General features: G+C 39.3%; 6 protein-coding genes across 6 annotated transcripts; 4 read left to right on the top strand and 2 right to left on the bottom strand.

Moving 5' to 3' along the window:
- The first annotated feature begins 1,788 nt into the window (after positions 1-1,788).
- On the top strand, positions 1,789-10,469 carry LOC110160338 (hepatic sodium/bile acid cotransporter-like). Its single transcript, XM_055149770.1, has 7 exons — positions 1,789-1,938; positions 2,203-2,289; positions 3,686-3,798; positions 5,934-6,138; positions 6,516-6,694; positions 8,186-8,391; positions 10,405-10,469. The coding sequence occupies exons 1-7, from the start codon at positions 1,789-1,791 to the stop codon at positions 10,467-10,469; spliced, it is 1,005 nt and encodes a 334-aa protein (XP_055005745.1).
- Positions 10,470-12,572: 2,103 nt separating this feature from the next.
- LOC110161328 (hepatic sodium/bile acid cotransporter-like) lies at positions 12,573-21,540 on the top strand. Its single transcript, XM_020926437.2, has 7 exons — positions 12,573-12,763; positions 13,706-13,792; positions 14,326-14,438; positions 19,298-19,502; positions 19,709-19,887; positions 20,760-20,965; positions 21,479-21,540. Exons 1-7 carry the CDS (start codon positions 12,596-12,598, stop codon positions 21,538-21,540), a joined length of 1,020 nt encoding a protein of 339 aa, XP_020782096.2. The 5' UTR covers positions 12,573-12,595.
- Positions 21,541-24,122: 2,582 nt separating this feature from the next.
- LOC110162299 (hepatic sodium/bile acid cotransporter-like) lies at positions 24,123-35,746 on the top strand. Its single transcript, XM_055149769.1, has 7 exons — positions 24,123-24,191; positions 26,275-26,361; positions 27,223-27,335; positions 31,791-31,995; positions 33,253-33,431; positions 35,164-35,369; positions 35,685-35,746. Exons 1-7 carry the CDS (start codon positions 24,126-24,128, stop codon positions 35,744-35,746), a joined length of 918 nt encoding a protein of 305 aa, XP_055005744.1. The 5' UTR covers positions 24,123-24,125.
- Positions 35,747-36,914: 1,168 nt separating this feature from the next.
- srsf5b (serine and arginine rich splicing factor 5b) lies at positions 36,915-42,805 on the bottom strand. The gene is given in 9 exon segments (XM_055149485.1): positions 36,915-37,335; positions 37,338-37,426; positions 38,955-39,065; positions 39,148-39,221; positions 40,385-40,454; positions 41,863-41,976; positions 42,057-42,127; positions 42,270-42,402; positions 42,656-42,805. Coding segments are annotated over 8 exon segments (924 nt in total). The 5' UTR covers positions 42,396-42,402; positions 42,656-42,805; the 3' UTR covers positions 36,915-37,066.
- Positions 42,806-44,515: 1,710 nt separating this feature from the next.
- susd6 (sushi domain containing 6) lies at positions 44,516-124,607 on the bottom strand. Its single transcript, XM_020928631.2, has 7 exons — positions 124,397-124,607; positions 108,170-108,325; positions 55,133-55,327; positions 48,621-48,815; positions 47,816-47,954; positions 46,779-47,218; positions 44,516-46,705 (listed from the first exon to the last, which is right to left on the bottom strand). Exons 2-7 carry the CDS (start codon positions 108,279-108,281, stop codon positions 46,680-46,682), a joined length of 1,107 nt encoding a protein of 368 aa, XP_020784290.2. The 5' UTR covers positions 108,282-108,325; positions 124,397-124,607; the 3' UTR covers positions 44,516-46,679.
- An 8,394-nt stretch (positions 124,608-133,001) lies between these two features.
- acot20 (acyl-CoA thioesterase 20) lies at positions 133,002-141,992 on the top strand. Its single transcript, XM_020929721.2, has 4 exons — positions 133,002-133,197; positions 135,323-135,831; positions 137,129-137,331; positions 139,010-141,992. Exons 2-4 carry the CDS (start codon positions 135,372-135,374, stop codon positions 139,604-139,606), a joined length of 1,260 nt encoding a protein of 419 aa, XP_020785380.2. The 5' UTR covers positions 133,002-133,197; positions 135,323-135,371; the 3' UTR covers positions 139,607-141,992.
- The last annotated feature ends 2,187 nt before the right edge of the window (positions 141,993-144,179 follow it).

Below are 144,179 nucleotides of genomic sequence, written 5' to 3'. Positions count from 1 at the left end.
GTATCTGATATATACATTATTTTTCACTAAACTACTGTATTTTCACATAAACATACCTCAATGACAAACATATGAATAACAAAAATAGTACGAGTAAAGTAGACAAGAAGCCAAATGTTTTTTTCCACGTATTCAAAGACAAAAACCAAGCCTCTATTTGCATTTGGATCACAACATTCGCCAGCATGTACGAAAAACCAAGAACCAAGATCGTGAGGAAGGGTTTTTTGAGCTCCATAAAACAGTGATTCGTTTCCAGCCAGCTGCTTTGGGCTGACACACTCAAGCTGCTTCCCATATACAATAGAGAATAGTGACATCTGTTGGCTGTCTTCAGGAACTGCACGTGTTTGGAATACATAAGGAGCAGTGCTTTTATCATCACTGTGGAATGTTCAGCAGTATGGCATGAAATTTTTATATCTAAAACTACCACTCAAGTAAAAGTAAGAGTCAGGACGTAACATCTGATTTATAATTTGAAGTTAATGTAATTTGAAGGACAAAAATGTGGTGTTTTCAAAGGACAGACACAAAAATGAGAAAGTAAATCATATCTGGTGCAAGAAACACAAAATTATTTAATATTGTCAACTCAAATAAAATATGGCTCAATTGGAAGCTAAAGTATGCTGTTAGAAAAGTACAATTTGTTTAAAAAGTTGCTCTGAGTACATCAGTGAAGTAACTGAATATCACCTCTGTATGTGAAGGTACAGAAGCCCTGAGAGGCAAGAGAGAGAGAGAAAAAAAAAAGAGGCAGGTCATTTGGGCTCAATTTTTTATTTTCTAAAAAAAAAAAAAAAAAAATTCTAAAGAAACTGTAAATTTTTTTTTTTTTTTTTTGAGTTGGTAAAAAAAAAAAAAAAAAAAAAAAAAAAAAAAAAAAAAAAAAAACGCTTAGAAAATAGAGCCCAAATGACCTGCCTGTTTTTTTCCCCCTCTTGCCTCTAAGGCAGGGGTGTCAAACTCATTTTGGTCCGGGGGCCGTATCCAACCGACTTTGATCCCAAAGGGGCTGGATCAGAAAACTCATGTCATATAAACCCCAAAAATAACAATAAATCTATTACAAAAATCTTTTTTAATAGATGAACTCTTTCTTTTACAAAATATTATATTATTATGAACAACCTGAAACTTTAAGAAAAATACTATTTCAGCACAATGTTTTAACATGAACTTGTTTAACATTAACTTGTATAAACAGGAATAAGTAAATTTTTCTTGGAAAATTCTGCACTCGGCTCCACTTTTCTCATTTTGGACATTTTTCTGATGAGGGTGTCACGGTCAACAGTCAAAACGATCGTCCTTTAAGAGCGTTTGGAAAGAGACAAGTCTTCATTTGTGCTGCTCTGGTGGGAGGGGCCACGTACAGATGCTGGAGACGCTGCTGTGATAAACTTCGCAGAAAATTAACAATATTTTAATAAAAAATATAATTAAAATATTTTAGTAGAAAATCAGTCGAGGGCCAGATTAAAGGTCTTGGAGGGCCGGATCTGGCCCCCGGGCCACATGTTTGACACCTGTGCTCTAAGGGCTTCCGTATAAAGGCAATAAACCTAATAATAGTAATAATCGTAGACTAGGAAAGGCAAAGGTCAGTTATTAATCCCACTGTACTTTAGACATGCTATAGTAGATTTATATGGCTTTGTGCCCGTCATTGCTGAAAACATCTATTTGGTTTGTTTGGAGGATTTGCGGACAAGACTCAAACTAAAAGTGTGTGGAATTGAGAAAATTGTCACTTTTACTATGGCAAACCTGTCAGTCGTGGTCATGGATTTGCAGGGGAATGACAGTCTAAATGGGACTCTTGACTTCACTGCGTACGGAGGGCTGAGCCAAGTAGGAAAATTCTTTATGGTTTGTGCCATATCCATTGCCATGGTTTGTCTGGGATGTGCCATGGAGGTCGCCAAGATCAAGGTAAATCCTGTGAAATACGAATATGTTACATAAAAAATATATAGCCAGTGTGTTCTGTTCACACTTAACTTGGCATTTGGGTCTCTCACATAACATAAAACCACACAGAGTAACCTGGAAACCACTGGCAATTTAGAGAAATACACTTCTGGCTTTGTTCACACATGATCCAGTTCTGGCAAAATGCAAGTAAATTCCAGGCTGCATGTGTAAATGGTACTTACTCATTTCCTGAATTCATGCCATTTTCCTGTTGTTTTCCAGGCTCACATTAAAAATCCAAAAGGAGTGGGAATTGCACTTGTGGCTCTGTACGGGGTCATGCCTCTGACGGCCTTCTCTCTGGCTAAGGTGGGCTTGGATTAAAATTGCACAATATGAAAAACATGCAATATTCAATAATCATGTTTAGTAATTTGCTGTTTTGCGATGCAACAATAAAGTGATATTACTGCGATGATTAAACATACTTTTGAGCGTTGTGACAATACTAACATTTCAAACTCAAATTTTGAGGAACAGAAATATACCAAGACCAGATAAGGAAACTCATGAATAAAAATTGTCCATTTTACTTTCAAAAAACAATAATCTTCTACAAGATGCAGAACATTGATGCAATATGTTTATTTTTTCTGTGATATCCATTATTGTGTCAGTCAGTATTGAAACTGTGATGTTTTTGTGATATATTGGCGTCCCTCACGTGGATAAATGATTATTATTAAACTGTAACTGCATGTGCTGATAGTGTTGAACAGTGTTGTGTTCATTTTTCAGTGAACTTTGAACTGAACGCAACACATTTATAAATCAAGAACTTGAACATGAATTTGTTCAGATCATGTGGGGTGAACGACGTACGTCACTGTTGTGGTTCAATTAAACACCGGAATTTGTTTTCACCTGTTGAGTCGAGTGACAAGATCTGCTCACACTTTTCAAACTGCATGTTGTGCTGTCACTGACCGCCCACGGGCTCCTCCTGCACAGCCTCACCAGAGAGCGCTTGTGTGTGCAATGCATTTTGGGTAATGTAGTGTGAAGCAGGGATGGGCATGATTAGTCGACTAATCGATTGTTAACAAGTTCATCGAACGCGTTCATTTTTAATCGACACACTGAATGTAGGCTGCTGTGTGTAGCGTAAGGAGATGAAGCTGCGTCTGACAGCACAAACACTGGTGTTGTGGCCTCACAGTCCCACGTTTCAGCTCTGGCTCCTCCTTGGAGACACTGTACCACTCACATGCACATCAGTGTCCCGGGTATGATCGGGTTTTTTGAGTATCCCGGTTTCGTCATGGTGCATGTAAACGCAGTATCCTGGTTACTGCAATATAAAGTTCAGTGCTCATGTGTCCAAAAGACAAACACTTTTCAGTCTTTTCATCACAACAGCAGCCAAAATAAATAAAGTTACCAACATAAATAAAGTGAGTGAAATAAAGAGCTAAACCTGCATGTGTATGAGCTCTGAAAACATGAACTATCTCCAGTGTGATATATGCGCAGTTTAGTCAGAGGTCAGTTTGAAAAATAAGTTCAGCCTTTCATTTACATCTCTCACCTAAAAATAAAATGAACTGAACTTTGAACTAGTTCAAAATTAAAATTGTGAACTATGAAGTGAACAGTTCACTTTGAAAATGTGTGAACTGAACTTTGAACTAGTTCATGAAAAGTGTGAACTTGCACAACACTGGTGTTAAAGTGATTTTACCAGTGTTGTTTGGTTTGTTTGCAGGCGTTCCAGTTATCAGAGATGGCTGCTGTGGTGGTGTTGATCTGCAGTTGTTGTCCTGGAGGTCTTCTGTCCAACATCCTGAGCCTGGCCTTCAGTGGAGACATGAACCTCAGGTAAGAGGTCACCATTAGTCCCGCAAGATTAATCATAACTGAACAAAAATAGATATTTGAATGAACACAATTAGCAAATCGCAGAGGCTGCAGTTTTAAATGCCATAGTTTCTCATAGTCTTGTGTAAAAGCCTGTAGTTTAGATCTGTACAAACTTCTGGATGTGTTTAAAATCTGAACTTTGAACTGAATCTTATTATTAAACATATTAGCAAGTCTAATGTTAGCTTCAACAAAGCATGAAGACTTTATTCATAATGAACAATCACCTCTCCACAGACCACTGATGTTGTCAATCTGCTTATCCTATGAAACTTCCTAAGGCAAGTCAAAATCTCCATGGACAGAAGCAGATATTTATATTTATGCCTACATTTAAGACATTGTGATAACAATAATGAACAATGCTCTGAAAAAGGCTTTGGGTGTGTTGAAAGGCGATATATAAAAGGTGTGAGATCTGTGAATCCCTAGTATTTAGTATTAAACTAAATATCAAATTACTCCCATCAGCATTACTCAAACATGCATGAACAAAATACAACTGTGAGTGAGATCATGATGACACCATAATAACACGGAGAAATTTGCATAATATGACCTCTTAAAAGATCATCTTTGGTGGTCTACAAAAACCTGAAATCTGGAATATTAGGTGATAAACAGGGAGGATCTGTCCAATCAGGTCATGGAAGTATAATAAGATCTGACAGATGAATCCAAGATAGTGTTGTTCTGTTTTTAAATGACCTGAGCTCATTGGTGCAAAATCCCAGAACGTTTTTTTCTTTTGCATTACATCCTGATTTTTTTTTCTGTCAAGGTAAGAAATAAACTGAGGTGAGAAAGACAGTGCCTCAGAATAACAGATATAACAATACAACCATAAAGTTCAAGAACAAGGTAATGATTAAGGATGATTAAGGAACTGTTTAATAAATGACCTTCCTTGATCGATTTAGTGCATGTTGTTTTATCTGATGCTTATTATTTACTAAATATCACCATCTAGTGGTCACTTTAATTTACTCTTTCTTAGTAACAATAGAAGAACGCAAGACAGAAAGTGGTTGTTGACACTTCACCAAAACATGATTTATTTATTTTTATTATTATTTATTTATTCTTTGTTTTGTAATTTATTCATTTAGTTTGCAAAATCTGTTTATTATGATTATTATGATTATTATTTTATTTTATTGACCTTTATCTAACCAGGATAGTCCGGCTGAGATTAAGAATCTCTTTTTCAGGGAAGCCATGGCCCGACACTATTGTACATGTTTTTAGTGGTATGGGAAACCGGAGCACCTGGCAGACACAGAGAGAACATGCAAACACATCACGCTAGAATCAAATGTACATGTTCACGTGCTGCTACTTTTCAACTCTACCACTCATGCTGAATATATTAACGATAGATGTCTCCACCCACACGTACACTTCCTGTGCCGCCAAACGGTTCACGCCTCGTTTTGTGTGAAAACAGAAGCAACACACACAGAAATGAATGAGGGTGCGAGTGAGCATCACCTTCAAATTAATGTCCAAAAACTACATTTAGTGATTTCTCTGGTAAATTCCAGGATATTTCAGGATGGATTTGGTAAATAAGGCTCACAAGAAGAATAGTAGTAGAGAATACTGGATATAACAATATGATCATAGTGAAAGTGATGATTAAAGCAGACCTTTTATGCAAAATCAACTTTTAAGAGTTTTAACCACGTTATAGTAGTTTACCCTTCTCATTTACTCTCTCAGAGTTGTATTTGTAGTGATTTGTGATTTCATTTTGCCAATCAACTCCGGTGCATGCTCACTATTCTGTTCTTACTCTATAGTTTCTTCGTTCTCGTATTTAATTTTCTCAATGGGTGATACACATAGAATTCGGCTAAACTGCGCAATCATTTTGGTACAAATTTAAAAAGTCCGCTGCTTGCTAGTGTGATGTGCACTTATCCATCAGAGGTGCCAACAGCTCCTCAACTCTTTGGTGTGATGACATTTACAGTGACATGAGCTTCCATTGAGCATCTCAGTTTTCTAATGCTGAAGTCAGTGAACATGTCAGACATTGTTGATAATTAATTGGAAAGTGCAATAGTAGTGATTTCTCTCTCTCTTCTCAGTATCGTGATGACCACCTGCTCCACCCTCCTCGCCTTGGGGATGATGCCTCTGCTCTTGCTCGTGTACTGCCAGAGTTTTGAGGGTCTCCAGGAGGCCGTCCCCTACAGAGATATAGTTTTATCCCTGTTGACCATCCTGACCCCATGTGGAATTGGAATACTCCTCAACCACTACAGACCACAGTACTCCCGCAACATCCGCAAGGTCAGAGAGTCTTTACACTAGTGTTTACCAAACCTTAAAGGTAGTGTCTGTAAGATTTGTGTTCACACATATACTCCATATATTAAGAATGACTTCAGGCAACCCACGTTTAGTTGAGATTGTAGTTCAATTTTTATTCCAGAGCACATGCCTTACATTTAAAGGTATACTATGTAACTTTTCTGATGGAGGCCATACATTACACTACAGACAAAGATCTCCATGGAAACTTAAACACAAACACCACCACCACCACCACAGAAAAGTTCATTAGTTCAAAGTTCATTAGTGTGTAATGTGATTAAAATTACTTTTATAATTCATTGTTGTTAACTTTAGCTCACTTGTTAACTTGGAAATGATCATCTTTCCCCAAGGCAGGTCTGATCCTGTCTAACACGTGTTTCCTGGTGGTGGTTGTGCTCTCCGTCCTGGAGAATGGAGAACAGACCTTGTCCGTCCTGGCTCCGCCCATGTTGGCCATCGCTCTCCTGATGCCAATGATCGGATACACCTTCGGATACCTCCTCTCCTTCCACTACAGACTCACAGAGTCGTAAGACATTTGAGATAATCTTGGCTTGAACTAAATGATTGTTTTTAAATGACTGTCTAGAATCCTACAGTTTAAAATGAAGCTGGAGGACAGGTCAGAATTCTGTGGTGGAATTTTCTGATTAACGGTGATTGCAGATTTGTTGACCTGGTTTACTGTTAATATCTCTGTAATTATTGGGCCTATTCACATGAGACTTGCACAAAGTAGAAAAAGACTGAGAAGATAAAATACAGGAAAGTTGTGTGTTCTAAAGTAGAATACTTCTACCTCTGTCATCAATACAGAAAATTTGTTCCCAACAGATGTTTCCAACAGATCCTCATGATTTACTTGGGTCTGCCAAGTCTTTCCTGCTTCTTCCTTCGCCAGTGGACCCAACTCACCATCTGGTGATGATCGGTTGACATCTCGGCCCCTTTCTTCACCCCAGTGTCCAAGGCACACAGTCAAATGTCAGATGACGATCATCGACCTCCAGCTCAGGGTGTCCTGGTGGCGCGTGTACTGATGGACACCCTTGTGCTTGAACATGTTGTCTGTTATGGATAAACTGTGGCAAGTACAGAAGTCCAATAACAAAACACCATTGGGGTTCATATCAGGGAGGCAGTTCTTCCCGATCACCCCTGTTTAGGTGTCACTGTCGTTACCCAAGTGGGTGTTGAAGTCCCCCATAGAACATGGAAAGTTCCCAGTTGATGCACTGTCCAGTAATCCCAGTCCCAGGGACACCAAGAAGTCCAGGTACTGCACTGCTGGTCAGCCTGTAGGCTGACACCACAGTGAAAGACTTGTCCCCGACCCAAAGGTGCAGGAACGCGTTCCTCTCGTTCACCGGGGTGAACTCCAAAGTGGCTCAGATGTGGGACAATGAGCAGCCCACATCAGCCTGCCACTGCTTCCCACAGACAACGTCAGAGAAGTGGAGAGTCCAGCCCCTCTCAAAGAGTTGGGTTCCAGAGCCCAGGCTGTGTTGAAGTAAGGCCAACTAGATCTAATCAGAAATACTCAACCTCCTGCACAAGCTCAGGCTCCTTCCTCCCCAGCTTCCCAGATCTCTTTGCACTGGCCCATTACTGTCCAGCTGGGCCCCGTGGGGGAAAGCCCAGGCACCAGACACTTGAGCATCCACACCAGGCCTGGCTCCAGGGTGGGGCCCGGTAACGCCAATCCGGGAGACGTAACTGGCCTTGTTTTTAAACTCATCATAAACGGCCTCTGATTCATTCCTACAATGTTAACTGTGTTTTAGTGAAATGAGCACAGTCTGTCCTGTCACTGTGCACTTTAATATACTTGTGGAACTATTCTCTAACATATAATGATAAGGTTCATCAGTTGTGGATCATAACTTTGGATATTTGCAAATCAGTGAATTCATTCAAAATTTTATATTTGTTTTAAATTATTAATTGCTATGACAGGGATCCTAATTGTACATCATTCAAGTAATATAAATCTAAATTTAGATCTATGTTCATACCTCAGGCAGTGCCGGACAGTAGCGATGGAGGCCGGCTGTCGGAATGGGCAGTTGTGTATGGTCCTGGTAAAAAATGCCTTTCCTCGAGAAGCAGTGGGCCCTCTGTTCCTCTTCCCTGTGGTCTACATGCTCAGTCAGCTCAGTGAGGCTCTGGTCCTGGTGCTGCTGTTCAGGACTCACCGCTGCTGGCAACAACGGAACAACAAAAAAGGTGAGCAGACTTCTAATAGACTTCTCATACTACTTCTAAAACTGTTATTTCCTAATGGCCTTCATCAGTGGTATTTGTGCAATGTTGGTGTGAAACTGTTATGAGTTCATTTACAGCTTTTAGTTGTTAAGGTCAACATGTAAATTACTACCATAGATATAGAAGAACAGAATGGCATTCAGCTTTAAAGCTTTGCATTTTGAATGAATTACCCCAAAACTATTGAAAAACATCGACTGTGAACAGGGTCTCCCCCCATAAACCTGTAATATGGCTTTGTGGTATCATCTATTTTATTACTAATTTCATGCTGCACTATGAAACATTCTGGGTATAATAACATCTCCATGGAGACAAGCAGGTGACCGACCCTCCACCAGAGAAGTTACATGGTAAATCTTTAAATAGTATCACCGTCTCCCAAGTTAGTTGCTGTTATTTTGGGGGCACTGGGCCAAAAACGTATGGGTGCTGGATTGCTGATTTATGGATTACTGACATCACGCTGGGGGTGTTCTACATATATGTGTGTGGCCCAATGTTCATCAGTTCCCACGGTGACACGCCACACACAGCTTGTGACGGTAATTTTATGTGTGAGGGACTTGTTTCACAGTAAAAATCAGATCACCTGTTGCAGTTCCAACTAAACCAAGCTCTTTCTGGTCAGATTGTGTTGAAATAAAAATCAGATTAACGATTTACAAAGCCTCAGACAGAGCATGCCTACAGTTAGCATCACACCTCCAGGGCATGTTGTTGATATTAGCTGCAAAGTATCACTCGAAAAGATGTATTAAAGTCAAAGATATTCATTTTGTCTTCTGATGTACTTTAACTTCTTAGGTTCTTTTTAAAGTTAGTACAGAAAAGTGTTTTTACCTTGTTGAAATGTTTCGGCTGCATCTTCAGAACTGTCCTCGGTGTTGGTGGTGACGTGTCGTATATCAGCTGTTGTTACTTCCTGTAGGCGTGGTCGGCCTGATGGACCTGGCAGGTTCCTCAGACTGACCACGCCTCCCGTCGCCCGGTGTTCTCTGGAGGAGGGTGTCCCAAGTGTGTGAAAGGAGGAACGCTCCATCATCATGGTTTCACATCCGACAAAAGGAACGTGAAAAGGAAACATCAGGGAGAATCACCAGAACACAAAAAAGAGAAAGCAGAACAGGAAAACTTAAAATCCGCCATATCAGACTAGCCAGGATGACGCCACCTAGTGCCTCTGCTCAGTTTCATTTCTCTCCAGCGACTAGGTCAGGAATCAGAATACACTAGACGGTTTGCAAAAATCCCGGAAGAGTGAGTTCAGGCACCAACCAGTCAGCGAAGAGCCTTATATTCTGTGTTGTCAACGATTCCCGAGATCGAGGATTTAAAGCCGGAATATAGAGAATGTTTGGTGAATTTTATCAAGGGGAAAGACGTTATTGCCCTTCTTCCTATGGGATTTGGCACATTACATACGTCATGACCAAATAGCAGCGATTGGTTAAATAAAAAAAAAGTACCCACCTATTGTCAAGCGAACGAATCCTAACACTGCAAGGTCAGACGGTTTCTACAAAGTGAAACCGGCTGATGAATCAGGCTAATATCAGAGCACCGTAAAAGAAATAACCACATTCTGGATTGGGACCGGGGCTCGCATCATTGGATCGGAAAACAGCAAGTTCAAACGCTGGATCAGGGAGGACAGTGAAATCAGGAAACGCGGCACGGACAGCATTAACCGTGATGATGGAGCGTTCCTCCTTTCACACACTTGGGACACCCTCCTCCAGAGACACCGGGGCGACGGGAGGCGTGGTCAGTCTGAGAGACCTGCCAGGTCCATCAGGCCGACCACGCCTACAGGAAGTAACAACAGCTGATATACGACACGTCACCACCAACACCGAGGACAGTTCTGAAGATGCAGCCGCAGCCGAAACATGTCAACAAGGTAAATACACTTTACTGTACTGAGTTTAAGATGCATATTGCCAATTCACATGAAAACTTCTTGCTCTACAGGGACGTACCAGGTGGCTGATCCAGAAATACGTCAAGTTGGAGATCAGGAAAGAGCTGTTAAATGAAACACTATTTTGAATATTGCTGATTTACAACGTGGCAGCTTTTAAAGAGGGAGTATGTGACTTCTATGAGATATTAACCACTAACACTTAACTTAATTTAGATCACCATGTTACCTTTTATTGTTTTGAAAATGCTATATTCGCCGAAAACTACGTATTTACATGTTTCACTTGTATTTTTGTTGCTCAGACCACTGCCTCTGTGTGTTAAGTCACTCCCCCTTCAGAGCGCTATCACAACACAATCAGTTTGCATCCTGCTAATGAAACTACTGCATCATGTTGTTGTGTACAGTTTTGTATCATGTTTTTGTATATTTATGTAGAGTTGTCGTGACAGAATTGGACAGAATCTAACAAATAGAGCCCAGGAGAGATCGCTAAATTACTCAAACATGCATGGCTGAGATCTAAAACATCCTCAGGCATGTTTTTTTTTAATAGAATAGAAAGCTGACATTTTTATTTGTATAATTATCGCTGTCACCATACAAATGTTTATGTTTTTTGCACTGAAAATAAAATCACTGTTCATAAAAATGTGTCTTTGATTAAATGAGATAAATGCCGAGAAGACTGTTCACATTAAAACATCTGCAACAGAATATCAGTGAGCAAAAAATTAAGATAAAAACTGCTAATTTATATACAAAAAATGACAGTTCTGCAGAGAAAGTTGGTCTTTTATCAATGGGAGATTAATACTGCAAATTGAATGCTGGGTTTTGAAGCTACACTAACTTTCAGATATTGAAATTTGGATAAAAAAGTGGATGAAATGAAAACCATTTTAAACATGATACCAAATCTTCCACCTGAATGTTAAAAAGAGCATCTAGAAATGGAGACTTTTATACAAAGTTCAACATTTCGACAAAAGTGTTCCTAAACCTAACTCTACTATCCCTACCCTCGCCTTAACTGTGACCCTAACCCATAGATTGTATAAATAAATGAACATACGTGAGAGCTGATGCGTTGAGCCTCGTCATTTTGGTCTTAAACGTTCGTATAAACCCCCTCTACATGATCCTGGTGTTTTTTGTTGCTATTTTTTTCATTCATAATATACAGCTTCCCCTGTAAGCTCTAGCATCGCGAGTGTAGAAGTATAAAGTAACAGTCCAAGAAATTACTCAAGTAAGAGAAAAAAAAACACAATATTTTTATCCCTACTTGTGTAATATTTTGATTGAAGTAACACTTGAGTTGTGGTTAAAAGTTGTGGTTGCTCAACTTTTACTCAAGTAAGTGACAAAAGCTTTATGACAAAACAATTTGAACATGTGTGTTTCTTGCACTGCTCCTTCAGATATCGTTTAGTTTTTCTATCCTTTGTGCATTATTTAATTTCATGCTTTGTCCTTCAAATTACATTCATGTAAAATCACATAAACATCAGATGTTATGTCCCAACACTTACTCTTAAAGTTACTCTTACAGTGGTACTTTTTTTACACTTACTTGAATAATTTCTTGGACTACTACTGTACCTCTACAATATTGAAGTAACATTACTCTTACTTGAGTAAAATGTTTGGCAACTCAACCACTTCTGGACATAACATCTAATTTATTATTTGAAGGACAAAAAAACTGAATAATGCACAAAATTTGGTCATTTATAGATGCACAAAAATCTGAAAAACTGAATCATATCAGCAAATAGCCGATGAGGTGTAAAATTTCAAATGTCCAAATTATTTCATATTGTCAACATAACTCTTAAACTTAAATTTAGATAAACTTTATTGATCCACATGGGAAATTATTTGGACACAGTAGCTGACACATCACATCACAATATAATATAATAACAACAAGTAAAAAATATAAATGAATAGATTATAAATAAGTAGAAAAAAGCTTGAAGACTGTAAAAGAGTAACCACTTGTAAATTTGTAAAAGAGTAACCAAAACTTTTACTCAAATCAGAGGAGACTAGGAGGGGAAACATTAGCTATTGTGGCCAGTGTACTTCAGTCGTGCTATAGATTTATTTGACTTTGTGCCTCTCAACAATGTCCCCACTCATGTGTTTTGTTTAAAGGACTTGCAGACAGGACTTAAACGAAGAGTGTGTAAACTTGAATGTACTTTAATTCAAATATTTGTCACTTTTACTATGGCAAACCTGTCTGAGGTGGATTTGTTGAGAAATGACAGCCTCAACGGGACGCTGGACTTCACTGCAGCCAGTGAGATGAACCAAATAGGAAATTTTATTGTCATCTGTGCCATTTTTATTACCATGGTTTCACTGGGATGCACCATGGAGCCCACCAAGATCAAGGTAAATCCTGTGAAATTTGAGTAGATTACTGAAATATATAAAATACTTATACTTATAATAATATGCTACAAATCAAAAAAAAGGTATGGACTATGTAAACAGCAATGAAATGTCAATAAGAATACTGGGAACAATACTGAATATCCATTTTTATAAGTATTTTCTAATATATTCTGTGTATTCTATGGTACAATCAGAAGTGTTCTCGTAATAGTTAAAATACTTTCACTTTGAGATGCATTATATTGTAGTGTAAAAAATGTGACACAGGATTAAAACTGTTTTATGTTTATGTTTTACACTGTTAGTTCAGTTCATTAACTTACTTTTTATATTACTTTTACTGTGCAGTGGCACTGTGATCAAATATCAAAATGTATTCCTTTGATTTTAGGAAAATAACTGTATTCTGAACCACCAAATAAACCAGTAACTGCACCGAAATATATTCGCTCAAAATGAGTGTTCTGAGCTTGTTTTCCTGGTTATGCTATGTGGTCGATCTCATAAAATCTTTAAGTCATAGTATGTAACTATTTAGCCAAGAAATAGACTAAAACCTGCTTGTTTCCACTTATCTGTCTCCATGGAGAGTCAAATAACAGGTTAAGAGTGAACAGACCAAACCTGACAATGTTCTGGGACTGAGTTCATGTGTGAATGAGGGTCATTGCAGCCAAAACCACACGCTCTGACAAAACTTTACAAAGACGAGTGGGTCGGTCATGCTCTGTGGTCTGATTCCACATCCTTCTGGATTCAGTCAGAATGTAGAAGGATTTGGACGGTCAGGGAAGCAAATCTCTGGGAACTTTGTGTGAACAGGGGTTTTGTACACTGGCTTTTCTAATATATACTAAAGTAAAAGTAAAAGTAACAGGATGACAGAGGCAGGATGAACACTGAAATGTACTTAATCCAGTTTCCCTGTTGTCCTCACAGGCTCATATTGTCAAACCCAAAGGAGTGGGGATCGCGCTTGTGGCTCAGTACGGGATCATGCCTCTGACGGCTTTCATTCTGGCTAAGGTGGGATTTGATATTATTGATACTTTGCAGCTGATGTTGTCAATGTTTGTTGCTGACTGTAAACACTGCTCTATCTGAGGATTGTCAGACTTTAGACTAATCTTTACACAATCTGACCAGAAAGAGCTGCTTTAGTTGGAACTACAAGAGGTTAGCCAATTTGTGCTCTTAAACAAATGTCTCATACATAAAATTTACAGTCACAATTTACAGTCAAACATTTTTTTGTTACTCCCTCTCACCTTTTTTGTTGAAAATCAAACACCTGAACAAGACCATGAACGCTCGTATTGATCACAGGCTCTTGAAAATGTATCGTTTAAGTCTGTTTTGTATTCTTTCTTGAGTTTTCTTGAGTCTTTGCTAATGTGTGCATTGTGTCACCATGGTAACTTCTGAACATTTCACCATTCAGATACATGTAGAAAACCCCAATGTGCAAAGTATCAACTGCAAGCTGTGTCAATACTACTGTACTGTAACTGAATATTGTGATAAAGTGATTTTACCAGTGTTCTTTGGTTTGTTTACAGGTGTTCCAGTTATCAGAGATGGCCGCTGTGGTGGTGCTGATCTGCGGCTGTTGTCCTGGAGGTCTTCTGTCCAACATGGCGAGTCTGGCCCTCAAAGGAGACATGAACCTCAGGTAAGAGATGAAACATACTCACCAACTTCAGTCAACAGACCTCCAAACCACATTAAACATGGGATGGGCATGATTAGTCGATTAATCGAGAATTGAACATTAAGAATTTCATCAATTACATTCATTTTAATCGACAAACTGAATGTGGGTTGCTGTGCGTAGTGTGACCAAATGGGGGTCTGTACATGTGTCTCTCTGCACTCAGAAGGAGCGAGACACAAACAGTTGGTCAGTCTGCAACGTATTGAAGCACAAATGCGTCTTTAACGATGATTTGTACAAGAAATTCCACGCTTTCCGTTCCGGTCGGGACAAGTGTGAGGCCACGTGTACAAAGCAACACATATGCAGTGTTGGGGAGTAACAGATTACATGTACCGGAGTTATGTAATCAGAGTACAAATTATGAGTAACTGTATTCAGTTACAGTTACTGTTTCAGTGAGTGGTAATTGGATTACAGTTACTTTGTTAAAATAAATGGATTACACGTATTTTCCTTTTTTCCCATTATTTTTATTTTTATTTACTTTTTTTTTTTTTTTTTTTCGATAATTCCACTCATTGCTGGAAATTAAACCAGGACTAAACCAGGTCTAAACTAGATCTAAACCAGGACAAAAAAACAGGTTTAAACCAGGTCTAAACCAGGACTAAAACCAGGTCTAAACTAGATCTAAACTAGATCTAAACCAGGACAATACCAGGACTAAAACTAGGACTAAACTAGATCTAAACCAGGCCTAAAACAGGATTTAACAGGACTAAACCAGGTCTAAACTAGATCTAAACTAGATCTAAACCAGGACTAAAACAGGATTTAACAGGACTAAACCATGCTGCGTGGACATGTCTCCTCCTCTTCTATCAATAATATTTTTAATACGGTTAAGTATCCTCGTCTTTGCTTCTCTACAACAAATCAAGTAATCCAAAGTATTCAGATTACGTTACTCACTTTAAGTAATTTAATGGATTACATTACAATCTACATTTTGGGGTATGTAATCTGTAATCTGTAGGGGATTACATTTTAAAAGTATCCTTCCCAACACTGCACATATGTTTCGGTGTCCAGTGGGAAAAAGTTTTACCAGGTGAGAGTCGTTGTCGATGACGAGTCCCAACCTCCCTCCCCCCGTACGGTGTCCTGGTTTTGACAAACGCAAATATGGTCACACTAACCTGTATTCACCTGAGTCATTTCGCATCAGCCACAAGAGCTGTTTTTTTTCTTCGCTTAATTTATGCAAATTAGCCATGAGGTTTTAAGTTTCGTTTCTGTGAGAGTTGAACAAAACTGAATTAAACACATTATAATGTCAAACGGGCTGATGTGGCTCTAGAGTCGTTACGGTTTATATGTCGTAAAGTTGAATTTATTTATGCAGATTAGTAGTGCAGATATTAATAATAATGATGATACATTTTTATATAAAAAACATTAATGATTAATCGATAATCAATCAATAATTCTCCCGACGATCAATTAAGAAAATTTAATCGAATGCCCATCCCTAATTATAATCTTATGTTGCACTTTACTATATAATGGTAATATTAAAAACACATTTAGTTCAGTATTCTGTAACTAAATACATTTTCAGAGGATTTTTCCCATCACTTCATACACATTCCAAGTTATAATTATCAACATCCAACTGTTTACGTTGAATGGCCTCCACGTAGATCAGGACATCACCACCATTTTCCTTTGAGTCTATCTCGTCTGCACACTGTGTAACCCGGGATTTTACACTATAGATAGAGGAGACGAGTGAGTTTCTGAAAGGCAGATGTAATCGAGATTTTGAATTGAGAATAAATGTTCAACCTGCTCAGTCTTTTATACTAGTGGATGTTTCCAAAAATGCCCTTCGGCTTAGTTTTCGGGTTCCACAGACACCTTTGTGGTTCAGTTTGAAACAGTGTCATTTGTTGCTGTTTGAGTGAAGCGGTCGTGGTGGCTTCTGACTTAACATGAAGGACACCTGTTAATGTTTTCCCATGAGCTGTGTGTTTTGGAGCAGAGCTTGTCCTCGCATTACCTCGTAGTCCTAAGCCGGATGCATTAGTGTAGATGGCCAGTATTTCCGCTTGTCTGACTGCGACGTGTCCACATGAGATTGATGATCCACAGAACAGAGGTTAAGATAATTGTCCTCACACAACAGGTCAAGCCCTCGACAGGTGCTGACTAAGTGAACGTTTAAACTACCAAAATAACATTGTTGAAACATTGATATTCTGTGTTTTCTAATGGGTTTTAGTATTAAACATGTAAGCCAGCGATTCTTTTGAAATGTATTTATTTTTTTTCAGGCTTCAGGGGTGGGTTCAAATACTTATTCAAAAAAACTTCAAATGTGCAGGATGTTTAAAGTTATCCTTCCTCTTACACCTGCCCAGCACTGCTTCTTTGGCTTTGGGCATAACTCTTAACTTAGATCATGGTCATTTTGAGAATCTAAGATTTTAGTGACCATCTCAACTTTAGCCACCTTTTTAGATGGCGTCTTTGGAGGCTTTTGCTTTATCTTTTTAACTTTTGTCTGTTTTGAATTGTCCTCATTTATTTTGGGTGGAAGTGGTGTACCACCTTCAGCATTAAAGATGAGAATTTCTGGTTCCTCTTTTGAGTCTGGAGGTTGCTCCATATCCTGGTTTTGAGTATTGCTTAACTCTTCTGGATTCAGAGGAGATAAAGGAGGCTCTACTAATTCAGCCAATTTCTGTTCAGTCTCATCTCGGCCTCATCTGTCATAATGTTGTTATGGAGATTATTTTGGGCAGGTGTGACGCAGTTGGAATCATCTGGAACATCATCTGAGGACTCTGCTGATTGATGTTCCTCCTTGACTGCAACTGTAGGCTCACACTATTCTTTTAACTCACCTAAAACACCTCGGCCTCTCCGGTGCTGTTCACATTCTACCTCACAGACAGAACATTTATGGTGAGTGTAGAAACATGCTCCTCCAAGGTTCTTAAAATCACATGTGGTGTGCCCCAGGGCTCCATTTTAGGCCCTGTGCTTTTTAACTTGTACATGCTCCCACTTGGTGGTGTCACCAGGAAACATGGGAGCAACTTCCACAGCTACGCAGATGATACGCAGCTTTACATCTCCATGTCTCCTGATGACACCAGACCAATGGATGCTCTTTTTAACTGCATTCTAGATATCAAATCCTGGATGGCACGAAAACTTTCTCTCACCCAGAGAGAGAAACTTTTGCCCAAACTACAAGCACAGTCTTTCAACCCTTCTCCTCAAGTGAAAAACCTGGGCGTCATTTTTGACTCTGAGCTGACATTTATCCCATACATTAAGAACATCACAAAAATAGTTTCTATCACCTAAAAAACATAACCAGAGTCTGACCCATTCTCCCTCGGACCAACACAGAGAGGCTGATGCTTTTATCACCAGTCGTATAGACTACTGTAATGCCCTGCTCTCTGGTCTTCCCAAAAAGAGTATTTCAGGTTTGCAATTATTACACAATTCAGCAGTGCGTGGCCTGACGAGGACCAGAGGGCGGGACCACATTTCACTGGTTTTAAAATCACTGCATTGGCTCCTGTGAGTTTCAGGATCAATTTTAAAGTTCTTTTACTGGTTTTTAAATATCTTAATGGTCTCGAGCCTTCTTATCTTTGAGAACTGCTTTTACCCTACAAACCCTCGCGGACCCTGCGCTCCTCCGACAGCAGGCTCCTGGTCATTCCCAAAGTCAGGACACACACTCACGGAGAGGCGTCTTTCCAGCACTGCGGCCCCCGTCTATGGAACTGCAGCCGGAGGAGCTCAGGGCTGCAGAGAACGTTCATGTTTTTAAGAGCAGGCTCAAGAACCTCCTTTTTAGCTTAGCTTTTGATTGAAATCTTATATTTTTACTTGTTTCTATTGTACACATTTTATTATATTTATTTATTTATTTATTTTAGGCATATTTTTAGGATTTCCAGTGTTTCCTCTGTAGGAGCCTCTGCATCAGGAGCAGAGGTCGGCTGTGGCTGCTGGGGTCTGTCCTGTGGGCTCCTGGTGGAGGGTTGGTGCTTGGGCTTCATCTCTCCCCTGGACCCTGTGGTGGTTCCTGGTGGAGGTGGACGTCTCTCTGCTCCTGGTGTAGACGGCTCCTCTGATGGTGCTTTTCTCAACTGGTTCACCTGTATTCAGCCTCACATTTTACTACAGGTAGACAGGGTTGGTGGGTGGGTGGTGGAATGAAATGTGGGATTGTTTTTAATCACTGTGAAGCACTTTGTGTTACATTCTTGTATGAAAAGCGCTTTATAAATAAAGTTTGATTGATTGATTGATTGATAGGCTCCTCAGACTTTTGAATATGTGAGCAATCATTCAAATCTCCATGGTCATTTGGCAGAACTGCAATATTTGTGACCATCTCAACTTCAGCTGCTTTACTGGTGTCTTCTGCAGAAGGTTTTACATCCTCACTGAGTTTAGTTCCCACAGGTGAAGAGAGAGATTCTTGTAACACCTTCATGTCATGAACCTGGAGATCATCTTCACTCTGGTTTCAGAAGAGCTGAAGGAAGTTTTGCCAATTCAGGACATTTCTGTTCATTCATCTCTGCACACTATTTTACAGGTCTTCTTTTTCTTCAAGTTTTTCTCAGGTTTGTGGGCCGGTTTCAAACATTTGTCCATAAAATCATCCATATCACACACCATAAAATGTTTAATATCCCAGTACCATTTCACCGCATCATAACAAATACTATGAATGACTATAATAATTAGCTGAATAGTGGAATTATTGCTAGTAAAAGTAGCAGTCGTACTGACTCAGTAGTAGCAGTATTGGTAGTGATTTCTCTCTCTCTTCTCAGTATCGTGATGACCACCTGCTCCACCCTCGTCGCCTTGGGGATGATGCCTCTGCTCTTGCTCGTGTACTGCCGGGGCTTTGAGGGTCTCCAGGAGGCCGTCCCCTACAGAGATATAGCCTTATCCCTGTTGACCATCCTGATCCCATGTGGAATTGGAATACTCCTCAACCACTACAGACCACAGTACTCCAACTTCATCACCAAGGTCAGAGAGGCTCAAGTCTTTACACTAGTGTTTACCCAACTTTAAAGAAAAAGTTAATTAGTGCACCTTTAATTGTGTAGAAACAAGTGTGATTAAAATGACTTTCATAATTTTTTGTTGTTTAGCTTAGATGTTAACTTGTAAACAATACAATTCTAAAGCATGTTTCTGTGAGTAATGAAACAAGTGTACGATCTTTCCCGAAGGCAGGTCTGATCGTGTCTACCATCTTTTTCATGGCGATGATTGTGCTGACCTTTCTGGAGCATGGAGACCAGACCTTGGCCGTTGTGGCTCCGTCCATGGTGGCCATCGCTTTCCTGATGCCAATGATCGGATACACCCTGGGATACCTCCTTTCCCTCCTCTTCAGACTCACACAACCGTAAGATATTTGAGATGACAGCTTTCTTGAATTAAAAGCTTGTGTCATGTGACCATCTAGAATCTCTACAGTTTAAAATTGAACTGAAGGACAGGGCAGAATTCTTGTGTTCCACGTCACCACAGGCAGATGCTGTGTGTGTGCACTGGACGGTCGACACACTCGTCTTCAGTTGATGCCCAGTCCTATTTGCACTCGATCCCTATGAACCCCTCTGCAGGTGGTGAGCCCACAGCAGGGTGGACCCATGTTGTCTGTTCAGACTGAGGCTGGGGCCCCCTGGGCTAAGGCACAACCGCCAGGTGCCCAACCCCAGGCTCGGCTCCGGGGGGGGGGGGTGTTATTTATTTCATATTTCATATGGAAATAGAAATTATGACATCATCAAAGTCTAATTTTGTGTGTACACAAAAGGGACTAAAAGGTTTGTTTTTACCTTTACAAGTTTAACAGGAGGACTGGTCAGGTAGAGTCAGAAGATCTGTAGTTTGAGGAAGAACCAAAAGTGTCCCTCCTTTGTGTCCTGCACCATCACAGCAGTGTCCAGGGGAACCAGATGACCACAACAGGAAAGGCCTTGTTCTTACTCTCTGTTGTCTCAGTTGGTGATGAAATGGTTCATTCCCTCAAAGTATTTCCTCTGGAAGGTCTTCGGCCACATTTGCTGTCACATATGGTGTAAAATATATGGTGTAGCTGTATCTCCAGTGTCCACACCTTTCTCCTTAGCATCCTTGTTTTAAGAAGATTTTGAGGAATTTTTCTACATTCAAAATATATGTTTTAAAATGTTAATCACTATGGCAGCTGTCCTAATTTTTCATCATTGGTGAAGTAATATAAATCTAAAGCCATGTTTGTTCATGCCTCAGGGAGTGCCGGACAGTGTCGATGGAGACCGGCTGCCAGAATGGGGGTTTGTCTATAGCCCTGATTAAAGTGGCGTTTCCTCCACAAGCGGTGGGCCCTCTGGTCCTCTTCCCGGTGACCTACATGTTGACTCAGTTAAGTGAGGCTCTTCTCTTGGTGCTGATGTTCAGGGCTCGTCTGTGCTGGCAACAATGGAAGAACAAAAAGGGTGAGTAAACTTCTAACATTACTTCTACTACACTCCCTTTAATGATATTCACCAATGATATTGTTCAGTTTAGTTTCCAGTTCTAAATGACAGCTTTCTACACTTGTAATTAGTTTGTATTTAAGCTATGCCATTTTTCTTGTGGAAGGTTTTCTGCCAGAGAGAGGTTATTGCTTTGTTCAACAGGATTGCATTCAACTTTTTAAAATATATTTTATTGCCCCAAGATTATTGAAAAACATTGACCGAGCAGGGTCACCTCTCCATAGACCTGCAATATGAATTTATGGCATCACCAAGTCCACTTCACGGATAATCATTATTATCCTATACTATGGAGAAAAAAGTTACAGAATGAGTCTTTAACTATGAGCGTCTCCCAAATTCTTTCTATTTTGGCAGAAACATATAGGTACTGGATTAATGACAATCAATGTATTTTAGTCTAGGCAGTCTCCAAACTATTTTTTGATATTGCCATTTCACTTTATTTTCACTTTTTTTGCTCTACAGGAGTGTACCAAGCTGCCAGTCCACAGATGCAGGAAGTCGGGATATCAGAGAAGAGCTGTTAGATGAAAGTGTTTAGAATACAGCTGATTGTGGTGGCTTTTTAGACGAGAGACTGCAGGTCTCATGTAAAAAAAATAAAAAATTAAAAAAATCTTAAATTTAGATATATACATTTGAAAATTCTTCTGTAATTTACTCACATAAAGGTAAGAAAATACATTTATTACAAGTTTTTCATTATGTATTGTTGTTGTTATTGTTGTTCATATTAAAAGTAGGTATTTTATTTTTTTAAATGAAACAAAAATAGATATAGACACATTTATGCATTTATTGCTTAATTTTGTTGTCATATTAGATATTAAAAAATGTACAGAGGAGATTTTGGATCTTAGGGCACCGCTTTCACACCGTTAGTTTGATTATTTGGTCTGCATCAGGCAATACAATTATCACTATGTAGTATATAGACTTCAGAGTGGTCCGCTTTCACACATGCAAACAAACCAAATCTGCACTTGGGGGACGGACGGAGGCAGACAAACCTCAGCAACAGGGGCAAGGAGGCTCTCGATTGATGGCAAAGTGACCCTCAGACAGGCACAGCCACAGGACGATCCCGGGGCCGCAAAGTGTAGATGATCAATGTGTCCTGCAATTCACATTATTTCTCACAGCTGCTTTTTTCATCTATGCACAAACCGAGTGATCCATCGATAAGAGCTGTTCATTTGTCTTGGTTTGGATTGAGACCAAACTATACTACAGGGTTGGTTTGAGGCGTCCGGAGACGACGGAGGCCCACGAGCGCTCTGCACCGGGCCAAATGCGGGAGACATTGAGACATCTAAGTGTAGAGACGGGCCCGGAGGCTGCGCCCACGTAGACTGTTGGGTGACCGCAGGTGAAAGGACTGGTGCAGAGCTCGGCCTCCCACACGGTTTGCAGACACCCGGGTAACACTTTCCTTTTACACTTTGTTCAGTAGAGACTGGCAATTCTGGGGTTAAATAATCCAAATGATTCACATGATAATACTTCTTGTGTTACCACTTGACATCACATGGAGTTTCTGTTTTGGCAAAAGAACTCAAACAACAAGAAACAACATTATAAAAGATCTGAAAATTGTGTAATGTGGGCCCTTTAACCCTCTCCAGGCAGGCGTTGCAGATTTGCAACAGCTAAATTCCAATTCCCTACTTACTCCACATCCATATTTTATGAGCTTTTTTTACTCAGGAGCCTTTTCTCCCATCCATAAACATGATAAACATGGGCGATGCAGACTGTGCAAGAATGACTCCACGCAAACGGCCTGCCAGAAGTGCAAAATACTGTTTTTGTTTACAAAGGATATAAAAGTCAGGATTGTATATTACTACCCCATATTATAATTTTCCCCAAATATCAGATTTTTCCTGATACTAAAAATTAATTTGAGCCTGAGAGGGTTAAGACTCAATGAACAATGTCTCCTTGTTGTTCAGTGCAGGAAAACGTGTGGCTCATTGTGGCTTTTAAGCGGTTCACATTTTGTTTTGTTTTTTTTTACCAGAAGTGAACACTAGATGTCACTTGTGTTCAGAGTCTGTCTTACCTTTAATCACGTTTCTTTATGGCTGTAACAAGTTGGTTTGGAGATAGGAGCTCAGCCTTGGGAATGCAGTGTTGACAGCTCTGCACACACAAACAGCACAACAACAATCAATTTGTCACTTTGTCCAACACGATAAAGCACTGAGTGAATCATCTGAGACCTCATATCTGTTCTTTAACAAGTGCATTTCAAGCCCAAACCCTACTTTTAGTCATCAAGGTGATTACTTCTTAGATTATATTTATGTCATTCATTACATTCACTCCAGACATAAGGAGATATTATGTGAAAGTTTACGAAATTTGCTGTCAATTTCATTCATTTATTTGACATTGAAAATGGTATTAAAAACTCACACTCAGAAAAGTAAAAGTACTGTTACTTCACTACTCAAGTAAAAGGAAAAAAAAATTCCAACCGTTACACTTACACTCTCTAAATTACTTCCCAAATACTTATGGACGACTACTTTATACTTCTACATGAGTAATATTATTTTGAGGTAACATTAGTCTTACTTAAGTACAATTTTTGGCAACTCAACCATCTCTGGACATAATATCTGATTTATAATTTGAGAAAATGAACAATGCACAAAATTTGGTAATTTACAGATAAACATAAAAATGAGAAAAACTCAATCATCTCTAAAGGAGCAGCGCAAAAACACAAATGTCCAAATTATTTCATTATTATTTCATATTTCATTTCAACGCATGTAAACTTGTAAACGAGTAACCAAAACTTTTACTAACTTTTACAAACTAGGAAGGCAAAGGTTAGCTACTGTAGCCAATGTACTTTAGACGTGCTGTAGATTTATATGACTTGGTGCCTCTCATCAGTGAAACCACCCATGTGTTTTATTTAAAGGACTTGCAGGCAGGACTCAAACGAAGAGCGTGCAGATTTGAAAGTACTTTAATTCATATATTTGTGAGTTTTACTATGGCAAACCTTCCTGAAGTAGATTTGTTGAGAAATGGCAGTCTCAATAGGACGCTGGACACTGCTGACAGCGAGCTAAACCGAATAAGCAACTACCTGATGATTGGTTCCATGTTCGTTACCATGGTTTCACTGGGATGCACCATGGAGGTCACCAAGATCAAGGTAAACCCTGTGAAATTTGAGTAGGTTATTGAAATATATCAAATACTATGAGCTATGTATACAGCAATGAAATGTCAATAAGAATACTGGGAACAATACTGAATACCCATTTTTATAAGTATTTTGTAATGTATTCTGTGTATTCTGTGGTACAGTCAGTAGTGCTCTCGTAGTAGTTAAAATACTGTCACTTTGAGATGAATTATTACCCCCTGCTGCCCAGAGTCAGGACTAAACAAGGGGAGTCAGCGTTTCAGGTTCATGCAGCTAAAACCTGGAACAGTCTGAACATGTGAGACAGACTCTTCTGTGACGCTGTTTAAATCCAGACTCAAAACATTTCTGTTTAACTGTGCAAATAACTGAAAGGTTTTCATTCCGCACTCTTCTCTCCAATTTATGTCTCTCTTTTTTAATTTTAATCTTCATGATTATTTATGTTTTGATTTGTTTTTATTATGATTTTAAAGTATTTCTTATTCTGTAAAGCACTTTGAATTACTTGGTGTACGAATTGTGCTGTACAAATAAACTTGCCTTGCCTTTATATTGTAGTGTAAAAAATATGTAATGCATTATATTGTAGTGTAAAAAATATGGCATGCATTATATTGTAGTGTAAAAAATATGGCATGGTATTAAAGCAGCTTTATGTTTGTCACACTGTTAATTATTCATTTATTTTACTATTACAATGCAGCTGGAACCCTGCACTCATGATCAAGTATCAAAATGTATTCCTTTGATTTTAGGAAAGTAACTGTATTCTGAACCACCAAATTAGACACTAGCTGTACTGAAGTATAGTCAGTGTTGGGGAGTAACAGATTACATGTTACTGTTTCAGTGAGTGGTAATTGGATTACAGTTACTTTGTTGAAATAAATGGATTACATGGTGGTATTTTCCTGTTTTCACATTTCGGGCTATATCCCTTTATTTTTTTATTCCGGTAATTCTACTCATTGCCAGACACTAAACCAGGTCCAAACCAGGTCTAAACCAGGACTAAAACCAGGTCTAAACCAGGTCTAAACCAGGTCTAAACCAGGTCTAAATCAGGTCTAAACCAGGACTAAAACCAGGTCTAAACCAGGACTAAAACCAGATCTAAACCAGGTCTAAATCAGGTCTAAACCAGGACTAAAACCAGGTCTAAACCAGGACTAAACCAGGTCTAAACCAGGACTAAAACCAGATCTAAACCAGGTCTAAATCAGGTCTAAACCAGGACTAAAACCAGGTCTAAACCAGGTCTAAACCAGGTCTAAACCAGGACTAAACCAGGTCTAAACCAGGACTAAACCAGGACTAAACCAGGACTAAACCAGGTCTAAACCAGGACTAAAACAGGATTTAACAGGACTAAATCATGCTGTGTGGACAGGTCTCCTCGTCTTCTATCAATAATATTTTTAGTACGGTTAAGTAAAGTCTTATGTTACAATATCCTCGTTTTTGCTTCTCTACAGCAAATCAAGTAATCCAAAGTATTCAGATTACGTTACTCACCTTAAGTAATTTAATGGATTATGTTACAAACTACATTTTGGGGTATGTAATCTGTAATCTGTAGGGGATTACATTTTAAAAGTCACCTTCCCAACACTGAGTATAGTCACTCATAATGTGTATTCTGATCTTACTTTCCTGGTTATGTTATGCCATAGTATGTCACTTTTTAGCCAAGAAATAGACTAAAACCTGCTTGTTCCCACTTATCTGTCTCCATGGAGAGTCAAATGACAGGTTTAAGGGTGAACAGACCAAACCTGACAATGTTCTGGGACTGAGTGCAAGTGAGAATGAGGGTCATTGCAGCCAAAACCACACGCTTTGACAAAACTTTACAAAGACGTGTGGGTCTGTCATGCTCTGTGGTCTGATTCCACATCCTTCTGGATTCAGTCAGAATGTAGATGGAGCTGGCTGTTTAAGCAAGCAGTTCTCTGGGAACTATGTGTGAACAGGTCTTTGTACACTGGCTTTAAAAAGTAAAAGTAAAAGTAACAGGATGACAGAGGTAGGATGAACACTAAAATGTACTTAATGAATCCATCCACTTTCCCTGTTGTCCTCACAGGATCATATTGTCAAACCCAAAGGAGTGGGGATCGCGCTTGTGGCTCAGTTCGGGATCATGCCTCTGACGGCTTTCATTCTGGCTAAGGTGGGATTTGATATTATTGATACTTTGCAGCTGATGTTGTCAATGTTTGTTGCTGACTGTAAACACTGCTCTATCTGAGGATTGTCAGACTTTAGACTAATCTTTACACAATCTGACCAGAAAGAGGTTAGCCAATTTGTGCTCTTAAACAAATGTCTCATACATAAAATTATAGTCACAAGTTAGCCAGGTCCTCCACTTGAGGCAGGGACCTGTAGAGGGCAAGCCACCTTTTCCCGGTCAAGAACTGATCCTCATCCCAGCCGCTTCACACTCAGCTGCAAACCGCCCCAGTGCACATTACAGGTCCTGACTCGATGGAGCCAACAAGAAATCCTGTGGTCCCCAAACCGGACCCCTGACTGTGCCTAGAAATTCTGTCCATAAATACAATGAACAGAACCGGTGACAAAGGGCAGCCCTGGTGGAGTCCAACATGCACCGGGAACAGGTCTGACTTACTGCAATGAACACAGCTCCTGCTGCGGTCATACAGGGACCAGACAGCCCTTAGCAAAGGGCCCCGAACTCCATACTCCCGGAGCACCAGGGGGTTTCCTCCACAGGGCGGCTGGGCGCTCCCTTAGAGATAGGGTGAGGAGCTCAGTCACACGGGAGTAGCTCGGAGTAGAGCCGCTGCTCCTCCACGTCGAGAGGAGCGATTGAGATGGCTCGGGCATCTGTTCCGGATGCCTCCTGGGCACCTCTGTTGGGAGGTGTTCCAGGCATGTCCCATCGGGTGGAGGCCCTGGGGAAGACCCAGGACACGCTGGAGGGACTATCTGGAAGTCTGGAAGTGCCTGCTTAGACTGCTGAACATTGTCAAAGTGATTTTACCAGTGTTCTTTGGTTTGTTTACAGGTGTTCCAGTTATCAGAGATGGCCGCTGTGGTGGTGCTGATCTGCGGCTGTTGTCCTGGAGGTCTTCTGTCCAACGTTACGAGTCTGGTCATCAAAGGAGACATGAACCTCAGGTAAGAGATGAAACATACTCACCAACGTCAGTCAACAGACCTCCAAACCACAACAGATATATTAATATCTTATGTTGCACTTTACTATATAATGCAGCATGTAATTTGCAGTGTTAGACAAAAAATGTCATAAAAAAAAAAAAAATCCTAAAATAAAAACAATGCAGCTTTAGTCCATGCATGAGGATAAAATATGTTTATTTTGTAATTCCTAATTAGCTTAAAAGGGGCCGGTCACAATCAGTCAAAGGGTCGTATGTGGCCTGAGAGCAGAACAATGTCCAGGTCTGTAGTAGTATGACTTCCTTTCCATCACTTTGTTTCAGTACTTTATCCAAAGAGACAAAGTACTCATTTGTAGCACTTCAGAAGAAAGAATAATTCATATTTCTACATATTTCAAGTTATGATTATTGAAGTCCAACTGTTTGCTTTGAATGGTCTCCTTCACGTAGATCAGGACACCACCATCATTTTCCCTTGAGTCTATCTCGTCTGCACACTGTATAACCCGGGATTTTATCAGTAGATAGATAGAATAGTGGAAGTTATCCAAGTTTCTGAAAGGCAGATATAATTGAGATTTGAGTCCATTAGCAAATGTTCAACATGCTCAGTTTTTTTACACAATGCTGTGGATGTTTTCACCCTCTCCAGGCAGGCGTTGCAGATTTGCAGCAGCTAAATCCTAATTACCTACTTACTCCAAATCCATATTTTATGAGCCTTTTTTAACTCAGGAGCCTTTTTTCTCATCCATGCTGATAAATGTGGTCGATGCAGACTGTGCAAGATGGTTACACACTAATGGCCTGCCAGAAGTGCAAAGTACTTTTGTTATTTACAAAGGATAAATATTGTTTCTTGGAGCACCACACGAAAAAGTGATCTGCCACTGTAAAGCTGTTACACTGTGCTTTATGTTTTCATTGTTATGAAAAGTGGTATACAAATAAAGTTAGCGTTCATATCATTTTCAGTCTTCAGTGTTAATTTACCACAGTGGACCAATGTTGCAAATCTGCAACATCCTAGAACGCACTGGATGTGAAGGTCTCTCTCAAAAAAAAAAGTCAGGATTGTATATTACTACCCCATATGATCATTTTCCCCAAATATCAGATTTTTCCTTATACTAAAAATTCATTTGAGCCTGAGACGGTTAAGTGTCCTACAAACATGCCTTCTGGCTCAGTTTTCGGGTTCCACAGTTTGCTCGTGTGGTTAGTTTGAAATAGTTTCATTTGTTTGTGGTTAATGTTTTCTCATGTGTTGTGTGCTTTGATGCAGAGTTTGTCCGTACATTACCTCGTAGTCCTACACCGGACACGATAGTGCAAGTCGCTAGTATCTCGGCTTGTTAAAAAGTAACAGTTGACTACGACACGTCCACGTGAGATTGATAATCTACAGGAGCGGGATGGTTAAGACAACAGGTAGAGCTCCCCTCGGCAGGTGCTGGTTACATGAATGTTTAACCTACCAGAATAATGTTCCTTATGCAGAAACTGTTCTTGCATTTTGGATGGAATTTTTGGGGTTAATTACAAAGATAGATGTAGACCTATTCATTTTTAAAACTCTGCGCTATTTCTTTTAAACTTTTCTTTTTAAATTTTCATCCAACTAAACCAAGTAATAATTATAAAAACATGAAAACCCACCATATACATTTAAAAGTTTCCTCTAGGCCAGATGTCGACAGGCCAGAACATGTGACTTTTCAATATTAAAATGAGTGAATGTTTGGGTGCGTGTGTGGCTTAAAAAACTTTTTTTGAATGGAGAAGTGAAACAGGGGTGTGATTTAAATACATTATTTTATTACATTTTTAGATGCAGACTGTGCACAGCAATCACATTTTGTCACTAAGTACTACTTTTACAAAATATACTGTACTCTTCAGTTCTAAACAAGCAGGAATTATAAATGACAAAACCAACTAAAAAAATGTATTCACCAAAAGTTATCCACTAGAAAAACTAAAAGAATAAGTCAATAGCTCACTGATATTTGCCAATTAAATGTTTATTTGACTTTGATCATAACTGCAGGCTCCTTCTTCTCTTGAGTGTCTGTTGTCCGTCAGATCTTCATGGTTATTTGAAGGAACTATGATTTCACTGAGTTTAATCAACATCAGACACTTTGGGGCTGGGTTCAAGCATCTATCCATATTTGAACCCATCCATAAATAGGCAAGGCAAGTTTATTTGTATAGTACAATTCGTACACAAAGTAATTCAAAGTGCTTTACAGAATAAGAAATACATTAAAATCATAATAAAAACAAATCAAAACATAAATAATCATAAAGATTAAAATTTAAAAAACAGAGACATAAATTGGAGAGAAGAGTGCGGAATGAAAACCTTTCAGTTATATGCACAGTTAAACAGAAATGTTTTGAGTCTGGATTTAAACAATGTCAAAGTCGAGTCTGTCTCACATGTTCAGACTGTTCCAGGTTTTAGCTGCATGAACCTGAAACGCTGACTCCCCTTGTTTAGTCGTGACTCTGGGCACCAGCAGGAGGCTGGTCCCTGAGCTCCTCAGAGTGCGAGATGGTTCATATGACACTAACATGTCACAGATGGACTTTGGTGCTCGGCCATGGAGACACTTGTACACAGGCAGAGCTGCTTTAAAGTCTATTCTCTGAGGCCACAGGAGCCAGTGCAGAGACCTGAGCACAGGACTTATGTGCTCGTACTTCCTAGTTCGAGTCAGGACCCGAGCTGCAGCGTTCTGGATGTTCTGGATGTTCTGGATGTTCTGGATGTTCTGCAGCGTCTCACAGCTCGTTTTGAGAAACCAGTGAGCAGAACATTACAGTATCTAACCTACTGGAGACAAACGCATGGATAAGTTTCTCCAAGTCTGATTTAGACAGTAAACCTTTGATTTTTGCTATGTTTTTTAGATGGTAAAAGGCTGCAGATGTTATTGATTTGATGTGGCTGATAAAGTTCAGGTCTGAGTCCATTATTTCTACATTTCTTGCCTGATTTGAAGTTTATGGGCAGCAGTAGCTCAGCTGGTAGAGCATTTGCCCACTGATGTGAAGGTTGGCGGTTCGAATCCAGCTCTTGACATAAAACATCACAGGTTGAGTGGTCAGATCCACTGACCCACAGGTTGGCTGGTGTGATTCCAGCTCCCACACATGAATGCTGTTGTTGTGTCCTTGGGCAAGACACTTAACCCACCTTGCCCACAGTGTCTGTGTACATTGGTGTGTGAATGGGTGAATGGGTGAGTGGTTCCTTGTTGTAAAGTGCTTTGAAGGTGGAAAAGCGCTACAGAAAAATGTGACCATTTACCATTGAAAGCATGGCTGTTTAAGAATTTTCCTCTAGAACTGTTAGAATGTTAATGTGAGTAAAAATAAATCTACTCATTTGCAATGTAGTTTGAATTAAAGTGGTATAAAAGTCACCGTTGGTACTTGTGCGTATGACTTGTTCCAGTCCATGAGATGTTTTTCCTTCTTGTACTGATCTGACTTAAAACTTGTGCATGTTTTTGTTTTGTCACATTCAATTCTTGTGTTCTTTTTTCTGTCGAGGTATGAAATAAGCAGACGTCCATTCTTATACTAAGTATAAGAATGGATTTGGTTAATAAAGCAGAGGAGCTCACAGAGAAACACTGTCAGAAAATACCAGGTATAACAATGTGACTGTAAAGTGCACGGACAAGGTAATGATTAAGAACAATGGCCTTCTGCTACAGACATAAAATGTAGCCTGCATGAACTTCCTCTCAGTGCCGTTTCACCACATCTTTAGCTACTTGTTTGTATTAATTGACAATGCGCATGTACTGATGTATGTTTGATGCTTCTTAACATGGTTGAACGCTCACAAAGTTTTGCATAATATGATCTTTTAAAAGGAAATTAAACATCTAAACTCCTTCCGCAACAAAATTTCAACACATTTAAATCTCTGCTCCTGTCGTCAAAAAGCGACGAGAAGGAATACACAATAATATTACAACACAACGTACACAGTTTAGTAGCAAAAAAGTAATTAGTAGTTAGATAATCTTGGGTGCCTGTAAATAATGGTTTTAGTTTTTTTTCTTTTAGTTGTTGGTTGGTCAGTGATTTCTGGAATTATAGGTGCTAAACAGGATGGATTTGGTAAATAAAGCAGAGGGGCTCACAGAGCGGCAGTGTGCGAGAATACCAGATATAACAATATGACCATAAAGTGCAAGGACAATGTAATGATTAAGGACAATTGACACTTTATACACACCATAAAATGTTTAATAGTCCACACAAACTACCTCCCAGTCCTCCTTCACTGCATCATGACAAATAATATGAATGACCATGACAATTAGCTGAATACTGGAATGATAGCGAGGAAAAGTAGCAGTAGTACTGACTTGAGTAGTACTTGAGTAGTAGTAGTACTGGTAGTGATTTCTCTCTCTCTTCTCAGTATCGTGATGACCACTTGCTCCACCCTCCTCGCCTTGGGGATGATGCCTCTGCTCTTGCTCGTGTACTGCCAGGGCATTGAGGGTCTCCAGGAGGCCGTCCCCTACGGAGATATAGCCTTAACCCTGTTGACCATCGTTTTCCCATGTGGAATTGGAATACTCCTCAACCACTACAGACCACAGTACTCCAACTTCATCAGAAAGGTCAGAGAGGCTCAAGTCTTTACACTAGATGTACCAAACCTCAAAGGCTGGGTATGTAAGATTTGTATATTCAAACATGCCCTGTGTCCCCAGACAAGAGGTACATGTTCAAATCATATATTTATTTTACTGCAAACACTAGTAATATTGTTTTATTTTTACTTAGAAAACATTGTCCAAGTTGTTATCATTTGGCATTTAAGTTCTCAAGACAGCTCAGTGAGGGCCTCCATATAAAGTGAGAATGAGGAAAAACCTTTGGCAACCCAGGTTCAGTTGTGTTTGTAGTTCTATTTTAGTCCAATGCAGGCCACACACACTACATCCCCTCCTCTGATGGAGGCCACATTGTGGAACACTACAGACACACAATATCTCCCCATGGAGATGTAAACACACACACCACCACCATCACTATCAGAAAAGTTCATTGGTGCACCTTTCATTGCTTAGAAGCAAATGTGATTAAAATGACTTTTATAATTTATTGTTGTCTTGTTCTTAAAGGTTGTATGGAGGATTTTTTTTGTTTCAAGTTGTCAATGATAGCGTTATAGAGATGCAGTAGCCTTGTAATTATGATGACCAAAAAAAGAGAATAAAAATTCATCAACTCTGGACGTGGTGGGGCTAAACATTTACCAATAGATAACGACACTGCCTCGTTATCTGTTAGCTGACAGGCTGTCAATCAATCTCTCTACGTTTCTAGTGTAACTGACTTGCCTGCGCGCCGCCATTACGTGGTTCACGTACGCCTGTCACGCAGTCCACAGACGCAAGCCGCACAGACGCTGTTTACTCCACCAACGCAACAGTTCTTAGCGGCTTTTTTGACCTATGTCTTCCTCGCAGTTCGCACAAAGTTTGTTGCAATGGCGACAAGAATCCAGGAGCAGTTCGCCGCAAAAGAAAGTCCGTTTTTGAGGTCGCTGAAAGAAGAAGACAAGGGGAAAAGCAGCGAAGCCAAACTAAAGTGATTCTTGTAGATTCATTCCAGCGATGGCGCGACTGAAGCAGACGCAGGGTCTAAAGACTGACGCACTGGTCCACAAATTACTCCTGGACAGGTCACTTCTGCTTATTATGAAAACGTACTTTATTTCCAAGAGCGAGACAAATGCATGCGCAACATTTGAAAAAGGACAAACAGTCACTGGATTTCTCGTTCCTTGGAAAATCCTCTATACAACCTTTAACTGTAATGAATCTTTAATGAAAATGAGTAACAAAACAATTGTACGATCTTTCCTTAAGGCTGGTCTGACCGTGTCTTCCATCGGTTTCCTGGTGGTGATTGGGCTGACCATTCTGGACAATGGAGACGAGGCCTTGGGCGTCCTTGCTCCATCCATCGTGGCCATCGCTGTCCTGATGCCAATAACTGGATACACCCTTGGATACCTCCTCTCCCTCCTCTTCAGACTCACACAGCCGTAAGATATTTGAGATGATAGTATATAGTGTGAAAAGCCTGTAGCTGTAACATAGCCTCTTGCATGGTTCATTCAACAGTTCATTTCACACAATCCAACAGTTGATTTCTTGTGCTAAATCCCATGAGATGATGTTAAAAACTGAGATAAAAAAACTAACAATTTAAAAAACTCCAGGTGAGCCAGGTAGCCACAAAAGCTGCCAACCACTCCGCTTCCTCAATACATAATGATTTTCATTCATCAATCATCAGAGTCTACAACATGAATGCAACCTATTCATGGGTTTCAGCTTCCTTTTAGATGATTTTGAGGAATTTTTCTACATTCAAAGTGTATGTTTTAAACTGTTAATCACTGTGGCAGCTGCAATATCGTGTGGGGGTCGGCGACAGTACCTCTGGACTGGCAGACCGGGGTGGAGGACCGGAGGGTGTGTTCCAAATACAGGGGAATCACACTCTTCAGCCTCCCCGGGAAGGTCTATGCCAGGGGACTGGAGAGAAGCATCTGGCTGATAGTTGAACCTCGGATTCAGGAGGAGCAGTGTGGTTTTTGTCCTTTCTGTGGAACACTGGACCAGCTCTACACTCTCCATCAGGTGCTTGAGGGTTCATGGGAGTTTGCCCAACCAGTCCACATGTGCTTTGTGGATCTGGAGAAGTTCCTCGTGGTGTTCTGTGGGGGGTGCACTGGGAGTCTGGGGTCTGTAGCCCCTCCATGGCTGTCTGGTCCCTGCATGACCGCAGCAGGAGCTGTGTTCGCATTGCCGGCAGTAAGTCAGACCTGTTCCCGGTGCATGTTGGACTCCGCCATGCTGCCCTTTGTCACCGGTTCTGTTCATTGTATTTATGGATTGAATTTCAAGGTGCAGTCAGGGGCCGGAGGGGGTCCAGTTTGGGGACCACAGGATCTCATCTCTGTTGTTTGTTGTAGTCCTGATGGCTCCATTGAACCAGGACCTGCAACGTGCATTGGGACAGTTTTCAGTTGAGTGTGAAGTGGCAGGGATGAGGATCAGCTCCTCCAAATCTGAGGCCATGGGTCTCGACCGGAAAAAAGTGGCTTGCCCTCTCCGGGTGGGTGGAGAGTCCCTGCCTCAAGCGGGGGAGTTCATGTATCTCGGGGTCTTGTTCACGAGTGAGGGGAGGACGGAACGTGAGATTGACAGGCGGATCGGTGCAGCGTCGGCAGTGATGCGGTCGCTGTATCTGACTGTTGTGGTGAAGAGGGAGCTGAGCCGAAAGGCGAAGCTCTCAGTTTTCCGCTCAGTCTATGTTCCGCCCCTCACCTATGGTCATGAGCTCTGGGTAATGACCAAAAGGACGAGATCGTGGATACAAGCAGGTCAGGGTGGCTGGGCGCTCCCTTAGAGATAGGATGAGGAGCTCAGCCACAGGAGAGGAGTTCAGATTAGAGCCACTGCTCCGCCACATCGAGAGGAGCAGCTGAGACTCAGGCATCTGTTCCACATGCCTCCTGGGCGCCTTCTCGGGAGGTGTTCCGGGCATGTCCCTCCGGAAGGAGTTCCCAAGGAAGACCCAGGACACGCTGGAGGTACTATGACTCAGCTGGCCTGGGAACACCTCGGGGTCCCTCTTGAGGAGCTGGAGGAAGTGTCTGGGGTGAAGGAAGTCTAGGAGTCCCTACTTAGACTGATATGGCAGCTATCCTTATTTCTCATCATTGGTGAAGTAATATAAATGTAAACCCATGTTTGTTCATGCCTCAGGGAGTGCCGCACAGTGTCGATGGAGACCGGCTGCCAGAATGCGGGTTTGGCTATGACAGTGATCAAAGTGGTGTTTCCTCCAGAAGCGGTGGGCCCTCTGGTCCTCTTCCCAGTGGCCTACGTATTGACTCAGTTAAGTGAGGCTCTGCTCTTGGTGCTGCTGTTCAGGACTCATCTGCACTGGCAACAACGAAAGAACAAAAAGGGTGAGTTAATTCTAACATTACTTCTACTACACTCCCTTTAGTGATATTCACCAATGATATTTTTCAGTTTAGTTTCCAATTCTAAACTACAGCTTTCTACAGTGGTAATTAGTTCATTGGTTCATGTTATATTATAGGAAAAAAGTTGCATGAGTCTTTAACTATGACCCTCTCCCAAATTCTTTGTTTTTGCAGTCCTGGGCCAGAAACTTTTGGGGAATGGATTACTGACTTAGAATCAATGTATTTTAGTCCAGGCAGTCTCCAAGCTATTTTTTGATATTGCCATTTCACTTTAAACCTTTTGCTCTGCAGGAGTGTACCAAGCTGCCAGCCCAGAGATGCAGGAAGTCGGGGTGTCAGAGAAGAGCTGTTAGATCAAAGTGTCTAGAATATTGATCTCCCAGGAGGTCCCCCGGAGCCCTTTGTTAAGCTTTGGCCGATGTGCGTCTGCAAAAGTCACCTCCCCGTCCTACATACACAGAATTCAGTGACCCTTCAACAATACGGACATCGATTCTTCACTCACCAAAAAATAAATAAAATGGGTTGATATCTGTGACTATCAGAGAAGAGCTGTTAGGTGAAAGTGTGTAGAAAATCGCAGATTGTGGCAGGTTTTTACACAAGGCACTCCAGGTGAATAGGAAAAGAAATCTGAAATTTAGATTAGACATTTGAAAATTCTTCTGTAATTTCGTCACATAATGTTAAGAGAATACATTTATTACAAGTTTTTCATTATGTAATGTTGTTTTCATATTAAAATAAGATTAATGAAATAAAATATAAAGTACAAGACTAAAGTTTGGCGTGTGTAGGTGCTGTTTTAAGGAGTGATCATTATGTCCGTGTGGGAGAAAAATGCATTTTGTCCCACGTAACACAAAATTTTAAGATTTTTATTGCAGACTGGACAATTTCTACACTTTATTTCACACAAGCACCACTCAAAGACATGTACTTTTTCGCCATTTTTTATTTGTATAATTATCACTGTCACCATACAAATGTTTATATTTTTTGCATTGAAAATAAAATCACTATTTACAAAAACGTCTTTGCTTTTAAACAAAAAATAACCTCAGATAAACGCCGAGAAGATTGTTCACATTAAGCACTCAAAACATCTGCAACAAAACATCAGTTAGCAAAAAATTAAGATGAAAACGGGGCAAAACGATCTGCATCAAGAGTTGAAAAATACAAAAAAATATTAAAAATAAAAATGGCAGTTTAAAGAAAGTTGGTCTTTTTTTTTTTTTTTTTTCAATGGGAGATTTAATATTGCGGAGCGCATACCGGTGTTTGAAGCTACAGTAACTCGCGGATATCGAAAATCGGATAAAAAATTAGAACAGTTTTACACGATACCAAATCTGTCCGAGTTTTAAAAAGAGCATCTAGCTTTAAACCTTTGAAAGCGAAATATTCAAATTAACGCAAACTAGGGAGGCAGATTCTCTTCCGCGTTCGCTGTGAGTAAACAACCGCGTGAAAGTAAGAACTGGAAATGCAAAGTTGAGTCCTTCGGTTCGATAAAAATGACGCGATATTTCCTCTCCCGTCCATCAAGAGTCTGTGTACTAAAACATGCAAAATCCAGACAGGAAAAACCCACCAGAAGCTCAAACGTCCGCTCGGCTTCACGGATTTCGTCGACTCTACACATCAAAACGTGAAGTGAAAAATGTGCTTTAGCGCTGACTATCGGTGGACAGGGAGCGGGATCTGGAGCGGGACCTTGACCTGGATCTGGACCGGGAGCGAGACCGGGAGGCTTTCTGGGCCGGGGGAGGGGACGGGGGCGGGCTGGACTTGGAGGTCTTGGCCTGCCGTTTGGTGGAGGACGAAGACGAGGAGGATTTGGACTTGGAGGGAGGGGGCGTGCGGGAGGAGTCTCGGGGGGCGGGGGAGGCGCTGCGGGAGCGTGGGGAGCGGGCTTTGGGGGCGGGGCTGCGGGGGAGCGGGAGCGGCGGGGGGAGCGGGACGCCGACCGGCCCCGGGAGCGAGAACGGGAGCGCGACGAGCTCTCCGACCGGGAGCGGCTCCTGGACCTGGGAAGGAAAGAACAGACAATGGGTTAGTTACAAGTCGAATTTATAAAGACGCCACATTCATAAGCACTTTCCATTGCTTTCTGAGGCAAGAGAAGAGTTTTGTTGTCACATTACTGTTAACAAATAGCATGCCAACAATGCACCAGAGTAAAGCTGTGCCAAAAAAGATCTCTGCTTTGGTTGATCTAGATAAGTGCATTTGAATTGTCATGTGTCAGTAAGAGCTGAAGAGGATTTACGCTCTTTTGTTTTTGACCCACATCACGTCTGTTCTCTCACGAATCCTCACTTTTCACAAGTTTTGACCGAGGACCTCTTTACGAGAGAACACTTGCGGGTAAAAACGTGCCTTTCTTTTAGACGGCGACAACGTTTTTAGGGCTTAAAAATGCAAAAATGTGAAACCACCCTCCAGAGTGGAAAAGCTGAATACGCTCCGCCGTAGTGTTTCCGTCTACACCGCCCAAGACGCAAAACTCTGGTCAGATCTGCTCACGTCGTGTACGCGTTTACGTCACGTACATACAGTACACAGAAACGGGTCAGATGGGCATGCATACGCAATCGAATTCCACACACTTTTGCGTTACCAATTTCCTCCCGAAAATGCTCGTCTAAACGCGGAATAAAAAGTGAAAATGTGACGCCACTTTTGTGTCTTCTGTTCAGACCGTCATCATATAAACGTAGCCTCAATACTGCACAATTTGACTATAGATTTAGTGTCTCCTCCACTCTGCTTTTCTGCTTCAGTGTTCCTGCCTCCCTCTCTGATCCAACTCCTCATCTTTTCTCCTCTCTTTCTCTAATCTTCTGCTTCTGATCATTATAATCCAAAATTATGGAAAGTTAACGACTATTTTTTCACTTTTTATACGTGAAATTTAAGTCAGCACAGTCTTTGCACGCGTTTCTGCCGCTAACTGTAACACATGTATGCATTAAGTTTAATTAATATATTGTACAAACGCATTCTAATCTCCGGGATTATTGGTCCACTCAACACAAAATTTAAAAAAAACTGTAGTGATCCCGACACACTGCTTTTTATGACGATGTTTATGTTTATGATGTTTCCAATAAAAAAAAAAATCTAATAGAAAATTGAGCTCAATCAATATGGGAAAAATAAATCGTGATTCTTTTTCTGCCCCCATAATCGCTCAGCTCTACACCAGACTTTGTGGTTACTTTGTGGTTTCAGAAAATGTTCCAATTAATTTGTTGTAGAGCCACTTCTACTGGTGCAAAACAATCTCTCAATATCGACAAAATCCCTTGAATAGACTCCAGTTGTTGTGACTTTGCCAGGACTGGGTGGAGTTTAAAATAAGACTTGGGGTTTTGTCTGGTCTTGTTGTAGTCCCGACACAATTCTGATGTGATTTGTAGAACTTAAATTGACTTACACTCACTATTACCTCATTTATATTTGGTTAAGTTGGTATAAATGCATTTACCGTCACATAAAATTACTCAGAAGGTCCAAATAAAAATTTAATTAAGAGTAAATACATAAACTCACCTCTTTGCTTTGTTAGCTTCGATGAGCTTGATTTTCCTGCCATTGATTTCCTTCCCGGACAGCTTTTCCAGGGCATTTTTCAGATCGCTGTAAGAGGCAAACTCAACCACCCTGAAAGACCCACAGAGACGGGACCATGAGCGAAATATTACACACGATAATATTATGAAAAAGTCAAATCAAACCGCCTTACCCTTCGTTAAGCTTTGGCCGGTGTGCGTCTGCAAAAGTCACCTCCCCGGCTTGTCTCATGTAATCTTTCAAGTCCTACACATACAGAGTTCAGTGAGCTTTCGACAATACGGACGTCCATGCTTCATTCAGCAAAAAGTAACTTAAAATAAACATGGGTTGGTATCTGTGACTATTAATCTACAGTCCAAAAACCTCAAAACTCTCTCATCAGCCAAGAGTGATAATAAACAGGTTAGATTATGATTTTTTTGGAAGCTGTTGGCTGGATTTTTTTGAGATTTTTAGACGTTGGAACTACACAGATGAACAACAACAATCTTTCTGGAATAGCAGTGCAGTGGGGGCCACCGTGGGCAGCAGTTTTACGGCACCAAAGAGCACCCATGGGTTCCTTTTTGGGGGGGGAAAAGCGGGCTCGTCCGTACCTTTAGATAAGACACCCCGCCTCGGTTTAAAGAGAGTGAACAGGGTGGAAGAGAGGAAACTACTACCTTGAGAGCCACGCGGCGGGCTAACCTCGGCAGACATATTTCCTTCGGAGGAACACACACGCTCGCTCGCTCTCTCTCTCTCTGATGTGTGAGGGGGGGGAGGAGGAGGAGGGAGTGTGGTGGTCGGGGGTCGGATATGGGTACCCCCGCGAATTAACGAACCCTTCGAACCAAAACGCCACCTTCATCACCACCATCATCATCATCATCAGCACCATCCTCATCCTCGAACTCTCTCTCTGTCTCTGCCAACTCTCTGCTTCCCTCTCTCATCACCAGCACCGCTCTGAGCCACACACCGGCGCCCCCTTGCTTTGGTCAGGGGGGCGTTGCATATGAGCAGCGGCCGTCAACTAGGTAGCTGCGGTAGTAGTAGTAGTAGTAGTAGTAGTAGTAGGACACACTGGCTGACAGCAACGGGCTCAACCCAGACAGAAGGACCCAGAAGGGGTTAACTCCACCATAAGCGACAACAGTCAGGCTGGCAAATAAAGGGGTGAAGAATTGGTTAAAATTTAATACAAAAAGACAAATTGGAAAATAGATGCTGCTGCTATTGTCTCTGGTAAATTACTTAACTGTCTCTGATTCAGTGCAGTTGTCTTAAAATAAGCTTGAATTGAATGTTTGGGTTATAGTGACAGGTATATTAGCTGAAGCCTGCAGCACTGACATAGGTATTTGTGTGTGAAATGCGCTGTAGGGCAGTTTGGATGGAGTTTGAAAGCGTGTCGTGATACTAACCTGCCAGCTCACGCGGGACGACAAGTTCTCCACGATCAGTCGGTTTTCTGTGCGCATAGGGGGAGGATTTCTACTGCAACAAAATTTGCAACACATTTGCGTCAAAAAACAGAAGTAGGACGAGACGTCACATTTAGATCCCGTACACTCTCAAAAACATTTCAAAGAGACGCACTGTTGGGCAAGTGACTTCAAAACTGTAATGAATTATTTATTTATTTATGACTTATTACTGTCATTTCAAAGTAATTTGTTACATTACAATATTACTGTGTTTAAAATATAAGACATTACACGACTATTGCAGCAGTTTTAAGTTACTCTCACCAAAATAACTGAGCGAAGATACCGAAGTTTTGCACCTTATATGGACTAAACCGAGGCCTGAACTAGGACTAAACAAAGTCTAAACCAGAGCTGAACCAGGACTAAATCAGAACTAAACAAGGAAAAAACAAGCATCTTGAACTAGGACTTGGAATCTAGGACTGCCCCTGGGAAAACCCCGAGCCCGTGGGGCAGGGTGTAAACAAAGTGCATCCAGGCCCGTCCCAACATTTGGAACCATAACAATGGCGTTTCATCGCTGCTGATATCGCAGTGATTTTAGCAAATTTGTATAAAGAAAAACAAAAAACCCACCATACCAATCCAGGTTAAAAAAGGAATTGTAATGCGCGTAACTGACATTTGTACCGAGTAAACCATTAAAATCTTTTCCTCTGTAATGCCCTACTCCCAACACTGATGATACACATAATGACCCACTAAATATAACCACATCCATCAACAATGATTTGGGGCTCAGGTCAGATGTTCTGCCTCTAATATTAATCGGCCCTGGAACAATAGTCCCCGTTGTACCCACTGCCACTCCCCAGAAGAGAATGCTGGGAGTTCTCTGTCATCCCCTCACACGATAAGAGGCAGAAGTATCATTTTAAATCCATCACAACATAAACCCAGCTAAGAAAAACCATGGAAAGATTAATTTAATTTATTAAAACACAGACTACAGCTGCGACTTTTGTCAGACAGAATCAGAAACTGTCATTCATCTTTTCTATTAATACTCATACTGCAAGAACCTCTGGATACATTTTACAGCTATTAAGACGGTTACTAATAAAAAGAGCTGAGAAACTGCTCAATTTGGATGCTAAATACTTAAATACCCTGCATTAAACTGAATTTTTTAAACCAAAGTAAAAAAAAATTGATCAGTCGTCTCCCCTGAGTGCATTTGTTTTAATTGTTTACCTTTTATATACAAAATTGTAATAGTACTTCCTGTATTTAAGTTCCTGTATCTTTGTTTAGTCTCATTTATGCCATTAACTGTATGATGACCCCTCTTAAATTAAAAACACCAGAGGCCTCAAATACTGGAGGCCCATCTTGTCCTCTGGTGATCATCCAGGATTCATAGAACTCTAGTTACATCTGTGACTTTTGTTGAATCCTAACGTGGCACTAACCTCCGGCTGCTCTGGGACCCTCGGCCGTAACGGTCTGATGAGAACCGACCTCCGGTACTGCTGCCTCTGCCCCGACCTCCACGCAGACGCACACGGGCATGCTCAATGGTCACCCTGGAGGAAAAAGACAGTTGAAATAATACACCACATTGGAGAATATAAACAAACAAATCCAGATATATCGAAGAGACTACCTTTCGTTGCAGAGTTCTTTGCCATCAAGCTCATACACTGCATCTTCAGCGTCCCTGGGGTCATCAAACTCCTACATCAGGACAAAAACAAATGAACCTTGAAATGCAAACGAACTGATATTCCGCATTTATTTAATTTCCATGAACAGCTGGACATTTTACACAAGAGTCCAACTAAAGACTATTCTGGTGGACCCATTTCTTTGTCCTTACCACGAAGCCGAAGCCTCTCTTGAGATCTATGTCCCGGATGCGGCCGTATCCTTTGAAGAACCTCTCCACGTCCTTCTCTCGGGCCGAGGGGCTCAGGCGACCGATGAAAATACGACATCCACTCATTTTATGTCTGTGAGGAGCGAGCAAACAAATGCATCAGTGATATATTTCAATCTCATGCTGATATTTAACATGCAATTCCGGTATATCTCGAGAATCAAAAGTAGGTTAGGGCAGGAGGCGCGTGGTGCGGTGAGGCCTAGTTTACGCACGGCGAACTCTCCAAGAACTGGCACCTCAAACTCCACTAATCTTTACCCGATAAAACCAGTTTTTAAAGAGCAAAAATAAACAAATAAATGGATCCGAAAAGCGTACAGTACCTTCAGGTTGTGCTGTGTTGCTTGGCGAAGTCCTTGGGCTACGTGCGTCTGTTCCGTCTGCGGAGAAGTGAATGGAAACAAAATGGAGCCGTTAGGTTTCGGGGAGGGGCGGCGGAAAAAGCCGAGCGGCCTTCGGAGGTTTCGGGGGCCGAGTCTCCGAAGATGACGTAACAGCGACGCGACGGTGCAACGCGTAATTCAGCCACCAGATGTCGCCCAAATATTATAATATATGTTTTTACGAAGAGAAAATTATGAAGAATATTTATTTACAGTAATAAAGCAGCCACGATTAGCTCAGTGTGTACAAATTAAATATTAAAGATGTATAAATCATTGTAATGTAACAGATAATACTCCCTACAACTGTACAACAACTCGCCCTCATTTAACGGATGATATTCCCTAAAACTGTACATCTCACCCTTTACGCAACAGATAATACTCCCTACAACTCTACAACAATTTACCTTTACGTGCCTGATAATACTCCCTACAACTGTGCAACAACTCACCCTTATGTAATAGATAATACTCCCTACAATTATACAATGACTCACCTTTATGTACCAAATAATACTCCCTACAACTGTACAACTCACACTTATGCAACAGATAATACTCCCTACAATTATCCAATGACTCACGTTTATGTACCAAATAATACTCCCTACAAATGTACAACTCACCCTTATGTAACAAATAATACTCCCTGACAAATCACCTTTATGTACCTGATAATACTCCCTACAACTGTACAACTCACACTTATGCAACAGATAATACTCCCTACAATTATACAATGACTCACCTTTATGTACCAAATAATACTCCCTACAACTGTACAACTCACACTTATGCAACAGATAATACTCCCTACAATTATACAATGACTCACCTTTATGTACCAAATAATACTCCCTACAACTGTACAACTCACACTTATGCAAACAGATAATACTCCCTACAATTATACAATGACTCACCTTTATGTACCAAATAATACTCCCTACAACTGTACAACTCACCCTTATGTAACAAATAATACTCCCTACAACTATACAACGACTCACCTTTATGTACCTGATAATACTCCCTACAACTGTACAATTCCCTCTCATGCAACAGATAATACTCCCTACAACTGTACAACTCACCTTTACGTACCTGATAATACTCCCTACAACTGTACAACTCACCCTTTTGAACCAGATAATACTCCCTACAACTGTACAACTCACCCTGATGTAACAAATAATACCGCCTACAACTGTACAACTCATCTTTATGTACCTAATAATACTCCATATAACTGTAACTGTACTGCAAGTAACTCTTTGTACTCTTACTTGACTGGGACTGTTACTCATAAATTATACACTTAGTTGAATAAATTTTGGCAACTCTACCCACCTTTACAATTAAATGTCTGAAATAGGAATGTGCCAAAATATCGAAATAACTGATATATCGTATTGTTTAATGTGATGATACAGTATCGATATCGCGGGCTGCTGTATCGATACATGACCAAGAGTATTTTTTGGTATATTTTACTAAATTATTTTGTTACAGAACTACAGTTTTGCTGTTTGTTTAGTGAAAGGAAACTAATTTATGCGACACATTTGACATTTTCAACATTATCGAGCTGATCTGAAATACACTGTATCGGATCAAAAGTGCACTATATCGAAATTGGCCTATGTATCGAGGTATGTATCGTATCGACAACACAAATCTGAAATATTCAATAATTTCGCTAAAATCAAATGGTTTGTGTTATGTTCAGGTTGTACCGTTGGTGTTTTGTCAGTATAAAAAGTCATAATAAAATAAGAAAAGTAAGAATGAGACACGTTTCACATCCAAAAGAAAGCTTTAATTAGAAAGTTATATACACACTGTAAAATTAAATTAAACTTTATACAAATATTAAATTACTATTTTCACACCCACTGCCATGTACAGAGGAGAAAAACAAGGTGAAAAGCATTGAACCAAATGTGTACTTTTTTTAACCTGTAAATGCCAGGGAAGCAACACCGTACAACAGTGCTTTAAACGCAAAGTCAATCCGAGTTTTTCTTTCTTCTTTTTCCCATAATCTTTGAACGCCTCGCAGCCTAACAGAAGCAAAGAAACAAGATACAGGTAGGTGCTTGATAATAGGTTTAAGTGTCACCATTTTGAACCATTGTCCGAGTTGGTGGAGAACTAAGTTTGGACGTGTTTTCAGCCCACGAAAAAGCCTAAGTAATTGATAAATACACAAGACAGTTTTATGCATAGAATAGAAATAATAATAAAGTAAGGCCTTTGGGAAAACAGCCGACGCGAAGGCTTTCGAGAATACACAAAAAAATAAAATAAAATGTACAAGTCTAAGGCAACATTCTCGTTTTTTTGTAATTTTTTTTTACATTAATCAAATATATAGCTCGGTGACGGTGATGAACAGATGATTTTTGGGGAAAGTAAACATTTCCGGCTCAAAACGCAAAGCTGGAAATTAAAAATAAATACTTTAAAGTGGGACTAAACACTTAAAACTTCCCCCACAAAGACATTTTTACATTTTTAATCAAGCTAGTAAACCGGGTAGTACCTGAAGAGTGAAAGAAAAGCTCAAACTCCGTCTCTGCAGTCTTGCGTGATGTCAACAACTACTTGAAATTGACCACAAAGCTGCAAATAGACGTAGTTTGGCGTGAAAATTGACAAAAAAAGGACTGAAAATACAACATACGCATAGTTTAGTAGCAAAAAAAGTCGATATAGTGTTTAGTTCCACTTTAAAATTTGTAATAATTATGCTTTCTTGCTCGCAATTGGCGTTGGGGAGGGAATTTTCTTCACTGCAACCAGCTGCAGTTGGGGTAAAAGTAGTGTAGAGGCATGTATTCTCCAGCTAATAAGACTATCTGAGTGTCTGAATGAGTAATACACACGTGGTGTAGTGGGATTCATTGCCTGTCCAGACAAAGATGCGGTTCATGTGACTTATTTAACGCTCGGAGGGTTGTTGTTTTTTTTTCCTATGCTGAAAAAAACATGGGACATTGTGAGCTTGGGTCTGAACAAAATGCGTAAAATGGCTGTAGCAAGGCCTAGCGTAACTGTTCTTTCACCTCTCCTGCCGCACAAAAGATATACACACACGTAGCATACACTCGGAAATCTCAGACAAGCAATAAATACAGAAGGAAAACCAACAAAAGGGTGGCTGGATTATTAATGACAGGTGCTGCGTGTGGTTGGAGAGGCCAGGAGGGAGCGCGGGGAAATCAATGGACCCCACTGCGACTTAACAACGCGATGGCGACAGAAGCCAAAAGAAGAGTTTTTTAGAGATGAGTCACGTCCTGTTAGGAGGTTCTCGATAATCCATACACACAGTTTTACACACACACACACACACACACACACACACACACACACACACACACACACACACACACACACACACACACACACACACACACACACACACACACACACACACACACACTCACACACTCACACACTCACACACTCACACAGGTAGAAAAATAGAGGAGAAACAGAGAGAGACAGAGGAGGCGTCATGCTTCATTCAGATGGGGCCGCCTTGTGACAGGAACAGAACAGAACAGAAAACATGCAGCATTCACATAGAGGGCCGAGAGACCCAGCTGTCACTCAAAGCGTTTCAAGTACACCGGGAAGACCATTTGGACTGAGCGCCACACGACGAGGGGGCGGACTTCACACGCGTTCTGTAGTCCGGAGCGATACCTGACAGTGGCTATGGCCTGCTCCAGGAGAGCCGCAGAGGAGCTTTAGTGAAGAATGGAGAAGTACAATCTTGTCTCATGTCTGTATCATACAGGAGGTGTGGGGCGGTCCATGGGAGGTCCAGCGGTGCTGTGTTGGCGTTTGGCGTTGCTCTGATTAAAGCGATGGCAGAGGAGCTGCAGGGGAATGGGCCTGTGTACAGTCTTTAGTCTTTAGGCTGAGGGGGAGGAGCCACAGTCACTCATGCTCATGCTTCCTTCAGCAGAGGAATATCTGTAACACAACAGCTCACGTTAGATCACAGAAGCACAGACAGAACAGTGTGGGCCGTGTGAGGGAGGCGTACCGTCAGAGTAGTCGTCTGTGGAGGTGACAGACAGTAAACTATGCTGGTCACTGCTCTCAGAGTCTCTGCGCAGTGGGATGGGGGCACAGGCGCCCCGTGGGTGCTCTCTGGCCCAGGACGAGGAGCAGGGGGCCTGGTGCACCAGCACAGTCTCTGCGTGACTGCGACTGTGGCGGGACGAGGAGGAGTATGAGGAAGAGGAGGTGGAGGGGAGGCAGTAGTCAAAGTCTGTGTGTGGGGCTGAGCCCCCGGTGGCCCCCTGAGGAGGGCCCTCTGACAGCACGATGGGCACTCGGGTCTCTGGAGCGGAGGGCGGGGGAGAGGGGGGAGGACCAGCTTCTGACGAGTTCCCATAAACGGCCTCTTCATACGAGGGCAGAGCCACCTGGACGCCCTCCACCATGATGGAGCCCGACTGCCCGGACACGCCCTGCTCCCTCCTGCACAACACAACATCAGTGAGACTTAGACCTGGGGCTGGATGTGACACTAAACGACTCGCAGCTCTGAGGAGAGCATCAAGTCTGTGATCAGGACTTTCATCACACTCTGTTCTAAAACCTCAGCAGAGCAGAGACAGAGCAGCCCACAGAGCCGCAGACTCTGTCCTGTTTGCACCTGCCACCTGTCACGGCACTTGTACTTTCACTTCTAGGAAACTCAGATATTCTTCCTCACAGAACTGGTTTGAGCTCATGTGAGTCTGGGGTGAGGCTCAGCTGACTTTGGAGAATGATTACAGGTTAGAACTATGTGTGGATCAGATATTCAATTACAGCGTGTCAAACATTTATCAGAGTGTGGCCTGTTTTATTGTCGTCTCAAGGTGTGGTCACAATTCATTCTAGATTCTCTATGGATTTTCCTCAGTGTTGAAAAGTGATGAGGTTCTGTAACACAATCCATCTTTAGTAAGTTATTATAACTGGATTGATCCTCTGTTACACGTCCAATGTCCATAAGCTGGACAAACTTACCCACACGAAACAGAAACCCCAGCCTTTAATGACAGAACAGGAACAGGTTAAGTGTTTTACCTGCTGTGGTGAAAAGACTTGAGTTTTGGCTGCACCAGAACAAAGAGCACAACTAAAAGCAGGATGAGAGCCACAGAACTGGCCGTGGACGCCACAATGGACAGAGCCGGGATCCCCAGAGGAGAGGATGGCTCCTTATCTGAAACACAGAGAGAAGCGAGACTTTAAAAAGGACAAACCAACATCAGGGTTCAGGAGGCGTCATAACAGTAAAGGCCTTGTACATGAATTTTTACAATGAATTAGAGCAAAGTGTGTCATGAAATGTATTTTTTTTGTATATTTTACTAAAATATTTTGTTACAGAGCTGCAGTTTTGTTGCTTGTTTAGTGGAAGGAAACTAGTTTATGCGACACATTTGACATTTTCGCTATTTTTGAGTGCTAAAATGTTTGTTTCATATTCACTTTGCACAGGAAGTGGTTTAACACAGACTTATCGTATCACAGCCAACATTTAGCCTTTATTTTTTATTGAACCGTATTGAATCGATTTGGCGTGAGGTAATTGAGGAATAACTCTGGAGCACTGCAAACCGTTTAACATGAACAAGTTCTGTTTTTCGTGTTTTTTTAAGACCGTACAAATCAGGTATGACCCCAAAACTAAAACGGATATGACATTTTAATTTGGTTGATTTTCAGCTGTGTTCTTTCTTTACAAAACCACTGCTCGACCCATCAATATTGGCCTTTGCCCTCAAATTTAAAATGTAAATTAAATCTGGAGCTTCTGAGTCATTTCTCGCAACAATTTCATTTTAAGCACGTTGTATTTTCCCATCAAACGTCAGAGAGTACGTACCTTGTGTGAGCCGACAGCTGACCTGCATGGGCGAGTCCCACTCCCCGTTCTGGCAGGTGAGGAACTTGTAGTCGCCCTTGAGCGCGTATCCCTCGTCGCAGAAGTACTCGATGACGGTTTTGTGGGTGAGCCGGTGGCAGGGCGACGGGTGGCAGCGGTACCCTCCGTTCTCGGGCTCGGTGGGAGGCAGACACACTGTGGAGGAGACGGGACGGGGAGTCAGAACGGCAGCGCGTACTTTACTTTCTATAATATTGCGAGAAGGAGGCGTTTTTTCCTCGTGTGGCTTTTTGACACATTCAGTTCACATTTATTTATGTAGCACGTTTAAAACAACTTCAGTGCTGCACGTGAAAGAAAACAGAAAGAAACAGATACAGATAACACAATACTGATTAAAAAATATAATATTGGTGGTGTGAGGGCTGAAGCAACTAAAGGGATTCAGTGAAAAACACAGATTACAGAAATATTTTTACAATTTTAATGTAATTATTGGCAGTGTTGGGGAGTAACAGATTACATGTACTGGAGTTACGTAATCAGAGTACAAATTATGAGTAACTGTATTCGGTTACAGTTACTGTTTCAGTGAGTGGTAATTGGATTACAGTTACTTGGTTGAAATAAATGTATTACAGGGCGGGATTTTCCTGTTTTTACATTTTGGGCTATATCCCTTTTTTTTTTTTTTTTTTTTTTGTAATTCCACTCATTGCCGGACACTAAACTAGGTCTAAACCAGGTCTAAAACAGGATTTAACAGGACTAAACCATGCTGCATGGACGTGTTTCCTCGTCTTCTATTAATAATATTTTTAATACGGTTAAGTAAAGTCTGGGCTTTTTATTTTCTTTTATCAGACAAAACATCTTATGTGAAGATTTCCTTGTCTTTGCTTCTCTACAGCAAATCAAGTAATCCAGAGTATTCAGATTACATTACTCACTTTAAGTAATTTAATGGATTACGTTACAAACTACATTTTGAGGTATGTAATCTGTAATCTGTAGGGGAATACATTTTAAAAGTCACCTGCCCAACACTGATTATTGGGAAATCGTTCTCTAGATCAGTGTTACGTGATGCCTCAGCAGTTGGAGTATTTCTGTGAGAAATATTCATGTTATTGTACTTTATATAAATAATTACTCAGAACTATTTAATCCATGTTTAGCTTCATTGACCTGGTTTAGTCATCTTTTATTCAGCTTATTCCGGATGTTGCCACGGGCGGGTGTTACCATCGTCATTTGGGTTGTGTTATTTCTATGCATATATTCCACTAGAAATCAAATACAACTCAACCTACTTTATATTATATTTTAGTGGCAAAACTTTTATCAAATTTTCCATTTAAATGAATGTGATTCCGGCTCAACTGGAAAAACCAGCACGATAAAGAGTCAAACTTTATCTTAGGAGGAACTTGGTGTTTCAAGTTCAACGGCTCAAACACAGACTCCAAAACACGTGCTGTACAATCAAGACGTCCTCAACCATCATCGTAATATCTTAAGAATATATATATTTTTTATTTTTATATTTCTTTCATTTATTTATATTTTATTTACTGTTCTGGTTTATGTGTTCTTTTTTCATTTTGTCATGTTTTCTAGTAAGTATTGGCTGGAACTTTCGAAAATTCTTAAATTTCATATTTTATTTTGCCTACATACCTGTATAATATAAAGTAATTAAAAATAATGAAATTAAAATTAACAAAATAAAACTGCAAAATTAATATGATAACAAAAACAATATGGTCATTTTAAATAAGGACACTTAAACTTATAATATTAAATGTGATAAATGATTATCAAAGTTCAAAGTTCAAAAAAGTTTATTGTCAGTTCTTGTCAAACGATCTCCAAACTCATATAATCGAGTTGAATTTGAGTTTATTTTGGGATATTGTTTACATAAATAAGTATATTTATTTTATTTATTACATGTAGAGATTGTAGAACAGCTGGATATATAGTTTATTTGAATACATTTATGTTTTTCTATGCCTTATTTCATGTTCCAAGTATTATTTTTTATTCATTTTATGTTTTATACATCACAAAACTGCTCTAACGTTCATATTTGTAGCCTGTATTTATTTCCAATTTTAACGTTTTGCATAAATGATCAATAATAAAGTGTTTTTTAAGAGAGAAATGCTGACCGTGTAACAAAAAAATATTATCACTTGAATAATCGTGATTTCAATATCGACCAAAATAATCGTGATAATGAATTTTTCCAGAATCGAGCGGCCTTAAGTTGTAGGTAAAATAAAATACTCTGAGAAAGAAAACTATATATATATATATATATATATATATATATATATATATATATATATATAGGACTTGAAAACATATTTAGATTATTATGATTATTAGGCCCGAGTGCCAGAAGCTGATTATTATGATTATTTGTAACTATGATTTACACTGGGTCACCTTAAGAAAATAAATAAGAAAATTACAAAAAACGCCCCAAAAAATTAAGAATATCTGGCATATTAACTCAAGTGTCACATGTGTCGAGCTGTGACAAACCCATTCACATTTATGGCTGTCAGTGGAATACAGTGAGATGTATTTCAGTCCCAAACAAACACCGGCGCTGGCTCTGTGGCGGCGTAATGAGCTCCGTACAAAGACGTATGACAGTGGCTCTGAGTAATGGAACTAAACGCTCTGTCGCTGCCATTAAGACGCACGCTTTTATTAATAACGTTCTCCTTAAAACACGCCCACTCCTAATGGTTACATACATCATTTTAGCTTTAATGTGAACAGGATTGTGAACAATTGTAGTCCATTATTTTAAATACGGTCTGAATTAATGGCAGCGGAGCGAAATGTGTGGGGCGCAAATGTATCTAAAGGTAGGATAATGGAAGAAAAACTGTCAATTAGTCATGAGCTTAAAGGGGCATTGCGTAACTTCTAGCAATTTGTCATTTCTCTACCTAAAACGTTCCACAGTGTGACATTTAACAGATCTACCTTACATTTATTCAATTACAGGTGGTTTTAGAGCTCAAAAACACCTAGAAAAACAGACATTCTGAGTCTGGGTATGTTGAGAAACAAATATTCCCCGCCTCCGTTTTCCAAAATAACACTGTGCACATAGCATCCTTTTTAAAAAAAAGTTTTTGTTTACATCAACCCACATAAATACACCATATACGCCGTCATAACTACACCAAGTCTATGTGTGCCACCTTATTAGATCCAAATCTGCAGCATTTATTTCATTACAGTTTTACTCAAAAATACCTTGAAAAATGTGCATTACTGAGCGGGCTCGCCTCTCCACAGATCTGTTAAAGAAGTGGTAAAATTGCTGACCTCTGAGCTCTCTGGTCATGGATATAAAACATCAGCTGTGTGTGCAAATGAAGAAATAACCAGAAGAAATGCGACTGCTGCACCAGAAGAAACTGCTGCTCTGAATGCTCCATGATCATCATTGTTGTGGTAGTTTTCAGCTTTTCCAAGAAAGGGTGGAAGTTTTGGCTGGAGACCAACTTATGCAGAAGTTTATTTACCATCAATAATACAGGACCGGACTTGAAAAGTGAACATAATATGATTTCAAAAGAGAACATAGTGTGATCTTTGAGTGTTCAAGCCCCTTGACTCTTCTTCCAGAGGAGGTTTATAAAGCAAGTATGGTGAGACTCTGAAGGCCAGTAGACTCCAGTTAGACAGAAAAATGCCACAATTTAGATAATGTTATGCCAATGGTGCGCCAAGGGAAGATCACGGCGTAAATATAGCTTTTGTGTGTCAATGTTAAACTGAGATGTACGTGGAAGATAAATTACTTAAATTCTGTCATAATCATCAGAGCAAAAACGTGAACGCAAAACCGTATTTTTCCAGAATCTCCACTCTAGCTGGAGTTTTTAGAAAGATTCGTTTTCAGAGGCGAATTCGTTAATTGCGTGTAAAAGATCAGTACAAATGAAGGGAAATTTGTCAGTTTTTAAAAATACCCGTGTATCTGTAAACGAAGCCTGACTGAGCAGGGTTGCCTTTCCCCAGATCTGACCTGTAACTTGGTCTGGTTTAGTCTCCATGAAGATAGATAGAAAGGTTTAATGCCATACTGTGAAACGTTCCAGACAAACATCTCCATGGAAAAAAGGATTTAACGGAGCCTCCACCAGAAAAGTCACACAATGCACCTTGACTAAACTTGTTTTTAAGGGACAAACACTACAAAAATAAATTGTAAAACGACACTAGAACAATTTGAAATGCTCAACTGCTTTTGTTCTGACAGATTAAAAGATTTGATTTGCAATAAAACCCCGTCGTGTACAGTTTTGTATCACAGTTTTGTATATTTATGGAGAATTGTCGTGTAGGAGCATGGCTGACGTAAGCTTCTGACTTCACGATTGCTCAGAATATTAAAGCGAAACTGTAAGGAGAGTTCAAACGGGGAGAGACCGCACGATTACTCAAAACATGCACGGATGGCATCGAAAATCACCTCAGGCGCGGTTTTGATGCGGGGGCGTTATAACGTGGTTGAAAGCTCCAAGGTTATCGGGTTTTGTAAGGGTTATTTTGCCAGCATCTAACCAAAGACTGTAGAAAGACGTGGACTGAGGGAATGTGATGTAACCAGTAGAGAAATAAAAACACCAGGATCATGTACAGCGTGTTAATATGAACATTTTAAGACCAAAATGAGGAGGGGAGACATTGTTTCTTTACAAAGTGAATTGGATCCGGAGCCGATGGAGGTGGAAAGGCGCCCACGCTCACTTCCATAGCAGGTTGTCCATTTATATAACGTATTTTTTGGACTATAAGTTGCATATTTTCATGATCTGGGTGGTCCTGTGACTTATACTCAGGTGCGACTTAAAATATATAATGTCACATGTTCGTTATTTTCACGCTGACAGACTCGAGAGGGCGCTCTAGTCTTGTGTGTCAATATCTGCTGCTCCTGTTGCTCCTGTACCACTGTCACTTGGCTCTACTGCGCATGTCTCCTGCACAAAGAGCCTCTGTCCTGTCTGTATCATGTCAGTGTCTTGTAGGATTTCAGCAGATTTCAGGCTCTCCCGGGGTCTAGGCTAGTTGTATCGATCAGGTATGAGCGGATGTCTGGCTACTGAAGTTTGAGACGTTTCTTCTTGTCATTTACGCACTCACCTGCATTTAACGCATCTGGGTCATTAAGACGTATCCCCCCTCACTAATGTTCATTTAGTGTCATAACTTATTAACTGATTTTATCATCGCCACACCTATATTTGTAAATTAGTAAAGAAAAAAAAAAAAAAGCAACTCTATGTATAACAGAAAGTACATAGGACAAAAATGTATTTTTATCGGAAACAGGAGCAGGATGTTTGTAAATATCTGCCTGCTGATGCCTTTAAATGGTGGATTCATGTAATTGATCGGATTGAGGAGGGTAAATTGTTCCATTCATTTGGAGCTTTGAAGTTAAATGCTCTGCGGCCAATTTCTTTTTTATGTTTTTATGTTAGCACACCAGACGCCTGCTCAGCCTGTCGTTTTCTATTCTATTGTTATTACTATGACTTGCCTTTCAAGATGAAATGTTTGATAAAATAAATTTCCCTCTAAAAATGTGACTTATAGTCCAGTGTGACTTAGACTACGTTCAGACTGCAGGGCTTAATGCTCAATTCCAATTTTTTTGTGAAATCCGATGTTTTTGCGAGGTCGTTCACATTTCCAATTAAATACGACTTGTATGTGACTCCAGTGTGAACATTAAACGGCCCAAAAGTGTCCTGCATGTGCACTGGAGGACATGATGACGTCAATCGCAGCGAGCGTGCTCTGTGTTTACGGAAGTTTTCCAAACATGGACGCGAGCATTGAGCACCTGGAGATTTTAAAGTTCCTCTCGTACCGGAGCCAGAACATGAACAACTTACTTGTTTTAAGGAGGAGATTGAGAAGGAGAAGGACGAGGTTTTTGGCTGTGGTGTTTTGTGGGGCAGCAGCAGCGACGTCCGTTGAAAGAAACGTGTGGATGTGGAGACGTAGCCAATAGTGCTGAGTGGTGATGTGCTTCTCTTCAGTGACACGGAGTTCATTAACAATTTTCGCCTACTTCAGCGCAGAATAGTGATGTTTGTCGCTTGTTGATAACGTGTAGGTCGAATGAATGCACTTTGACCGTTCACACTGAAGTCGCATGTCAAAAGATCAGATATGTATCGGTTTCAGGAGCACATATCCAAGTGGCCTGGGTCACATTTGAAAAAATCAGATCTGTGTCGTTCAGACTGTCATTAAAAGACCAGATACAGGTCACACAGAGGCCAAAAAATCGGATTTGGGTCATTTCAGGCTGCAGTCTGAACGCAGCCTTATATATTTTTTTTTCTTCTTCATTATGCATTTTTTGGCCTTTGAGACTTGTATTCTGGAGCGATGAGTCTGAGAGTGTCTAACCTACATAATTACAGGTATTGTTAATCTGCGCCTGTTCAAAGCGGCGTTACCGTTGTTGCGGACGCAGCGCGGCGGTGGGTGGGACCAGGTGCCCAGGCTGGTGCAGATGATGCTCACTGGGCCCTCGGCGCTGTATCCGGGCTCACAGCTGTAGGAGAGCAGGGTCCCTGGGGGGAAGGAGCCGCGGTTTGCCTCCGTCTGGTTCAGCAGGTCCCCGTGCTGCACCCCGGGCGGCCGCGCACATCCTGAACACACAGAGAGAGGAGAGGAGACGGGGTTAGAGGATGAAACGGATCTTCTGGTTTGAAACTACACAAACTAATTAAACACAGTCTTGAAAAACATGAAAAACAGAACGAGCTGATTTCAAATGGTTTGCAGCGGTACAAAGTTATTCCTCACATTCTTAAAACGCTTTCCCAACAGCGTAATTACTCACCACAACGATGATATAAGCAACTTTCAGAGACCAGAGAGTTTTTTGAGGTAGTGGGAACAAGAACTAACATGCTAACAGCTCACTTTCTGGTTCACAGATGCCAAAAAGGTTTTACTATTAAATATCGCACACAGCAATCTCATTTTGACCCCACACTTTCTCCGATAATCAGGAAATAGAGCTTAACGCATTTCTAGTGTCCCAATTATTCACCGTGATGAAGTTGTCTGCGGTTTTCACAACTTTTAGAGCAAAACAGAATTTCGTGGTCACAATAATGTTAACAAAAACAGTTCGCTTGGTTTTGTTTTAGATCCAAAAGCAAGAGACTTCAAACTAATTGCAGTCACATTTTCAACAAACACATATTTAGATTAACAATTGTAAGAAATCCTCTGTAAACAACTAAATATTTTATGATTATATAAAATTTTATCTTGTTCTGTATAAAACCCACTAACCCTGTAGTCTGGACTAATATAAACATGTTCTATATATAACGCATGACAAATTTGTACTTGTTTAGTCGACCGTTAACGCACTTCCCCCGAAACCTCTTGGAAAACATTTACACATACTTCTCAGTAGAAAAAAAAAAACGGTGTACAACTGTATGGTTAGGGAAATTATCAAATAAAGATAGATTAAAGGTTCTATAATACATTAAATTGACTCTCGTGAGCTTTAAGTCGTGTTATAATGTCGTTCCCTCCTCAAAAACATCAAATGAAACAGAAAACGCACACCAAGGTTCTTAATTCGAGTGTCATTCATTCATTTGTTTTTCAAAATAAAACCACAAATAAGAAAATGAAAAATCTTCATTACTTGTGTCCAAAACCAAAATGAAAAAGTGGATAACGATTTGTTTTTTCAGTTTTTGATTTTGTGTTTAAATGAATAATGGGAAAAAATGGACCAGAACTTAGACTGGGACCAGACCGGGACCAGGACCAGGACTGAGACTGGGACCAGGACCAGGACTGAGATGTGAATGAGACTGAGAATGAGGCCGGGACCAGACTAGGACTGAAAACTGTTTAGTCCTGGTTTAGTCCTGCTTTAGTCCTGGTTTAGTCCTGGTTTAGTCCTGGTTTAGTCCTGGTTTAGTCCTGGTTTAGTCCTGGTTTAGTCCTGGTTTAGTCCTGGTTTAGTCCTACTGTAGTCCTGGTTTAGTCCTGGTTTAGTCTTGGTTTAGTCCTGGTTTAGTCCTGACTCAGTCCTGGTTTAGTCCCGATTCAGTCCTGACTCAGTCCTGATTCAGTCCTGGTTTAGTCCTGATTCAGTCCTGGTTTAGTCTTGGTTTAGTCCTGGTTTAGTCCTGGTTTAGTCCTCATTCAATCCTGGTTCAGTCTGTATGTGGCACAAAAGTCCGGCATCGCAGTTTAAATCACGGAAACGGGAAACCATTTTTCATTTAAACACAAAATCGAAAACTGAAAAAACGATTTGCTATCCATTTTTTCATTTTGATTTTGGAGACAAATAAGGAAGAAAACTGTTTTTTCGTTTTCTTATTGTTGGTTTTATTTAGAAAAATGAATCATACACGGATTGTTCTTGTAGAAGTGCAAATTTAAGGAACAGTAAAATAAAAGTGAAGAAATGCATCGTACACTCAGAGGCCGATGTCCAAAAGGTTTTTTTTTATTTTTAAATAATGTTTTGGAAAAAAAGACTTCGCCAGATAATTTTTTTTGCTTTGGACCATCCCCAAAAACAAACCTGGAGTTGTGTTTGTTTCATTCACACATGTTTTGAGTAACTCTTTATTACTAGTTTGTCTACATCTCAAGCTCAAAATGTTCTGTTCCACCTTGTGATGTCAAGAAGCGGTACTTTTTTTCCAAGTTAACAGCTCCTTTTACCTTTAATTCAGTAGAGATCAACAATTCCTGGGCTGAAATCATCCAACTGATTCTAGTGAACATGTATAGAGTTTATAAACACAGTGAAGCACTTCCTGTATCACCACATGACATCACAAGGTGGAACAGAGCGTTTTCAGTATGAAGGAAGAGCAAATCCAGATCCACTTTATTTCTACAGCACATTTTACAAACAAATCAGTTTCCAAAGTGCTGCACAGAGATCATAAAGCAAAAATAAATTGCTAAAATTTGGTCGTACGAGTCCTAAAACAATAAAACCGGTAAAATCAAATAAAAGCAAAACCATAAAAATAATAAAACAGAAGTAAATAAGACACAGAGGACCACACGACTCACGCAGAATGGAGAAAAAGACGAACAAAACACAACTCCGGGTCTGTTTACGACGAGGAAACATTTGAACATAGATCAGAAAATAGTGTAATCTGGGCCTATTCACATTTAAGCTCGAGTCTAACCCCCCTCCCTTACAGAGCGTCCGTACATGGGCCTTCAGCGAGGAGCGTTTGATGGATAGATCCCCGGACTCCCGCTGTGATGCAGAGTGTTATTACAGCTATTCTGAATGACCGTGTCCATTTGCAAACCAATTACATCTTCAGATCATTAGTGCGTCCGTCCGAGCCGCTCAAAAATAGCTCGGCGATGAAAGCGACTTCAGGACGTCTTCAATATTCAGAGCGAGCTTTCATTCAGGAGATTTGAATTTGATAACCTTTAATGGTATTGTTAAGAATTGGGAATGAAGTTGCAAATTTGCGTTTATTACGAGAGAATTTTATGGTTAAGCGAGAATTAATTCCCAAATTGTTGGTTGTAAACATATATAAAACAATTAATACGCATTTATGACACTATTACAATTACTTTAAATGCTGAAATATGTAATTTTTCTAGAGGTGGATCAATCATTTGCTTTGCTGTAATGTTCCAAAGTGTGGCATTAAACATATTGATCCTGTGTATATTCAGTTACAAGTGTTTTATTCAGCATCAGTATCATCTTTTAAATCAGACACGTCAAACTCATATCAAATATAGACTACAGAGACATTATTTATTTAAAATGTTGTTATTATTTTATATTATGCCTGTTCTGGATTCAATGTTTAAGTAAAACTATTATTAAACACTTTAATAAGAAAAAGTTTAACATTACATATCTCGAAAGAAGAGAAAACATGCAGGTGCTGTTATAATTTTTCAATAAATATTTAGTTTGGCCCACGACTTAATCCCAGTTTTTAATTTTGGCCCTCTGTGAATTTGAGTTTGACATCCCTGATTTAAATAATTTCTTAAGACTCTTTTTTTTTTTATCGATTGGCCTTCATTTAACTGGTTTTAGCTTGATTTTATTCCGTATTTATTTTTTATTCTATTTCTTTTTATTTATTTATTAAAATTAATTGGATTGTTTGCATCATCGTCTGTTTTTGTTCACCTTCGTCATGCTTTTTGTATTGTTCTTTTTGGCTTGTACAGAACTCTGTAAACCTTGTATTTAAAAGATTTAAAAGATAAAGATTTATTGCAAAAAACTACCAAAAAAAACCCCAAACTTTGAAAATATATGCCAATAAACGGTTCTCCTCTTCACAGATCTGACTTGTGACTTGGCCTGATAGCGTCACCTGCTTGTTTCCATGGAGATATAAATGTTTAATGTCATACTTCACATTTTTATAATAAACAAACAAATCATTTCTCTACAGAGACAAGCAGGTGGCCAAGTAACTACCAGAAAAGTTACACAGTCCATCTTTAACAGTTAGGGATGTAACAATAACCAAAATATCATGAAATCGATTGTCAAAGTTCTCACAATAACATCGTGGACCATCACAACATATCAAATTACAAGTCTCTTTGCTTAAATGAAGAGTTATAGTGCAGCAATAGCTAAAAAAGACAGAGAACTACATAGACCATGATCCTTTGCTCCATTTCAATGTAGACTACATGAAGAAATAACAGTTTTAAGTCTTAGTTCTTTGGATTAAGTCTCGTCATGGCATTTTAAGAGAAAAAAGTGACATATTAATAGTTTTGTTAGCCTCCACAAAATATTGCAATAAATATTAAGTAATAAAAGTTAAATTAAATGAAAAAGTACACGAGATTGAGCGTTTTTGCCAGATTAAACTATTAAAAAGTCGTCTGTTGTATTTTACAGAAGCAGGTCGACGTGAAGTCCATTTTTATTTGTTTGTTAGACTTGTTTATCACTACAAATGGGTCCTTGCAGTATTATCCATCACAAACCTGCTCCTGCCGCCAGCTCATGCCACGAGCCGGGTCCGTAATTAAAGCTCGGAGGTATTCTTACTCAAAACTAGGCTATGGTCTTTTCCTTTTTTTTTTTTTTTACTTTTTTCTTACAGTGAGCGCAGAGGGCCAAACACTGTATCAACATGACAAGATAGTGGGACGGCGACGGCCTCTGCGGTGCGTTCAAATGTCACGGGAGCTTTCAGGCACGTGTAATTCCTCTTGATTAAGCTGTCAGCGTCGGGTAGCGTTTACAGCCGGCTAATGAACCCAGTGCGTGTTTGAGTTAATTGAGTTTTGTTCTGAATCTAGGAGGAAAAATAAATGTGTTGTAGGTAAATATGAAACTAAAAATAGGGTTTGTGTTGGGATTAGAGGTAAACAATGGCAGGCTCGCTGAAGGGGGACGCCAGATTTAGGCCGTCTGACATAACACTGGACACCTGCGTAAACGGAGACGACCCAGCAGGAGTGAGACAAAAACCGTCTCGTCTCAGAATTTTGGATTGAAGTGCAGTTTTTGTCATTTTGGGCGTTGGCTGAACAATGGTTTTAATCTAGACTAGACTTTTATATCACAGCGAGAACCTTTAGTATAAAACTGTAATGGTGAGGTGAGGTTAGGTCTGCTTTATTTGTACTGTAAGTAAATTCGTTTTGCAGATTTGAGAGGCTGGGCCCACATTTCACATTTCATTCGTCCACACTGTACACAATAAATGCATATAAAAACACAATTAAGTGTTACAATGCTCCAGTGCAGAATGGTTTTGTTCCATAAATAATTAATTCATTCATCGTGCTAGGCTAAAAATCACAATAAAAAAATTTATTAAAAAATCTATATATAAACAGGATTTTCCAAGAATAGGGGTGGGTTCATATAAGTTTTTCTTCTTCCCACTCCTTTTCGAGAAATGTGCTTTTCTGTTGTTTACAATGTGTATGTAGTATATATTATTGTTTCTCTCTTGGCACAAACTTGAAATAAAAATGAATGAATCAATCAATCAAGACAGATACTAAAATCGATAGATAAATAGATTACAATTTATTCATAAAATACAATAGAAGCTGGAACGAAGCTCCTTTTAAAATGATTTGTTCTAGATCTTGGGACTTATGTGTATGTAGTGCCATAAATTGACAAAAAATCCAACTGAAAATGATAATCTATTTTGTTTTTTTTATCATTTTAATAGGATTTAACTTTTAATCAGTAGGGAGGTAATGATATCCAAATCTGATGGTAGAATATTATCAAGATATGCATCTCACAGTACGATATTTATTGCGATATATTGTAGACTGGACACTTACTGCTTTTAAAATACCTTCGCAAGATTTTGGTGTGAATTATTTCCGTCATAATCCCAAGAATTCAAGTAAAAAACATTTTTCTTCATGTTATTTGCGCTGAAATGAATCATGGGATATGTAGTTCCCTACCATGCCATGCCAACTTTATTCATAAAGCACTTTAAAAACTTTACAGTAGGCCAAAGTGCTGTACACAAACACAGGACAGACAATGACAATCGCAGTAGAAGAAAATATATGGTACAAACACAATGCAGCTACTAAAAAACATAGAAAACAGTAAGATACTCAACAAGAAATATACATGTCACTTATTAAAAGCCAGTGAAAAAAGGTGCGTTTTTAATGTAGTTCCCGATGTTTATAAGCTGTTGCTGCTATAAAAGTATGCATTTAAGTAAAGGAACTTGTGATTTTATATATTGTGAGACCTTTGACAATACGATATCACAATATTTCGGTTATTGTTACATCTAGGGCTGGGTGTCATTAAGAAGTTGCCGACATGATACATACGTCCATACAGTGAACTTTCGATTCGACACGATATATTTCAAATCGATTCAATACAGTCCAGTAAAAAATAGAGGCTAAATCATGTTTGTGATATTAAAAGTCTTTGTTAAACCACTTCTTGTGCAAACTTCATATAAAACACAAACATTTTAATCCTCAAAACTGTGAAAATGTCAATGTCCTTCCTCTAAACAAAACTGGAGCTCTGTGACAAAATAATTTCGTAAAATACTCTTGGCGATTTATCGATACAGCAGCCCATGACATCGATACTGTATCATCACATTAAACGATACGATATTTTTGCACATCCCTAGTTACATCCCTATTAATACAAAAAATAGCCAAAGTTTTTACTGACAGAGGATGGGCTGTAGATCTCTAGATTAAAAAGACCCAAGCCGATCATTTACAAACAGAAATTACAGCATCTTGAACTTGACTAAAATGTGATTCATTGTCCAGACCTACACTACTGAGATAAATATTAAAGGTGCACTGTGTAACTTTTTGGTAGTGGGTCCGTCACCTTCTGTTTCTATGGAAATGTCAATGCTCTTTACATCACATTTTATTCAATTACAGATGGTTTTATAGCTCAAAAACACCTAGAAAAATAAACATTTTCACTGCCACTCTGGTTTGGTTTGGTCTCCATGACGAAAAACTAAAAAATCCAGACAAAGTAATAACATCTCCATGGAGAAAAGCAAAAAAGTTACACAATGCGCCTTTAAACAACAAGGATTTTCACTACTTTCTCAAACGTTATTCAACAACTTCCTCATACACAGGCGTAGGTGAAAAATATGTCACAGATTTCCTCATAATTTGTCACAGAAAGTGAATCTCGTCTCTGAATTAGTGAAAATCATCATTAATGGAAAACTACAACTCCACTTGGTAAGTCATTTTTCCATTGACAGGGTTCAAGTCCTTCAAACTCCGTCGTCTTAAAGTCAAGTGACAAGTCCGCTGTTACAAAATACGCAGTTTTGTGTCAGCTTCTGAAGAACTGCGTGTCGTGTCAGAGTCTATAATGCAATCCCCAGCCTTTTGCCTAAACTAACAGGATGTGATGTTGAGCCACTGTGTGAATGTGAGCCCACTTATGAACTTCAGACATGATAAGCTTCCAAAAGAGTCGTTACAAAAGAAAGCGGTTTCCCCAAAAAGTGGTTGACAAAATGAGGTTGTCAGCTTGTGGTATTTCAACATTAGAATACGACTTGAGGAAAACGGTGAAAACGTTTTAGTGCAACTGGAACCACAAACTAGAATTTACATAAAAACATACATTTGTGGTCATGATTAAAGGCATTTTAGCACGTTCTGAGTGAAATCAATTATTCTATTACCTATTTTTAAAGGGCCTGTAGCAGATTTGTTTAACCCCAAGGCTATAAGGTGCACCGGATTATAAGGCGCAATATCAATAATGTTGAAGTCTTTCATTTATTTTCATACATAAGGTGCACCGGATTATAAGGCGCATTAAACGAAACAAATGGACGACACTTAAGACTGATCCTTAGCCCAGGAGTCCACGATCCATTGGCAGATCGTGGCGTAATTCGCCTGGCGTTTCCTCCATCTCTTGGTGAATGTGTATTATGAATGTGAATGTGGGTGGATCAATTTTATTTATTCATTTTTTTATTTCCTATGAGGACGATTCAAATATGCATTGAGTAATAATGTGTTTAATGCAGCTTTGTGCACATTTGTTTACATTTTACAGAAACGAAACTTGAAATCACATGACTAATTTGCATAAACTATAAGCGCTGAAAAAAGCTCGCTCCTTGTGTCCTGATGTGCTCAGCTTCTGTCGGACTAAAGGACACGACTCCGCGAGACTCCTGACTATGGTAGACGTGATCCTCCAACAATCCATCAAGCGGTGCGGCTTCGTAGTTTACAGGGTATCCCCAGGTTTGACTACTCCAAAATTAAACCTTAACCTTTTTAAGACCACTTAAATGAAAATTAAGACCAACATCGCACTCATTATGCGAGCGAAAAACACCAGATCCAATTCTAATGTCCAGCCAACTACGGTAATATATCTAGAACCTAAGAGCCACTGTGGATTAAGCCTGCACTTCCCCATGATCCATCCAATGTCTTTCTCCACTCTACTGATAACACCAAAGTTTTGTTTGCGGAGACTCCAAATTAGGCGTTTCATTCACGTTACTTTATTCACGTTGTTGTTTTTCTTTCCTCCCTTGGTTTAACGTCGCACTACAGCCCAGTTGAGTTTACAAAAAAATTGGCTATGTGAAAAAAATAAGACTTTGACAACATAATTTAAGACTTTTAAAGGCCTTTAGGAACATGAAATTTAAGACCTTTTTAAGACTTTTAAGACCTTGCGGCTACGCTGGTTTTTGACAGATTTTTGAGCGCCATGTACCACATAAAATTGGTTCGAGGTCAGTAAGCACAATAGAATTAATACATAAGGCGCACTGTTGGTTTTTGAGTACATTTAAGGATTTTAAGTGCGCTTTATAGTCCGAAAAATACGGTAAATAGTATAAGCAGCTCTTGAGGTCAAAATAAGCCTGCAGGGTTTTGTTACCTGCTCATCAGGAAGTGTGTGTTAGCATGCTAGTCACTGTTATCTTTACGGTCATTGTGAAAAGCACTTATAAACTCATAATTGTGAATCATCAGGATAATCAGAATGCATAACTTTGGACTGCAAATGTTTTAAAATTAACTATTTCTGGCTTTTCACGTTTTTAAAGACAGTAAAAATGAGGTACAACACTTAAATATACTGTTGAAGTCAATTTTCAGAAATACTATTGCTTCTTTGTCTTATTAGTAAAAAAAAGGTGTTGATAAACTGCTTCAATTTCAGTAGCCGTGTCAGAAATAGCAGCTCTAAAAATAGCAGCCACTTATTTGGGATCAAAGCCAAGCCTGTTAGCATTAGCATCACATCTGTCATCTGGTGAGATAAACAAAGGCCGGCGTGACGAGTTTGAGCCAAACCTGCGACTGTAAACAACGCGGAAGAGAAACTGCTGAGTCCGTGGCTGCCTTTGAGTGTGGCTTTGAAGCTCACGGACTAATTAAAAAAGAAAATTAATTTTGTTTGTGAGTTAAATCACTTGCTTAATGTTAAATTGAATGACCCCCAACTACAAAAATAATATTAAAAGATCATCACGTTCTTTGTTCAGTGTTCACAAGTCCAAGGAAATACATACTTCTTAACATTCTCCATAGCCAAAAATAACATTACCACGGAAACAAGCAAACAAACAGAATACTGATCATTTTTAACACCGACAAATGCAAAATTTAATTTGACTCACTGCTACATGACTTGCAATAAACTAGATAATAATCGAGGGTAATTTACTGAACTATGAACTAATAAAATATGTGTAATAAAGTCTCACTCTCTCCCAGTAACTTCACATTTTTTGGAGGTTAAAAAGTTAAATACTGTGGCTTTAAGTTCAAGTTATAAGCAAAGATAAGCAAAGTGTGAATATATGATGAATAAGGATGTAACAATAACCAAAATATCGTGATATCGTATCGACAAAGTTCTCAAAATAATATCGTGGACCATCACAATATATCGAATTACAAGTCTCTTTGCTTAAATTAAGAGTTATGGTGCAGCTATAACTAAAAAAAAGACAGAGGGAACTACATAGACCATGATCCTTTGCTCCATTTCAGTGCAGACTACAAGAAGAAATAACAGTTCTAAGCACTTTCAAGTCTTAGTTCTTTGGATTAAGTCTTAAATTGAGGCATTTTAAGAGGAAAAAGTTGCATATTAACAGTTTTAGCTGTTTAGCCGCATGAAAATATCGCAATAAATATCGTACCGTGAGGTTCATACCGTGACAATATCGTATCGTGAGACTTGGATATCGTTACAATTAAACTAGGATATAAGAGATTATTAGGGGTGTACAAAAACATCCATATATCGTATCGTTTAATGTGATGATACAGTATCGATATCGTGGGCTGCTGTATCAATATATTTTGTTACAGCGCTACAGTTTTGTTGCTTGTTCAGTGGAAGGAAACTCATTTATGCGACACATTTGACATTTTCACAGTTTTGAGGATTAAAATGTTTGTGTTTCATATGAACTTTGCACAAGAAGTGGTTTAACAAAGACTTTTAGTTTGTTTGTTTTTATTGAACCGTATGGAATCGATTTGAAATATATTGTATGGAACCGAAACTGCACTGTATCGAGGTATGTATCGTATCGGCAACTTCTTAATGATACCCAGCTCTAGAGAATAAGATTCACTTTTTGTACGATACCCTAGTCGAAGTTTAAGCACACAAAATTTTAGGTGTTTTAGCAAATTTCTGATGAATTGCCAAGCTGAGTTACTGTTATCGACAACGTAAACAAATAGAGATCTTCATTTCAGTCAATATTGCGCAGCCCGCGGTCCAAGATCAGGAGAGGTCAAGAAAAACTGCATTAGCGAACAAAAACACAATATTGATTAAAGTATATTTACGCTTTTAAAAAATGAGTATACATAAACAAGAGCAAAAACTGTGCAGATTCAGTCTTTTTTTAATATTTTTTTTTACACCTGATCACTTTAAATTTGACCCCCTGATTCTATTACGCTTCTGAATGGGCTCGCCGAATCCTCCCTCCGCCAGCTGTTTTGTCTTTCACACATTTCTGTAAACACTTTGGAGCCTGAAATGCAATTAGTGACCTGACTGGAGCTCCGGAGAGGGGCTAAAGACCGTCTAAATAGGCGCGGATGCTAATAGGGTTTGGTGGAGGTGACGAATTGACGACCCCCCCCCCCCCCCCCGAGTGTGGCGAGGCTGCAGAGGGGGGCAGACGGGACTTTCGGGAGGAGGGGCGGTGGAGGTTTGAGGGGGACAAAAAAGCTCCAGGACACGACGGGCTGCTATTATGGGCTTTTGTGGTCGGGTCTATGCAAAGGGAGATTAGTGTTTATGGCATTGGTGGCGCTTCTCTTTTGAACTGGCTCCCGGGGTAGAGCGGAGGGGGTGAAGACAATGGGCAGATCTCCTCCCACTGGTTACAAACACAGACTCGAGCTTAAAGAGAGGTTCAAATGGGAGTTAGTAAGACTGTGGAGTAATTGTTAAAAGGGTTAATGACTGATTACGGTGCAGTCTGGAGAGGCAGGTAACCAGGAGTGGTCAAGAATACAAAGAGATATCAAGTTACGTTAATGTTTGGAGTAAATTCAAGTACACAAAACACTCGAAAATACTGTAGATAATACTCCCTACAACTAGAGCTGGGTATCATTAAGAAGCTGCCGATACGATACATACCTTGATACATAGGACACGATACGATACATATCTCAATACAGTGTACTTTCGATATATTTCAAACGATTCAATACAGTCCAATAAAAAATAAAGGCTAAATCGTGGCTGTGATACTAAAAGTCTTTGTTAAACAACTTCTTGTGCAAAGTTAATATGAAACACAACCCATTTTAATCATCAAAAACCATGAATATGTCAAATCAATCAATCAATCAAACTTTATTTATAAAGCACTTTCATACACGAATGTAACACAAAGTGCTTTACAGTGATTAAAAACAATCCCACACTTCCCAAATGTGTCGCATAAATGAGTTTCCTTCTTCTAAATAAACAACAAAACTTTAGAGCTGTAACAAAATAATTTAGTAAAATACAAAAAATACTCTTGGCTATATATCGATACAGCAGCTCACAATATCGATACTGTATCATCACATTAAACGATACGATATATTGATATACACCCCTACCTACAACTGTACAACAACTCACCCTTATGTATCAGATAACTCCATGTCCTTTCAGCTGATATTGAATATTTTATACTTATTTTTCTATTTACATTTATACAATTACATCCTATTTGACATTTGTTTCTTGCTTTCTTTTTTTTTTTTGAATTTATTATTACCATTTAGGGGTGTGCAAAAATATCGAAATATCGGTACATCATATCGTTTAATGTAATGATACAGTATTGATATCGAGGCCTGCTGTATCGATATATTGCCAAGCTTATTTTTGGTGTATTTTACTAAATAATTACAGGTTTGTTGCTTGTTTAGAGGAAGGAAACTTGTTTATTTGACACATTTGACATTTTCACAGTTTTGATGATTAAAATGTTTGTGTTTCATATTAACTTTGCACAAGAAGAAATGATTTAGCCATTATTTTTTATTAAACCGCACTGAATCGTTTTGAAATATACCGTATCAAATCAAAAGTTCACTATATCGAGGTATGTATCGTATCGGCCACTTCTTAATGATACCCATTTATGTTTTTACTCTTTGTTATTACATTATACTGTGATGTGTGAGCTGCTGTGTCCAAATAATTTCCCTTGTGGATCAATAAAGTTTGTCTAAGTCTAAATCAATAAAATTACTTAAAAAGTTAAAAGGTGCATGATGTAACTTTTCTGGTAAGAGTCCAGCACCTTGTTATGTCCATGGAGATATACTACGGAGATTGCTTTTGTTGAAATGTCTCACTGTATGGCATTAAACTTGCTTATTATTTAGTTATAGGTGTTTTTTTTTTAACAATGGAACAACACCATGAAAAATATGCTTTCTACGCTTGTCTACATGGAAATAAAAATGTTAGTATTGTCTGAAAAAGGGGGCAGATAACATAAGATTACTCTTTTTTCTGCTCCTTTTTCATTTATTTCTTGTATGTTATGACACTGTTAATGTTTTTTATACTTTATGAATGAAATGAATAAACAAATAAAATAAAAATGAATAAATTTAATATATTCCTGTGAAAAATTCCAACAACATCTCCATGGTGGCGAAAGTTACACAGTGCACCTTTAATTTCTCTATAATCGTCATGTTTTTTTAAAGGTGTTTTGCGTTCTTTTTTCATTCTTTGTTGCTAGACTCCGTGGAGCTGTTATCGCTTTGCCCGGAATGTTCCACAGTGACGCATTAAACCCATCTACCTGCATGAAGATAAGAAAAAAAAAAAAAAAAACTAGGCCAAGATACAGGTCAGATCCACGGAGAAGCGTCTCGGTGTATCGTAAGAATGCCTCTTTTTCATCGTGTTTCCATGCAAAGCAATCACCTCCTGGACCCTTGACCAGAAAAGAAACAAAATCTGCCAACCTGAATCGTAAAAAGTAATAAAATATGCCATCTGTATTCATGACATGAGACATACCAATAATCACCCAGGCTGCCATAACACGGATAATACAGCAATTAAGTTAAGTAAGTTAAGTAGTTAAGTGGAGAAATGTAGTCATCTATAATCTTTTTAGCCACACTAAACACATAAATCATTCCAGTGTAGCTAGTTGTGCCGGCTTCCCAGGTTACAAACTATTTATTGTTGATGTTATGTCACTGACCGGCAGTGCACATCAAAAGACTTCTTAAGTACTTTGCTTCCTCATACTTACTAGTTAAAAATTATCTGCCTATTTGCTTTGAAACCTGCTTCCTCGTACTTAAGAGTTACCAAGAACAGTTTTTCTAGAAAGAGCCTTTTTAGTACAGACAATTTTAGTGAGTGTGGGTAACGTGACAAAAAATTAAGGATGCACCGTCTGTACTAGAGGAGGAGGAAAAAAAAAAAGATTCAGTGATATATTGATACTTCATTGCGTGATTCTTGTATCAGTCGGGATATATCGTGATATATTGAATAGTCGCTCGCCTCCTCAACTACATCAAAACCCTGTTCATTATACAAATCGACTCTTAAGGTTCTTGACAAAAAGCCCAGACACTGACACCGCTGTGAAATTTTAAAGAAACATAACCTGTTTTTTTAAGTGTCTTAACTCTGATGTATCACTGAATTCAAATTTTGCCAGGACCATAAAATGTACACACTAAGATGTTCATTCGATCTTCTTACGTAGATCAAGTTCTTGGGTTCTTTTTAAAGTCAATACAGTAAAGTGTGTTTACCTCGATGTTTCGAGTGCTGCTGCAAGCCATTTTCAGAACTGCTCTGAAGATGGCTTGCAGCAGCAGCCGAAACATGTCAACAAGGTAAACACACTTTACTGTACTGACTTTAAAAAGAACCTTAGACGTTATAGTAGTAATTGTGTTGTCCCAGTGCACAGGACAACTCTTGTTCAGTCTCTTTCTCTGCCAAAGAGGCCAAACTGTGGAACGGTTTACCAGCCAATTTAAAAATCATAAAGCCAGATTTATGGCAGTGCACAACCCTGGTCTGGGGTTGAATACCTGCAGCGATACTGAAAAATTAGCTGGATCGGGAATCGATTCAGTGGGTTGGTGCCGATATCCTGGTTGGGCCTTTAACTGGACATAACAAGAATATTTTACAGGCTGAGTTTGGCCTGGAACATCTGAAGAACTTTTATTTTTATCTATTTTTTGTGTATCCAAGTCCATGTTTTGTAGTTATTTTAAGGCTAAACAGCTGCGTAACACAGTCGGAACTTTTGTGTAATGAGTTACCTGTTTTGAGAAAAAAAGAGCCATTTTCAGTCCCCGATATTGGTTAATATCGAGAATATATCAGTACCTGAAGCAAAAAAGCTGGTGCATACCTAAAAAATTTACAGGTTAACCTATTTTTTGTATATCCAAGTCCATATTCAGTAGTTATTTGAAGGATACAGGATCTCTTGTGAAATGAGTTAACTGTTTTAAGGAAAAAAAAGAGTCATTTTCAATCCCAACCCTGATATCGGTTAATATTGAGAATATATTTGTACCTGAAGCGAAAAAGCTGGTGCACACCTAAAAAATGTACAGGTTCGGCTATTTTTTGTGTATCCAAGTACATGTTCAGTAGTTATTTGCTTAACACAGACGGATCTCTTGTGTAATGAATTAACTTTATTAAGAAAAAAAGAGCCATTTTCAGACCCAACACTAAAATCAGTTAATATCGAGAATATATCAGTACTGGAAGTGATAAAGCTGGTGCATACCTAAAAAATTTACAGGTTACAGGTTATTTTTTGTGTATCCAAGCCATTAGTGTATTTGACCACAACTATGTAAGAGTTTCTCCAAAATACTGCTTCAATTTTTATCATTATTTCGCCAATATCAAGTGGAAAAATCTAAAAAATCCCTCCACATTTGCTTTGTGGACGTACACCGAGATAAGATTGCAATCCAGCGTTTTAGAGTGAAGGTAAGAAACACGCCAAACTTTATTGTCCAAGCGCAAAAAGTTAAAAACGCAAGCGTGACGGAGGGCCCCGGGCAAAGAGAGACGTGTTGAGACAAGTCCAGTGATGTGAGACTGTGAAGCCAGGAGCAGTCGATACAGAACATTCCATAGAGTGGGTTGGGCAGGTACGCACAGAAACTCGCTATAATGGATACAAGACTTCAAATAGTCGTGCCGGTGCTGGTGGTGGTAAAGAGCCAGAGGATTTCTTTCTTTATGTATTTGCGAAGTACTCAAATCTGAAGGACTGAATGTGTTACGCTTGAAGAGAGTAGAGTATATGATGAGAGCGGTGCCAAAAAAGACAGCAGTGTGTTGTTTTGAGCTTCTGAAGACGGGGATGAGTCATAATAGCAAATGGTGTGTCAGTGTTTGGGCATTTGTTCAACTGCAGAAGATAAAAAATAAATAAACACCTAAAAAAATAAAAAAAAAAGAATAAATAACAGAAAAAATTCAGCCAAAGCGTTGACCCGAACTCGCGATTTTGAGGACAAAAACACCAACTGTAATGACAAAACAAAGAGTTATCATGATTTTTCGCTTAATACATTGTTGTATAGACCTTCTAAAACTATTAAATGTCAAAATGTTCACTTTTATTTCATATTTTTTTCATTTTTTAAACTGAAATATACGACAAATATGATGAGCAATGGGAAAAATGGAATGTATTCATAAATGACACCAGTAAAACAACATAGTACATAAAAAATGTCAATACCAAATGCATGTTTAAATAAGAACCTGTAACTCCAGACTGTCGTTGATTTTATATTGTTTTTGTATGATTTGAAATGTTACATAAAACCAATAAAAACAAAGTTATAAAAAAAAGTTTCTTTTTTTTAGGACTGATAAGATAAGTTTTTGTATCTAAGTTTCTCGTTTTTATGGTAAAACAAGGAGGATTTTTCGCTTAATTATGGAGGCTAGAATTGTTGTAGATTGTTGTATAGACCTTCTAAAATTAGGAAATATTGAATAAAAGTGAACATTTTGAAATTTTTTCTTTTTTTTAGGACTGATATGTTTTCGGTATCTAGGTTTCTCCTTTTTATGATAAAATGAAGAGGATTTTTCGCTTAATTATGGAGGCTGTAATTGTTGTAGATTGTTATATAGACCATCTACAATTAGGAAATGTCAAAATGTTTACATTTATTTCATATTTTTTTCATTTTTTTTAGCACTGATAGCTGCTCAAATAAGAGATTTTGAGCTAGTTTCTTTATCTAGGTTTCTCATTTTTTATTTTGTGGTGAATAATACATGAATAATGGACCTTGTTGCTCATTTGTTTTAAAAAAAATAAAAAATAAATAAAAAAATCCCATTATATTATTATTACAAAAATACTGGGTCAAGATTGGAACATCATTGTATTCCATTCAAGGATTTCAGCTTCCTGTTCTACGCAACATTGAGAACTTTTTCCCCATTCAAAAAACAAAGATAAAGGATGACAAAAGATGAAGAGAGAACATTTTGTCGTAAAAAGTAAATCGCTAAGGCAGCAATCAAAATGTTTTATCGTTGTGAAACCCAAGGATAGAAAACCACCACAAAACTACCATCAAAATACTGAATCTAAAGGTGCAAACGATCTATTACGCAATCTGTTAGCTGTTGTTAGACTGTTGTTACCTCATCAAAACATATCTGGAGATTTGTTTTGTTTCATTCACACATGTTTAAGTAATCCTTTATTATTAGTCTGTCTATATCTCAAAATCCTGTGTTCCACCCTCTTATGTCATGAAGCGGTAGTTTTCAAGTTAACAACTCCCTTTTGCTTCCCAGGCTGGTGCCACCTAGTTCCTCCGCTCAATTTCATTTCTCTCCAGCGACTAGGTCAGGAATCGGAATACACTAGACCGTATAAATGAAAGGACGTATATTCTCTGTAGCATTTCACTGATTTCATAAATGCAACATACTATAGTCTTTTATACAGAGGATACAGGTAAGAAAATGAAAGGTGGCTCTGGGTGTTTTTCTTTTCATGGGAGACGCTCCAAATGGTTCTTTGAGTATTTAAGGTTGCCGACCCCTGCACTAGACGTTTTGCAAGAACCGCGGAAGTTGTAGACCGCGCATCGGCCAATCAGTGAAGAGCTGTGAAGCCATGACGTCAAACTCAAGCGCCTGTCTGGGTCACTTTTTGTGGTACAGCACCACAGTAAACAAAGCGGTGGAGATGGATGTATAGCCATACATTCTGTGTTGGCTGCGATTCCCGAGATCGAGGATTGAGGATTTAAAGTTGGAACAAAGAGAATGTTTGGTGAATTTTATTAATGGGAAAGACATTATTGCCCTTCTTCCTACAGGATTTGACGCATTACATACGTCACGACCAAAGAGCAGCAACTGGTTAAATAAAAAATGTACATGCCTACCGTCGAGCGAACGAATCCTAATGCTGCGAGGTCAGACGGTTTCCACAAAGTGAAACCGGCTGATGAATAAGGCTAACCTTTTCCCTTTTGTTTAGTCGAAATGTGGAAATTTAGGGCTGAAATCATCCAAATGATTCAAGCGTAGGTGTATGGAGTATAAAAACAGTGGAGCCCTTCCTGTATTACCACATGACATCACAAATTGGAACAGTGTGTTTTCAGTTTGAGAGAAAGTTTGTGTGTGAATGAAACAAAACACAACTCCAGGTATATTTACGATGAGGAAATGACATTTTAACATCAGAAAGTAGAGTAATATCGTCCCTTTAAATGTAAATACTTGGTTATTCAGAGAATCAGGATGCCGTCTAATCCCAACCTGAATCTCCTTAGCCCGGTCCGGAGGAGACACCGGGGGGTCACGGGGTGGTGTTAAAAATCCTCCTGCCCCTTCACCGAGAGCACGACTAGGCTGTGAATATCTCCTTTCTCCATCTGTTACCTACCAGTGCCTGTGCTTGCCAAGAACAGCGGGGGAGGGGCGGCGCACACACACACACACACACACACACACACACACACACACACACACACACACACACACACACACACACACACACAGACACACTATAAAAATATCATCAAGACGGAGGGTTCCAATCCGAGCTGTGACGAATGTAATGACTCTCGGTGACAGGCTGGGAGCGCTGTGGAGCCAGCTGCCGGAACAATAGGCTATAAAACAGGGTGGTACAGTACAGTGTCCAAAAGGGGGCAGGGATTAAAAGGAAAGGCCAAGCGGATGATGATGATGCTCTCTTCTTCGTCTCCGTCGTGGTAAATACAGTATGTCGTGGTCCGGACGCTGGCACCAATCCAGGGTGGCTGCTGTTGTTGTGGTAGTGGGATGAGCGGGGTGTGTTTTTGTGTTATTTTGTCACACTACGGCACTAATCTGGAGGGATTTTCACTGAGCTGTTTGTTAAAGGCACTGGACCCAGGGATTGGGGGCAAAAAAGCAGAAAAGGTGCTGTGATCGTTTCAATCTGTTGTTGTAAGGCCAAGACAAAGGAGAGGGATTGTGGTGTTTATTTTGATTTTAGCGTGTGTTTTTTTTTTTTTTTTTTAGATTTTAGGGTTGTCAACAAAAACAAACATATTTAAGGTGCTTTGAAACACTGCAGACAAAGCAATACAATTTGACATATCCTCCAGCAGAAAAGTTACACAATGCCCCTTTAACAGACGACACGCATTTGAAGTATTGATTGGAAAGTAAATCAACATAAACTGGACAAAATTTGACCTTTTCCTGAACAGTTTTAAATGGTTTTGATCTGTCAACTTTAGTACAAGACATGGACATGGACATATGATATATTTCAAATCGATTCAATACGGTTCAATAAAAACTTTGTTAAACCACGTATTTTGCAAAGTTCATATGAAACACAAACATTTTAATCATCAAAACAGTGAAAATGTCAAATATGTCTCATAAAAAAGTTTCCTTCTTCCAAATAAGCAACAAAACTGTAGCACTGTAACAAAATTACTTAGTAAAATGTATCTAAAAATACTCTTGATGATATTTCGATACAGCAGCCCAAGATATCGATACTGTATCATCAAATTAAATGATATAATATATTAATGTTTTGATATTTTTACACATCTCTAATTGGAGTAGAGATGCACTGATTCAGTTCTGGTATTGGGTATCAGAAATCAGTGCCGAAATGGAAAAATTTGCCAAATTGGATATCTGTTCACGTGAAAACCTAGTTGGACTTTTAAACTGATGTACTAAGACTATTTACAGGTCGTAGTTGGCCCACAAAGCCTCATTGATTTTTTTTTATTTATACAAAGTTGTTCTGTAGTTAATGGAGAGACAAACAACAGCTACATAACACATCATCAGTTTCATCTTAGTTTAGTTTAAAGCAAATAAAGGCTGTTGAAATCGGGTACTGACGGAAACAAACTTAAAACTATAGTAACAAAATTGGCACTGGAACTAAAAAAAAAGTATTGAAACAGGTATTTTTTGAGCTGTGAGTTTGAAATGTTAATACTGTGACCGCACTATTGTGTTATAAATACAACATAGACAAATATAAATATGTAAGTGCTTTATTTTCTACTGGCTATTTATTTTTCACTGTTAACATTTTGGTCTGGTTCTATTCTATTCTAGACCTACATAGATAAAGCGCGGTGCAACTTCCTCGCATTGTGATGTTCGTTTCTATTCATACCCAAATGCACTGCACTTGTAAACATGAATATTTCTTAGAATGCATTTCTTGACAACCACGTATATATTTTTTTGTATTGTTTGTGTTCATATACTTACACCTCTCAGTTACGAAATAAACCAAAACACAGCGTGACGAAGACGCTTGATCGTATATCTTAAAGCCTATACATTACGCTGTATGTTCGTAACTCAAAACCTTGTGTGTACTAAACCCCGGCTCCAATCATATTTCAAACAACTTTATACGATACGCTTTGTAAATAGTATCCCGTCTGAATATCGCCTTCCCTTTCGTCACAAGCTTTACACGGTGGCAGATGACTTTTCAGTGCGAGACATTTGGTGCGAGATGACCTGGGCGGGTGACGCGCTCCGTAACTCGGGACGCTTGAAGTGTGTGTAAGTGATACTAGCGGTTTAGAGTTTGCCTCCTGTGTGAGAGGGGAGAGAGAGTCACGCATACGGGCTCTGTTCTGCTTTCATACACGGATTTAAAGGGCCCGTACTGCACTGTTTTGTGATCGATGTTATAATCAGTGATGGGCAGGTTACTTTTAAAATGTATTCCCCTACAGATTACAGACTATGTACCTCAAAATGTAGTTTGTAACGTAATCCATTAAATTACTTAAGGTGTAATCTGAATATTTTGGATTACTTGATTTGTTGTAGAGAAACAAAGAAGAGGATCTTAACATAAGATCTTTTGTCTGCTAAAAGAAAATAAAAAGCCCAGACTTTACTTAACCGTATTAAAAATATTATTGATAGAAGAGGAGGAGACACAGTCTGCACAGCATTATTTAGTCCTGTTAAATCCTGGTTTAGACCTGGTTTGGACCTGGTTTTAGACCTGGTTTTAGACCTGGTTTAGACTTGGTTTAGACCTGGTTTTAGACCTGGTTTTAGACCTGGTTTTAGACCTGGTTTTAGACCTGGTTTTAGACCTGGTTTTAGACCTGGTTTTAGACCTGGTTTTAGACCTGGTTTTAGACCTGGTTTTAGACCTGGTTTTAGACCTGGTTTGGACCTGGTTTTGGACCTGGTTTGGACCTGATTTTAGACCTGGTTTTAGACCTGGTTTTAGACCTGGTTTAGACCTAGTTTGGACCTGGTTTGGACCTGGTTTGGAGACCTGGTTTGGAGACCTGGTTTTAGACTTGGTTTTAGACCCTGGTTTAGTCCTGGTTTAGTCCTGGTTTGGACCTGGTTTGGAGACCTGGTTTTAGACCTGGTTTTAGACCTGGTTTAGTCCTGGTTTAGACCTGGTTTAGACCTGGTTTGGACCTGGTTTTAGACTTGGCTTACTCCTGGTTTAGTCCTGGTTTAGACCTGGTTTAGACCTGGTTTGGACCTGGTTTGGACCTGGTTTGGACCTGGTTTAGTGTCCGGCAATGAGTGGAATTACTGGGAAAAACAAAAAACAAAATAGGGGATATAGCCTGAAATGTGAAAACAGGAAAATACCGCCATGTAATCCATTTATTTCAACAAAGTAACTGTAATCCAATTACCACTCACTGAAAAAGTAACTGTAACCGAATACAGTTACTTATAATTTGTACTCTGATTATGTAACTCTGGTACATGTAATCTGTTACTCCCCAACACTGGTTATAATGTTGTTTCTTCATCACAAACAGACTGTACGTGGAGTTATGTTTTGTTTCGTTCACACAGGTCCTGCATATGTAGAGTTCTGAAAAGACTCCATGATGTTTTTAATCTTAAACACCTTAATACACCTTCACTAGAGTCAAGAGGAAAACATAAACCTTGGAAATAACCACCTCTTCTCATTTCTCTTTTTTAAACATTGATTTAACAAAACAAAGGCGTCTTCTACTTTTACTTTGTCAAATTATAACTATTGTGTCATTTAGAAAAGTTTTGACCTTTGTTCACATTATGGTTTCTAGGTAACACAGCTCTACGTTACGGCTGCTCGATTATGGAAAAAAATCATTACCACAGTTATTTTGGTCAATATTGAAATCACGATTATTCAAACGATTATTTTTTAGTTACTCGATGCACTTATTCAGCATTTCTCTCTCAAAAAAACACTTTGTTATTGATAATTTATGCAAAACTTTCAAATTTAACATAAATTCAAGCTAAAAATATGAACCTTAGAGCAATTTTGTGACATATAAAACATAAAATGAATAACAAATGAATGAAATAAGGCATAGAAAAACATAAATGTATCCAAAATAAACTATATATCCAGCTGTTCTACAATCTCTGTGCTTAAAAAACAAAATAAACAAACTTACTGATACAAAAAATATCCTAAAATACGTGTACAACCAGGAAGTAACATTATAAACTTTACAAAATTACAAAATAGAAAAGAGTTTGGGTAAAATCTAAACTCTAGTGATGTTAACTACAGTTTAGAGAAAAGAGTAGTCCAAAGTCAAAAGGTCATGAGGGGAAAAGAGGAGAAATCTGTGTACAGAAAGACGAGCTTTGTTTCACTGTAAAACTGAGAATGCAGAACAAATAACGTTCCCTCGGAAGCGTGAAGCGTGTTTTTTTGCTAATCGAGATGGTTGTTTGGGTTCCCTGGTGGGGGGGAGGTAAATGAGAAAACTGACGGCGTGTGGAGGAGGTGGGAGACGAAGAAGAAGAAGAAGAAAAAGGAAGAGGAGGAGGAGGGGCTGGAAAGTGTTGATAGAAAGGATTAGACCTGTATAATCAAACATATCAACAGTTACTTACAATAAAAAAGAATAATGGCCACCAGACCTGCATTTTGGAACAGAAATGGGGTTTTTGGAATATTACTAATTATCCGTGGTTGTGGTTTTTGAATGGAGACGTTTACAGAAAATCTTCAATCAGAAAAAGTGTGTAGTTTGGAGTGGAGTTCAGACTTTGGAGGAAGAAACTGCACAGATTAAAAGCCTGTACTGTTTATGTTCATGGAATCAGTACAGAAAGCAATTTTTTAACTTTGTTTTTGGAAAGACTAAATAAAATGAAGGGGGAAAAAAAAGTTGTGAGTGTTCGTTTTTTCATCGCCAAGTCCTACAATCTGATCATAAAATATCAACTTTACTGCTTGGTTGAGTTAACAGACAAGTTTGCGGGTAAAAACTATGAAAGTATTTTATCGGAAGTGCCTTTCCTTTAGACGGTGACGGCGTTTTTTGGGGGGCTTAAAAACGCAAAAATCTGAAACCGCCCTCCAGAGTGGAAAAGTTGAATACACTTTGCCGTAGCATTTCCATCTACACTGCCAAAGACGCAAAACTCTGGTCAGATTTGCTCACGTCACGTAAGCTTTGGCATGCACACCCAATCGAATTCCACAGACTTTTGCGTCACCGTATGCACGCAGATTTCCTCTCGAAAATGCTCGACTAAACGCGGAATAAAAAGTGAAGACACGATGCCACTTTTGCGTCTTCTGTTCAAACAGTCATCATATAAACATAACCGTAACGTTATCTCTTGTACAACTCTTATACTAGGCACAAACCGGGAAGACGTTCGGAAACATGCGATGAAAACGTCCGGTGTAGTTCCCGACACTGGGGCTCGCCGACCGACTGAAGTAAATGTGACCAGCGGTAAAATGAAGACTGCATACGTATGTGCTTGTTTGGAATCATCTTAAATTTGGCGTCTTCATCGCTTCTAATCGCATGCACAGAGTTCGGATAATGAAGAAAACTGAGGTGTGGTTGTAACTGTTGATTCGCTGAACATAACGGAACGCGTCAACATGACATGGAGATGAAGAAAACTGAGCCATTTTCTCATATTTTCGTAGATTTTTCAGACTTACAGTACTACCGCGAAGAAAGCCTGCCGGAAGTTGTCATCGCATGTTTCCAAACGTCTTCCTGGTTTGTGACGTAAACGTGAATAGAGCCTCTTGCATTTAAAGTGACAAAAGTGCGATAAAAACAATCAGGGAGTAGAAAATCAGATGCAGTGGCTTTTGATTATTACTGCCAACATTTGTCTCAATTTACTTTTCCAAATGGGACCAGTTCTTTAATATAGTTATCTCCATTTACATTAAGTCTTTTGGTACTATTCCACAAACCTTAATTAAGATATTGGCATAAAACCTACGACACAAATCCCAATTCACTGCACACGAGTTGTCTGAGATCCAGACTAAAAATTTCTCCAATTTCTCCAAACTTTGCGAAGATACGGGTCTGGTCACTACAGAATCTTTGAGTTTTCCGATGAGCGTGATTGACAGGTGGGTTAGCCAATTGGAGACGCGCATGGTACACCTTTATCAAAACAAATATGGCTGCTTATGTGGAGAATAAATTGGGATTTTTTTGTAGAATCAATGAGCAAAGCATTACCAGACAAACAAATTACAAGCTACTATAAACAGGAAATGAGCCGAAAGTGAGACTCTCTTCCTGCAGCTGTATCAAAAAGGTCCGGGGGTGAAGGAGGTCTCCAAACAACCCCAAACACAAACATTCTCCTTTGACCCACTCCTCCGCGCTTACTCTCCGCCGCTCTGAGCCGTCCACGTGCTGCACTATTAAACCCCATTGTCCCGGCTTACACTGGGCAGGGTCACTGTGGCAGATTTAAGCAGCGTGCCTCTGAAAAGAACAACAGACTTCGCATCGGAAGGGTTAAATATGCATACAGATCCATTGTGGGGCAGGACAGGGGGCCGGGACCTCTATTGTAAAAGGCCCGCGATCCTAACAGCCAGTACAGAGCAGATGGGTGCCTGTGAGCTGAACCGGGACACCCTTCGCCCATCCCCAACCACCCACCCCGCCCGCCCGCCATCCCTCTCGCTCCCTCGGGTGGCAGGACAGCTGGGAGGCAGACATTCCTCCTTCTCAGCTTTCCGAGCGAGAACAAAAGCGCGTGCGGGACCCCTCCCAAAAACACACGTGCCCCCCCCCCCAAAAAAAAAAAAACGCTGTCAGCGCAACTGCGAGCTGCTAATATTTCAGCGGGCGCCGTTTGTTCAAGGTGAGAGTGAGGGGGAGTCCCGAGCAGAGTCCTCAAGAGTTTTTTTTTCTTTTCTGGTGGTGGTGGTTTTTATGAAGCTAGACAGTAATATTATATAGTGTACTGTAGAGTTAAAGGCGCACTGTGTAACTTTTCGGGTACAGAGTCCACCACCTGCTTGTCTCCACAGAGATAATTTAACTTCGTTTGAAATGTTTTACAGTGTGGCATTAAATTTAAAGCACCATTCAAGCACACAGTCAACAAGATCCTCTTCACAGATCTGACCAGTATCTTAGTCTGCTGACATCTCCTGCTTGTTTCCATGGAGATAAGTAAGGTAAACACCATACTGTGAAACATTCCAAGCAAAGAAATTACATCAACATGGAGACAAAAATGTAGGCAGACCATCCACCAGAAAAGTTGGTGGGTTAAAACTAAAACTACTTAACTGTAAATAAACAAAAAAGTACAATATGCTTGTCACTTTCCTAAACTGACTATAATAAACGTGATAAACGTGAGATGAATAATAGTTTTTTGGTTCAATATTATCATGTAGTGTTTCCATGCTAATAGGACCTTCTTCTTATTTCTTGGTTCTAATTTGTATTTACGAGCAGTTCCATAGAGCTGCAGAACTAATCACAATTGAATTTGCAATTGAAATCAAAACCGCAGTTAAAAACGCAGCCGAAACTGCAGTCGAAATCACTATTGCAATTGAAACCACAGTCGAAGCCGCAGTCGAAACAGGAATTGTAATCGAATTTGCAATCAAAACAGCAATTGAAACTGCAGTCGAAACCGCAGTCAAAAAACGCAGTCAAAAAGCAGCAGAGACCGCAGTCGAAATCATTACTGCAATTGAAACCGCAGTCGAAGCTGCAGTAGAAACCACAATCGTAATCGAATTTGCAATCAAAACCGCGATTGGAACTGCAGTCAAAACCGCAGTTGGAACCACAATCGGAACAACAATCGAAACTGCAGTCAAAATAGCTGTCGAAACTGCAGTCGAAGCTGCAGTCGAAACCACAGTTGAACTCACAGTCGATAACAGCAGTCGAAAAAGCAGTCAAAACACACAGTCGAAATGTGCAGTCGAAACTGCAGTCGAAACCTGCAGTCGAAACCTGCAGTCGAAACCCGCAGTCGAAACCCGCAGTCGAAACCTGCAGTCGAAACCTGCAGTCGAAACCCGCAGTCGAAACCCGCAGTCGAAACCTGCAGTCGAAATCCCCAGTCGAAACTGGACACAATTAGCAATGATAAAGACTGCAGTTTTTTTTAGCCCTTCTTTGCAAATAACAACATATCCAATCTCATTTTCTACAAACCTGATAATGCTGTACTTCAGACCTCTACAAAAATATTCTGAAACACATGGGATTCTAGTATTCATTCAGCAGTTCAGACTTCAGTTTTCTCTCTAATGTTACGCCTCTGGACATGTTTAAAATGTGCTCTAATCTAATCTTACGCTCTTGTTCAGCCCTACAGTGAAGGCTTTAATAATTAACGATATATGGCTAATTGAATTGTCGAAATACACTGAACTGAGAATGTGTGATGTTGACAGGCCTACTGGAACAAAGATAGAAAGTTCAGCATGGGAAAAAGTGAAATACCAAAATTAGATTAGATTTTTTGGGGGCATTTGAATTTAATATTAGCTCGTGCTTTTGCTTGATGCAGTGAAGATTTCCTTGTATGGTCTTTGTGGTTTTATGAATGGCCATATTGTGTTACAAAGCTCCCCAGGACTTATCATATTTCTTTACCACAACTTTTGGAATATTTCTTGACAAAAAAATCTGATTATGCTTTTTTTTTTCTTTTTTGTGCGAGCAAAAACACCTCTGTCCTGCTCTAAAAATACCGCTGAATGAATTAAAATCTGAACTGGGTCGCATTACCTCTTGAGCAGCAACCGCTCGCCAACAGTGAATCCTCTGTTGAATTGAACTTCGCTTCAACTCTTCTTTGATCAACAAGTTTATTGCGTTCGAAGAGGAAACCGTCATAAGTTATGGCCAGTACGTAAAAAAGGCGCATTGTGTATTTTCTTTTTTTTCTGGTGAAGGGTCCGTCGAATGCTTTTCCCCTTGAGATGTTATCGCTTTGTCGAGAATGTTTCAAAGTGTGGCGTTAAAGATTTATGGGAGGCATGATGGTTTTTTCTAGGTATTTTTGAGCTATAAAACCACCTGTAATTGAATGAACGTACTGTAAAGTGGTTTAATGTCATACTGTGGAACATTTTTGGCAGAGAAATGACTAGGACTGGGTTTCATTAAGAAGCTGCCGATGCGATACATACCTCGATACACAGGCCACGATATGATACATACCTCGATACACAGCACATTTGATTCGATATGATTCGATACGATATATTTTAAATCAATTTCGATGCGGATCAATAAAAAAATAAAGACTAAATGACTGACTCTTCTCTCTAATGTATGTAATTAATGCGTCTCTCTCTTTTTTAATCTTTCATTTTATGATGTTTATTCATGCTTTGATTTGTTTTTATTGTGATTTTAATGTTTTTCTTACTTTGAATTCACACTTTGAATTACTTTGTGTAAGAATTGTGCTACAAATAAACTGGAATTGCTTTGCCTTTTGTCTTTGTTAAAGTACTTCTTGTGCAAAGTTCACAAGTTCACAGGAAACTTTGAAATATGAAAAACGCCCAACAACAAAATGTCAAATGTGTCGCATAAATGAGTTTTCTTCCTCTAAACAAACAAAACTGGAACGCTATAACAAAATAATTGAGTAAAATATACCAAAAAAATACTCTTGATGATATATCGATACAGCAGCCCACGATATCGATACTGTATCACCACATTAAACGAGATGATATATAAATATTTTGATACTTTTGCTCACCCCCAACAATGACATATAATTTTGCTACTTATTTAGAATTTATTAGTCCCATTTATATTTTTGTGTCCACATAATTTCCCTTGTGGATCAATAAAGTTTGTCTAAGTCCATAGAAACAAGCAGGTGATGGGCTCCTAACCAAAAAAGTAACACAGTGCAGCTTTAAGTCTTGACACAGGCTGTTACACTGTCAGATATTTCATTAAAATCAAAGCAGCATAAATGAGAAGGGCTGAAGATGGTGTCCCTCATGGTTTGGCATTATGTCCAGTGACTCAACAATACAGGCAGTGTGACGGCGGGCAGTCTGTCAGCGCCGGGGACGCCGAGTCCAACTGCACTTTATAGAGCAACTGTTGTGGCAAGTGTGCGCACAAATGGCAGCCCGCTAATGGGGTGGACAACCTTATGAACTTTTACCACTGCTGACAAAGGCAACAAGGCAAAAAGGCAGTTTGTTATTGACTGTTACGCGTGCTAATTTAGTCTAATTTGGAATCATCATCATCATCATATCTAAATGAGATGTTTTAGTATTGGATTTATAAAGGGAATTTTCTTTTTAAATCAAGATTGAGTTCACATTTCCAACACCTCAAGGAGCCTTAACGTTGAAAGACGACTGAAATATAAACTGCTAAACTGAAGCGAGCATCATATTGCCGACAGTTTGGAATGGTCCAAACAAGGTTAACGAAACTGTAGATGTAAGAATTAGATTTTAAATTTCATAAACTTGATTTTGGTCCCCAGATAACAGAAAGACATTTTTTTGTTTTTGTTTTTTGTGATTCGTATTTTTATTTCGAGTTTGTGCCAAGAGAGAAACAATAATCATACACATACTACCGTATTTTCCGGGCTATAGGGGGCACTCAAAAGCGTCCAACCCCATCAAAAAATGACCAGCCAGAGCGCCCTATACACGAATCCACTCGGGTGTCCCAGCACGACTTCAGTAAACTACAAAGCCGCACAACCCGCATCACTCCACGCGGACGAGTAATGGAATGGAGGAACGAACCGAAAAAGCGAATGCAATGTGCCGCTTCTAGACACAACTGAACAACTGAGTCGCTGCGAACACGCCGACAATCTAGCGGTCCCAGACAGCACCCTCCCTACACGCCACAACTGAACAAAGCCCAGAGTCACTGTGAAAGCGCCAAACAAAGTCCGACTGACCCATCCAACTGTTGTGTTTCGTTTAAAGTCCAGTGCAGTTTATTTGTGAAAAAAGTTTGAAAATAGACCATTCAATGACAGTGTGCCTTATAATCCAGAGCGCCTTATAGTGCGGAAAATACGGTACATATACAATGTAAACAACAGAAAAGCACATTTCTCGAAAAGGAGTGGGAAGAAGAAAAAAACACTTCAAAATGATGTGGTTTCTTATGTACATTGATCACGGAACTTTACAAATATTTACATAAAATAAAATAAATTGCATACTATGGTCGTACAAACTAATCATAATGACAAAGAAGGCGCAGAAGTTTATCGTTTATAATCGTATCAAAATAAGCAAAATCTTCAACTCAAATATACTGTAGCTTTTTACTAACAATTCTAATGCTGATTTATTCTTAATTACAAAAACATTAGACATGATTTTACGTTTATTTATGTTATAATTTCTCAAGACGATTATCCAGTCAGAAAGCAGAACGAGCCTCACATAAGTCTCATTCGCGTTGCCAGTTCCGATACCGAAATCGAGTTGGTTTAAGCCTAAAAATATTCTAATCAACGGTAATCAATCAGTGCTAGTGCAGCCTCTGAGTTTTTCCGAGTCTCCGAGCTTTCACGAGGCTTATCTAGATGACCCGGGTTCGTAGTTCCTTGTTCGTGAAACAACAGAAGCGTGGGCTACCGGTACTCGCAGTTCCTTTAGCGGTTTTATAATTACAACCATTCGAATTGTTATTTAGATTCAAAGGGGGGAACTTTCTCTTCCAGACCAAATGTCAACAGTTTCAATCAAATTACTATTGTGTGGTTGACGGTAAATGATCCGTCAGTAAATGGGGGAAGTTAGAAAGCTAATTGTGGCAAAGAGGAAGGTGCAAAGTACAGTGTATTTTCCAGTCTACAGCTCCTACTTGGCAAATACAAATAAAGAGATGAAACTGTGCGGTCAGTAAAAACTAGGCCCGCAGCCAACACCACCCATAACGTACATTATTATTACCGAGACTCCCGGGTAACAGCGCCGTTTGTTCACTTTATACCGCCATAACAGTGACATTTAAATATAGGACAATATGCCTGCTGCTATCTCATTCATTTATATGTGTGGGAATAATGCTCAGTGAAGTGTATGGAGCTGTGGAGGGCTTTATTTTAGACAGATGTTGGTGCATAAAAAGATTACAGTTATGCTTAGAGCCGGGGGAGATTTATTGCTTTATTGTCTTCGAGATAACACCTAAATTATTTCCCGGTCCATGCTATTTGGCTTAGTCTAACTCGACTTAAACGCAGTGACTTTTCCTTTCGGTTCAAATATGCAATATGACTTCAGCCTATATAAAATTTTGCTGGATCGGTTATCGTTTCAGTCGATATCTCAGCTAGAAATATAAACGGATGTAATAAGACTGTTTACTGGTGATAATCGCCCAGAAAGTCTCATAATGTTTGAATTTTTTATACGTTTTTATTCATACGTAATGTTTAATGGTTACTAGATGGATAAATATCGGTTTTGTCTTATTTTATTTTTGTTTAAAGGAGATCCTTAAAGTTATAGCATGGGTATCGGAGCTAAAAAAGCTGGATCAGTGCATTAAAAGATTCTGGGGAAGACATACAGATTATGAACTTCATGATAGGACTGAAACGGGCAACTGTGAAGAAGCAAACTAAATGTGTTGCACAAAACAAAACAATCCCAAGCAGGGCCCTGATGAAGGCCGAAGGGCTGAAATGAGTCGGCGTGATTTTAACTTTATCTGTCATGTGGTATTAAAGACTTTTAATTATTTTGTACTTTTTGAGTGCCTCAGGTTTTTTTTACTTTGTATTTGAGACTCCCTACACTGAAGGAGCTTGATTCATCAGCTGGTTTCACTTTGTAGAAACCGTCTGACCTCGCAGCATTAGGATTTGTTCGCTCGACAGTAGGCGGTACTTTTTTAAAAATTTAACCAATCGCTGCTGTTTGGTTGTGACGTATGTAATGCACCGCTAACGGGGATGACTGGTATATTAAGCTTTTCCCAAATCCTGTAGGAAGAAGGGCAATAACGTCTTTCCCCTTGATAAAATTCACCAAACATTCTCTCTGTTTCCGGCTTTAAATCCTTGATCTCGGGAATCATTGCCAACACAGAATGTATGGCTCTTCGCTGACTGGCTGGTGCCCGAACTTGCACTTCCGGGGTTTTTGCGAACCATCTAGTGTATTCCAATTCCTGACCTAGTCGCTGGAGAGAAATGAAATTGAGTGGAGGCACTAGGTAGCGCCAGCCTGTCTAACAGCGAAGAGCACCAAAAGGACAATTCTGCACAATCTCTGTATATCCAAGTAGTAGCACTCCTGCTCCCTTAAGTTTTGCAGAATTCCAAGCATGTTTTGGATGAGATTTAAAAAAAAAAAGTTACTCTTCCTGATTATTACCAGCTTAAAACAGTGAAAAACATAACTACGGTCCAAAATTATTCCTTACTTTCTGCATTTCTAGCATCCTAATTATTCAGTTTAAGCGTTTCCACCATTTCAGAGTGAAGTTTTGTTGACATGGCAATAGTAACAACAACTACCTAACACGCTAACAGTGTACCAGCATTACTTCCTGGTTCTTGGATGATTAAAAACACTTTAGAATTAGATGCAGACAGCACACAGCGCTCTCATTTCGACCCTAAGAGCTGCTTTTACAATATAAATCCACACGGGCGAATTGATTTTACTTTATTACTTGAAATAAAGTGTGTAGAGCTGCTTTAAAACATACAAGCTCAAAATAACCGGCTTTTAAGATGTAGCTATACAATGTTCTTTTTTTTTATACATAGGCCGGTGTTTGCTGAGCTGTTTACAGATACTGTCACGTGGGCAGAGGGCATTAGAGTGGACCGAGGCCAAGTGGACGCTAAATAAGTCCACAGTGCTTCTAATGAACCGCTTACATCATAACCCCTAGGACAGAGCAGCGCCAAGGCCAAACAGGAAGTACACAGGAAATATTGAACAGTACTTAAGGCATAATGCTCCAGATTAGCCCTGCAATGGACAGAAATGAATGGGAGGGTAGGGCTGGGCATGTTGTGAGAAAACATGGCTTATGGATATGGATTGATAATGTTGGATGCTGATGTTGTGGTCGTTGGCAGTGATCACTCGCAGTCAAAATGACAAGTGTGCTGATCGTGGAAGGGCATCCGGTTAAAAACAAAAGGCAAATGTGTCTGGTATGCAAACTAGAATTATATAATAGAGATACGTGAAGAAAGATGGGATGTGTTCTATGCATTTTTTTACTATTATGGTAAAATTGCCAGTGCAAACATAACCTAAGTTAAAATGGGAATACATGACACATTTTGTAAACTACAGACATTATTGCAATATCCTTTTACTTTCTTGAGATATTGCAAAGGTCATATGAAACACATAAACATTTTAACCCTTAAAACAGTGAAAATGTCAAATAAACAAGTTTCCTTCCTCTAAACAAGCAAGAAAACTGTAGCGCTGCAACAAAAGTATTTAGTAAAATACACCAAAAAATACTCTTGGTGATATATCGATACAGCAGCCCATGATATAGATACTGTATCATCACATTTAATTATACGATATATCGATATTTTGATATTTTTGCACACCCCTAGTCATGTGATCAAAATTATTCAAAGGTGGACTATGTAACTTGTCTGATGGAGGGTCCGTCTCTTGCTTGTCTCCATGGAGATGTGCCTAGAATGTTCCACAGTATTGGCCAAAAAGAAATTCAACTGAATACATTTCGCAGCTCATTTGGGCCGGGTATCATTAAGACGTTGCCGATACGATACATAGGCCACGATATGATTTTTTGATACAGTGCACTTTCGATTCAATATATTTCGATACGATGTATTTCAAATTGATTCGATACAGTTCACTGAGAAAAGGCTAAATCATGGGTGTGATACTAAAAGTCTGCCAAGTCCACTAAGTTTGTGCAAAGTTAATATGAAAATCACCCAATTTTTCTCATCAAAACAGTGAAAATATCAACATAATTGTAGCTCTTACACAAAATATTTTAGTAAAATACACCAAAATTTACTTTTGGTGATATATCGATACAGCAGCCCACGATATCGATACTGTATCATCAAATTAAACGATGCGATATATCAATATTTCAGTATTTCTACAGTTCATCCAACCAGGACGACTGAGGGATTTTACACATATGTTATTCCACATAAGCATGATTCTCCGTGGAGACAAACCAAATTACAGGATAGATTTGTGGAGAGGTGACCCCCCACACAGTAAGAATGGATATTTTTTAGATATTATTAAACACTTAAACATCTGTAGTTAAATAAATGCATGACAGATTATTTTTCGTACCATGCTGCACACAATTTAAAACAAAGCATTAACAAAGCATTTTTTCTTTTTCCTGTCTAGTCATGTGTGTCTTTTCTTCAATAATATCTCCATAACTTTGTAAATTTCCAATACACCGCGGAGCCAAGCTATAATGTAATAAAAAACACCTAACACTTTGTAAACACTGAGTAAAACTTGCCGATGAACTCTAAAAACTGGATCCATACTCCGCCTATTACAGAGATAGCGAGGACAGTGTTTGTGCAGAAAGGACTTAAAGGGAAACAGCTGTGTCTCACCTCCACCCCTGTCAGCCCCCCGTGCCCCCCCGCCCGCCGCCCGCCCACCTCAGCCTCGCCGCACAAATCCAGCGCGATAGCACATGTGGAGCCCTGCCCTTTGGCTCGCCTCTGTATCAGCCGCTGTCAGCTCCACGCTCCGCACTTTTTAATGACTTTGTGCAAAGGAGACAAGTCCACTAAGGGGAAAAAAGGAGATGGACAAGTGCAACCCCGGGTCTAATTAGAACGGACTGCTACATTCATTAGCGCCGACTGGCTAGCTGAGGTGGACGGTACGAAGTGAACTTATAGAGGTGACGCGGGTTGTGTAACGTGTGATTTGCGACATTTCAGGCAGACATCATTGCAATTTGAGAGTGAAAACAATCCTCCCCAGAACATATGTTGTAGTTTAGTTATGATATAATACTGGACAAAAAAAGGGTGGACACCACCCCTAAAAAGATGCAATCGTTTTGAGATGATCGAGCTGTCTGTAACGTAAACTGGAAACTGAAAACTGGAAATTTCTTGATCCAAGTACAGTCTGTGCTATTCTACAGTCGCCAAAGTTTTTGATGTTGCTCACTTTGTAGTCCTAGTATGCTTACCGTTATTGCGGTATAAAACTTCTGGAGCCACTTCACTTCACTTGAGGATATTTTGGTTTATTCGTTTGGCTGCGCTGGTTCACCAATAGTCTGAAGTTGGAAATATTATTGCGAATTTTAGTTCCATCCGTGTCAGCCTTGAGCAAAAATGAGTTGTCAAATGCGATTATGTATGAAAAATAACCTAAACGAACATAATGCCAATTTTGTAGTCCTAGCATAGTTCCCGTTATTGTTGTATATAAAACTTCTTGGAGCTACTTCACCTCACTTGAAGATATTTTTAGTCAATTAGTTTGGCTGCACTGGTTCACCAATAGTCTGATGTTCCTTGGAAATGTTATTGTGAATTTTAGTTCCATCCGCGTCAGCCTTGAGAAAAATGAGTTGTCAAATGCGATTATGTATGAAAAATAACCTAAAGGAAGCAGTTGCTAATTTTGTAGTCCTAGTGGACTCACCATTATTGTTGTATGCAAAATTTCTTGGAGTCCTTTTACTTCAAGATATTTTGGTCTATTTATTAGTTCATCAATAGTCTGATGTTGCTTGGAAATGTTATTACGAATTTTAGTTTAATCTGTGTCAACCTTGAGCAAAAATGAGTTGTCAAATGTGATTGTGTATGAAACTTAACCTAAAGAAACATGTTGCTAATTTTGTAGTCCTAACGTACTTACCACTATTGCTGTATATAAACCTTCTTGGAGCCACTTCACTTTAGTTGAAGATATTTTGGTCTATTCTTTTGGCTTTGCAAGTTCACCAATAATCTGACGTCACTTGGAAATGTTATTGCGAATTTTAGTTTTGTCTGTGTCAGCCTTGAGAAAAATGAGTTGTCAAATGCGATTATGTATGAAAAATAACCTAAAGGAACCAGTTGCTAATTTTGTAGTCCTAGTGGACTTACCGTCTGTTACATGGGGACATAACACCGTCATTGCTGTATACAAAACTTCTGGGAGCCACTTCACTTTAGTTGAAGATATTTTGGTTTATTCGTTTGGCTGCTCTAGTTCACCAATAGTCTGGAGTTGGTTGGAAACGTTATTATGAATTTTTGTTTCGTCCAAGTCAGCCTTGAGCAAAAATGAGTTGTCAAACGCGATTATGTATGAAAAATAACCTAAAGGAACCAGTTGCTAATTTTGTAGTCGTAGCATACTCACCGTTATTGCTGTACACAAAACTTCTTGGAGTTCCTTTACTTCAAAATATTTTGGTTTATTCGTTTGGCTGTGATAGTTTACCAATAGTCTGGAGTTGGTTGAAAATGTTATTGCGAATTTTAGTTTCGTCTGTGTCAGCCTTGAGCAAAAATAAAGTTGTCAAATGCGATTATGTATGAAAAATAACCCAAAGGAAGCTGTGCACATCAAATTGGATATCGTCATATTAAACTAGTGGATTAATACTCGTGGTGGCTCTTATCTTCCAATACCTCCTGCTTGATTTGCTATATTACTCTGAATGTTAAATCTCTCTATGAAAACTCATTGAACCCACATCATAAGCCTAGATAGCAGTTGCTCACAGTCTGGCAACGCATAGCCTGTGTGTGTCAGCTATTGGCCAACGCTCGCATGTGAGCTGTGTGGGTTGATCAATGCCTTCTGTGTGCACGGGGATGAACTTGTCTGAACAGGATGCTGAGCTGATGTTGACTAACGGTGTGACGAAAACCTGCCTACGCCGGGTCTAAAAACGAATGCATCAAAGGCGAGGCGTGCTGGGGAGATAATGTAATAGTAATAATTGCTGTTTTGGACGCAAATGAAATTGTAAAATTGTTGCGGGCGAGTTTACAGGAGCGCAGGAGAAGACAGGAGAGACTGCTGGATATATTTAGCAGCTCATTAGTCAAGAGTTGTCCTCCACTCAGCGGGCTAGTCCCTGCGATGAGGCCCTTTGGAAATCATTAGGGCTGCCTGCTGCTTCAGACAAGTGCCAAACAACTTAGAGCTGACTTAACTCAACCATTAAATGTCACAACCGAATAACTGAAAAATGGCTTAATAGGATTTGTCGTGTATCGTGCATTTTTCTTCATTTAAAACATATTACCATTTGCAGCATTTTCAGTTTCATTTTGGTGGCGGTCCTACTTTTGTTGTTGTTTTTGGGAAATAAAAGTGGTTGCACCCAAAATTAGTTTTATCCCAGAGCAGATATATTGATTTAGCTCTTTAGGTACAAATGAAACAGCAATCATGTCTGCATTTTTAATTATAAGGCTTTTTATCCTCAGAGAATCTGGAAATGTGCTATTAGCTATTAGGAAATTAGTTTATTTAATTTTGTTCTGTAGCACTTTAGTTTTGTTTTTAAAGTGCGTTACAAATAAAGTTGCAGTTAGTTTTTGTTAGCATTATTGTGATGAAAAAAACTTCGATCTGGCTTCTGAAAGTTGTGAAAACCGCTCATAAACTCATCCCGGTGAATAATTAGGACGCCCTGAACGCATAGGTAAGTAAGGAATAACTATGGACTAGGGATGGGCATTCGATTAAATTTTCTTAATTGATCGTGGGGAGAATTAACGATCGAATATCGATTAATCATTAAAGTTTTTTATATTAAAATGTATCATCATTATTATTACTATCTTCACTGCTAATCTGCATAAATAACTTCAACTTTATGACATATAAACTGTATCCACTCTAGAGCCACATCAATCCTTTGGACATTATATTGTGTTTAATTCAGTTTTGCGCAACTCTCTCAGAAACAAAACTTAAAACCTCATTGCTAATTTGCATAAATAAAGCGAAGATAAAAAACTGCTCTTGTGACTGATGCGAAATGACTCAGTGGAACACAGGTTAGTGTGACCATATTTGCGTTTGTCAAAACCAAGAGACCATATGGAGGGTGGGAGGTGGGGCCTCGTCATCGACATTGTGCGACTCTCACCTGGCAAAGCTTTTTGATGTTTTTCACGGCCTCCCACTTGTCCCGAACGCAACGGAAAGCGTGGAATTTCTTGTACAAGTCATCGTTAAATATGCATTTATGCTTCGGCACGTTGCAGACTGACTGTCTGTTTGTGTCTTGCTCCTTCTGGGTGCAGAGAGCTACATGTACCGACCCCTGTTTGGTTACACTACGCACAGCAACCTACATTCGGTTTGTCGATTAAAATGAACACAATTGATGAAATTCTTAATGTTCAATTATCGATTAATCGATTAATCAAGCCCATCCCTACTATGGACCTCTGCAAACTGCTAAACTGTTTGTGTTTTGAAGACCGTAACAATCAGGTACAGTGCCTTACAGCGAGAACTTTATTAAACTATGAAAAAGGTTAAACACCATTTTAATTTAAACAAGGTGTTTTGCATTCACTTCTCTCTGTTGGTCTCAAAAACACCAGAGGGGCATTGATATTTGTGTGTTGGCATCACAGCACTGGCCACTTTCTTCTCTCACAAAACAGAGGAATCTATATTATTGAAAGCAAGATGAATGCAGCAATGTAGCGGCAAATTCTCCTGCCTGTAGCCGCTCTGTGTGGACCGTCACCCGGGCGGACCTCAAAGCACCTCAATAATAGAGATCTAATGGTTGGTTAATGGGTGGTTGTCGGTAATATACGTGCCAGTGAATTGTGGCGCATTTAAGATTCAGTTCGATAGTTTATGTAATGGCTGAGTGAATTGAAAAGCACAAAGTTGCCATGGCTGCAGTGATTTTGCGAGAGTCCTTGGCTGTTGGCTATATTGTATTAGTAACAGGTCTAGATATTTGCATAAATTCACAGCTTTCTGCCAAAACACCCCAGCTGTGACGCGTATAATTTAAATCTGGACACGTATTTTATTGTTTTAATTCAAATGTATTCAGCCCAAATTAAAACTGAAGCTATAATCAGGCTTTTCTATTCATACTTTGCAGCTGATGTTATCAACTTTCCCTGGGAGTGTGAAGCCAACTAAAAGCACTACTCTGTCTGAAGCTCTGTTACTCAAATTGGACTTTAATTCAAGCTTTATTTTAACACAGTGGCCACGTTTACATGAGGTTATTTAATTCTGAATTAATTGTTCTGATTTAAATAGTTTGGAAATGAAATATTCTCCTTCAAGTTTACCTGGAAATAATAATACCGAATTGAGGTTTACACAGAAAACACATTAAATCGCCTTTATTTAATTCCACTCAACATCTGGAAGTCGGGAAGAGTTCTGATTGGACAGGGACACGAATGTATTTATGTCGACCGGAAGAAAACACGCTTCAGCTGCTACCGGCTTTTTTGTCATCTCAGTTTGCCGTTACGCTACGGACACAAACATGATCCAAACTTTTTTCGCAGTCGTTTCGATGATAATGAAGCAGCAGCTCAATAATTCATTCTCTCATCACGCTTTACGTCTGTCAGCTGAGGAGGAGAAGGGAAGAGTGTCGGAGAAGGGAGGAAGAAGACAAACTGAGTCAACAGCTGCTCTACCTCAGCCCACTCCCGCATCCCACTCGCAAATCCAAAGCGCAGTGAATGAAAGTCCGAAGCCAGGACTGGTGGAGCTGAATCGTCCAAATCGCACCAAAAGAGCGACCCAACGAGCATGTGCTGAAGAACCAGAATTAATTTGAAGAAGAATAAACATTTACATGATCGAGGAATAAATTAATTCGTCTTAATTCCGAATAATCATTTTCATAAGTGTTTAGATGGTCTTTTTTAAAGCAGAATACATTTTTATTCAGAATTAAAGCTCTCATGTAAACGTGGCCAAATTTGACCAGAAAGAGGTGACTCAGTTGGAACCACAACTTTTTTTTACTTTGTCCTTGAATAACAGTACAGTTCAGTTAGTCACCCTCAGCTTTTTGTTGAAAATCAAACACCTAAACAGGACAATGAACAGGCTCCTGAAAATGTGTTGTTTAAATCCATTTTGTATTTTTTCTTAAGTTTTCAGAAGTATTTTGGAAACTATACAGTGCAATATTGGAAACTGCTGAACATTCTGCCAATGGAAACACATTACAGAACACCCCCAGTGTTATGTCAACGCAAAGTATCCATTGAGCGTATGTCATTTTACACTAAAAGGAGTTACTTTTCTTGGCATTGCAAACATGTCAGCAAAACTTACTCACTTAAAACGCAATTTGTTGTGAAATGTTTAATTAAAAAGTGCACCCAACAGCCTTAAATTGAAATCAGGACAGCCAAACTCTACCACTCCACCTGCTAACAATAATCCTACCATCTGGGATTTTCAACAAGTAATTGAACTGTCTGCTAAAAGTATAAAGTGTTTCGATGGAGTATTCAGAGCTTGGTATGGTATTAAGCTTTCCCTCAAGGCCTGATTGAAACGGCCACGCTACAGACAGAGCGAGGAGCGAGGAGAGTGATGGCTGGAGTGATAAACGCACAGGTAATGAAAGGGAAAAGCTGATGGATTCGACCGGACCGCCGCTAATGCTCTTGCGCTCTCTCACCTGGCTAATGGCTCCAGTCCACACAGAGACAAACACGACTGAGAAAGGGCTCTCTAAGTATAAGTATGTTCGCAGGAGGTGGGGAGTACTCAGTTACATATATTAGTCCTACTTGAGAAATATTTGTATTGAAGTAACAGCACTCTTACTTGAGTAAAAGTAGGTCTACAAGTGCAGTGTTGGGGAGTAACAGATTACATGTACCGGAGTTACGTAATCAGAGTATTCAGTTACAGTTACTGTTTCAGTGAGTGGTAATTGGATTACAGTTACTTGTTGGAATAAATGGATTACATGGTGATATTTTGTATTTTCCTGTTTTCTTGTTTGCACATGTTGGGCATATCCCCCCCCCCCCCCCTTTTTTTTTTTTCCCTCGGTAATTCCTGGAAACTAAACCAGGTTTAAACCAGGTCTAAACCAGGATTAAACCAGGACTAAAACCAGGACTAAAACCAGGGGTAAACTAGATCTAAGATAGATCTAATCCAGGCCTAAACCAGGTCTAAACCAGGCCTAAACCAGGCCTAAACCAGGCCTAAACCAGGCCTAAACCAGGTCTAAACCAGGACTAAACCAGGACTAAACCAGGACTAAAACCAGGACTAAAACCAGGGGTAAACTAGATCTAAGATAGATCTAATCCAGGCCTAAACCAGGTCTAAACCAGGCCTAAACCAGGCCTAAACCAGGCCTAAACCAGGCCTAAACCAGGTCTAAACCAGGACTAAACCAGGACTAAACCAGGACTAAAACCAGGTCTAAACTAGATCTAAGATAGATCTAAACCAGATCTATATACCTAAAATACCTAAAAAAAAAGGCATTCTGACTGTGAGCGGGGTCGCCTCTCCACAGATCTGACCTGTAACTTGGTCTGGTTTGGTCTCCATAAAGATAGAAATGTTTAAAACCATACTGTGCGCCTTCAAGTTGTATTTTCCCCAAGTAATTTTTCTTACCCGAGTTCTTGGACCACAACATTGTACTTGTACTTGAGCATTATTTTGAAGTAAAGTTACTCTCAACTTTTTTTTAGATACTGACTTGGCACTTCTGACTTTCGCATGCACACAGAGGAGTATGGAGGGTTAGTGACGGCTGCTACAGTTAGCTGAGGTTTGGCCCGTGGCTTCCTCCTCCCCCCTAAAAGCCTTCTTTGTTCTCACGTTTCAGAAAAAGAAAAAAAAAAAATGCATTGCTTTTCTTCCTCCTCAGTTTGGAAACCACCAGGACTAACGGGGCTTCAGGGAATAGTTTTGTACCAGTAATTGTATGGGAGCCATGTTTGTTCAAGTGCAAATTATCAGCAAACAATTAGCATGTAAACAAACGCGCTTGCATTGTGCCCGCGGGCGATAAAAGGTTTAACTGGTGGGTCTTTGTTTTGAAGTGATCGACCGCTTTGCTCTGCTCAAAATAACACCAATAGCAACAAGTCAAACAACTGTCCGATTTACAATTTGTAGACGAACGAGTAACTACAGCTTTACATTATACGCCAGTTTTTACATCGCAAAAAACTTAAAGTATTGCTCTATATATTGTCTTTTATTGTACTCTTTTTATTTGCGCTTATATTGAAAATGTGTTGAGACTAGTATTGCCACGAACTTGATTTTGATTCTAAAGAATAGATACCGACAATGATAATTAAAAATACTCCTTTAGACAACAGAATGTGATTTTCAGCAATAAGTAATAGTACACAGCAAAAACTGGAGGGTTAAAATTTTAGGATAAAATATTTCAGAGTTGTTTTTAACACCAAAAGTGTTATTTTAACTATCTGAAAGTTAAATGGGGGTTCGAGTTGTGGTTATTTGCCAGATTTGATGTGGTTGAGGTTAATTCAACTTCTCTTAGTGTTAATTCAACTTCCTCTAGTGTTAATTCAACTTCCTCTAGTGTTAATTCAACTTCCTCTAGTGTTAATTCAACTTCTCTTAGTGTTAATTCAACTTCTCTTAGTGTTAATTCAACTCCCTCTAGTGTTAATTCAACTTCCTCTAGTGTTAATTCAACTTCCTCTAGTGTTAATTCAATTTCTCTTAGTGTTAATTTGGCTCCTCCCATTCACCACTTCAAACTCTTGTGAGAGAAGACCAGTTTGAACCAGTTTTGTACATAATTTCACCTTAAATGAACTCAAATAAAGTAAAAATAAAATAAAACGCCTCTGTGTGTTGTTTAGATCAGGATAACTCTACAAAGTGTTATCTGTTTACTCTCAAAACATGAATATAACTCTGGATTTCGGGGTTAAACAGGAACTTTGCTCCAGTGTTACTTAACTAACATTTCTAAAAATGTTAAATTAACTCTAGAACAGATTGGACGCATATAAACTGTTAAGAAAATGTTAAAATTGATTCTGTGAGAGTAAATTTTAACACTCCACTTTTTGCTCGGTACTTTTTAGCTGCTCAAATGTTGATCTCTTTTCTATTTTAGTACTGATTCGTATCTGATTTTACATTCTTTTTACAACCCCATGAGACTATGTTCTCCAAAGTCCAATTTTCGTCCTGACTCAGCTGTACCTAATTTAATACGCCTGGATCGTGGTTAATCTTTGACATGTTTTGATTTCGACACAGCCCGACTTGCAGCGTTTCAAAAGTGGACATCGCAAACATATGGTCGTTGCGTATCATTATCCGACATCATAATCAAAAAGCCGAGACTAGACAACAGTAAACCGAGTGTCCGCACTTGGTCAAGTCCGAGGAACAAGTTTCAAAGTCCCGTCGTGTTGAAAGAAGCTGGGCATGTCTCATTCAGAATATTTTCCTCTGCGGTCTCAGGCATGACGCGATGCTGGCCACTGCGCTGTACAGTCTGTTATTAAAGAAACGAGGGGAGTTGTCATACATTCTTCCTCGGCGCAGCTCCGCGTTTGAAAGAGAATTGTGGGTTGGTCCGACGCAAATGTTCGAAAACAAAAGGCTGTGTATGTGGGCGGGGAAAAATTAAAGTAAAAACAGTCTGTATAGGGATGAAGCGTGGATCTCTTGAGGAATGTCAAGTGGGCCAATTCCCCTGCTCTCTGCCGTAGCCTTTGACTCCGGGCGGGCTATTTCCTGTTCTCACACATGTTGTTGTAAACGTCACTGCTGGTCTGTTAGTGGGAATTCGCTGGTATTTTCCAGTTTGATTCCACTGAAGGGTGACTACATTTGGACTAGCGGTGCCAAAATTATCGGAAAACTGATACTCATCCATACTAAAACCAAAGAATTTAAACTAGATACTTACTTGAGGAAGAATCAACTCTAAAAAAGTCACTACTGCAACAGAAATGAATAGTTTTAGAACAATTGAGGTGCATCCGAGCAAAAATAAGACCACACAGACTAGTATATCACTTTGGATGACTGAGGGATTACACAGATATAAACACCACATGGTAATAAAAAAAGAAAGTACTCTTTATTGTGACTTTCAGTATCGGAATCTGTATAGAGTATCGAGTCTATTCCTTTAGTATCATGACAACACTCTTTTGGAAGCCGAAAACGGAAAACAACAATCAAAAGTAGTGAAAATACACATTCATAGTCTAAACCCCCTTATTTTTCCTTCTTCTGACTCACATCCAAAGCCTAAAAACAATCCTCAAGGACTTACTGTAAGCGATTGACACCATAATAGGAAGTGTAAGGCGGCATTACTGGATGTCAGAACTGCTCGGAAAGGACAAAGAACAGGCTACAGCTTTATAGTGAGAGAACTGGTGGCACTCAATCAGTGCACTTGAAATAAAAGAACAGACATTGTAGCTTCCGGCAGTTTCACAGCTAAATGGTTATTGCTTCTTATAGTTTTATGGTGCTGTCAGGATACTTGATTTTGATACTAAGGGATAGAGTTGATACCTAATGATGTAACAACTGAAATATTGTGATATTATATCGTCAAAGTTCTCCGTCACATTATATCGAATTGCAAGTTTCTTTGGTTAAATTAAGAGTTATGGTGCAGCAGTAGCTAAAAAAAGACAGAAGGAACTACATAGACCATGATCCTTTGCTCCATTTCAGTGCTGACTAAAAGAAGAAATAACAGTTCTAAGCACTTTAAGTCTTAGTTCTTTGGATTAAGTCTTGTCAAGGCGTTTTAAGAGGAAAAAGTAGCGTATTAACAGTTTTTATTCAACAAAATATCGCAATAAATATCGTACCGTGAGATGTATATCGTGAAAATATCGTACCGAGAGATTTGGATATTGTTACAGCCCTAATCGTGAGCTTTCCCACGATATCGCTGTAAATATCGTACTGTGAGGTTCATACCGTGACGATATCGTTTCATGAGACTTGGATATCGTTACACCCCTATTGATACCTCTTCCGATACCATGATGATAATAAAAAAAAAATACTATTATTGCTTTAGACCAGAGTTGAGCATTTACTTTTTCTATCGGGCCACATGAGAAACTGAAAATACTGTGGAGGGCCGGGCCACAATGCTTAACTCAATTCTGAGTAATATTAATTGCATTTCTTTATAAATAGCTTTGTTTTGACAAGCTGGTAAGACTGGTAAGAGTTTATGTTATGACTAAGCAATAAAAAAAGTGAGCCTGCCTTACAAAAAGTCATAAAAAAAACACCTCTAAAATAAAAGCTATGAATCTTAAGTCCATGCATGACATAAAATGATAAAATATGTTTATTTTGTCATTCCCAATTATCTTAAACGGGCAGGTCAGAGTCAAACAAAGCTGTACAATGCCCAGATCTGCTTTAGATTAAATCATAATAATCTCTTTTATATTCCTGTGTGGGTTTATATCTGTGTAATCCTTCAGTGGTCCATGGGTGTATATGAGTCTTTGTCGTCCTTATACTCCCTCTGATACACCTCAAGATCATTCTAAAGCTTCAAGAAAGGTTAATTTCTGTCCTGTGAGTGTGACATTTTTAGTATCGATACTTGCCCAAATGAGTATCTAGCTTCAATACTCGTTTTAATATAGATTAGTATAGATTTTCCAATAATTTTGACAACCTAACAATGTTTACGATGGACACCCCGATGAAAAAGTGAAGTATAAATACCTCGTAAAGTGTTCGTGCATAAAAGACAGGGCTGAGCTGTTTAGTATCTGCTCAAACGGGGTCCACCAGGGAAGTTTCAACCTTTTCCTTTCATTGTTTAGCGAGGAACTTCCAAGTGTAGGCAGCGAGTACAGTGTGTGCTTGGATCTGATCTCTTATAAGATGTGGCATTAGCGATACCAGCTGTGTCAACAAAACAAGTTATTAAGCATTATAAAGTGGACTACCTTCAATAAATCATGTAAATGCGGGCTTGTTTTTTCGCTGTTAGCTACGAACCGAATGATGTTTTCCAAGTTCTATTTAGTTTTGATTAATATGTGTTTTGGCCAAATGTGTTTTTAGCGCATTTTGTCAGAACCTATTCTCGCTTTGCTACTGTTTGGAATACGGCCGTCAGCGCCAATGACATTTCCTATTCATGGAAATTTCCAGAGCCATCTCCGCAACACATCATGGGATTACCCCGTGAATAATGTATGTTGGCAAGATAGACAATCCGAATGTTACCTAAAGGAAAACTCCAAAAAGTTCAGAATTGTAATTTATTAATGAATCACGGCGATTGGAATTTGACCGGTTTTGAGTCCAAGTAATTTCATTTTATGTTTCGCCGCGTTTGTGTTTTTTCAATATTTGGCAGCGTGTCGTCTCATTTGGCTTGCAGATAAGTTTTGTCGTGCTTTTTTTCAAATGTAAAGCCAGGAAATTCGATCCTTGAAATCGCATGTTCAGTTTGGGCATGTGGTGTCGACATAAATGATTCAGCAGCTCACTCCAAAGCCTGAATTAAAAATGTAACCCTTTTCCGTTCTTGTTCCAGCGTGTGTCTAAACTACATCTATAAATTTGCATTTCGGAGAGGGAAAAGTACAGAAGCTAGTTTGCATATTCTGTTTTTACTCTGAGGAAGCTAAACCACAGTTAGGGCCATCAAAAGTATGGAAAATCAGACGCTACTCGATACTAAAGCTCGTGTCTAGACTAGATACTCGTTTGAGCAAGAATCGATACTAAAAAAGACATTCACAGGACAGAACTGAACCTTAATCCGTGTATCATTTGTTCATTAGTTTTTCAATATAAAACTAAAAATAAGAACATTTTGTCTCCAAAACCAAAATGAAAGAACTGATAACTGACTGAACCAGGACTAAACCAGGACTAAACCAGGACCGAGTGCCGGGACAGGCCCAGAGGTGAGCCCCCGTAGACTGAGAAAGGGACTGAGACCAGGACTGAGACCAGGACTGAGACCAGGACTGAAACCAAGATCAGACTGGGACCAGACCGGGACTGGGACCAGGACCGAGACTGGGACCAGGACCAGACCGTGACCAGACCGAGACTGAGACCGGGACTGGGACCAGGACCAGACCGTGACCAGACCAGGACTGAGACCGGGACTGAGACCGGGACCAGACCGGGACTGAGACCGGGACTGGAACCAGGACCAGACCGTGACCAGACCGGGACAGAGACCGGGACTGGGACCAGGACCAGACCGTGACCAGATCGAGACTGAGACCAGGACTGAGACCGGGACCAGACCAGGACAGAGACCTGGTTCAGTTTTGGTTTAGTCCTGGTTCATTCCTGGTTCAGTCCTGGTGTAGTCCTGTTTTAGTCCTGGGATCAGTCCTGCTTCAGTCCTGGTCTGGTCCTGGTCTCAGTCCTAATCACCTGACAGTCTACGTGGGCGCATCTCTGGGCCCGTCCCGACACTCGGTCCTGTTTCAGTCCCGGTTCAGTCCTGGTTCAGTCCGGCATCGCAGTTTAAGTCACGGAAACAGGAAATGCATTTTTTTCCATTATTCATTTAAACACAAATTCGAAACCTGAAAAAAACAAATCGTTATCAATTTTTTCATTTTGGTTTTAGAGACAAATAACGAAGAAAATAGTTGTTTTTAAATTTTCTTATTGTTGGTTTAATTTTGAAAAACTAATGAATGAATGATACAGATTAACATTTCCTGAATAAATTTAAAATAATCTTTAGCTGAATCAGAACAAGTATAAGAGCACATAGACTAGGGAATACACAGATAATAGTAATAAAAAAGATTTGATATGATTTAAATGTTGAAAATCACATTCTATTGTCTAAATAAAATGTTTTTAATCATCACCGTTGTAGCTAAACTGGTATTGAGTATCAAGTGCATTCCTTTTAGTATCATGACAACACTAGTACTAGCACCGGGTTTTCACATTCTGGTTTCACTTTGAGGAGATTACGCCACAAATACAATCAAGTGTTTGCTTATAACAATTCACTGGGTTGTGACTAATATTGCGATGCTAAACAAAGCAGATGTAAACAGCAAGAGAACAAACCGTGCTTTTACATCACATAGGCGTTACTCTTAAAGGCGTAGTCCTCTGCTCCCCGCCCGCCACGCTGTTATGCTTTTGATTTAGTGACTCACCGTAGTGCCATTGCCCTCCTATCTGAGCATAACATTCACAAATCACAGCCACGGCGGCGGTGTAGCGTAGCATAGCATGGCCAGAGATAGACAGCATGCCCACGCTGTATATTACCCGTCCAGCGATCAGAGCAGAGCAGAGCAGAGGCGCGCACGTGGGCCGGGGATTTGAGGACACACACATTTCGATAGAACGTGAGCGCGGTGCCGGCCCCTGGGCTTGAAGCACGCGTGTTACATAAGAGGCGCAGCGGAGCAATACGCCGGAGATGTACAGTGCTCAGCTATAGCCTCCCCGCTCTATACTCCCGGTGTTGTGCTCATCATGGTATGTATTTAAAGCCTTAAGGGGAACGCAAACACAGTCGGCTCTGAGGCAAGGACATCTGGCACATTTCACAAGCTGCTGCTGCTGCTGTTGGGCTGGAGAGCGATGGGGGAGGGGAGGAGGAGGAGGAGGAGGAGGAGGAGGAGAGCGAGCCTAAGAAAGAAGTGCATATCATTACAGAAGACTTAATACACTAATTTCTGGATTAAAGCTCCTAAATTACACAAAATTGCCTCTCATGAGCTTTAAGTCATGACGTAATGTGGTTTCCTCATCAGGAACAAACCCAGAGTTGTGTTTTGTTTCATTCAACAGTGTTTGAGGAACCCTGTATTATTAGTCTGTTCCACATCCCCAAAAGTTCAAGTTCTCTGTTCCTCTGATGCAAAACTATCAAAATGTCGATATATCGTTTTGTTTAATGTGGTTATACAGTGTCAATATCGTGGGCTGCTGTATCGATATATCACCAAGAGTATTTTTTTGGTATTTTTAACTAAATTATTTTGTTACAGAGCTATAGTTTTGTTGCTTGTTCGGAGGAAGGAAACTTGTTTTGTTTATGCAACACATTTGACACATTAACTGTTGTGTTGATTAAAATAGGTTTCATATTCACTCTGCACAGGAAGTGGTTTAACAACAAGACTTTTAGTATCACAGCCATGATTTAGCCTCTGTTTTTTATTGAACCGTATCAAATCGATTGTATTGTAGGGATTTAACGATATCCAAATCTCTCGGTACAATATTTATTGCGATATTTTGGAGAGGCTGATATAATTGTAGATAGGACACTTTTTCTGCTTTTAAAATACCTTGACAAGATTTTGGTGTGATTATTTCCGTCATAATCCCAAGAATTAAAGTAAAAAACATATCTCTTCATGTTCTTTGCACTGAAATGAATCATGGGATATGTAGTTCCCGATGTTTATAAGCTGTTTCGACTATAAAACCGTGCATTTCAGCAAAGGAACTTGTGATTCGATATATTGTGACAGCCCACGATGTTATTGTGAGACTTTTGACGATACGATATCAAGATATTTCGGTTATTGTTACATCCCTAATTGTATTGAATCGAACATATATATCGTATCATCATCTTCTCAATGATACCCAGCCATAGTTCAAGTTAACGGCAACTTTTCACCATTTGTTTAGTACAAATTAGAAATTCCAGGTCTGAAATTATCCAAATGATTCTAGTGAAAGTGTATGGAGTTTAAAAACACAGTGGAGCGTTCGTCTGTTTGAGAGGAGAAGCTTAAATCTGCAGGTGTTCGGTGTTAAACATGTGTGAATGAAACAAAACACAACTCCAGGTCTGTTTTTTTTTTTTATTTTTTTTTTTTTTTATGAGACACATTATAACAGATCAGAAAATAGTGTAATACGGGTTTGAATCCTGCAAATGTTGAAACTCCAAACTGAATTACATCGTCTTTGCAAAAAGCTTAAAAGGCATTAAGGGCTGCAAAACATACAAAGCCAAGAAACAACTGCGTGTCTGTACTGATGTGAGCCGAAAAAGGTCTGAATTGTGTAAACCAGCATGAGTCATTTGCGGCGAATAATTGACGGTAAATCTGAACCTCTCGATGCCTCTCAGATGTTTTGTTATGAACCTTTAGACCCCCCCCTCCCACTTCTCTTCAACAAACCGCTCCGCTCCTATTGGCCAGTCCGGGCTGACACGTTATCAGAGCAAAGCAATGCATCATTTCGCAGTTGCATAATGATCTAATTCACAGGTGGATGTCAAGTATTTTCACTCTGACAACATGCTAAGTCGCTGACACCGGAGTGCTACTATTGAAAACTCGACAACACCAAAATAGAACTATGCACTGGGGCTGTCAAAAGTATCGAAAATAAGATGCTAACTGATTCTAAGACTAGTATCGGAATGAGATATGCTGGTATCGAAACAAAAAGGATCACATCAAGCACTAGAACTATTATTTAAAGGGCCCATATTAGGCTGTTTTCTGATCTGTGTATCATAATGGCCACGTTTACATGATGTTTTTAAATTCCAAATGAATGGTTCTGAATTAAAATACGTTTACGTGGAAATAAAACACGTTAAATCGCTTTTATTTAATTCCACTAAACGTCTGGGGGTGGGGAAGGGTTCTGATTGGACAGAAAGTATTAACGTCTACTGAAAGAAAACACACACTTCTGCAGCTACCGGCTTTTTTGTCATCTCAGTTTGTCATTACGCCACAGACACAAACATGATCCAAACTTTTTTCGCAGTCGTTCCCATGATAACAAAGCAGCAGCTCGAGAATTCTCTCATCACACTTTACGTCTGTCATCTGAGGAGGAGAAGGGAAGAGTGTCGGAGAAGGGAGGAAGAAGACGAACTGAGTCAACGGCTGCTCTACCTCAGCCCACTCCCGCATCCCGCTCGCAAATCCAAAGAGACGTGGAGGAAAGTCCGAAGTGGGGACTGGTGGAGCCGGATCGCGTCAGAAAGGTGACCCAATGAGCATGTGCTGAACGACCGGAATTATTTTAAAGAATAAAGAATAAATGCTTACAAGATCGAGGAATTAATTAGTTCGGCTTTAAAATCGGAAAAAAAAACACCCACTTACTTCGGAATTAAGTTCAATTCCGAATCATTTTCAGTAGGAATTAAGTGTTAACATGGTCAATTTAAAGCGGAATTCATTTTTCTTCAGAATTAAATTCTTTTTATGCGGAATTAAAGCTCTCATGTAAACGTGGCAAATGTTTCCTCACCAAAAACGGTTTTGTTTTATTGACATATTTAACACACAAATCGTGCATATTTAGGCTGATTTCTTCTCTCAAACTCAAACTTTTCTACAGAACTAAAGGTAAAAGGTAACTATTAACATGAAAACTACCACTACATGACATCACAAGGTGGCACAGAGTGTTTCAAGTTTGGGGATGTAAACAGACTAATAATAAAGTATTACTCAAACACGTGTGTATGAAACAAAACACAACTCCAGGTCTGTTTTTGAGGAGGTAACAACATTATAACGTAACTTAAAGCTCACAAGTCGTCAATTTTTAGTAATATAGGACCTTTAATGTTGGAAATATCGTCTGTTGTTAGTATCGTGACAACACCACAATACTCTACTCCAACTTGGGCATTCTTTACTGAGAACAGGAACAAAACACCGCCGTACAAGTCGCTACATAAAAGAAACACGTTAACCTAGAATGACTTCAATTCCCAAACGTGGCCACACTAATCCACACAATCGAATCAGTTTGCCATTTCACAGATAATAAGCCCGGGATCTGAGCTGAAACACTAGACCCGATCCTGTTCCGGTGAGGGGTAATAGCCGAAAGCCGCGTTAAAGGGCCTCCCAGGACTCCAAATGTCAGCGCTGATTAAAACCTTATGACAGCAGCGTGACCGCAAACAGCATCCTCCCCTGCTCTCCCGATGGTGGAGATAGAGGGGCGAGGTGAGTCATTAGAGCAGCGGTCAGTGGAGTGGTGGGAGTGGGATCTGTCCTTAGAGGTACAGAGAAACCCGAGTGACCCCAGAGTAGAGCAAGAGCGTTTAATCAAAGAGATCTCGTAAGAAAAGGGAAGCGGGAGAAAGAGAGACTGGGAAGAAAATCCGACTGCTCACAGGAGAGTTTCGATACTTATCAGGCAATGTCATTTACAAAAACAGTCGGCAATTATGGCTATCATCGAAAGATTAAAGTGAAGTACAATTAAGACTGGCAGTAAATATAAACACAGTACAAAAGGTCTTCAAGTGGCATCCATAATAGAGGAACGACATGTGACTGAATCACCTGGACATTCAGAAACTACTTTTTTACAACCACCATCCAAGATTACAAAGATTTTGAACATAACTATGGATTGTAAGTCAAGAGTTTATTGTTTTTGAAAATGCTATATTTGTAGAAAATATTTTATAAGTTACAGTTTAGTATTTTTTTGGATAGGATCGTAAATACTACCCGCAACAAAAGTATGAAAGTGCCTGAGAGAGATACGTCGCTAAATTACCGAATTTTTCTGACTACAAGTTGCACTTTTTTCATGGTTTGGGTGGTCCTGCGACTTATACTCCAGTGTGACTTATATACAAAAACTTTCACACTGACAGCTGCGAGAGGCTCTAGGCTTGTGTGCCAATATCTGCTGCTCCTACTGTGCATGTCTCCTGCAGAAAGAGCCACTGTCTTGTCTGTATCATGTCAGTCGATCGCACTATTACTTCTGTACCGCTGAAAATTGAAAATTTAAGTGACTTCAGTGACACCGAAACCATCCTGTCGGGATTCAGAAAGTCCGGAATAATTCTAACTGGAACTGATGCTGAGTCTGACGACAGCGACACAGAAGAGGAAGCGGTGCTCTGTTTACCTCCGGAGGTCACGGAGTTGCTCAGAAGTGACACCGAGGATGAAGAATTGAATGGATTTAGTGATTTGGAGTGAGATGGAGAGTTTGGTAAACTTGTTCTGTTGTTTATGCTATAGTTATCTGAAGAACTGTTCATATGTGACATTAACAGAGTGTTGTTCTCTATTGTACTGTTTTTTACTATAATTTGCCTTTCAAGATTAAATGTCTGTTCCTGGTCTCTGATTTTATAAAATAAATTTCCCCCAAAAAGTGTGACTTATACATGTGTTTTTTTTCCCTTCTTCATTACGTATTTTTTGGCTGGTGCGACTTACACTCCGGAGCAACTTTTAGTCCAAAAAATACTGTACTGAAACATGCACGGGTAACATAAAACCTCTTCAGATACATTTATATAAAACATTATAACATGGTAGAAAGCTCCCAAAAGTTTGCATAACAGCCCATCTTTAATGTACTAATGGAAAATACATAACTTTATATAGTTTTTAAAATAATTTCAATGATAACTTTAATTTTTAGCAACTCAAAATAATTCACAGTCATTATTTCCACCAGTGTTTTTACTCAAAAAGACCATGCTGAGTTTTTCTATGACGTCACTATTTATCACACACACACACACACCAACCCGATCATCTCCTCCAACTCCAAAACCAGACCACAATTTACCGAAAAGTGACACAACTTTCCGTCTCTCCACGCCAAATCGCATCAAGGCGCCGCTTTACCCGAAAGCGACGGCTCGTTTCTTACCTGAAGCGTGGCCGTGGGGGAGCAGGGCGCAGAGCAGGAGCAGAGCCGAGGCAGTCAGGCGGTGGGCGGTCTGCTGCCAGGAGGACAGGGCTCCCATGGTCCCATCGCACATCTTTAACCTCCAGAGACCAGCGGCTAGTCCTCTACGCCTTTAACCTGTTTGATAAAAGAGAGAGAGAGAGAGGGAAGAGGGGGATGGGGGAGGAGGAGAGGATAGAAAGAGAGAGAGAGAGAGAGAGAAGGGGATTACTACCAGCAGTCAGCCAGCATTACGTAATCGCAGGCCAGGCAACACAAACAGAAGGGGAGATACTGTATGGAGGCTATAGGGAGAGTGACAGATGAGGAAACAGCTGGGCAACAGATAAAAGACTTCGAGTACAGGAATTCGGTACGATATTCAGAATACCTTGTGTAACCAACTGTCCGTCAGCTGTGCATGAGAAAGTGCATTTTCTCACAGTGAAGGCAAATGCGTTGTTATATTAAGAGCAAATGTTAAAAGTGAACTGTGCACATTAAACTTGTCAATCCACGGGGAAGAGTTGGCCAAGTTTAAGATGGTAAATAGTAGGGAATATCGTGATCTTGTTTCGTCAAAAGTCTCACAATAATATCAGAGGCCATCGCAACATATCGAATTACCAGTCTCTTTGCTTTAATGAATAGTTATGGTGGCTTTCTAATGACTTTCTTTGCGATTTTAACGTATTTTTTATTCTGTAAAGCACTTTGAATTACTTTGTGTATGAATTTGCCTCATCGTGGTGCAGTAATAGCTAAAAAAAACACATGGAACTACATAGACCATGATCCTTTGGTGTTGTCAATGCAGACTAAATGAAGAAACAACGGTTATTAAGCACTTTTATGTCTTAATTCTTCATATTACGACTGTACCGACGGCTTTTCAAGGCTTTTCCAAGGCTTTTCCAAGGCTTTTAAAAGGAAGTAGCATATTCACATGTTTGTAAACCTCAACAAAATATCGTGATAAATATCGAACCGTGAAAATATCGTATCGTGGGATTTTGATATTGTTACATCCCTAGTAAATAGACATTTTTATATACTGCTTCTCCACATCTTCCACCAAGACACTCAAAACACTTTACTCCAAGGAACCACTCGCGCATTCACAGACAGATTTATGCGCTAGTTCATCTGTAGGAGTCAGAATCAGATCTGTGGAGAGGCGACCAAATTCACAAAAGGGAATGCTTGTTTCTCGAAGTTCTATTCCAAGTTCTGCAATAAAAACACAGCTATAGTTGAATAAATGCAAGATACAGATGTTTAAAGTCTTACTGTGGGACATTAAGACAAAGCAATAACGAGAAGAAAAGCAAGAAGATTGTAGACTATCCACCAGAAAAGTTACGTATTGCACCTTTAAGTAGCTGCTTCAGATAGAATTGATAATGGAAAATGTTTACTTAGTTAATAAGTATTTTTTCAATGTTTTTTTCCTTCCTATGCCAAATTTAAGTGTTGTAACTACCCAGTGAATAGGAGTGCGCAAAAATATCAAAATATCAATATATCGTATCGTGTAATATGATGCTGTGAGTATTTTTTGGTATATTTTACTAAATTACTTTATTAAAGCGCTTCAGTTTTGTTGCTCGTTTAGAGAGAGGAAACTTGTTTATGCAACACATTTGACATTTTCACCGTTTTAATGAGTAAAATGTTTGTGTTTCATTAACTTTTCCCAAGAAGTGGTTTAATAAAGACTTTTAGTTTCACAGCCACCATCATTAAGCCATTATTTTTTATTGAACCATAATGAATCAATTTGAAATACATCGAATCGTATAGAATCGAAAGCTCACTGCACAGAGATATGTATCGTGGCCTATGTATTGAGGCATGTATCGTATCGGCAACTTCTTAACGATACTCAGCGATACCCAAGAGAGACTGTGGAACATTAAGCCAAAGCAATAACAAGAAGAAAAGCAAGAAGATGTCCAAGTGCTAACGTAGTTAATCGGTATTTTTCATTGTTTTTCTTTCCTATGCCAAACTTAATATCAATCAACGAAATATCAATATATCGTATCGCCTAATGTGATGCTGTGAGTATTTTTTGGTATATTTTACTAAATTACTGTACTAAACTCATCAATAAACACTTTGGAACATTGGAGACATAACTGAAATAAGGTTAATTGTTTTGGAGATTGAAATATCGATATATCGTATCGTTTAATGTGTACAGTATAGATATCGGGGACTGCTGTATCAATATATCTCCAAGAGCATTTTTTAGTAAATTTTACTAAATCATTTTGTTACAGAGCTACAGTTTTGTTGCTCGTTTAGAGAAAGGAAACTTATTTATCCAACACATTTGACATTTTCTCCGTTTTAATGAGTAAAATGTTTGTGTTTCATTAACTTTTCCCAAGAAGTGGTTTAATAAAAACTTTTAGTATCACAGCCACCATCATTAAGCCATTATTTTTTATTGAACCACAAAGAATCAATTTGAAATGCATCGAATCGTAATTGTAAATCAAAAGCTCACTGTGTTGAGGCATGTATTGTATCGGCAGCTTCTTAACGATACTCAGCCCTAAGAGAGACTGTGGAACATTAAGGCAAAGCTTATTTATTATTGCTTATTTATTATTGTTTTTATGTCTTTCTGGATCACTGGGCCTCAGGGAGCACATTTCGTTCTGTCATGTGTTTCTCTCGCATGTTTGAATGACAAATAAAGAACCTTGAACCTTGAATAACAAGAAGTAAAGCATGAAGATGGCAAAATATCCACCAGAAAAGTTACATACTGCACTTTTAAGTAGCTGATATTCACATATTCAAGTACTAATGGCTAATGTTTATGTAGTTAAATCAGTATTTTTTAATCAAGCCTGTAAATACAATGCAAACACCGTGAATTGGCAATGCATGTTTGCTCTGGGACAATCGTGGATGAAAGTACATAGAGTAATATCCTGTAAATGATAGAGTTGAATTATATAATACGTGGACTCCATTCTGGAAAAAAGAAAGGCTGCACTCGCATAGCCTCACGTACAATCTTCGTAGCCAGCAAACATCTTGCGGGTCAAGTTTCAAAGCCGTTTTGAAGAAGACAAACCTAGTGGTTATAACCTGCACGGGGCGCTCCGATGCTTTATTTAATTCCGCTCTGCACTGGCCATTAGCGTCAGTCCATTACATAGGCTAATGCTGCGTTTCAATGTCAACAAGAACAGAGGTCGGCGGCTAATACGGAGCTCTTGTGTGCGCACTTTGTTGTATGGAAACAGTTGTAGAGTGTAGCCTCCGGGTCGATCACGGGGCGCAGTGGCAGGTGGACTCCTCTGATCCGGCCTCAGTTCTTACTCTTGGCACATTTGCTAAATGACCTCGATAAATTTACACTCCCCACTGCTGCGGATATAAGCTCAAGGTGGAAAGGTAGTGGAACTAGAGAATGAAATGTGGAATTACTTTGCCTTATGTAGCTAAAAAAACAAATCTACAAATACAAAATCCTTATATGTGTGACTCTTTACACTCACAATCTCTTTCAGGCCTATTTTTATACATTTTCTTTACAGACAACCTTTATTTATGTATTTATTATTTTATTTTATTTATTTTTTATTTATATATGTATTTATTTATTTTATATATATATATTTTTTATTTATATATATATTTTATTTTTTTATTGTATTTATTTATTTTATGCAATTTCTTTGCTCTTATACTGTCACTACTCAATATTAGGCCTGTCACGACAAATACTATATCAACTTTTCGTTCTAATAAATGATAAATGGGACAATCACTTTGGGAGGTACTTTTTTCTTGTACTACTGGGAATTTGTTTGGTTATTTTTCTGTACTGCAACGAGATTTGAGTTGTAGAAAGATGAATTATGAACTTCTATGTCTCATTATAAACCCACACAACTACTTAAGCGGTGTTTCATTCTGCTACTGATTTATTGCAGCTCATTTTTTAACAATATTGTACATTTAGAATAGTTTTTGGGGACCAATTCTGCTTTCTATATTTGTTAAAAATGTGTTATCGTGACTAGGGCTGGGTATCATTAAGAAGTTGCCAATACGATACATACCTCGATACGTAGGCTGAGATATGATACATACTTTGATATAGCACACTTTCAATTCAATACGATATATTTCAAATCGATCTGATATAGTTCAATAAAAAATAATGTCTAAACTGTGGCTGTGATACTAAAAGTCTTCGTTAAACCACTTCTTGTGCAAAGTTCATATGAAACAAAAACATTTTAATCGTAAAAACAGTGAATATGTCAAAATTATTTAGTAAAATATATTAAAAAAAATACTCTTGGAGATATCGATACAGCAGTCCCTGATATCGATACTGTATGATCACATTAAATGATACGATATATCGACATTTCTTTTTTTTAAAACATTTTTTAAAATAATTTGTCAAGTTTGAGGGATTAGATACCCAGCACATCCACAGCAAGACAGACATAACAAAATATAAAACTAACACGCATACAACAATAATAATAATAATAATAATAATAATAAGGTGTTATATATATCAACATTTCAATATTTTTGCACACCCCTAATCATCTCATCTCATCATCTCCCCTAATAATCAGTTTCATCTCCAACGTTCCAAACTCTTTATTGAATTAACCAGAAAGAAGCGTTATTACTTTGGCTTTTATGTGGCTTATGACTCCAACTGCCGTTCACACAACGCCAAACCAAATACAGCAATTGCGTCACTCTTGGCAACTACCGAAAAACCTACAACTGTGATTGGGCAAATGGTTACCGATGGCCTCTCAGCAAATACAATGAGTTATGTTTTGTTTGTTTACCGACTTGCCATTGCCAGTGTGTGAGCCAAAGCCATACATAAGCGATGCCTTCAATAAAATCAATATTACAGCTCGAAAAGAAAGCGCTGAAAGTATTATTGGATTGCTCATTGACGGGAGAATGAGCCTATCTCTCTGAACATCGAGGGATTTGTTTGAGCCATTTGTTTGTCATCGCAGCATTAGTTTACAGCGTTGTCCAAAATATCTAACCTAATAAATCGGATAAATCTGATACTAATCAAGATTTAAACTGGCATCGAAGCAAGAAACTTATTTGAGCAAGTACTGATACTAAAAAAGTAGGACAGAATTGATCCTTTCCTGAATAGCTTTAGAAAGATCTTGAGTATGGATGTAACGATATCCAAATCTCTCGATACGATATTATCACGATACGCATCTCACAGTACGATATTTACTGCGATATTTTGAAAAGGCTGATATAATTGTAGATAGGACGCTTTTTTACTTTTAAAATACCCTGACAAGATTTTGGTGTGAATAATTTTCGTCATAATCTCAAGAATTAAGAAGTAAAAGAAAAAAGAAGTAAAAGAAAAAGTAAAAGAAGCAAAAAACATGTTTCTTCATGTTGTCTGCACTGAAATGAATCGTGGGATATGTAGTTTCTGATGTTTATAAGCTGCTGCTACTATAAAACCATGCATTTAAGCAAAGAAACTTGTAATTCGACATATTGTGACAGTCTACGATATTATTATGAGACTTTTGACGATACGATATCACGATATTGGACGACTAGGCAACCTACTTGGACCACTGAGGGATTACGCAGATATAAACTCACATAGTAATATAAAAGAAAGTACTATTAATATTGATATTGTCTAAATAAATAGTGTTTTTAATTATCATCGGAATTTATGGCATCGGAATTGGTACTGAATCTATTCTTTAGTGTGAAAATCAAGTCTGAATTTTCAAAAATGGTAAATAGTCACCTTTTTATATTGCGCTTTTCTACCTCACTCAAGGCGCTTTACATCAAGGAGCCACTCACCCTTGATGCGACGAGGCGGGTTAAGTGTCTTGCCCAAGGACACAATGACAGCACGCATCTATAGGAGCTAGAATCGCACAGACAGCCTTCGGATCAGTGGACAAACGCTCTACCGACTGAGCTACTGTCAAGGCCATGGCATTTAATTAACATTTTTTAAGTTTCTTGCGATGTGGAATATATTGTAAAGATGTAGTTGCATGTTTATCTACTTCTACATAGTCAATATATGTTGCTTGAAAAGAAAGCGTTGAGTTTTATTGAATCGCTTATTGACAAGAGAATGAGCTGTCGGTCAAGACTCGACTATCTTTCCGAACACCGAGCCACGCTGTTTGTTTACCTTCTGTTGATTCTTTAGTCCATTATCTTCACTGGGGGCTGTTTTGGGATTGGATTTAGTGAGTGATTTCTGCTTCGATGAGAAAATGCAGGTGCAGAGCGGTGGCGGCGGAGCATTTTTTTATTTTTTTTTTTTCCCCCCGTGAATTTCGTTGGAAAGCAGTGAACGGACAGCATCGGGAGAGAGCGGTGCCCATTACGGACAGGCAGGGCTTGCTGAGCTAATGGCTACAGTAATGGCATAGCGGCGGCACTTATCCAGACGAGGATTTGATTTCAGATGTGCTGCGTTTGCCACCGGTCATGCCACACGTCGTCGTAAAGCGAACTGTAAGTAACCAAGTTTATACGAGCCAAAGTGTATCCAAAAGTTAAAGGTCCTAAAATTGACTCTTGTGAGCTTTAAACCAAGTAATAATGTTATTGCTTCCTCAAAAACACACATGGGGTTGTGTTTTGTTTCATTCACGTGTTTGAATAATCCTGCATTATTAGTCTGTAGGGATGTAACAATATTCAAATCTCTCGATACGATATTCTCACGATATCCATCTCACTGTACGATATTTATTGCGACATTTTGTAGAGGCAAAAATAACAAAAAATAAATAAATGTGAGTATGCTACTTTTTTCTCATCACAATCAATTACTTTCAGCATGTGGATTGGACAGAAACAGAGCAAAGGATCATGGTCTATGTAGTTTTTTAGCTGTTGCTGCACCATCACAACGAATTTAAACAAAGACACTTGTAATTCGATATATTGTGACGACCCACGATATTATTGTGAGACTTCTGACGATACGATATCACGATATTTCGATTATTGTTACGTCCCTGTTAGTTTGTTTACATGCCCAAAGCTTAAAATGCTCAGTTCCACCTTGTGATGTCATGTAGTGGTAGTGTTTGTTCATGTTAATAACTGCCTTTAACCTTTTATTTAGTAGAAATGCGCAAATCGAGAGCAAAAAAAACCCCAAATGATTCTAGTGAAGGTGTATGGAGTTTAAAAACGCATTGGAGCACTTTCTGGTTGGTTTTCAGTTTAAGGGAAGAAAAAATATGTAAGGTTTGTGTGTTAAATGTGTGAATGAAACAAAAAACAACATTAAAACACATCAGAAAACAGCATAATATGGGTTCTTTAAGATCTTTAGGCGATATTTAACTCTGACAGTGGATTAAAAAAAAAAAAAAAAAAGGCAGCATTTTCTCGGAGAACGATTCATTTAACAGTTTTCCGCTTCTTCTGGAATTTCACGCTTTATTGCAATTGGTCATATCTACCTGTCACTCACCCAGAGCATTAACGAGAGTGATCGATGAGAGGTTTTTGGTGGCAAATGTGCGTTTGAGCTGCATTCAAGAGAAAATTTTATAGCTCACGACTCGGCGATTTCACCAAAATAGTCTGTCGTCACTGGAATACAATTTGATTCATTTTTATCATCATACTACCGGGTTGTTGTGTCGAGATACAAAGATTTCAAATGTGAGTTCAGTAGAAGCTTTGCACCGTCACGTGACCCCTATAGCAACGGTACCTATGCCGCCATGACACCGGGCACACTATGTCATTGACTTCAGTAGCATCGGAGAAACATGGGCAGGTTTTGTTGTGTATTTGGTTGTTCTAGACGCTCTGAATGGGATAAAATGATTTGTTTCTTCACTGTTCCTCTGGAAATTACTCATCAGGAGCTCAAACAAGCGAATTATTGGAAAAAAAACCAACAAAAAAACGGGAATTATGGCTAGAGAACATAAACCGCGAAGAGATTTCCTATGGTACTATCAAGACACACTCACGTCACTTTCATCAAGGTATTTGCTATTTAAATTGTTTCATAGCTTATTTAATGAGAGAAGCACATTTACTGAACTAAAATTTAAAAAGAAAACATTTGCAGTGTGAGCGGCAGTAGAAACTGTATCTTCCAGCGCACATATAAACATGTCACTCGTCGTAGGACCCATGTTTTCTTTATTGCCTTGCTTATCCACAACTATGTCTTCTAGAATTAATCACTTTTTGCGAGCGGATCTTTCTAACGTTCGCGAGGATCTTTTCGTGGCCGATTCTTTCGAGGTTCGGCTCACAGACTCTTCGACTCGTGCGCCATGTTGATCATAGGAGTCCAATGTGGGTTCGTTGAATGTAAACTAGTGCAGGTTTTCCTGGATAAATTTATGACATTTTAGTTCAGTAAATGTGCTTCTTTCATTAAATAAGCTATGAAACAATTTAAATAGCAAATACCTTGATGAAACTTCAGGTGTCTTGATGGTACCATAGGAAAAGTCTTCGCGGTTTATTTTTGCTAGCTATAATCTGTGTCTTTTTTTCGATAATTCCCATGTTTGAGCTCCTTGATGAGTAATTTCCAAAGGTATAGTGAAGAAACGATTCATATTATCCCTTTAAGAGCGTCTAGAACAACATGTTTCTCCGATGCTACTGAAGTCAATGGCATAGCGTGCCCGGTGTCATGGCGGCGTAGGTACCGTTGCTATAGGGGTCACGTGACGGTGCTAAGCCTCTATACTAAGGCTCAATACCAATTTCAATGTAATTTCATTAAATCATTGTACTTTTTATGTGGCTTTATATCTGTGTAATCCCTCATTTAATCAGGTCATGTCTACGTGCTCAAGATCACTCTAAACCTATTCAGAAAAGACCCGTGAACGACTTTTTTTAGTATCGATACCTGCTCAAATAAATATCTAGATTCGACACTAGCTGTAGTACAGATTAGTGTGACTTTAGACACTTTTGACAACCTCATTACCCAGCCCTTTAGGCGGTGAAACGTCTGTTTACGTGTCCATTTTCTTTACGCTTGTGGCTTTGCATATTTTGATTAAACCTGGGTCCCCACTGTGAGCCGGACAAAGACGAATACCTGCTTGGTGCCAGTCAGCATCAGAGCGACGCAGAAGTGAATCTGGCAGGACATTTTGGCTACGGCGCCGTGCCAAGGAACAGATGGTTTAAAACAGCGTACCTTTTTCTTTTGCCAAATCTTATAGTGTGGCATATATCAAACACCAGCACCTTGCTTTAAAGTGACAGGATTTCACATTTTTTATAATTATTACTTTTTTTTGAGTGGGATAGTGTCATAGTTTTACAAGTTTTTCCGTTGTTTATTGGCAGCTTGTGAAGGTTTTGTTAAAAATAGTGGAAAGTTACAGAAAGTAGCTCTGGGTTATACAACTTCGGTCATCATCAATACACAAAATTGTCCATCCAAAATTATGCACAAGGAACAATTTAATCATTCATTCAAGAAAATAAAAGTGTTGTCCTGAATGTTTAGTCATTAAATTATAAAAGATGAGGTTTGTTAATTGTTTACAGTATTTATTGTGATATTTTGAAGAGGCTTTGAAGAGGCTTTTATGCATTTAAAATACCTTGACAAGATTTTGGTGTGAATTATTTCCATCATAATCCCAAGAATTCAAGTAAAAAACATACCTTCATGTTGTCTGCACTGAAATGAATCATGGGATATGTAGTTCCCGATGTTTATAAGCTGCATTTAAGCAAAGGAACTTGTAATTCGGTATATTGTGACAGCCCACGATATTACTGTGAGACTTTTGACGATACGGTATCACGATATTTTGGAAATTGTTCAGGGTATCCCCAGGTTTGACTACCCCAAATTTAAGACTTTTTAAAGACCTTTTTAAGACCACTTAAATGAAAATTAAGACCAACATCGCACTCATTATGTGGGCGAAAAACACCAGATCCAATTTTAATAATGACCAACCAACTACAATATCTAGAACAGGTTTGCCCACAACTTTTTCAGCATGAGAGCTACTTATAAAATGACCAAGTTAAAATGATCGACCTACTACAAAGCCAAGAAAAATAAAGCGTACTTAAACATTCTGCGCCTCTTTTTTGGACCCTCACCCACAGTTTGACAACCACTTCTTTAAGAGAACTTCCACAGGGACTTTACCCAAAACTGTGAAAAAAGTGAAGGACGTGGGTAGGATTTTAAACCTGTTTTTTCAAGTTTCTAACTGGAGTTACATTCTCTTACTGATTTTGCCGCACATCGTGACAAACCCAGATGCATTTTTGCACTTTTAACAGGCAAACTTCAGCTTCACGTTGTTGTTGTTTTGTTTTTTTCTCTCTGTTAAACATTGCACTACAGCCCAGTTGAGTGTACAAAAAACAGGCTAATGAAATTTAAGACCTTTGTGAAAAAATTAAGACTTGGACAACATCATTTAAGACTTTTTAAGGCCTTAATTTTGGAACATGAAATTTAAGACCTTTTTAAGACTTTGCCCTGTTGTTACATCCGTAGATAACAGTTATGTGTATGTCGTATCTGCAGTCCATGTACAAACATTAAGCAAGAAAATGTCACCAAAATTATTAAATTCTGAAAAATGTATTAACATTTTTAGGAATATCTTACATATAAAAAAAAAAAAACAAAATCTGCTGTCATATGCAGTTTAAAGTCATTGCCATGTTATTCCATGAGCAAAAGTCAAACGTAGGACGAACAGAAATGACGTTTTATTGAAGGTCTATGGGTGGATGTAACTGCCCGCATGGGAATAGCAGAATTTATGCAGCTCTGACCTCTCCGGAGAGCGGAGGGCACTGTATTGACTGGCAAAGTGAAAACTCAAGCAAAATTAGCTTAATTGCTGTCACACACACAAAAAAAGAAATTGTCAGAGTGAAGGGTTTTTGTCATCAGCTCTCTGTGAAGGAGAGAAGCGGAGAAGCAAGGACAAGGCCCGAGATGACACGCAAGGATGGCAGATAAAAGAGATATAGAACAAAAAAGAGGCAATGACTGCATCAGTTTAATAAAGAATGCTCCATCTTTAGAAGACTCATCTCAGTACACGACCTTTTAAATAATAGAATTCACTCAGTCATTTTCAACATAAAAGAATGTGAGGTCTAATACAAGCTCTGATAAAGCTCAAAAATCATACTAAAACTGGTCAGGAAGGTGTTTTATTGTTGTATTTTGTAGTATTGATACTTGCTCAAATGAGTATCTAGTTTCGATATTAGTTTTAATAACAATTAGTATCTGAATGTGACACTTTGAGATAATCTAACTTCATTTAAAGGACCGAGAGGCGGGTTCAGTTCTGTCCTAAAAGTCAAAATGACCTGAAAGTTTTACAGTTTTTTGGCACTTGGAATGCGCTGAGAAATACTTCACTTGACTTTGCTTTTAGACACAAAACAAAAACTGACACAAAGTTCAAACCCTCCAGCACAAATAATAAAATCAATGGACACCTGGGTGTTTGTAGGTTTTACTTGCAGTGAAGAAAGGTCTAAGGACAGTGGAAGCTCTGTGAGAGTTCTCCGTTTGCTTGTTTCCAGTGAATGTTGGTTCATCTGCTTGTCTGTGAATGACCGATGTTTGATTTTCTAACTTTCTGCTGGTTAAATCAACAGTTTTGAGAAACCCTGCTGTGCGGCTGCTGTGTTGATTTTGGGCTTTACAAAAATAAATTGAACTGAACTAAACCATAATTTAATTAGCATCTTGCATTGAAACGTGGAGACTGAATTCAACAGCACGAGAAACATTTTAATGAGACAATAGACAATTCATTCGACTCAAATTCCAATTTGACTGCACAAGAAATCGCAGAGGTATCGATATCGCAATATTGGCTGATAAAGCAACAAGCTAAATATCAAGATTCTCCATCTGACAGAAGAAAATATGTTTTCAAATGAAAAGGGCAGATTTCATTTATTATTTTCTAGGGATGTAACAATAACAGAAATATCGTGATATCGTATCGTCAAAGTTCTCACAATAATATCGTGGACAATCACAATATATCGAATTACAAGTCTCTTTGCTTAAATGAAGAGTTATGGTGCAGCAATAGCTAAACAAAAGACAGAGGGAACTACATAGACCATGATCCTTTGCTCCATTTCAGTGCAGACTAGAAGAAGAAATAACAGCTCTAAGCACTTTTAAGTCTTTCGATTAAGTCTCGTCAAGACACTTTAAGAGGAAAAAGAAGCATATTAACAGTTTTGTTCGCAGCCTCCACAAAATATCGCAATAAATATCGTAACGTGAGATGTATATCGTGAAAATATCGTACCGAGAGATTAGGATATTGTTACATTTGATATCGTGAGCTTTCCCACAATATCGCAAGAAATATTGTACTGTGAGGTTCATACCGTGACAGTATCGTATCGTGAGACTTGGATATCGTTACACCCCTACTATTTTCCGTACTTCGTTTTGAATTAGTCTTGATTTAATTTAGTTTTTGTCTATATTAAGTCTTTATTTTTGACAAGGAAAATAACACACATACTAAAATTTCGATACTAAGAAATAGACTCGATACTCAATACCGATACCATGACAACAGACAAAAGAATGTAATTTTCAACATTAAATCGTGGTTTTAGAGCTGTGTAATTCTTTTCCTTTAGTTTTGATACCAGTTTGAGTATTGATTAGTATCTGATTTTTGAAACTATTGCAATAATTAATAGCCATAGTTCAAAATGCATATCACAATTGTTACCAAAACTGTGCAGTCCTACTCTCCACACTCAACACACACGAAACGCAATGCAATAAAACAAAGGTTCGCATGTTACTGTAAACATACAGCTTCCTGATGCTGCAGACTTCCTGTAGTATCTTATTCAGACATGCCCTGTTAGTTAACCGAATGAAAACTCAATTTGGGTTAGACCTGCTTTCACAATCAGCCTGTCTATCTCCATGTCACCTAATCTGAGTTGATAAAAGAAAACGTGAAGAGGCAGGAGCGGCGTTCTCGGCTGCCAACAGGCCTGGATGTGTCAGCTCTCTGGGTTCTCTGGGAAAATACACTGGAACAAAGTGGCTCTGAAGTTGGGAGCGTGCGGAGAAGCAGAGAGAGTCTTGTGTTGTGAGAAGTCGTGTCATACTGTAGATTTGTGGAATACACTTATCTGTATTTCAGAACATGTTATTTGAGCTCGGGTTTGTGCTGTAACACGAGAAGATGTTTGGTAGAAGTGAACTTTAATTAGGATTACGTTAAGATTAAGGATGTGGATGTGTGTCGTTTATATAAACAAGGTAAAGATATTTTTAGAGTGCATAAATACGGGTTGCCAGGACTATATTTTTCTTTCCTTTTTTTTTCCCCTTTCCTTTTTTGGCCTTCCAGTAAGTATCTTGGCACTGGTATGAAAACGCAGGTGGGCTAGTAGAGCTGTCATAAAATAAATAAATAAAAAATACATTAAATCCAGAATCCTAAAATTAGTACTGAAATTAATTTGAGCAAGTATTCATACTCAAATCGAAATCACATTAATCAACGTTTTAATGTCTATGTAAGTAAAAGGACGTGTGGAAAAAAAGTATTGCACTATTACTCATTCTTTTACAAAAATGGAAAAGGTGTTTAATATGAGTAGTTTTTGCGTCGGTGTCATGTTTGGCATATTCAAAATAAATTAGAATTTGTAATTAAAAGAACAGAATAAATAGTGTTTTGATTATCACTGTGGTATTATTTCATATATTATATTTTCGTAGCACTGAAATCAAGCTTGAAATGTCAGTATCGTGACAACACTTACATGAATGAATCTCACTTTCAGCCTTCCAGCGCTCTCATACTGTTAGTCCATTCACACAAAAAGATGACGATAAAGGGAAAAAATAAGAAAAAAATAAGATGAAACTAGATATACATGTTCTTATTTTAGAACCGAAAACATGGTGTCTGAAAGCTATCCATTTATCAACTATTTGAGGCCGATATGTCAAGATAAGTCACCTCATGACACGCTGTTTTTTTTTTTTTTTTTAGCTTGGTCCTAGGGTAGAACCTCTGCATCCTCTGAGTGAAGAAGCAGCAGCAGCCAGACAAAGCGGCTGCCAGCGGGCTTCTACTGCAGAGTCTCAGCTGCCTTGCTCCTGGAAAGCACAGGGAGCCAAGGAGCGGGGAACACAGAGCTCACTGTGTGCCAGAGCCATCCACAGCCAGCAGCATATTTCCACCCCTCCAGTCTGTACGGCGACCCGCTGGAGGAGGGAGCACCCGGAGGAGACACAGAAAGGAGCCTTTGTTAGCCGGCATTATGTCGAGTTACAGCGCAGAGACCAGAGCATCCCCGTGTACCACCGCCGCCGCCGCGAGGAGTAGGGCACGGGCAGGAGGCGAAACACGGGCAAGAAAAGAAGAGCCGAGGATCACATGATGGAGATAAGACGAGTGAGTAATCAAAGTGACACGGAGACCAAGAGAGGCACTGTTGTCCGAAAGAGAATGGACAGTGAAGACACGACTACTTCTGTTTGCTACAAGCCTGACAGAAAACTAAAAGCCCCCAAAAGCTGCTACATGAATTATAAAAAATGCCACTGTACAACGATGACACGCAACAGCAAAAAGCACAAACTAAAGCTACTAGTAGGGGTATCATAATAACGCTTTTTGTTTTGCGATTCAGAGTGTGAGAAAATTTTGCGATTTTACACAATACAGCATTTATTAAGTCAATAAACCCAACTAGAACACACATTAAATTAAAACTTGACATCCTTTGAGGCTGCTAAGAACAAAGAAAGACTTTCACTGGTAAGAGGAGCGCATTAGTAATACTGAAGAGCATGTAATCGCAAAAGTTCAGCGCTTCGTTTGCTTGATATCACGCAAGCCGATCAACACTGACCTCTCACATATCCAAAACGATTTCAATATGGCTCATTTAGACAGCTGTAATACCAAGATCGTTACCGCAACTTATATTTTAAACTTGACCTTTTAGCGCTAAAGGTGTTAAAATGTCAAAATCGGCGGGCTGAACCAAAATGTTAAGACTACTTTTGATGAAAATATCCACAAAGTACTGGCTGGTGTTGTCTACAGTGCCCTTTGACATCACCATATGGTACTAAGCAAAATGTAAACAACAATGGGAACGTAACTCGATTTGACAACATCTGCCGCCAAGGATACACTCGATCCTGTGAGACCTGTCTTCTTAACCCTTCGATTTTCCCCAATTCACGCCTGACATTTGTTTAAACTCGCCGATAAGCTCCTTCACTTGCACTCTGCCATGTCCTTTTGTGTCGCTTCTACCAAGCCAGCCAGTCAGCATTGCTTGAAGACTGCCAAATGCCAGCTTGGCCAACGTGATGTGATTCTACTGGAACTTCACTGGAAAAGACAATAAGGAAGTAGACAAGCAGGCAAAGCATAGCAAATAAAACTCCCATGTTGTTAGATGGGGGGGTGATTTGATCGTTTTGAGATCTAACTTAACATACCATCACAGCAGAATCTAAAAAGGCACAGTCACACGCATGGACACGTGCAACTGTACCGAGAGCTATTTAAACAAAGACTGTGGTGGGCTGTCTCTTGCCTACACACATGCAAACAAAGACCAAACCAGACCAACAAAGGCTAACCAAGCACTTACCTTGATGAAAAAGTCAAAACAACACGTTTGCACCACGTTTACGACGCGAAAACGCTCATATTAACAAAGAAATCGTGCGTGAAAATGCCGAAATAACAACCAAAACACAAACATTACACACTGGTGAAGTGATTCATCTTTACACATTGCCACATAAGGTAAAAAACTTAAAATATACAGTTCAAATAAAGGGGTTTGACTCGTAACTATACGTGTAATAACGAAAGCAATACCTGTGCGAAACATTATACGACGTTTATTACAAAGGCAGACAAAACTGAGAAGCTTCGCCACGATATCTAACAAATCCACGGCTGATTCTAAATTATTTACAACTTACAGCTAATGGGAAGGTGTGAGCAAATACTGCACAGCAATGACACGTGTTTTTGTGGTTAAATATGTGAATAAACGCGTTCGGCTGGGTAGAAAAGACGTTTACGGTAGTGGCCATTGCTCCGCTGCTGCTGTTGTTGGTGCTTAGCTTGCGGAAAAAAAAGCACTCACCGACGGGAAGGTGAACAGCAACGAGCCCTCCTCTTGCCCGCTTCACTTTCGAGGCATTAATGTTGTTGTAAAAGTCCCACAAGAGCGGAATGTCGGAGGGGTTATCGGCGTTGTTTTGTCGTGTTTTTGTCCGGGGGGGGGGAGCTCCGCGGCGGCCGTCCGTCTGCTCAGTTTGACGGTGTTTCTGGCTGTGGGATGAGCGGGACTCTCTCTAGCGCTCACCAGCGGCTGCCTCTCCGTGTGCCGGGGCGCATGCGCGGGGGTGAGCTCCTGCGCTGCGTCGTCGCCATGGTGATCACGTAAAGGGGGCGGGGACTAAACTGCCGGGCCTACTGTACTTAAAGGGAAAGTAAGAGGACCAATGACAACAACAAAATATGACCAAAATATTTGCATAAGAGTCTAAAAGCAGGGGTCTCCAACCTGTCCCTCAGGAGCTCCAACCCCTTCCAAGTAGCCCCCCAAGGGATTCTGGAAGTACACCATTGTGCTGAATAACAAAAATGTGGTTAATTGCATGCCTATTACCATTAGGTGTGGGTATCATTTAGAGTACCTCGATACATAGGCCACGATACATTGAAAGCTTGATACAGTGAGCTTTATATTCGATACAATATATTTCAAATTGATTCGATACGGTTCAATAAAAAAATAAAGGCTAAATGTTGACTGTGATACTAAAAGTCTTTGTTAAACCATTTCTTGTGCAAAGTTGTTGTTTTTTTTTAACACTTTATTTAAAGATTTTCAGTTTTATACAGAAGTATGTGAACAAACACTTTGAAACAATTTCATTCTTGTGCAAAGTTAACCCTCAAAATTAGTGAAAATGTCAAATGTGTCACATAAATGAGTTTTCTTCCACTAGTAGTAGTAGTAGTTTATTTTCTTCGGTCAGTTAACATAAGCATGCATCATATAACAATGATTTAACAAAAAACTAATTATGCAGTTAATGCATATCAGTAAGCTTATTCTACAGACCGAAGGGGTTTAGGCTGAAGTTTAACACTTGTTTTGCCAAACCCCATTAACATATAGAACAGGATTCAAGATGGCAGAACTATTTACAGAAAACAACAACAACAACAACAAAAAATCCTCTTTTATGAGAGCAGGAAAGGAAATGTCCTAAATCTTTTAGTATACATATACACAGTACAGAACACAATCCAAATCACAAATCCACTAAACAAGCAACAAAACTGTAGCTCTGTGACAAAATATTTTAGTAAACTATACCAAATAATACTCTTGGTGATACTGTACCATCACATTAAACAATACGATATATTTATATTTCAATATTTTGGACACCCCTAATTACCATTGTTGATGTATCATTTTGAAGCCCAACTTTGTGCACTAATAAATGGAGAATGGTTTATGTTTTATAGGCATCTAACTGTACCCCAAGACTTGCCCTCTTTCTTATAATAGTTTCAATTTCTTGTGACCTCTAAAATGAGTTGCTCTCTGGCATTTTTGTTTTGTAATGATAGCTCACCGGAGAAAAAAGGTTGGAGACCCCTGCGTTAGACCATCTTAAATTTATTCTCAGATATGTTTTCAGGAATAGATATGTGTGTGTTGCAGTGGAGAAAGAAGTTCTAAATTTTGTCACTTAAGTAAAAGTACATTCATACCATACTCCATACAGATGTACTTGTGGATCAATAAAGTTTGTCTAAGTGTAAGTCTAAGTCCAAATTTTGTTGATATGAATATGACTATTGACAGGACATAAGGTTATCTGTTACAAAAGGGTAGGTTGTTGTACAGTTGTAGGGAGTATTATCTGTTACATAAAGGTGAAATTTTGTTACTTCAGTAAAAGTACAGATACAAGAGCAAAAGAAAAAGTAAAAGTAAAAGCGTGACATGAAATAGTCTACTTAAGTAAGTCAAATATTATAATACCCTTTAAAAATGTAAATGTACTTAAAGAGTAAAAGTATTTTGCACAGATTGTGAGATTTGTTCAACAGAAACACTGAACTTTTTTCCCGAGCTGTTGTTATTTGTATATCTTTGTTTGCTCAAATTATGAACATGTTAAAAATAAATCCTCAGACTTTTCAGCAGCTCTCACACAATCATAAAATATACTTTTACTTTTCAGTCTAGTTCGAAAAATATAGTGTAGTAGAAAATACAGAAACCAGCTCTCAAATGTAGTAAAGTTAAAAATATCCACTTCAAAGTGCACTTAAGTAAAGCACAGATACCTAAAACTTATTCTTAGGTATAGTCAGTGTTGGGAAGGTTACTTTTAAAATGTATTCCCCTACAGATTACAGATTACATACCCCAAAATGTAGTTTGTAACGTAATCCATTAAATTACTTAAAGTGAGTAATGTAATCTGAATACTTTGGATTACTCGATTTGCTGTAGAGAAGCAAAGACGAGGAAATCATAACATAAGAAGTTTTGTCTGCTAAAAGAAAATAAAAAGCCCAGACTTTACTGAACCAAATTAAAAATATTATTGATAGAAGAGGAGGAGACACGTCCACACAACATGGTTTAGTCCTGTTAAATCCTGTTAAATCCTGTTTTAGACCTGGTTTAGATCTAGTTGAGATCTAGTTTAGACCTGGTTTTAGTCCTGTTTTAGTCCTGGTTTAGTCCAGGTTTAGACCTGGTTTTAGACCTGGTTTAGACCTGGTTTAGTCCTGGTTTAGACCTGGTTTTAGTCCTGGTTTAGAACTGGTTTAGTTTCCGGGAATGAGTGGAATTACAGGGAAAAAAACAGGAAAATACCACTGTGTAATCCATTTATTTCAATAAAGTAACTGTAATCCAATTACCACTCACTGAAACAGTAACTGTAACTGAATAAAGTTACTCATAATTTGTACTTTGATTACATAACGCCAGTACATGTAATCTGTTACTCCCCAACACTGGGTACAGTACACAAATTATCTGGCTTTCAGCAGTCTTAATGCAGTACTCGCAGGTATTGTAAGTGTAACTCTGCAGTTTAGAATGACTTCATATTGTTGTCTGTATGAACATTATGAATACTGCCCTAATTGATATACAATAGAATCCATGCCATATGTTATCATGACTATTTAGTGAATGCCTATCCAACAACAATATGTGTCTGTAGGTCTAATGTCCTCGTTCATAACAAGAATAGCATGACTGTCTCGGGACGCGTCAACAACAGCTTCCTTACGCTAAGAAAAACATCTACAGAAATAGCTTCAGTTTGTACCTTGGGCCATTTAAAGCTCCTGTATTTGTCATAGTTTCAGATTATACAAAACCAGGCTGCCGTACATGTACAAAAGTAAACAGAACAGTGCTTTTTTGATTAGACCCACCACAATCTGATAGATTTTTGAGTGGGTGAGATATGGACTTTCACCAGACGTACTAGAGAAAACTGAGGTTCGTGCTCCTACAGCTACTAAACCGCAGCTCTGAGGAAACTGCACTTTTGCAAATATGCACAAATTTATTTAGGTCATGAAATGCACGCATGTCCCGGCAGTGTTTCTTAGTCTCTAGACAATATCAGACTCATTAGGCAGGTTTGTTTACCAATATATAATCTGGATTCATGTATGCATCATTTTATAGCACGTCAGAATTTAGAGCAGGGGTGTCAAACTCATTTTGGTCTGGGGGCCGTATCCAACCGACTTTGATCCCAAAGGGGCCGGATCAGAAAACTCATGTCATATAAACCCCAAAAATAACAATAAATCTATTACAAAAATATTTTTTAATAGATGAACTCTTTCTTTTACAAAATATTATAATATTATGAACAACCTGAAACTTTAAGAAAAATACTATTTCAGCACAATGTTTTAACATGAACTTGTTTAACATTAACTTGTATAAACAGGAATAAATACATTTTTCTCGAAAAATCCTGCACTCGGCTCCACTTTTCTCATTTTGGACATTTTTCTGATGAGGGTGTCACGGTCAACAGTCAAAGTCAAAACGATCGTCCTTTAAGAGCGTTTGGAAAGAGGCAAGTCTTCATTTGAGCTGCTCTGGTGGGAGGGGCCACGTACAGAGACGCTGGAGACGCTGCTGTGATAAACACCACAGAAAATTAACAATATTTTAATAAAAAATATAATTAAAATATTTTAGTAGAAAATCAGTCGAGGGCCAGATTAAAGGTCTTGGAGGGCCGGATCTGGCCCCCGGGCCGCATGTTTGACACCTGTGATTTAGAGTTTATCCTCTTAGATGGCTCACAAAGGACACATTCATGACCTAAAACAGTGCTTTGTTATAAGCCTAAAGCATTAAATCTATTGTCTAACTAATATGATGACAGCATTAGATGATATTAGAGCTGCTCCATTGTATTTAAAGGGCCTGTATATAGAGCACTGATTCATCATTAAAAGCAAATCTGGAATTGTATTTTGTTTCATTCACACATGTTTGAGTAATTTATTTTTTTTATTAAGGACAACAGCATAAAACATTTAACAAAATACAATAATCAACATTTAACTAATTACAATAATAAACAAAACACAAAAACATAAAGTGACACCCACGACACCCACAACAAATACAAATCAACAAAAAAAGCCTCCCCCCTTCCGCCCGACCACATACATCTGTTTATGAGAACAAACCACAACTCCAGTAGTAGTAGTTTTGTGATGAGGAGAAAACATTATAACACGGATCAGAAAATAACGTAATATGGGCCCTTTAACAGTGTTGGGGAGTAACAGATTACATGTACCAGAGTTATGTAATCAGAGTACAAATTATGAGTAACTGTATTCAGTTACAGTTACTGTTTCAGTGAGTGGTAATTGGATTACAGTTACTTTGTTGAAATAAATGGATTACATGGCGGGATTTTCCTGTTTTCACATTTTGGGTTAAACCAGGCCTAAAACCAGGACTAAACCAGGACTAAACCAGGACTAAACCAGGACTAAAACCAGGACTAAACCAGGACTAAACCAGGACTAAACCAGGAATAAAACCAGGACTAAACCAGGACTAAACCAGGAATAAAACCAGGACTAAAACCAGGACTAAACCAGGACTAAAACCAGGACTAAACAGGACTAAACAGGACTAAACCAGGACTAAACCAGGACTAAAACCAGGACTAAACCAGGACTAAACCAGGACTAAACAGGACTAAACAGGACTAAACCAGGACTAAACCAGGACTAAACAGGACTAAACCAGGACTAAAGGACTAAAACAGGACTAAAACCAGGACTAAAGGCCTAAACCAGGACTAAAACAGGACTAAACAGGACTAAACCAGGACTAAAACCAGGACTAAACCAGGACTAAACCAGGACTAAAACCAGGACTAAAACCAGGACTAAACTAAACAGGACTAAAACAGGACTAATCCAGGCCTAAACCAGGACTAAAACCAGGACTAAACAGGACTAAACCAGGACTAAACCAGGACTAAAACCAGGACTAAAACAGGACTAAAGGACTAAACCAGGACTAAACAGGACTAAACCAGGATAAACCAGGACTAAAACCAGGACTAAACCAGGACTAAACCAGGACTAAAGGACTAAACCAGGACTAAACCAGGACTAAACCAGGACTAAAAAGACTAAACCAGGACTAAACAAACAGGACTAAAACCAGGACTAAAACCAGGACTAAAACCAGGACTAAACCAGGACTAAAACAAGGACTAAACAGGACTAAAAAGGACTAAACAGGACTAAAAGGACTAAACAGGAAAAACTAAACCAGGACTAAACCAGGACTAAAACAACAGGACTAAAACCAGGACTAAAACAGGAAAACCAGGACTAAAAGGACTAAACAGGACTAAACCAGGACTAAACAGGACCAGGACTAAACCAGGACTAAACAGACTAAACCAGGACTAAAACCAGGACTAAAACCAGGACTAAACAGGACTAAACAGGACTAAACTACCAGGACTAAAACAGGACTAAAGGACTAAAACAGGACTAAAACAGGACTAAACCAGGCCTAAACCAGGACTAAAACAAGGACTAAACCAGGACTAAAACCAGGACTAAACCAGGACTAAAACAGGACTAAACAGGACTAAACCAGGACTAAAACTAAAACCAGGACTAAATCAGGACTAAACAAGACTAAACCAGGACTAAACCAGGACTAAACCAGGACTAAACCAGGACTAAAACCAGGACTAAACCAGGACTAAAACCAGGACTAAAACCAGGACTAAACCAGTACTAAAACCAGGACTAAAACCAGGACTAAACAGGACTAAACCAGGACTAAACCAGGACTAAACCAGGACTAAACCAGTACTAAAACCAGGACTAAAACAAGGACTAAACCAGGACTAAACTAAACCAGGACTAAAACAAGGACTAAACCAGGACTAAAACCAGCACTAAACCAGGACTAAAACCAGGACTAAACCAGGACTAAAACCAGGACTAAACAGGACTAAACCAGGAATAAAACCAGGACTAAAACAAGGACTAAACCAGGACTAAACCAGGACTAAACCAGGACTAAACCAGGACTAAAACCAGGACTAAACCAGTACTAAAACCAGGACTAAAACAAGGACTAAACCAGGACTAAAACAAGGACTAAACCAGGTCTAAACCAGGACTAAACCAGGTCTAAACCATATGACACTAACAGTAGGTGGACATACTTTAAAGCAGCTGTGATCTCATATAAAAATCATTTCTCTAACAATAATATTTTTAATCTGGTTAAGGAAAGACTGGGCTTTTTGTGTCTTTTAGCAGATAAAACATCTTGGTCTTTGCTTCTCTACAACAAACAAAAGCCTGTTCATGGAGACTTGGACTCAACAGACAATTTGATGAGAACAAACAAGAATTTTCAAGATGTGGTTGTTACATTCATGTCGTTTTTAAAAGCAAGACAAGATCAAGTAATTCAGAATATTCAGATGACGTTACTCACTTTAAGTAATTTAATGGATTTCGTTACAAACTACATTTTGGGGTATGTAATCTGTCATCTGTAGGGGAATACATTTTAAAAGTAACCTTCCCAACACTGCCCTTTAATGATATGTCTGCATCATGTTTCTCTCACATAAAGTCAATCAAATCAGTGACTTGGTTGAGTCATTTTAATTGATTATGAGCTGGATAGTTGACAAAAATATAACACTTTAAGTCTCTCTAAATACTACTGTTTGCTTCTTCAACTGCTAATGAGGGAACACCCCTGTGGCCTCGTCTGATAACACTAAAACCTTCATTATGAGTATGGTAGATAGGCTTTCTTCAAGGCCTATCTCACTGATTCTTACTCATAGAATAACAATTTCAGGCTCCACTCACAGTAACAGGTCTAAGTACACTTGTGTATTATAGACAAATTAGCAGTATACTTCCAGTGTATGTAAAACAGTCATTAGTCAGTCAAAACAGTAAACAGTCTTAAATATTTGGACAACAGTGACACCTGGTGGTACATTATCGCCTCTGCAATAGAACACCCACAAGTTTCACCACAGTTTTTCCCTTTTACTGTTTTACTGTTAATGTTCATTCCATACATTTATAAACCCTACAAAGTTCAAATATAGTCAGTGTTGGGGAGTAACAGATTACATGTACCGGAGTTACGTAATCAGAGTACAAATTATGAGTAACTGTATTCAGTTACACTTACTGTTTCAGTGAGCGGTAATTGGATTACAGTTACTTTGTTGATATAAATGGATTACATGGCGGTATTCTCCCCCCCCCCTAAACTAAAATAAACCAGGTCTAAACTAGATCTAAACCAGGTCTAAACCAGGACTATCCTAGGTCTAAAACAGGTCTAAAACCAGGTCTAAACCAGGACTATACTAGGTCTAAAAAAGGTCTAAAACCAGGTCTAAACCAGGACTAAACCAGGACTAAACTAGGTCTAAAACAGGTCTAAAACCAGGTCTAAACCAGGACTAAACCAGGTCTAAAACAGGTCTAAATCAGGACTAAACCAGGACTAAACCAGGTCTAAACCAGGACTAAACCAGGACTAAACCAGGTCTAAACCAGGACTAAACCAGGACTAAACCAGGTCTAAACCAGGGCTAAACAAGGACTAAACCAGGACGAAAACAGGACTAAAACAGGACTAAAACAGGTCTAAAGCAGGATTTAACAGGACTAAACCAGAACTAAACCAGGACTAAAACAGGTCTAAACCAGGACTAAACCAGGACTAAACCAGAACTAAACCAGGACTAAAACAGGTCTAAAACAGGATTTAACAGGACTAAATCATGCTGCGCGGATGTGTCTCCTCCTCTTCTATCAATAATATTTATAAAGTAAAGTAAAGTCTGGACTTTTTATTTTCTTTTAGCAGAAAAAACATCTTATGTTACGATTTCTTCGTCTTTGCTTCTCTACAGCAAATCAAGTAATCCAAAGTATTCAGATTACGTTACTCACCTTAAGTAATTTAATGAATTCCGTTACAAACTACATTTTGGTGTATGTAATCTGTAATCTGTAGGGGAATACATTTTATAAGTACCCTTCCCAACACTGATGATCATAGGTCTACATGTGAAGTCCAGTCCAGGTAGGCCCCTCTCCAGTAGGGAGCGCACAAGACACAACACTGAGTTTAATATCCGGAAGAAGTGACAAAACGCAAGCCTGTTCTTTTAAAGATGGGTAATATTTAACATTTTCTGCAGCTGTGTTAGTTTAAGCCTCCTGATAGGGGCGCTGTATTAAATTAAACTAATTCTAGATCCATGGTGCGCGGGGCACGTCTCACACAGTCTCTCGGGGATCGTCTCTTAGTGCGTCAAGACTCCAAAGGTTTGAGTTCAGTTCATTCAACCTATAAAATCACGCGTCTAAGTTATAGTTTTGTTAACATGTCTCCCTAATGACCGCTGTATTTATGTTTGCGTGCTGCTGCGTGCGCTGGATCACTGGATCAGATGAAAAGTGGCACAAGGGCAAAAAGTAAAGGCAGGGAATCATTACATCTGGCACACATGACAATTGACAGTGTGGTTTTAACTATAAAAGCAGACCTAATATGTCTAAATGCGTGTCCAGTGTTAAAGGTTTGCTCTCCAGTCTTGTAGATAAACATAAAATGTGCACTTGATTTAGGTGTAATGAGTATGGATATGTCATTGTCCTGCACTGGTTTATAGCTCAAAACGATCTAGAAAAACAGGCATTCTGACTGTGTGCGGGGTCGCCTCTCCACAGACCTGACCTGTAACTTGGTCTGGTTTTGTCTCTGTGAAAATAGAAAGGTTTAATACCATACTGTGAAACATTCCAGACAATTAAAGCAATGACATCTCCATGGAGAAAAAGTTACACAATGCACCTTTACTTAATTAAAATGGTTAGAATTATTATTATATTATGTTGTGTGTTTTAACTTGAGGTTCTGTGGGATATGGTGTGGAGTTCTTTTGTTGGTGTCACTGGTGGACAGCCACCAGGCGCTCGATGTCAAACATGAATGAACAAATGTCAATTATTTTCCATCCAGACAAAAATTGGTGATGTTAAATGCAATCACAAAGGCATGACAGTACCAGTTGTGCCTTGTTGAGGGACTATGTGAACCTGAAGGTACATTTATAGTGATAACTTTGGCTGTGTTTTTTTTAATCCCAATTGGACCAATTTTGGCAATGTGAGAAGTTTTGTAGACACTAAGTGTCGGGAAATTTGTTATAAACTTGAGAGGGGGGCACTCAAAATCAAGGTGAAAAGAACACCTTTGGGTGTCATTATTTGCAGATGACAAATATTATGGATGAACATAGGAGCCGGACCGTTGTCTTCTGGTGTTAACACGGATCAGGTACGATTTAGTTTATGGAGGACTTTGAGTTACGGCCCCAGGCCTTAGATTGTAATTTGTTTTGTGTGTTCTAAATTATTCTGCTGACACACCTTGATTCCTGCTGTGGCAGCCCTGGTTTGTGATTGGTGGGGCATGTCTATCCCCACCTCACCTGCAGCCACCTCCCCATATTTAAGGAGATTACCTGCACCTGCTCGGGGCTGCTGGCCTTGGTGTCCAGTCTGCCGTTTTGTGTTTGTGTGTGTAGTTTGTTTAGTTCTGTTATGTGCCTTTTTTGATTTGGTCACTCAGTTCTGTTTGTGGGCGTATGTGGTTTAATTTGTGGAACTTGTGTTTTGGTTTTGTGTGTGTCCCTTAATTTTACCACTCGTTTTGTGTAAGCCTGTGTGACCCCTTTTGTGGCACAAAACTCAGTTTAGTCTGTTGTTCTGTTTCTTAGTTTAGGTTAATTTCTATATATTTTAGTCTTTTGTTAATTTACCTTTTAAAACCCCTGTTAATTAAACATTATTTTAATTTATTCAATTTTACCTCTTGGTTTTATTTTTTGTTACTTCCCTGTCCCTAGCAGAGCTGGGCAGTAACACTTTGTATAACCTCTGACTGACATTAAGAGGAATAACAAAGTGTGCTCAGAGTGAAGAACTCAAGTTGGTTCCTGAGCTGGATGTTTTTTTTCAAAGTAACTAAATTTTCGATTTCAATACACTTGATACTGATTCTAATACACAATGATAATTAAAACACAGACAATAGAATGTCATTTTTAACATTAAATAATAGTACTTTTGTTTATATTTTACCACTTGGCTTTATATCTCTTTAATCCCTTGTAAGTTCCATATTAGTTCATGGGTGTTTATTAGTGTATGTGCTCTTACAGCTCAAGATCATTCTAAAGCTTTTCAAGAAAGGTTAATTTCTGTTCTATAAATGTGACTTTTTTTTTAGTATCAATACCTGCTCAAATGAGTATCTACTTCTATACTAGTTTTAGTATCGATAAGTATCTGCTTTTTGATACTTTTCACAACCCTAGTACAAATTGATTCTCTATAATACAAGTACATGGATTCTTATTACACATTTCAATTCTTGTCGTTGCAGAGCAAGACCACAATAATTATCACTTTCAAGACTCCAAACTCCAGTCCCAATGGCGTCCTCCCAGGTCCGCTTGAGAATTCTCCCCTCCGCCCGCTGTCTGTTCGACAAAACGGTGCAGATCAGAGTGGAGGGCCTTTCTCCGCACAAACCTCTCATGCTCCGCTCCAAAGTGGTAGATGACAGGGGCATTGTTTTCAAAGCCACTGCCCAGTACAGAGCAGACAAGCTGGGGTGTGTGGACGTGTCTCAGGCTGCTTCTCTGGGTGGTAGTTACACCGGAGTGGAGCCGATGGGACTGTTCTGGTCCATGTTACCGGAGACTCCTCATAGTAAACTAGTGATGAAGACGGCGCTGAATCCGATGCAGGTGGAGATTTCCGCTCTGGATGAGGGAAATGGCGGAGAGGTGCTGGCGTCGGAGATCAACTACAGGGAGTTTATGGCGGAGGGGGTGAAGAGGATCCCATTGACGGAGGGCAGGTTGAGAGGAACGCTGTTTGTGCCACCAGGTAGATATTTTATTTCTGTTTATTAGCTATAGAAATAATTGGTGTGCAAAAATATTGAAATTTTCATATATTGTGCTACTAAATTTGGTTAAGCAGTATCGTTATTATGGGCAGCTGTATTGATATATTGACAAGATTGGTTTTTGGCGTCCGCAGTGATGCGGTGGCTGTGTCAGACCGTTGTGGTGAAGAGGGAGCTGAGTCGAAAGGCGAAGCTCTCGATTTACTAGTCAATGTTCGTTCCTACTCTCACCTATGGTCATGAGCTCTGGGTAATGACCGAAAGGACGAGATCGCGGATACAAGTGGTCAAAAAGAGTTTCCTGCGCAGAGTGGCTGGGCGCTCCCTTAGAGACAGGGTGAGGAGCTCGGAGTAGAGCTGTTCCGGATGCCTCCTGGGCGCCTCCCTCGGGAGGTGTTCTGGGCATGTCCCACCGGGAGGAGGCCCCGTGCAAGACCCAGGACACGCTGGAGGGACTATGTCTCTCGGCTGGCCTGGGAACACCTCGGGGTCCCCCCGGAGGAGCTGGAGTACGTGTCTGGGGTGAAGGAAGTCTGGGAGTCCCTGCTTAGACTGCTGCCCCCGCGACCCGGCCCCGGATAAGCAGAAGAAAATGGGTAGATGGATAGTTTTTGGTATCTTTTAGCAATTTATTTGTAACTGCATGACAATTTAGTTGCTCCATGCCCCTTTGAAAGGCACTCAGAATATATGACACACAGCTCAAACTTAACAAAATGCTTTATTTGATTACTCATCTATTGTAAATGATCTCAACTCTCTGAGGAAACTTTTCCAAATTTTAACCCTTGAAAATTTGAAGGACTGACCATAAATAGTTTTTAGATACAGCAATCTGAAAGTGTCTCCTCGGAAAACTCTGCTCAGAACAGGTCGGGGGGAGTTGACAAAACTATAAGGAGTTGGGAGCTAAAATTTGGGACTTTTCCTATTGGACCTTGTGTGGACTGGACCTCCTTGAATTTTTTCAGTCAAATCTGAGATGCTTGAGAGGGGGCATTTGGAGATTTGGCGTGGAATGACCCCATAGCGAACCTGCCAGCCTTCTCGTTCCAAATAGGAAGTGAGCATGGGGGCACTTCTGGCTCCATTGACTCTGGCTCCAGTTCACTTTAGATTGAAAAATTGTTGCAGTGACCCTCATCGTTTATATTTATTTATATGAACCTGCATTACATGATCCTGGACTTTTTCGCTCCTCAAACCTTCAGCTGCATTGGCTTGAGTTTTATTGTACATAATATTTACCTCTTTTTTTTTTTTCTTTTTTTGTAGGACCAGGCCCATTTCCAGCGATCGTGGACTTGTACACGCTGGGAGGACGCCTGTCTGAACCCAGAGCCAGTCTTTTGGCCAGTAAAGGCTTTGTTACAATGGCTCTGGCCTATCAGGACTACCAGGATTTACCCAAAAATCCGAAATACGTCGAGCTGGAGTACTTTGAAGAAGCCGTCAAATATCTGCTGAGTCTGCCTGAGGTTAGTAAGTCATACTGTGTACACAGTTACTAGTTTTCAGAATAGTTATACCAGTATCAGTAATGTACACAATCCTAATATCCTGATGGCAGTACTGGGACAGCAACATTTGTTAAGAGCCACTAGCATGCTAACAGTACACCTGCAGTTATTTCTGGTTTTTGTAGATTAATCAGTCAATGTTGTGGTAGTCATCTAATCACCACGCCCACTTTTTAGTTGACTAATCGATCGGCGTCACCTGCTTGTTTCTATGGAGATGTCATTTCCCTGTCTCGAATGTTCCACACTGTGACATTAACAGCTCTACTTTACATTTATATAATTACAGGTGGTTTTATAGCTTAAAAATACCTAGAAAAACAAGCATTCCCACGGTGAGTGGAGTTGCCTCTCCACAGATCTGACCACTAACTTGGTCAGGTTTGGTCTGAATGTAGAACGGTTAATACCATACGGTGAAACATTACAGACAAAGCAATAACATCTCCATTAGAGTGCAAAAATATCAAAATATCTATATATTATATCGTTTAATGTGATGATACAGTATCGATATGATGGGCTACTGTATCGATATATCGCCAAGAATATTTTTTTGTATATTTTACAAAATAATTTTGTTACAGCGCTATAGTTTTGTTGCTTATTTAGTGGAAGGAAACTCGTTTGAGACGCATTTGACATTTTCACTGTTTAGAGGAAAAAATGTTTGTGTTTCATATGAACTTTGCACAAGAACTGGTTTAACAAAGACTTTTAGGCTGCGTTCAGACTGCAGCCTGAAGTGACCCAAATCTGATTTTTTTTTTTTTTTTTTTTTTTTTTTTTTTTTTTGGACCCTATGTGACCTGTATCTGATCTTTAATAACAGTCTGAACGACACAGATCCGATTTTTTTTCAAATGAGACCCAGGACACTTGGATATGTGGTCCTGAAACTGATACATATCCGATCTTTTGACATGTGACTTCAGTGTGAACAGCCAAAGCACATTCATCTACATGTGACCTACATGTGACCTACACGTCACTATTCTGCGCTGAAGTAGGCGAAAATTGTTAATGAGCTCCGTGTCACTGAAGCGAAGCACATCACCACTCACCACTATTGGCTATGTCTCCACATCCACACGTTCCTTTCAACGCACTGTCCCACAAAACGCCACGGCCAAAAACCTCGTCCTTCTCCTTCTCAATCTCCTTAAAACAAATCAGTTGTTCATGTTCTGTTTCTGGTACGAGAGGAACGTTAAAATCTCCAGGTGCTCAATGCTCGCGTCCATGTTTGGACAACTTCCGTAAACACAGAGCACGCTCGCTGTGGTTGACGTCGTCATGTCCTCCAGTGCACATGTGGGACACTTTCGGGCCGTTTACTGTTCACACTGGAGTCACATACAAGTCGCATTTAATTGGAAATGTGTACGACCGCAAAAACATCGGATTTCACAAAAAAAATCGGAATTGAGCGTTAAGCCCTGCAGTCTGAACGTAGCCTTAGTATCACAGCCATGATTTAGCCTTTATTTTTGTATTGAACCATATCGAATCGAAAGTGCACTGTATCGAGATATGTATCGTATCGTGGCCTATGGTATCGTATCGGCAACTTCTTAGTGATACTCAGCCGAAGAGGTACATCCTTTTTAAACCTTTCTTCTTGTCATCTGTACAGGTTAAAGGTCCAGGCGTTGGCATCATTTCCATCTCGAACGGTGGCTTTATCGCTTTGGCCATGGCATCTTTCCTTGACAACATCGCCGCCACTGTCTGGATCAATGGTTGCATCTCCGCTATTGTCATCCCCTTGCGCTACAAAGACGTACACCTCCCTGCTCTCAGGCTTATTTGGGAAAACCTCAAAGTACTCGAGTCTGGCCTTTTGGATATCAGCAGAGGTTTAGCCGATCCACAAGAACACAAAGAGTCTCTGATCCCCATTGAACGCGCAACCAGCCAATTCTTATTCGCTGCTTCTGGAGACGACTACAACTGGGCCAGCGTCCCTTTTGCCAAACAAGCAGAGGCCACTTTGAAAAAGCACAACAAAAACACGTGTTCTGTGGTAGTGTATCCCAAAGCGGGGCATTTTCTGGAGATGCCCCCCATGCCCTTCTGCCCGTCGGCGGTGCACGCGGCGGTGGGGAAGGCGGTGTACTTCGGGGGGGAGGCCAAAGCCAACGCGGAGGCCCAGGTGGATCTTTGGGAGCGGGTCCAGCAGTTTTTCAAAACTCACTTGGGGGCTGAGAAACCACTGAGTTCCAACTTGTGATGTCGTGGTAATGCAGGAAGTGCTCCACGGTGTTTTTAAACATTCACTAGAAAAATTTGAATGATTTCAGCTTGAAAATGATCGCTTCATGACATCACAAGGTGGAAGTGAGCATTCTGAGCTTTGGAGATGTAGATAGACTAATAATATAAAGGTGCTATATTAAACAGAATTGACTTGTGATGAAGGAAATAGCGTAATATGGGCCCTATAAAGCTCAGAGTGGATTTTGCGTAATATTGGACATTTAAATACAGGGATTCATGATGTGTTTCAGTGCGAATACTGTTCGGTATAATTGTGGTGTGTTTAATTAGTAAATTGTATATCATACTTTTTGAACAGTAAATGAAATTAATCAGTACTCAATACTGACTCTGATACCACAATGATTGATTAGTTATTGCATTTATATTGTGCCTTTCAGTGCTTTAAGGTGCACTGTTCTGTAATTCCACACTTGGCAAAGTCAATACTGTATTTTCCGCACTATATGGCGCGCTGGATTATAAAGTGCACTGTCATTGAATGGTCTATTTTCTAACTTTTTTCACATAGAAACCGCACTGGACTGTAAGGAGCATTAAACGCAACACAACAGTTAGATAAGTCAGTCAAACTTTATTTAACACGTTCACAATAACTCTCAACTTTGTTCATTTGTAACATGTAAAAAAAAATCCTGTCTGAGACTCTAGATTGTTAGTGTGTTCACAATAACTCAATTGTTCAAACAGTTGGGCGATTACAGCGTCCAGCACGCCCACATCCCTCTCGTCATTATCCGAGTCAGTGTGGTTACTGTTACCTGGCAGTTCAGTGATGATTTCGGTGTTGGTGAAAGCTCAGACCGCAGGTGATACTGATCCTTAGCCCAGGCGTCCACGATCCATTGGCAGATCGTGGCGTAAGTCGCTCGGCGCCGTCTCCCTGTCTTGGTGAATGTGTGTTCGTCTTCTCTCATCCACTGCTCCCACGCAGCTCGCACTTTAACTTTATAACAGCCTTGAGTTTAAAGTCGGCGTTGTAAGCGTGTCTCGACAGGTGCATTTTGATATTAAAAGGAATCACAGTATGTATTACTCTGCGATGCTCCTGACTACAGGAGCCGTAATGCTGCAAGTGATGTGGCTTTGTAGTTTACTAAAGTCGTACTAAGACACCCCAATACATTCATATATAAATCACTCTGGATTATAAGGCGCGCAGTCATTTTTTGATGAAATTAAAGGCTTTTAAGTGCACCCTATAGTGCAGAAAATACAGTAATTTATTGTAACCTCTCTGTCCTGAGGCAGACTGATGGAAGTGTGGCTGCCAATCTGTGCCATCAGCCCCTCTGACCGCCACCATCACTCACGCACACACCATTTGACAATAAAAAGGCACTCTTTAGACAATAGAATACTCATTTTCAACATTAAGTAATAATTAAATAATAGTACTTTCTTTTCTATTTCCATGTGGCCTTTATATCTGTGTCATCCCGCTGGTCCAGGTAGGTTCCACAGTGGTCCGTGGGTGTACACTAGTCTATGTGCTCTTATACTTGTTCTGATACAACTCAAGACCATTATAAAGTTATTCAAAAAAGGTTTCAGCACTAGCTTTAATACAGACGAGTATTTGACTTTTGATATTTTTGAAAACTCTAAAATTTAACTGAAGATGCATTATGTGCTTCCCTAGAATGTTCCACAGTGGCACAGCATGTACTTATTTGAACTTATTGTTATTATTGCTCAACAAGTTTGTAAAAACATGGATGCCTGTTTAAGAACTACCAGCTGTACATGAATCAGTAATATTGACATCTGGTGGCTGCTGACTTCCACTACATTATTTTTCCATAGCAAAAATGTTGAAAATGTCTTTATCTTTACTTTTTACTCTTTTCTTCTTTACTATTTACAACTTTTTTAAGTTTAAATTTAATCAAATCCAAGTTGAATGTGGTGTTATTGCATTAAATTAGACACAATTAACTCTTGTGAGATTGTGACCGTGTTGTAATGTTATCTCCTCGGAAACAGACCTGGAGTTGTGTTTTGTTGCATCCACACGTTTCACACAAACTCTGCACATGTGGTAAAACAGGACGCGCTCCACTGTGTTTTTAAACGATCATTTCAGCCCTGGAATTGCCAATCTCTCCTGGAAAAAAGGTAAAAAGTAGCTCTTAACTTGAAACATACAGTAGAACGGAGCATTTTGAGCTCGACAAACTGATAAAGGATCACGCAAACATGTGACAATAAAACAATACAACTCCCAGGTTTGTTTTCGATGAGTTTTAACTTTGCTTCAACCTCACAACGAGAGTCAATTTTGTGTAACAGCGCACCTTTAAGACTATGATTCCTAATGATAAACGCTCTCACTGTCACTCGGTGCAGTGTGTGTGTGTATTGTTTTGACAACAGCGATGTAAAATGTGTAGTTGGAGCGTGGCATGTACTCTGATTCTTCTGACTGTCTAAAGAGGAATTTCACTGCAGCGTGTGATAGAACAGCACGGGCAAGAGACCAGTGGAGCTGTGTGTCAGTGCCAAGGAAAACGGTCAGTGCATACTTGGATGTTGTTATTATCGCCATATTAAAGTGTAAAATTATCACAGCTTCTTTTGCTATTCCACATGCAAGTATAGACTATTTAATTAAAGATGCACTATGTAATTTTTTACTGCAGGGTGGAGATGTTGTTGCTTTTCTTGGATAGTATTAAACAACAACAACTCAATTACTGGTGTTTTCACTTGTTAAAATTGTACCACAGATCTGACCTGTAACTTAACCCAGGAGGTAACATGCTTGTCTACATGGAGATGGATATATACGTTTTATGCCGTGTTCTGGAACATTCCTAGCCAGGCTGGTGCCAACCTAGTGCCTCCGCTCTATTTAATTTCTCTTCAACGCCTAGGTCAGGAATCAGAATACACTAGAGCAGGGGTGTCAAACGCATTTTGATCCGGGGGCCGTATCCAACCTACTTTGATCCCAAAGGGGCCGGATCAGAAAACTCATGGCATATAAACCCCAAAAATAACAATAAATTCAAATATTTGTGCAGAGAAACACAAATCTATTACAGAAATCTTTATTAATTGATGAACTCTTTCTTTTACAAAATATTATATTATGAACAACCTGAAACTTAAAAAAAAAAAAATGCAATTTCAACACAGTGTTTTAACATTAACTTGTTTGCAAATAGGAATAAGTCAGTTTTTGTTGTAAAATCCTGCACTCGGCTCCACTTTTCTCATTTTGGACATTTTTCTGATGAGGGTGTCACGGTCAACAGTCAAAACGATCGTCCTTTAAGAGTGTTTGGAAAGAGACAAGTCTTCATTTGTGCTGCTCTGGTGGGAGGGGCCACGTACAGAGACGCTGGAGATGCTGCTGTGATAAACACCACAGAAAATTAATAATATTTTAATAGAAAATATAATTAAAATATTTTAGTAGAAAATCAGCCAAGGGCCAGATTAAAGGTCTTGGAGGGCCAGATCTGGCCCCCGGGCCGCATGTTTAACACCTGTGCACTAGACTGTTCACTAAGCCTGTAACGATAATCAATAAATCAATCGTACGATAACTTTTAATGAACATGCGTCAAATGCAGCAAGAAGAAATGGCTCAAACCTCAGCAGCCGACACAAACCCATCCCCGAGCAGCAGAACTAACCCCTGGGAGAGACACAATACCAGACAAGACAGAGACTCCCTCATAGTGAAACAGAATACTGTAGAGCGGGTAAATACGAACATTTTAAGGCTCACAGCAGCAGCCACAGAAAGAGGAGCCACAATATTCCAATGTAAGTTGATGACTAAAATAACTTTTAAGGTCAATTTTGTTACAAAGATTTAATAATCCATTTTATTTACTGTTTTGATTGTGTTTGGTTCAACAATGGTTCATTCAAGTGCATTTTTGTTAACAAGTCCTTGCTGTAAGTCAGACTACATTAGGCTATTTTTATGTCAACAAGTCTATTTTATTTAGGCCTGTTGTTTTTGTTTTGTTTTTGTCTTGCATTTACTGTGTTAAATGTTCTTTAGAAAGTAAAGTTTATTGATCTTTGAAATGGTGTATTTGCATTTTTATTCCATGGTCATTATATTAGTTGAAAATGGTCTCAAAATGTCAATATTATCGTTTATCGCAATAAATTCTAGGTCAATTAATCGTCCAGCAAAATCTGTTATCATTACAGGCCTACTGTTTGCAAAAATCTCAGAAGTGTGAGTTCAGGCACCAGCCAATCAGAGAAGAGCCGTACATTCTGTGTTGGCAACGATTCCCGAGATCGAGGATTTAAAGCTGGAACATAGAGAATGTTTGGTGAATTTTATCAAGGGGAAAGACGTTATTGTCCTCCTTCCTACGGGATTTGGGAAAAGCTTAATATACCAGTTATCCCCGTTGGCTGTGCATTACATACGTCATGACCAAACAGCAGCGAATGCTTAAATTAAAAAAAGTACCCACCTACTGTCGAGCGAATGAATTCTAACACTACGAGGTCAGATGGTTTCTACAAAGTGAAACCATCTGATGAATCAG

Source organism: Boleophthalmus pectinirostris, unplaced genomic scaffold, assembly GCF_026225935.1.
Source record: "Boleophthalmus pectinirostris isolate CB_2022bp ecotype Guang Dong unplaced genomic scaffold, ASM2622593v1 HiC_scaffold_13, whole genome shotgun sequence".
Taxonomy (NCBI): domain Eukaryota; kingdom Metazoa; phylum Chordata; class Actinopteri; order Gobiiformes; family Gobiidae; genus Boleophthalmus; species Boleophthalmus pectinirostris.
Note: the sequence above shows the minus strand (reverse complement) of the source record. Positions and strands in the feature narration are given on the sequence as shown.

Bases quoted from the DNA above. Each gene is read 5' to 3' on its own strand.
- LOC110160338 (XM_055149770.1), top strand. From the start codon at position 1,789: ATGGATTTGCAGGGGAATGACAGTCTAAATGGGACTCTTGACTTCACT. The intron at 1,939-2,202 runs GTAAATCCTGTG...GTTGTTTTCCAG, and splicing joins TGGAGGTCGCCAAGATCAAG to GCTCACATTAAAAATCCAAA. The intron at 6,139-6,515 runs GTCAGAGAGTCT...TCTTTCCCCAAG, and splicing joins ACTCCCGCAACATCCGCAAG to GCAGGTCTGATCCTGTCTAA.
- LOC110161328 (XM_020926437.2), top strand. From the start codon at position 12,596: ATGGCAAACCTGTCTGAGGTGGATTTGTTGAGAAATGACAGCCTCAAC. The intron at 14,439-19,297 runs GTAAGAGATGAA...CTCTCTTCTCAG, and splicing joins AAAGGAGACATGAACCTCAG to TATCGTGATGACCACCTGCT. The intron at 19,503-19,708 runs GTCAGAGAGGCT...TCTTTCCCGAAG, and splicing joins ACTCCAACTTCATCACCAAG to GCAGGTCTGATCGTGTCTAC.
- LOC110162299 (XM_055149769.1), top strand. From the start codon at position 24,126: ATGATTGGTTCCATGTTCGTTACCATGGTTTCACTGGGATGCACCATG. The intron at 24,192-26,274 runs GTAAACCCTGTG...TTGTCCTCACAG, and splicing joins TGGAGGTCACCAAGATCAAG to GATCATATTGTCAAACCCAA. The intron at 26,362-27,222 runs GTGGGATTTGAT...GTTTGTTTACAG, and splicing joins CGGCTTTCATTCTGGCTAAG to GTGTTCCAGTTATCAGAGAT.
- susd6 (XM_020928631.2), bottom strand. From the start codon at position 108,281: ATGTGCGATGGGACCATGGGAGCCCTGTCCTCCTGGCAGCAGACCGCC. The intron at 55,328-108,169 runs GTAAGAAACGAG...CTGTGTGTTCAG, and splicing joins CCCCCACGGCCACGCTTCAG to GATGTGCGCGGCCGCCCGGG. The intron at 46,706-46,778 runs GTACGCCTCCCT...GTTGTGTTACAG, and splicing joins CACAGACGACTACTCTGACG to ATATTCCTCTGCTGAAGGAA.
- acot20 (XM_020929721.2), top strand. From the start codon at position 135,372: ATGGCGTCCTCCCAGGTCCGCTTGAGAATTCTCCCCTCCGCCCGCTGT. The intron at 135,832-137,128 runs GTAGATATTTTA...CTTTTTTTGTAG, and splicing joins AACGCTGTTTGTGCCACCAG to GACCAGGCCCATTTCCAGCG. The intron at 137,332-139,009 runs GTTAGTAAGTCA...TCATCTGTACAG, and splicing joins ATCTGCTGAGTCTGCCTGAG to GTTAAAGGTCCAGGCGTTGG.